This window comes from Vanessa tameamea, chromosome 23 (assembly GCF_037043105.1).
Source record: "Vanessa tameamea isolate UH-Manoa-2023 chromosome 23, ilVanTame1 primary haplotype, whole genome shotgun sequence".
NCBI lineage: Eukaryota > Metazoa > Arthropoda > Insecta > Lepidoptera > Nymphalidae > Vanessa > Vanessa tameamea.
Window position 1 is genome coordinate 5,921,833 of NC_087331.1, and position 144,179 is coordinate 6,066,011.

At 32.6% G+C, this 144,179-nt stretch overlaps 5 protein-coding genes across 10 annotated transcripts; 2 read left to right on the forward strand and 3 right to left on the reverse strand.

Annotated features, from left to right (window-relative positions):
• Window positions 1-3,368: 3,368 nt before the first annotated feature.
• On the reverse strand, window positions 3,369-55,116 carry LOC113401865 (myb protein). 5 transcript variants are annotated; one of them, XM_026641939.2, is made up of 17 exons: window positions 54,904-55,114; window positions 53,198-53,314; window positions 25,590-25,719; window positions 24,893-25,042; window positions 16,303-16,400; window positions 15,688-15,822; window positions 15,243-15,402; window positions 14,336-14,538; window positions 13,829-13,920; window positions 13,222-13,364; window positions 12,653-12,799; window positions 12,263-12,348; window positions 11,636-11,828; window positions 11,092-11,250; window positions 10,324-10,497; window positions 6,641-6,751; window positions 3,369-5,628 (listed from the first exon to the last, which is right to left on the reverse strand). In XM_026641939.2, exons 1-17 carry the CDS (start codon window positions 54,924-54,926, stop codon window positions 5,509-5,511), a joined length of 2,241 nt encoding a protein of 746 aa, XP_026497724.1. In that variant the 5' UTR covers window positions 54,927-55,114; the 3' UTR covers window positions 3,369-5,508. The 5 variants fall into 5 exon arrangements, with proteins under 5 accessions (XP_026497724.1, XP_026497723.1, XP_026497721.1 ...); XM_026641938.2 differs by lacking the exons at window positions 3,369-5,628; window positions 6,641-6,751 and having other exon boundaries at window positions 8,085-10,497; window positions 15,288-15,402; window positions 54,904-55,116; XM_026641936.2 differs by lacking the exons at window positions 3,369-5,628; window positions 6,641-6,751 and having other exon boundaries at window positions 8,085-10,497; window positions 54,904-55,116.
• A 955-nt stretch (window positions 55,117-56,071) lies between these two features.
• On the forward strand, window positions 56,072-58,953 carry LOC113401862 (checkpoint protein HUS1). Its single transcript, XM_026641933.2, has 6 exons — window positions 56,072-56,270; window positions 56,339-56,545; window positions 57,068-57,168; window positions 57,632-57,742; window positions 58,029-58,206; window positions 58,671-58,953. The coding sequence occupies exons 1-6, from the start codon at window positions 56,219-56,221 to the stop codon at window positions 58,898-58,900; spliced, it is 879 nt and encodes a 292-aa protein (XP_026497718.2). The 5' UTR covers window positions 56,072-56,218; the 3' UTR covers window positions 58,901-58,953.
• A 212-nt stretch (window positions 58,954-59,165) lies between these two features.
• Window positions 59,166-78,733, reverse strand: LOC113401861 (uncharacterized). Its single transcript, XM_026641931.2, has 13 exons — window positions 78,556-78,733; window positions 77,879-77,926; window positions 77,573-77,668; window positions 76,707-76,831; window positions 76,181-76,262; window positions 75,892-76,001; window positions 73,530-73,680; window positions 72,330-73,412; window positions 71,322-71,403; window positions 63,594-63,762; window positions 62,282-62,457; window positions 60,421-60,532; window positions 59,166-59,473 (listed from the first exon to the last, which is right to left on the reverse strand). The coding sequence occupies exons 1-13, from the start codon at window positions 78,620-78,622 to the stop codon at window positions 59,315-59,317; spliced, it is 2,460 nt and encodes an 819-aa protein (XP_026497716.1). The 5' UTR covers window positions 78,623-78,733; the 3' UTR covers window positions 59,166-59,314.
• Window positions 78,734-79,722: 989 nt separating this feature from the next.
• On the reverse strand, window positions 79,723-96,260 carry LOC113401889 (uncharacterized). 2 transcript variants are annotated; one of them, XM_064218678.1, is made up of 5 exons: window positions 95,479-96,260; window positions 93,653-93,763; window positions 86,579-86,666; window positions 81,746-81,836; window positions 79,723-80,030 (listed from the first exon to the last, which is right to left on the reverse strand). In XM_064218678.1, exons 1-5 carry the CDS (start codon window positions 96,180-96,182, stop codon window positions 79,822-79,824), a joined length of 1,203 nt encoding a protein of 400 aa, XP_064074748.1. In that variant the 5' UTR covers window positions 96,183-96,260; the 3' UTR covers window positions 79,723-79,821. The 2 variants fall into 2 exon arrangements, with proteins under 2 accessions (XP_064074748.1, XP_026497750.2); XM_026641965.2 differs by having other exon boundaries at window positions 81,704-81,836.
• Window positions 96,261-128,426: 32,166 nt separating this feature from the next.
• Window positions 128,427-142,088, forward strand: LOC113401863 (uncharacterized). The gene is made up of 5 exons (XM_026641934.2): window positions 128,427-128,603; window positions 135,897-136,056; window positions 138,346-138,519; window positions 139,910-140,076; window positions 141,933-142,088. The coding sequence occupies exons 1-5, from the start codon at window positions 128,433-128,435 to the stop codon at window positions 142,077-142,079; spliced, it is 819 nt and encodes a 272-aa protein (XP_026497719.2). The 5' UTR covers window positions 128,427-128,432; the 3' UTR covers window positions 142,080-142,088.
• The last annotated feature ends 2,091 nt before the right edge of the window (window positions 142,089-144,179 follow it).

Genomic DNA, 144,179 nt, shown 5'->3' on the forward strand with positions numbered 1-144,179 from the left:
TATATGATAATATAAAAGCTCGTCGCCGGATCTAAGTACTCGAATTATTCAATTTACTTGTTTGTCTACAAAAGTAAAGCAGCATTTTCAATCAAAAACACAATTGAACTGAACTGTAGTCCGTACACCTTACTTTAGTGTAGCTTCACCTTTAGTGTGGACGTGTATGGAGCGGCACTAATAATTCGAATATCCGATTATGTCATGTCAAAGTTGATACTCATGTAGAGTATCAACTTTGACATAAATAACAATTCAGTAGTCAAGTAAGATTACTTGTTGTTTAAGAGATTTAATAGCTAAATACCGCCGATAATATCGTAATACCACAATAAAAGAAATCCGATCTAGCGTTATATGTTTAAATAGATGATAATACAGTGAATATTTATCGCTACAAGCTTTAGTTCGTTTACTAATATTAATTACGGTTAATATTAAGACATAATCGAAAATATTAAAAAATGTGAAATCGTTCTGGTGTTATTTGTAAAAATTGAATAATAACGTATAACAATAATATTATATTAACACAATTGTCTTCTTTATCAACGGTTAATAAGCAATTAAAGTGCATATATTTAAAAAAAAAACTTTTGGCAGGCGATAATGCTCAGATGTCTTTAATATAGTGATGCGTAATGGAGAGTAAGTTTTATGGATCATTTATTGCCATTCCTGTGTTATAAATCCTAATATATAATTCTTAATATCGTTAGATATTTACCTACTATACTTTTCATTATCATTCAATTCCATTGATTCATTCGTTGATTTCATTTTTATTATTTAAAATAAAATTATATTATATAAATATTTAAAAAATATTGATAGTTACATATTATTGATCTATTTAATTAATGATTATTTTGTTTTTATTAAATATTATAATCTTTATTTTGTTTAGGTATAGTATGTATAAATTTAGAATTTAATTTCGATGTATGTAAGATGTCCTTAATTTTATCTGTGTACGTTGAACGTTGACGCGTTGACATTTTTACTTATAAGAGATAGCTCGCACAACTAAAAGCCATTAAACTAAGAATTGAATTGAAGAGATAGCTCAGAATTTATATGCATTGTTACTTTTATAAATTTTAAGATTTATTTGAATGTATGTCGTTCTTACACATTTATGACTGTAGAAGTTTTAAGCGGGAAAAGTGCGGGGACACTTGGACTCATACTAATACGCTTTGATACCGTATCTCACAGATATTTCTGGTAACTGCTCTTATTGTGTAGTATTCAGTTTGTTGAACTCAGTTACATTAAATAATTAGACAATTTTTATGATTGTTATTGTATTTTGAACTAATAACTTCTTATGGGACGGTAAACCGCTTCGTTACGTAACGCGTTACGGCGCCAGTCTGTCTGGCTTACGCATTCGGTAGGGGTAATTTAAGATATCTCCTCTGTCGGGTGTCCCGAGACAAACACGTTTTTTTTTTCTTTTACGTTATTTATTATCTGTATTATTGCATATAAAAGAGATATGATCTATATGAGAAAATGTCTATTATTTTTTCTATTATTAATACGATCCAAAAGACTCGGAGACCGATGAGAAAATATATAAATTGTGAGATGGTCTTCGATCTAACCTTATTTTATCCGTATTGTATAAGCGCCAATAAATATCCTTTCTATTTCATGTGAGTCTGTTACTGTTACAGTAACTCTGTTTTAATAACGCTTCAAACCGCTTCCGCTTTCCGCTACACCGTCCGCTATCAGGCAATAACGACATCTATACATCAGCAACTTAATCCGGCTTCATGCTAATGGGTTTTAGGTGGAGGCAGACCGTAGTTATTCAAGGCGTTTGACTTACTGTGTATCACGCACTTAATTAACCGTTTACGTTTAAGATTTACTTAGTAAATAATATAAAGCATTCGATTTAGCTGATTCTTTGATCACAATTTATTTACGTAAATTGAGATTGAAACTCAGCGTGTTTATGGGAAAATTGTATCGCATCTTTAAACTGTCTTGTTGAGTTTGTGGCTGGCTTAAGCGTCCGCAGATTCTGTGGTAACCGAGCCAAACCGAAAGGTGCCATTGAGTTTATTTTATTACACGTCAAGAAATTTTCAATCGCAGTACGGAGATATAAAGCTGTTGAGTTGACCCTACTCCTGATCTATCTCCGGTCATGTCCATCCCATCGTTCCATGAGAGTATCTTTTATGCCGTATATTCCGGTATTAATAAAAATATATCCATATTTCATTCAATAATCAAATGTATCTTTTGGCCACTGCCATATACATGGATACTGTTAGAAAGATTAATTTGTTCTATAGTCAATGCGCCATCAACCTCGAGAACCTTGTGCCTGTAGTTAAAGTGAATTTCTCACTCTTCAAACCGAAACAAAACAGTACTAAGTACAGTTGACGGCAGACTGTGTGATTAGGTGATATCTACGCAGACGAGCTTGCGCAAAGTCCTAATAAAGTTTATTAGTTATATAATCTATATATCTTATCATTATGTATATATACATATATTAGGCACAGATGCCTAATCGAATTTGATACCAAGACGTTAAGTTGATATAAGTAGTTAAGTGGAAGTATTTTTTTTCATGTTCGTATCCTAATCTATTTACTTTCAAGCTTCTTCCTATATACTCGCTTCTAATTCTCATTCTCGTTAGTCACGCAACCAACACAACATCCTCATCTCTGCTATATGCAATTTCTTTTATTTCCTTATTCACGGCCCAGTATTCCGATCCATACATGAAAACAGGTCTAATGGAATTGTAGATTTTGCCTTTCAATTTGGATTTTTTTTTAATTAATAGATATATATTAATTGATAACTGCATCATAAAACAAAGCTAATAGCATACCTTGAAATACGTTAATGGAAAGTTTGTTTATCTTTCACGTTCGATTTAAATATATCCTATTTTAGAGACAGTGCAAGTACTTCGGTCACGTGACTTTTGTAGTCTGATGGTACAAACTAAAGAGATTTGTCGTGCCAACAACTTGTTATCTAAAGCGCGGGAGTTTAACTCTGGCATCACAAGTCAATGCTGTATATTAAGAATTTATTGATTGAAAAATAAAATATAAATTAATAAACACTTTCGGAGTTCGTCCTATGTAACTCGGAATCTGCTTGAACTATTACTGAAAATTTATTCACGGAAAAACACAATAACTATTATTATAAGGAACTGGGACACACTATCTGGAACCCGTGATGTTCCTTATAAGGAGCTAGACAGACGAAACGAGTTGATTACAAAACCATACCATGAATACAGTCAGTTGAATAAATTTTTATTAATTTAAACGCAGAGTAAATTTTAATTTAAAAATCTAATCAATAAAAATACATACTTATACTCAATCCTTTATTTCCACATCCTTAAAACAAACTATTTACAATAACATACAATATTCTTGTCACAATGTAAAACTTTGCCTTAAAAAACTATAATTAAATCTTTCTACACATAATTTACTCTTAATATTCTAAACTTAAAATAGTATATCTATTTATAAAACCAACATTATCAAAATCGAAACAGCATTTTAGATTTTTTGATGTTTAAAACTCTCAAAGACAATTCCGTCTTAAATCAAAACAAAATTAACCATATATTATAGTTTATAAATTTAAATTTTAGTAAAAGGAAATATATTACAAAAGTTAAATAAAAAATGGGCAATTTCTCTTTTAAATTCAAAATTTGAACGGATTACATAGAAAAATAAACTCTTACAAAAAAAACTTTAAACAGAAGATCGTTATATAAATCTGAAATGCGAATTACATTTAGCAAAACTAACACAAATTATATCAAACATATGACACACAGACACAGCTTATAAAAGTTTACATTAGTAGTAATTTCAGTTACAAATTAAAATCACAAAGTATCAATAGAATTTATCAATTCTAATCAAATCCAATACAAAGAAATATTTGTATAATCTGGATTCCAGGCACAGATTTAACATTTAATTTAAAACATAGAACATTGTTTCTTTATTGTTTATATATTGGATTAAATTTCCAATATTCTTATATGATTATTAATTGGAATAATTTTCCAAAGACTTGCATCATAAAAGATTTATTTGACATTGCAAAGTTTTTTTTAGTTAACGTAATTAATTTTGACATTGTTTATTTTTAAATAATTCAATCGCTGTTACTTAAATAATATACTTAATATACGTATCAATCAAATTATTAAATTTTCCATTCAAAGAAACGCTTAGCTTAATACAACGCTTTTCAAGCAGCGGTCTTAACGACATCAACAAATTCATTTTCCGTTCATAAAATAGGTTTCATTTGCTACTCATTTTTTTTTTTATTTATGGAATAAATCACATTCTGTTGGCCCCTAGACACACCCCTAGTGTTTTTTAAAAAACCCAAGATGAAAAGTAAATGCTGCACATCCCGTAGTCCCAAAGGCCACCGAGTTTATAAACAACCTTATTTTCAGAAGCGTCCTTATTCCATAAACACAAGATTTGACTGATGTCATTCAGGCCGCCTGTTGAACGGTGCCTTTAGTAAAGTGGATAGCCATTTTATTGAATGGCTAATTTAATCATTTGGCTGCGACACAGGCATTGTTTTAAATTAAGATTTATAAACTAAAATCACACTATTTTTATTTACAAAATCACTTGGAGCTTAAGCTCTCGTTGTTTATTTTTTATTCATTGTCTACTACGTTTTTTAAATCCAGAATGAACATTTGAAATAGCTATTTATACACTAAACCAACAAAAGACGTTGTAAGAGCAATAATTTTGAATACGTTCAATTATCATTCGTTGACGTTGAGAAAAAAGTACGGTCAGCAAGACAAACGGCAAAAAGATTGTAATGATTTCACTGTATATTTAATAATTATTGATTAATTGTAAGTTTTGAAAAATAACATTTCAAAATAAGAACCTGCAGATTGTGTTTAAGCAAATTCATGGTCATTCAGACACGGTTTAAACCGTGTAGTCCTTGCCTTATCTTAAACTTCCGTCCTGTATATATATAATTTCTCAACATCTTCCCAAAATGAATTATGATTTTTAATACAATCTTTATATTTCTGTTGGCTTTCTTTAATAAAATTAAAATTTGTTTAGAATAATTGAATTGATACTTTTTTGACCAAATTAAACGGACTTTTTAAAAGAAACTGATAGTCTTTTCTTATAATATTCTTTGACATTTTGACGCAACGTTGTTCAAAAAATAATATTATTGTAACTTAAATAACAAATCACAAAACAAATTACTTTAAATGTAACACTTTCAATCTAATAACTATTGTCTATATCAAGTACAGCCTGATTTTATATTAATAATAGTTTTCTTTCGATATGTAGATTAACATTCCAAGAGTTCAAACAAAATGCCGTATTTTTATTGGATTGTAATTCTTATTTTAAACTAATAAGGTTCTATATTGACTGTTTTAATTTGACGTTTATCATTTTTGTACCTGATTGTACGTTAAAAATTGAGGGAACGTGGTTTTAATGCAGTTTTCCTTAAATATTGATGAGCCAACATTGTTAAATCAAGTTGATCCTGTGTCTTACCGCACGCGAATGTCTCCCATTTATTGTCGGTCTGAAATTAAAAATATATCCATTAAAACCTTTTTTAATTAAAATTTAAAAACAGTACTGTACAAAATTAATCAATTATTATTATAAATGTTAGATGTAATTCTTGAAATGTAAGAAAGAAGTCGTGGCATAGTATGGACATGAAATGCTGATTAAATAATAACATTATCAAAACATGAATACTACACATGAGGCGGTTATGAAATAGAAAGAAAAGAAAACACAAATTTTAATAACTTGCCTTGTTTTTTCTAAAAAATATCTCAAATAAAATATTTTTGGAAACAAACAGACTTTGTTAGAAATGTAGAGAAGAGAATTTTAGAAGTGCACAACACTTAAGGGTCGGTTAATACACCCGTGGCAGAATATCATCCGACATAATGCATTTGCTCATGACGTTTTACTTTACTTAATTAGGAAATGAATTATAAACACTAATTAAGCACAAGATAGTATGATATATACAGTATGTTATATGTCATAATCGATCCTAGAGTAAGAAAGAAAGAAAGAAAGAAAAAACATTTATTGACATACACACATATAAAGAAAAAAATATATATACAAAAATGGATATAAAAACAACATAATAATAAAGAAAAAATAATTAAATATAATGAATATGACACTTGTGGGCAGTCAAAAGGAGACAGCTCAGGCTATGAGGGATTTTTATCCCTCTGCTGATTTTCAGCTGTCTCCCTTGTAGCCACGCAATGACAGTATCAACTTAAAAATTAACATTTGAGGGGATCACACCACCGCTAGTCTCGGGAGTGTTTATGAAAAAAAAAAAATAGGTTTCGCGCGGGGCGGGGTGTGCGCGGCCGCAACGTGGATGTGGACATAACGGAACACCGTCGACGACCGACGTCAGTGTAATCGTCACCGCACGCCCATGTGGATTGCGTCACGTTGCGTCATTACAAACCTAATATGTTACTTATTCTGTGACGTGTTGTTACTACCTTAATTTATTGAATTCAGTTAATAATGACTATAATACAAACCAATATGAGAGGTTTCTCCTCGTTCGCACCGTCCGGTATATCTTGGTCGAATTTGATAGAACGTACCGCTGACTTCTTCACGACCAACGGTTCAGTTGAAAGCCTTCGAATCTATAATGTAAAATCCCTACTTAATATTGTGTGTATTTGATATATAACGCTTTATTTAGATGCTATTTCAGGCATTGAACTTTTTTGGTCGTAATATATTTGGTTTCTATTGGAACAGTAGACTAGCAAGTGACGTACTTAATGGTAAGTACACAGCCCATAGACACTGACACGAAAAGAAAACAATAAAAATTTCTAACACTAACAACGCTAACCATAGAAAGTATTATTAAAGCCCATATGGCTGTGATTACATTGGCTTAGTCCCTCTTTCGAGTGGGTGGCTCATACCGAGCCAATTTTTTAAATTATCCTACCGCTAATAACTATGACCTGGACACCGCAATGTTACCACTTTTGAAAATAATAAATATCATCGATAGTACTATCACAAAAACAGTTACATAGCGATATTATTGATACCTTTATATATGTATATTCCATTTATCAATAGATTAATTCATTGGAAAATGTGAAATCATAGAGATTATATTAGTTCAAATAAAATTTGTCATTAAATCTTAATTGTAACTTAGCTACTGAACTGTTTATGTATCTAAATTTTATTTTAAATTTGTATTAAGTAAGTTAAGTAAATAAGTAAGTTATTTTACATTGGTTATTATATTAAATCAATTTTGTGGGAATTTTAAAGAGCTACCTTTAGTACAAATTCGGTCATGTTCGAATACGAATTTCCACCAGCGTCCTTTCAGATTATTTTATTTCGGTTGCTTTGATTTAAATTCCTAGTTTTTATAAATTTTCGGAGAGCTAAGTAAACGATTATGTTTTTAAAAAAATCTGCAGAACAAGTTTCATAATGATTTTTTTTTTTTGTTTACAGGCATATTTGAGGGAAAAATATAAAAAATATATTGAAATAATATCGTTTTCCATCTCGCATTTTTAAATTTGGACCGATAATTAATTGTTTAAATATTAAAAAATATTCAGTGTTTAATCGTTTTTATAAATCAGAAGAAAAAAATAGATTTTAATTGATACTTTTTTTTAATAAATTTTTGAAGTTACAATTTTGACTTATTTTGAAAAAATCTAAAAAACGTGATAACTCAAAAATGGTTCAAGTTATCGCAAATAGTCACCCTATCACCTCCTAACGGGAATACGCCGAATTACCAATAACCCTGTATATTAGCACTCGTGCAAATGAAGGTGATGCAAAAAAAAAATCATTTCTTTAAAAGCAAAGGTAAAAACTATTCCGATACCTTAAAAATTAATTGTAACTCATAAAACTCGTGTTCCTTTTTTATTATAAATAGTTGTTTAAATAAACCATAGCGATGGGTAAAAATAAACAAACATATAAGTTAATAAATACATTTATTGAAATAAAAAATGACATCGGATTTCATTTGGACTGTGGAATGGAATTAACAATATTGACAGCTAAACTACAAAACAGAAAAAACACATTGTTAATAAAAGAAATGTTGCCATACAAAAACTACAACTACAGAATAAATTAAAAAACAATTTAAAAAAAAAAACATAAAATTATTAACAAAAGAATAAACAATTATTCAACAAGAAAATAAATACGTTTTTAAAAAATAAATATAAAAAAAATGTAGATTCAACACTGGCCTGTCAATATTGTACGGGAAGGTCGGGAGGTGAAAAAATAGCGGGAAAAGGGGTAAAAGGTAAAAATATGTCATTTCTTTATTTCAAATAAAGTACTCTTAAGTAGCTGCCGATTTATATTAAAATTGCGATTATTATAACAAAAAAAAAAATGTGACAGAAAATAAATAGTTTCGTAATTACATTACACACGACCTCGCCGTAGAATCGGATAAATTAATGACAAAAAAAAAATCATATGCAAATTACAAAGCAAAGTACTATTTAATAGAGATTTAAAATAAATAAATACAGGGACAGGATAGGTCGCCTAACAGGGATAGTTAGTATTAAAACTTTGCTTCCGCTATGAAAATCGACCGGTTTCATTTCATACAACGTAATACTTTCGCGTAAAAATCTGTCGACAATCCCTAGCCTATAGGTAATACTTGCATAATTAAAACTAATAACACTAAAACAATTTGGTGCGTGGTAAACTTGAGGTATAAGATTTAAACGTAAAACATAATTAAAAACTAATTTATATATTAGAATTCAGAAACAAATATTCATTTGATGAAGATTTCCATCTTTGGTAGCCTACGCCCTAATCTCTTCAATTTGGTGCACTTAATCTATACTAACATTAGTTTTATATTATTAAGAAGCATTTATACATTATATAAAGAAACGCCGTTTCGTTATCTATTTGTCGTTATTGTATTTACGGTTCAGAAAACAGAAAAAAGTTTTAATGTCTTCGTTGAAACAAAAAATCGGTATTGGGAAATACCCAAGTTATTTTCTAGTTTCTCATTTGTTATAAAAACTGTTGTTGTTGGGACCAATGTTTTGTCCAAAACATTCGACTACCTCCATTTGAACCAATTTTTAAGTCGTTAATATTCTACTGTTAACGTTGGAACCAATTTTCAATCCAAAATAATGTTAAATTTCAACTCTTGCTGTAAGTAAATTGTTAGTTTTAGTTTATTAGTTACATTCCCATTCAAAGTGCCGTAATTTCTTAGATATTCGATTAATATCGCAAAAACTATAACGTCCACATATTATTTCAAATTTTATATTAATGATTTTTTCAATCGGTTTTTATTATGTCGTAAAAATAATATGATTAATAATATTTTATCATTAAGTCTTAATTTTAATCACTAACAGTTTTATCGATAAATCCATATATACAAACAAATATATCTCCAAAAATTATTAATACATGTAAGTTATAAAAAAAATCAATATTATTTTGACATAATCAAATAATACTTTAGTATAAATCCGTATAAGTCGTAGACTTCATTTGAGTCATAGAGATTATTTATCGCCATAGATTCTAGAACGAATAGTTCTTCACCACCAACTAAAGACATTTTAAATCGACAAAACGATTCAATATCATTAAATCACAAACGTAGTCTCCATTATTAAGAAATAACGTACCGTATAATACTTTCAATTTATGTATAGCACTACATATTAGTGAACATATAATAATCATTATACAAATCGTCCGTCGTATCTTTCTCTACTTGCCACCATTGATTTTCCTTTTCGAAATCGTTCGGTTTATTCATCTTATTGGTCAATATTTCATCTATACGTGACGTTGACGGCTTCTGATTGGTTACTTTATAAATGTGATCGGCTAAAACGTTAGCTAGTACTTCCTTAGGTGCTATCAGGGAGCCGTTGTTAGAGTTATTTATATTGACCGTATTCATATTATTAACGTTAATGTTATCACATGCTAGTTCATTCGATGACGTTATCGTCCTTAATCTCTCCGCGTTTAATCTAGCAAAGCTTCTAGGCGATTCGATATTAGTAATATTTCTAAATATATTAGGATTCGATTGCATGTCCGTCTGTGTCGTGTTTTCGTAATCTTCGTATAGTATTAAGTTTGGATCTAGGGTGTTAGGTAAAGGATTAGTATGGATTAAGGACCTGTGTTGTACCTTAGTTTTTTCTGTGATAGCCGTTTCAATGTCGATTTCTTCGTATTTCATTGGTTCCGGAGTGTTCTCTGCACTCATTAAGCTGTGGAGACTCGTGGACTCTTCTAGAAGGGAGTGTTTTACTATCGATGGTGGAGAGAAGAGAACTGAACTGTCACCGGCTAATGTTTTGCTCTGAAACAATAAATATAAAAATAAATAACTATTTTTCATTAAAAAAATTAGCATTATCAGAAGGAAAATGTGACAACATTATAGATATATTATAATCGTATATTAACTATTTCGTGGTTAGTGAATAGGATAACATTAACATAACATTTATTTTAAATAATATTCGTGATAGTTAATTGCATATCAATGCATAAGTGACCCTAGCATCGAATCTCGGGTTGGGTCAAAAACGTAATTCGAGCTTTTAAGAACAAAGTTCGCAGTGCTCAGAAAAGAGTATATATTATTATTTCGCAGTTAATCGGTTGGGTAGTCGATTGTATTGCAATTAAAATCAGTCTAGAAGATAATGATTCAAAAGCACATTTCTTGGTGGTAGGGCTTTGTTCTTGGTGGTAGAGCTTTGTGCACAGGGGACATAACATCTCAGTTTCCAAGGTTGGTGGCGCATTGGCGATGTAAGGAATGGTTAAATATTTCTCACAGCGCCATTGTCTATGGGCGGTGGTGACCACCTACCATCATGTGGCCCATGTGCTCGGGCGCCTACCGGCACCATAAAGCAAAGAGAATAATCGGTAGCGTCGGACCGACCGGCGTCTCGACGATGAAGGACACGTCGGGCACGAGCGCCAGGTGCGCGTGCGGCGTGCTGGTGGCGCCCCAGCTGTGCGCCAGCGCCTTGCGCGCGCGCTTGTGCGCCGGCACGTTCTCCTTGCCGCGCCGCCCGCTGCCGATGCCCGAGTCGTTCACCTGCCGAGGCGCACCGTCAAACTCGTGTCGAGACTCCGCCCCGATTGGGGGCCCTCGTTTTTCGTTAGTCGTGTCGGAATTACATTATACTTTCCGTGACCAAAATTTTTTTTTTACTTTTTTGAGAATGCAAACAGTTATAAAACACACGATGAAATTGTCAAAAAAAAAAATGACAAACCATCGAGTATTCACAAATAAATGAAACATAATTCGTGACATAATTGTTAAGGCAATGACGAGTAAAATTATTATGATATAATAGTATTTATCCATAGAAGACATTGAATTTAATATTTCTTCTTATAAAGAGATATACGGCATAGCATTCCCAGATCAGAGTATAAAAATATTGAACTGTTTGTCTCTTTAAATAGATACTAACCTGTACATTTGCTTCTTGATCCGCAGTAGAAGATAACATGGAATCGTTCAACTGAACCGTGCTTTCTGAATTCCCCTCTCTCTGAATCATCTCGGTGATGTCCTCTACGAGCAGACCGGGACTAGAAGGCTCGTATTTAAGACCTGACTTCTTGCCTATTTCCGCCATCGCGATTTTAAATGGTGTAGGTGTTCTGAAAATTAATACATATTATATTTAATAAAAACGTTAAATATTACTTATTTTATATCGACAAGTAAGTGGAAATCGACTAAAACTTTTAAATTCTTAATATTATTCTAAAATAATCAAAATCTTTATAAAGCACTGAATGATTAGTAGTTTTTACAACATTAAATTAAATTAAAAGTTACCGGTTCGGAATGTTGAGTAGATAACATAATGTTAATATAATAAAATACAATGTAATTATTATTAATCCTTAATGAAAATTAAAGAATACTAACTCCACGCTTTGGAGCAGTTCGATAATTAATCGTTTTATTACAAGCCTTATTTATCAATGCATCATACATACATAGATGAAACGTGTTATTAATCATTATTTATTTTAAAATTGGTAAAGTAAAATATTACATGATTTAATCATATTGTCAATATACTTACTTCGGTGTATTGCTTTTAAGCTGACTGCCTCCAGGAGTGATGTTCACAGGTGTAGGTGTATGGAGTAGCGGACTAGCTCCCAACTCCTGCAAACATATGGAAATGGTGTTTATAAAGGAATAATTTCTTGAATAAGATTGTTACCAGAAACTCATATTGTTAAATAGTATTCTATATCAATCGTTTCAACATATATTTACAAATCCATTCTTTTTCTATATTTATATGTTGACGATATAGGGCAACAATAATTTTATATAGGGTGTTAAAAATTATATCGCTTTAAAAATGAATTGTAATAATAAATTAAGTTCCATTTTCAAATGTTCAAAAAGTTTTACTTATTTTTATTAAACATTATATTAATAAAGATGTAATTTATATTGTTACCTTATTGGTAGCATGTCGCAAAGGTGTAGAATCAAAAGCAGGAAACGATAATCCGGCCGGTGAGTTCAGGAACTGAGAGGGACTGAACGGTAAAGCTTTGATTGGAGTCGCACCTTCTAGAGCTTTCGATATTGTTTCGGCCCATGTCTGAAATATAAAAGTCAATGATTATAGGTAATTAGGTATTTAATAGAGTTGATGGTTATGATCGGCTTGATCGACCATACCAACGAATCGTGCGCAAACGCAAGTGTCGTACATCAGATGCTTGATCTTGTTTACATACTTTCTGAGTACGAAAGTAAACTATAAGAATTAGGAATTGAACTCAGTATATGGATATTCGCAGTCATACTTGCTAACGACTAGACAAACTATGGATTTATCTGATAGCCTTAAGTTATGTATGAAATATATAAAGTAATACTTCGTTCAAACTTTAGAAGAGAATTACAGATATTGATGAAAGACAATTTATCCATCAATCAAAAAGAGTAACCATACATATATATTTTAATTGGTTTAAGAATAATAGATATTAGTATTGATACCATTTGATACCGACTCACATTAGGATTAGGTGTAAGTGTCTGTTGTTTCTTAATCTTCCCTCGTCTCAATATAGGCGGCGGACTGTTCGTGTCGCACTTCTTAGGAGAATACACCGATGGTACAACTATTTCCTTTGCCGACTCTTGAACAGCATATGTCACTGAAAAAAAAAAGGTTATATTTAATTTTTAATATACAGAAAACCTTTTTTTACAAGAATATAAATATTAAATAATATTTAAATCAAGAATACATGTGCAAATGGAAACACTTGGTACATCTGCCCATAAAGATATTAGCATTATACAAACTAACCAATGCTATACATATATATGTATATATATTTTGCTAGAACTTCTGCCAAGTATAAACATATAAGGAGAAGGATTTAGGCTGAGCTCTATAACTAAACTATATTCCAATGGAGAACGAATAAAGAGATTTTTGAATAAATTAATTATTATTTTCAACTTTCGTTAATAAATAACCATTTTTAAACTCATAATACATACTGATTACAATAATTGACACTTCATTTTTCGCATTGTCAAATAGCCTATTTAATGAGATAATTAAAATAGATAATAATACTTCAGGATTTTATCAATTTGAATGTGTATTTACCTGTGTTTTGATCATTGCTATCAGCTGTCGATGTTTGACTTAAGAAGTTCTTAATGGGAGAGTTTATTGGTAGCGTGTCTATGTTTACAAATCTGTAAAGAAATTAAAATGTTTAAAACATCTGTTACAAACAAAATGTCATCCACACTTTAATAGATATAATTAATTATGATAAGTGTAGAAGTCATTGAAAGTAAGAAAATCTACTTAAAATAATAAAAAAATAAATAAATTGCAATATGATATATACCAACAGTTAGCAAATAAAACATGAATACTAACATAATTTGACATTCAATTTGAATACATCAGAGCAGACAAAACAATTTAATCTAACATTAACGTGCTGTCTAAAAATGGTATGCAAGCAATGGACAGTCTTAAAGTAAATCTTACTTAATACATAAGCTCTTCTAGACTTCAATTATAATGAGTTTCATTGGGAGAGCCTTATGTCCAACAGTGCACTACAATAATCGTAGTACTTAATTGATAAAAATAACTCACTTGAAAGGTGATTCAACAATTTCCACTGTATCTGCAGCGACCAAACCCCCTCTGTCTGGAGATTTCCTTGATGGTGTCTGTTGCTGTAGGTTGCTCAGCTGGTCCTTCAATAGCTGTCTGAAGTGTAACACCTGTTTTGAAGGTTGACTTGTGTTGGAAGAGTTGCTTTGTGTTGACTCGTTGAATGGATCGGTCCAATTAGACTGGAAAGAACAAAATATTTCATTAGTTTTATGATATATGTAGAATTTCTAAGTCAATTAGAAATTAAAAATACATACAATTTAGAGATAAAGTTTTCAATTAAATAACTAGACGGATGATATGAAGAACTTTTGTTTGTAAGATAATATAATATTCATTTATAAAAAATCATATAATAAAACACAGTAAGAATTTTAAGACAAAATCTACATTAGCTAACATAGATCATACCAAAAATATCTAATTAGTCAATGCGAATTTTCACACAAAGCGCGAAACAATTGAAAAAAAAAAAACATTGACAATAAAATGAAATGTATGAAATGGTCAAAAAGAGTCACTCCTCAGTTTCTTATTTCTTTACATTATAATCATGTAAAATGTTAATTTAAAAGTGCTTGTAAAGCCTCCTTGAATGAAGCATATTTTTTTAAATTTTTATTATATTCCAATCAATGAGCTGTTAATAATTATATGACGCCATAAATAATATCTAATAGCGGAAGGTCACGGCACACGAGCAGGATTTCACAACTTGTTGTAATCGTTTAGTGACATTTTAGTTCCATTGCCATTCTGAATTCCTTCTCGAATTGGAACATGTTTTAATTTCATATAGTTTAGATATTAGATCGTATTTACATACGAGTAACACTAATAATAAAGCGTGTAACAAAACAAAAAAGCATGCAAGCAAACTAACGTCATTATAAGCGACAGTGACTTTCTCTCTACGTTCTTCGTTTACATCGTATCTCTTCAAGCGTTGCTTCTTCCGAATGTTCTCGAAGCTGTCCAGCAGTTCCGGTTCGTACTTGCGTCGCATTGTTGAATTCCAATGGTTTTTTATTGCGTTATCCGTCCTGGAATTAAATAATATAACAAAATATAATAATTACCTTCCTTTAATATCAAATTTAAATTTCTTTGCAATTTAAAGTTCAATTTCCTAATAAAGTAATCAATGTTCAATAGATGGCGTTTTTTTTTTAAATACGTTTGTTTTCATTTTTTTTTTAATATTAATATCTCTCATAAATAAATAGCTAAGAACCCAGCATGTAGTATGTGTACAATGATTGGTTTTAAAAAGAAAAAAGTATTCAAAATTGGTTTAAAACAAACATACATAAAATATCGCTACTCACCTGCCCGGCAGTAACTTTGCTATCTTGGCCCATTGGTTGCCAAGTTGTTTGTGAGCTTGGTATATGATTCTGTCTTCATGTTCCGTCCAAGCTGTCTTTTTAATAGAAGGGTTGAGGTGATTGTGCCAGCGTTCTCTGAAATAAATCACATAAATATATCATTAATTATGAACATATTTACTATTGATCAACTTAAAATAACAACCAATAAGTAAACACTTACTGGCTATACTTCTAATCTAGCATTCATTTTTTTTTAAGTCGTTTATATTTATTTATTTATTTAATTTACAAGTCTCCAACAAAATATACACACTAAATATGTAATCTTAAAATTAAACAATGTAAGGGTAACAAGTTGTGTGCTCCTTGAATTATAGGAGACTACAGCATGCTCTAAGCTTAAGCAAAAAAATATTTAAATACAATTAAGATAAAAAGTGCATTCCATGCATTCATGAATTCCAATAACTATTTTTAATTTTATTTTGTAAATAATTAAATATTCTATGTATATTTACAGTGTATTTGAGCTATAATAAAATTGAAGCATTGAAATTTTATTATTTTATATCGAAACGCGAATTTATATTAAAATTTAAAGTAATTTATTACCTGCACTGTTTCCCTATCCTGCCTTTAAGATGTCTCGCGATCAGTGTCCATTTCTTAGGACCGTACTTAGCAACTAACTCCATAACTTTCTCATCCTCCTGTAACATAGAAATACACCATATTCATTAGACAATACTCTAGAATAGTATTCTAAAAATATGTGAAGAAACATATTATTATACAATTGCACAACAAAGAATAGGGAATTGACGTAGGTATTATTAACATCATCTATTGATGTACGGAATATTATCGCAGAAAATAGCTTGTTTTAAGGTTGTAATTTTAGCCCTCATGAAATATAATTTTGATAAGCGCATCTCTATAACATTTTTTTTTTTGGTTCAAGCAATTGTAGAAATACCTATATAAATTGAAGATATAAATCGATTCGACAAATATTTAATGCCGTTTTTCTTTCACAGGCGGATATGTGAGTCAGTTCAGCTACATTTGTTTTTAGTAAGTAAGAAAATCGATCAATAAAATTTGAAAAAATATCGATTAACAATTAATCGATTAAAATCAACACGTGTTAATGGATTTCAAGTTTGTATTCAACCTTGTTACTTAATCAGCCTGAGTTAGATAATCCAAACACTATAGGATGTAACAAATAGTTTATTGTAGTCCCTTTAGACAATATTTTGTTATTAGTTTCAAATTAATTTTATATACAAATATATACATTTTAATTTTCTTTCCCAATTCAGAAATCTTTTCGCAATTACTTTTGATTGATTTCAAGTGCTCTTGTTTTTAATAGTCACATTTTCGCTTATTCGCTACGCACTAATTTCAAGTATACATCAACACATCGAGATTGATATAAAAAAGCAATTTTCAAATTATCAATGGTCAATACAATAAAAAACATAAGAATAAGATATCCTTACAATGTGAGAAGTCGTTATTTCGCAAGGTAATCCGGTACTGGAAAAAAATACGATGAAAAAAAATAACGTCGAATCAGCTGAGCGGCGGCGAATATTTGAAAATATGAGCTGTATATTATATATTTCAGACGTCAAAACGGAAGTCGATTGCAAAAACAACTCAACGTATTATGTATTTATAATATTTATTGTTAAGTAAATTATAAAATGCTTTTTCTTTTTTTTTAATTCATAGCTGATCATATTAAATAAAGATTATATTATTGTATTAAAATTGCTCTGACAATTCGTCACGATTATTATAGATTACAATACACGTGTTAGATCTATCGTATCGCCAAAAACTTCCTTTATATTAAAGTAATTGGTGTCCTTGGAACATCCTATCTGTTTATGGTTCCCGGGTACTTGAAAACGCGGTCACGAAGTCTGTACACAGATTATATCATCTTTATAATTTGACTCGTCAAGATCTTGTATGCCATGTGTTTTAGAGGACTAAAAAATGTTATTCATCTGTAAGTACATAAGTACCTATAGCTCCTTTTTCGGAGCTAATAAATGTTAAACCGATAAATATATTATAATTTTTGCAAGAAATTCTAATAAAATATAACTCATTTGTTTTGCCTAAAAATAAACATACTTGAAAAAAAAACTTACATAATTATATAAATTTATACACAGAAAGAGGTTCATAGTCTTCGATACAGTGTATATTTACATACGTTTTCATGTAGAAAGACTTGTATTGTCAACATTGAACATTACTCGCCGCTAGATGGCGCTGAATCACATAAACTATTTCGATTGTTATGAATACATTAGCAGAACAAAGTATGGCAGTCTCTATTAATTACATACTTAAAAAAACATTTATTAAATTTTAAACATTTTTTTTATCTTATTCGAAAGCAACCGTTTGGGTTGCATTTGCTTTGTATTGTTTGAGACTAAAATATTACGACCTAATTGCCTTAATAGCTCTTAGAACAGATGTCCCCCTTCCTAATCGCTTGGGAAGCATTAGGCAGTACTGTGACAAACAAATTGACAAAAAAACCAAGGTCGATCTACGTCACAGACCATAGTCTAAATATATCCAAGACAAGATTTTTTAATGTTTATTTGACGAACAAATTGTCTTTGCATTTTTTTGTACATTAATTTATCATTTATGACTATACTGAATGATATTTTAAATTGAATTTTTTTTTTTAATTCTTAAATTGAATGATACAGATCTTAATTAGTTGAGTGGTATTTTTTGATATTGCAACATTTATTATTTATATTTTGTTATATGTATTTGCTTTTGCTAGTTGCTGTCGTTTGTAGTTACATTTATATTTACTCTTTTAAATATCTTTGTTCCAACGCACATTTACTTCGTAATAATACGTAGTACGAACGACAGTTTGACCCATTTGTAACTGATACAAGGATTACTTTACCTGTGGGGCTGTTAGGGTTATAGCATAGCAACTGCTGCCACCAAATATTTGTTGCGGATTGATAAACGTTACAATCCATAAATCAGTATTATTATTGACTTATGCGGTTGCGATGTTAACGTACGAGTAGAAGCACCAACTTTCATTTATGATTTTAATTATAAATACTAAAATTAATGACTATTTTACAAATGTAATGACTGATATCAATAGAGCACCACCACACCCCTTTCGAAAACATCTTTAAATCCATGTTTACTTATTATAATAATAAATACATTATTATGAAACGTAACTTATTCAACATTTCCAAGTGTCTCGCCTTAGTCAACATTCCATTCAAAATATATAATTTATAGTTCAAATTTTATTTATGTATTACCATTTACGGAAACAAGACTACATAGGAAATCCTTTTAGTTCCATCATAAATTTAATAATGGTTTTATCATATGATTTTTTAATGCTAATAAATCGTGGAATAATAAATGTGTCTACATTAGAACAATGTGGTTTAACCTAGCCTTAATATTAATGGGAAGTTTTAGCTCAGCAGTGAGATATTGACAGGCTGTACCTTTACTTTTGTACCTACGCTCTATTCCAACAATAAAGAGGAGGAAAGCCAAAAAAAAACATCATTTGACAGCAAAATAATTCACCATGGATTTGAGAAAAAATTGCGTTTTGAACATCGACGAAACTATTATCGGAATTTTAGAAGTAAAATTGAAGTAGATATACTTTGTTAAGTGCAATAGTATTGTATTATATATAAAAATATATTTATCATAATTCTAAGAGTTTACGCACAATAATTCAGAGTTATTAGAAAATCGCACGAAAAACGTAAATCTCTAGTATGTTTATCTTTATTGCTACTTCGATTGGAATAGGCTTTACGTGTAAGTCACATATAGCCTAGTGTAAGTACGTGGAGGACAAACATTTTTCGGTTCTGACGACACAATAAACCATTAAAAATAAATGTATAACCGTGTTGCAGAACAATTTCTTCGCACATTTAACAACAATATATAACAAGAGGCATTGTGAGTAATATGTAAAAAGTCAGTATTTACGTTCGTTTGTTTCGTATATTTTAATGTACAAATTTAATCCGAGATAAATCATCGATTTTAATATATTTAATTGTATTTTCATTAAAATAATTTAGGTATATGACATACAAAAAATGATTAATATTTTAGGTCACATAAGACAAGAGAATAGAAACATTATCTGATAATGATGTCAGAAGTCGTGTTAAATGTTCAATTTTTCGTTTTAATTAATTAATAATGTTTATATGTATATACAAAATATATTTCATATTTAAAGTAAGTTAAAGGTTAACATCATTTTACGACCATTAAGAGCGGAGCTGTGTAAGAGCACTATTCTGTAAAAACAAACTCATAACTCACCTCAGAACACGATCATAAAATGTCAGAAAGAGGTAAACGACATTGACTAATATTTTTTTTACAAGCCCTTCCAATTAGATACCACCCACCATCACATTTTCTCCCGCCAAACAGCAATACTTTAGTACTGTTATTTCGGTTTGAAAGGTGAATGAGCCAGTGTTAAAACAGGCACAAGAGTCATAACAGTTGAGTTCCTAAGGTTAGTGGCGCGTTGACGATGTATGCCTCATATCGGTTAATATTTCATACAGCGCCAATATAAATAAATAAGAAAACTAATGAACTTTTTCTACATCGACTCGGCCGAGAATCGAACCCGAGACCTCGGAGTAGCGTACCCACGAAAACCGGTGTACACACTACTCGACCACGGAGGTCATCGATATAATATATAGGGGCGATTGTAACGGATAAACGTCAGATGGTCCGTTTGGGAACTACCCTAACCTAAAAAAATCGCTGTAAGTCGATTTACAACATTTCACGAATGACAATTCTTACAGAATATTATAACAACTGTCGGCAAGTAGGGTGAGAAAGAACAACCAATTAATAGTTGCCCTTGGTGTATGACTAATTATGCATTTATATGAGCGATGTGAAATATGAATTAAACGCGTGTACCGCGCGATAAATAACTACTCATCCCTCACGGCATATAACATACATATCTTTAAATTCGTAATTAACATTCCATTACATTAAATAACATACAAATTAAATTCAATAAATAAACACGTGTTTTGGTTGTGGAAGTTATTAAAAAAGGCTATATATACTAGATATAAGAACTCTACTTTTAGAAATAAATTGGAGATTATTCCACAGCACTGCTCAAATACAGGTTGGTGTATAGTCATATGACAGATTTTCATCTAACGCATGCATTAACGATGTTTTCCTTGACTGGCAAGCGCGAGAAGAATTTAAAACACAAATTCAGTGAACTTTCAATTACGTTACGATATAAAGGCTACGTTACGGTTACGATATAAAGGCTTCGGCAATATGGTTCGACCAAAATCATAATATTAAACACAACACAATATATATATATTGTATCCCAATCTATATATATAAATCTCTCACTGATTAATCACGAAATATTATCGGAAGGTAAAAAAATAGGTAAACCCCCCGTTTTACCTTCTTAAGGTAAGGTTGTAAGTATGCATTTTATAAATTTCGCGCGTATAAAGCCGCAGGTTCAGCTAGTTATCAATGTAAGACATATCAGCTTCGATCAAATATATCTTCTAGTCACTAAGTGTGGATTGCTAATAGACAAAAACATCCAAATTTTAAATTAGCATAATTAATATCATTAGTAGTGTTTGCCCGCGGATTCGGTGCTACATTTATCTATACCGTCCATTCAATCACTCTCCGACCTATAAACTATACAGATGCAAAATATCACATCGATTGCACGTTGTACAAACAAACTCGCTTTATAATTTAGGTATTCGATTCAATAAAAACATTTCAATTAAAATGTCAGTTTGAAAACAAATAAATTCATAAATATGTTATCAATGCGTTTTTTTGTGTCAGGCCACCTACCAGTTTTAATCTTTTCTCATTCATAACACGATGTACATAAAACTAAGCTCTGTGTACAATATATACCAAACAAATATAGTCACTAATGCAACTAAATAAAGACGCAAATCCTATTCACGACACGTGGTGTTCCATAAATTGTCGGTATCCGATCAATTTTAACAGATGATATCAACAGCTGCTTTTACGACAATATTTAAATTAATGTAATAAATTAAAGGTGGGTTTAGACATGAGACTTGCGTACTATTTTATTTAAATAATATAATAGTTCGTTTTTTTCACTATACTAGATACTCTTCTCTGTGAAATAATAGTTATTAAATTCAAATTTAATAAACTTTTTAAGTAGTAGTGCCACACTGCATACCTTCGGGTTGCAGCCGAATGGGCCGGCTCGCCCGGGGAAGTACCACTCTCTCACTTAAAACCGGCGTAAAGTGGTAGCTATGCTACCGCGTTTCATCTGGTATGTGAGTCCCGGAGGCCCGATCCCCCCCAAGCTTCGATCCGAGCTTTATTGCTGACTCTGTTGCCGATGTGGTGCTTCAGGGTATGGAACTGTTCATTCCATATTCTGCGGTGCCCATGGGTGGCAAGTCCCAGCCCTGGTTTGGTCGTTTCTGCAAAACGGCCTCACGCCGAAAATGGGAACGTTACCATGACTGGGCTAACGCATCGACGTCTCGTGATGTAAAGACCAGCGCATTCATAAAGGAATATAACTCTGCCTCTAGGTCCTTCAAAAATGTGATTGCTAAGGCGAAGACGGAGTACATTGGCAGAATTGGCGAGAGACTGGTGCGTCTCCCTTCAGGAACACGTGCGTTCTGGTCTCTCGCTAAAGCTGTTCTAGGGAATTTCTGTCAGCCTTTCTTTCCATCTCTGCACAAGGACGGTGAGTCATTGGCCCATACCGCGAAGGAGAAAGCTGATCTTTTAGGCTCTCTCTTCGCGTCGAATTAGACTCTGGATGACTAAGGAATTTCTGGAGGAAAAACTAAGCTGAATTTCACCTTCGGACATCTCGTCAAAATTCTAAACTTCACCCGCACCACCTAGATGTCCGAAAATCCACAACAGCGCGATTCTTAAGGCATTTTCTGTCTCGCACAACCACTCTGTGGAACCAGCTTTCGCCGGCGGATTTTCCGAACCGATACGACTTGGGAACCTTCAAGAAAAGAGCGTACTTATACCTTAAAGGCCAGCAACGCACCTGCAACCCCCCTGGTGTTGCAGATGTCCATGGGCGGTGGTAATCACTTTCCATCAGATGAGCCTCCTGCTCGTTTGCCCCCTATAACATGTAGTTTCCGCCTGCTACTTCTTGGACGTCTAGTAAGGGGGAGATGTTAGATACCCTATATCCTTTTATTGTACCCCTGACGTGTATGTAAAATTTCATGTCGATCGGATATTTTATTAAGACAAGAAACCGTTGGTTTCCTTGCAATGATTCCTTTGCTAGTATACTTAAAAAAAAAAAAGAACGACGCCGAAGTCTGAAATAATACTTAAATGAATTAAGTACTAAATCCAAGTACGAGTTTTCGCCTTAAGTATTTGTATGATGTCATTCGTTCTATCTCAGACACGAGACCTATTAAACGGTAGCGTTGCCAAGTGTAAATAGTTCTTTAAAATTCACGACACGTACAGTCGACAAAGGATTCATTCATGAAATCTGAGAATTAAAACGCCTATGGTGAGCTATTTCTAACATTAATGGGAATCGATTAAATAGTCTTTCGTTATATTAAAAAAAGAAACGTTAATTATTTATTATTAAGTTATATTTCACGATTTTTTTTTTATATTTTTGGTACACCTTTTTTATTTTCACTTTCTAGCAATACTCTGCAAGATTTTTACGTGCCTTAAATTATTTTCATAGAGTTTACGTTTAACAAGCATGCTTTTTTATACCAAGACTCTTCTAGTGTTGTTTTTAACAGATTTCAAAAAGAGAAGGCGGTTATCAGTTCGGTTGCATTATTTATGTCTATTACATCAGAACTCCTGTCCTGAATTCAGTTTGATTTTTTTTTAAATGCGACTTCTAATTTTCATATTATATAGTATTTTGATTAACTTAATTAAAAAACTAAAATAAAGCCCTGATACTTTTCTAAGCATTATTAATTTTTATAATATTAATAGAAAGATCAAGTGTTCAAAGAGTATTTGAACGAACGATTCTACGAGAAACCTAACAAACCATTAGAACGAAGGCCGTATAGCGAAGTGATTGAATGAAAGATGCATTCATCACGTGTGCATGTTACTGACCTGTGAATCATCTTCCTTTGCACTATTAGACTGAATGGCGTACAAGCGTGTATTGTTTGTTTTCTTTGTGTTTAACCGCTTCCTTGAATTTTCTATTATTTTTATGAATTGTTTTGCCGTTAAACCTGATCGTGACAGTATCACGATGGAGAACCGAGTTCTAAGACAGCAGAGAAAAGGGGAAACCATGTGAGGACTCAGTGAGATGTCTCGAGTCTCTTGCACTTTTGAAGCAGTTCGGTTTAGGTCGTTGGCGAATTTAAATCCTTGATTATACTTAATGAACTTAAATAATAAAAACTAAGACCGAGTCAATACTAGACGACCTCCGTGGTCGAGTAGTGTGTACACTGGTTTTCATGGGTACCCTACTCCGAAGTCTCGGGTTCGATTCCCGGGCGCGTCGATGTAGAAAAAGTTCATTAGTTTTCTATATTGTCTTGGGTCTGGGTGTTTGTGGTACCGTCGTTACTTCTGATTTCCATAGCACAAGTGCTTTAGCTACTTACATTGGACCAGAGTAATGTATGTGATGTTGTCCAATATTTATTTATTAATACTATTCGTATAATGTACAGATAATATTCAATATAATCTCACTTGTTTTTTTACTTAAGTAATATCAACAATAACGATATGGTTTTTATTTATGTATGCCATAAATCTACTTAAATATTTATTGATTGATTAGGCACTGAATCCCTTATATGGTATCTTTATAAGACGTAATCCCAGTTTTCCATAAAGTAAAAAATATTAGTATCACCTTGTAAACTGCGGTCTGGTGGTGTAAGAGGTCATTTTTAGGTATAAATTTCGGTGCTAAATCCACTATGACCCAAACGCAGTTCGGTTTTCCATATTTATAATTAATAAGCTATGGAATAACGTTTGAAACAATTACCTGCCGCCTGAACGATCGCTGCAATACCTTAGGAAATCACCTCAAACTCACCTCTTTCGTCCAAGGGCCTTTGACTAGTTCAGGGTTGACGACCTTCGTCCACCTCTGTTGGCACTGGACGTCCGACCTATCTGAGAACTGAGCGGCTATCAGCTCCCAGTTCTCGTTGTACATCTTCACGTACATCTTGAGGACTTTGTCCTGTAAATTAGGCAAAAGTTCTCGTTTATTGCATTTATTATGTTTAACGATCGGTAATAATGGAGAAGATTTTAAGTATCATATATAATTTTAATAATAAATCTTTATTAATAAAGATTAATGAAATTAAACAATAAATTCTATTACATACGACAAATAAATGTAATAATGCTATGTTTAGAATATAAATATTCAAATGCATAATTATACAACCTTTTATTTTAGTTAATCTAAAGAACACTTGAAAGACTATTAAGTACTCATCTTCTTTTCTAACGTCAATTCTCCATGGAAACTCAAACTCAAATTCCTTTATTCAATATAGAAGGATTACACTTACTTATTGATAGTCAAATTAAACACTACCACCGGTTCGGAAAAGGAAACGCCCTGACCTGAGAAGAACCGGCGAAAGAAACTCAGCGGGTCTTTTTTTTTGTCAATTTAAAATAAAATACTTTGGTGCTGCGATTCCACACCCATTCGATTAGTTGAGCTTAACACAAATAATTTAAATGAATAGTTAAATACAGTATCATAATCGTACCTCATCCTTCGTCCACCTTCCCCTATTGATATTCTTCCTCGGCCCAGAGCTTTTGGTTGCAGCCGGCACATCTTCGTATGCCGCCGAGTCCTCTGAATACTCGCTCGACTCTGAATCATACCCGCTACGTCTATGAAAAAAAAAAACGAAAATATAGCGATAGGAACTCTACACTTAAGTAATAAGTTCATATTTAATTATTCTGTAAATGTAAAACTAATTGTAAATAAACCTGTATGAAAAATACATACTTTATTAAAAAATTTAAAAAAAATGTGTTCGTCGTTTTTCGTCTAATCATAAGGAAATATACATATCAATCTTATTATAGTACATATATTTATGTATACGAAAATATCCAATTTTATATAGACAAGCTTTGGTTTTAAACTTTATACGATTGGAGGATCCGTATTATTATATGGAGTTAATGGTTTTATTTTGTTAATATTTTGAAAAATAGATATGTATAACTAAAATTAGAGCGTACAATTTGCGATCACCAAAATGTCTACAGAAATGTCCACGAAGTATATTTATACCAATATAACTAAGTAAAATGTGTTACTTGTGTAATATGCGGAACTATTGATCCAATTTTATTTTTTGTTTACGTTAGACAGCTACAATATCCCTGAGTGCTAGGATACAGATTATATTTACATCATATAATTTTCTTTATTAATAAATTGCATAATATCTATATAATTTTAAGAGAACGGACAATTAAATAAACTCCAAATGAGTGACAAACACTTTTCTCGTAAGTATTAAATTTGCAAAGTTTTCAATAAAAAATCAAGTACAATTTAATAACTTAAGCTGGGAATCACGTAGTCCTAAGAATACCGGAACAATAATAGTTATTATTGTTTGTACTGACGTTTTACTAATCTCGGTTATCCGCAGGTATAAAAGAGCCTATGTCAAAACTACTAAAGATCCGAATACTTATCACAAACGTTTCTTAAACTCAGGCGCCATTCATTCAATTTGTAGACATAGAATAAAATTCCCAGAAGACGGACGCTACTTTATGTCTTAAAGCATTGTAACGTATAACAATGAACCTTAATTATAAACAAATAGGGATTACATTCGTATGCTATACATAGCATTCTTTAATATCAAGAAACAAGTTTTAATATGTAGGAAAATAAGTCATTCCGGTTTGTGGAAGTCTTACAATTCTTCGACCATACTTTCGATGAGGTAAGAATGGAAATAAAAATAATATAATTTATGCATACCGACGAATATCAGCTGATTGAAACGAGATATACCTCATTCATTGCGAATCTTGAGACGCGTAAACGTGGACAAGAAGTATACGAATTGACTCATAGATCGCATGGGTGCGCTCAGCGCTCTGTAGTGTAATACGATTTACAATTTTTTAATTATAGTCCTACTACGTGAAATCATAGCTATCTTTCCCGGCTTCACGTAAAAGGTATGTAAATACATCTTTTAGATTGAAGAACAAACATAAAAAGAGAGATTTTAATCAGACAAAAGATAAATTTCTCAATTATTCAATGATATGCACGTATTATAATATTATAGCAACGAAATTTGGCCAATCAAATAATTAGTTATATAGATTTAAATGTAATTGATAAGTTTATTTATATAATTAAACAATTTTTATGTTATAGGTATATAGCCGGGCGGGTAAATTGGAAATCTGATGATATGTGATCACCACCGCCTAACGAAATCGGCACTGTTACAAATATTAAACATTCCTTGCGCCACCAACCTTGGCGGTTAGTATATTATGTCCCCTGTGCCTGTAGTTACAATCACCCCGCAACAATACAAAGTATTGGTGTTTGGCGGTACCTACCCAGATGGACTTGCACAAAGCACTACCAACGCGTTTCATAGTTATTACAAAGTTAAAACAATACATCCAGTTAAATATAATCAAAAGATATATGAACATCTATATAGTACGATAAATACTATTACATACATAGTTTAAAAAAAAGTCGTTTACCACTGTCTGTACTTATGTATGCTTAGATCTTTAAAATTACACAATGGATTTTGATGCGGTTTTGTTTTAATAGATAGATTGATTCAAGAGGAAGGGTTATATGCATAATACATGCCCAATATAGTAGAGAAACACAGATAATTTTTGAGGTTTCTAAAGTGATGTCGTAAATAAACACATTTTTGCGCTTACATTGAAAATGCTGGCTGAACCCTACGAGATAGATCAAAATAATGTATTACAGTATTGTAAACCTTAAAAAAGTTCTTAAATAACGGTAACTCCGCTACGGTATGTATCATTTTCGAAGCGATTTTAAGCAATACAGCATTAATCCTTATCCAATTAGGTACCTTAAACACTGTGAATTTAATATAAATCAATATGGCTCTTTACAGTATATAATTTAATTAATTATTTCGAAGATATTACAGATTTAAAACGCAGGGACATAGCGGTTTGTATTGTCTAATGACTGAAAAACTGTGAACGTTGTAAAACATTCTGTAGTATATTTAGTATCAGCATTGTACCCGTGCGAAGCCGGGGCAGGCCGCTGGTTTTATATAAAATATCTAGTCCTCATAAGATTTACCGACAATTGATAGTCATTTTAAATACAGAACAAAATAACGAACTGAACGTTGGTTTTAAATGATTAAATTTTTCATCATAAATAATAGAAAAGTTGAAATACATTTGAACGTTTAAACTTAATATAAATTCGCATATTACTGTGAGATAACACAACGTTAAATCAACGTCAGATTCCGAGTAATTCAGTAAGTATACCTACAACATTCAGCTGTTCTCGAGTCAGAACATGATGTCATTGATAAACGTCCAAGAGGCCTTAAGATTCAGAGACGCTCCCGATTCAATAACATCGATATCTACTAGAACCGGAATTTGTATACTTAAGTTTTTGTGTGTACATTTTTTACGTAAATGTGATCCACATTTAAGTTTTTTTTTTTTACAATTATAAATTATCCAATCAAATCGAATGTATTTTATTCGATATATAAATTATATAAACTTTACAATAAAGCATTTTTGAATCGACAATATTTAAACACTCGCACCCTTTCGGAACGCAGCTTCTGGCGAGATGAAACGACAAGAAACTCGCATACATAGTTGCTCTTTTCAAATGCTGTTTTTTTCTAAAAAGTATTCTTTTAATAAATATTAACATTTATTACAACATAACTTGTACTTATGTCAAACGGTCATTAAAACTGTAATTATAACTTATAATTAGAGCTTCAAATTTAAGTTAGTTTAAAGTTTCATTTAAGTTGATACGTATATAACATTGTTGAAACATATTCAAATTCAAGTACTAAGTAAAATAGTACTTGTATGTGTATATATTATTACTTATCACAATAAATATATACGTATATATAGACAAGTCAAGTATCTTGATACAAACTAAAGAATGTCGTTTGTAAACTTACTCATATAACATCACGCCGAATTATCCAAAAACAAAATTCGACGTCGATTGCAAAAATACAAGTATCATAACCTCCATCATCCACATAAAATCATTGTACACATATACTTAAACACAAAACGTTTGAAATTAGAATAGAACAAATTCACTTTCCCGCCAAAACTGTTGTGAACACATTTCTACCACGCACACTCATCGAAGGGCAGTAACACACTAATATAGAAAAATTCTATCCTTAACTCACACACAAAACGAGCACACACCCACACGGAACGCATACGCAGCACTAAATAAGGGTGAAGAATACAAAAACCCCTAAAGGGACGCGGTACAATGAAAGGGACAACTTATACAATACAAAAGAGAGCGACAAGGACAGAGAATTGGGTACAAAAATCATACCCTCCAGTGGGAACTCGTGACGCAACACAGCTAAAGGTAAGCAGGTGTAAGCAACATACATAGACAAAGAAAGTTGATTTTATAACTTTGTTGGATAGGTCAGTCGTGTCTTGTTTCAACCCAAAAAAATATATCTTTAGTAATAATCATTCCAATATACGTACAAGGAAACGAATTTGTAGGCAACTTAAAACAAAACCAAAATCGCAGAAAAGCACTGTAGTGACTAAAATATATAATTGTGAACTTTTAAAATGAAGAAAAATGAATGTGTTAAGTTTGAAATCCTATTGAAAAATCAATACCTAATATTTTATAACTTATTTGAAAACTTTACTTTATCCTTTTTAAATATTATGCAAAAGATTAAATGAATTGTATCTTCTCTCAAACAAGGACTTATTAGTCTTAACAAAACAATATTACATATGTTATATTCCAATATGTTTTCGACTCCTGTAATTTGGGAGCAAAACGGGACTTTCATGTACCCAAAAAAATGTAGCAAAAACTGAAGTCCCTCGAACGGATGCCGTACTAATTTATTTCTGTAGTTTTGGTTTTTGCGAGGTAAAGGTCACATGTGCAAATGTCTATCAGCTGACAATTATTTATATAGGTATCTTAAAATTTTTGCAGTTAAACTATTGCAGTTATGATAACACTTTATTTGGTACAAATATATTTGAATATTTTAGAGTGACATCATATATAAAATTAGATATTATGCAATCGAAGATTGTAAATCAAATGTAAATCAACATCCTGTGGTATACATAATGATAAGTTTCTTTAAAGCACGCCTAAGGGCATTGCCAGATATCAAAACATCTAATCAGATACGTTGATAAGTAAAACTCTTTTCACATAGCGAACCAATTTTATTTAGACGATATTGATAAAGGTTTTGACTGAGAGCTTTTTTGACAATTTCTCGCTTTAATATAATATATTTTACGTTTGGCAACATTATAACAAACGACTACTAATGTACCCGTCACAAACACAATGTTAAACATTGTACACACACACACACACATCAGCCCGCATTCGTCCACTGCTGGACATAGGCCTCTCCAAATGCACGCCACTGTGGTCAATTTTATTATTTATTATTATTATTATTCACATTGTACAACAATACACTACTCTAAGTGCGATTTTCAATACCAAAAACGTCCATAATAATTTGTTTGGAGTTCTTAAAATAAATACATTTAAACAGATCGATTGAATGTAATTAATAATAAAAAATAATGAAATAAAATTTAACAGAATCATTTCTTAAACAGCCTCTGCCTGATTGAAGTCAAAATAAAGGGACTAGGTAGTTTAATTTAGGTCATAAATCATATAATTTTATCGTTAATGTATTATTGTAAAGACAAATAGAATATTGTTATTAAAAGTATAAATATTCAAAATAATGAGTCGACCAATCATTAAAAGAAAAGGATATACTAAAAAAAATGATTACGTAACTGTAGAAACCTTAGCAACAAACGTAAGGTGTAACGTAGCATAAATTCTAATTAAAGTAAGGAAGTTCTTAGATAGTTCATCTATGGTCATTTCCACCTGTCTTCAGACCACCCTTCGGAAATGTGATTTCAACTGCGATTGTAAATAAGCGGAAATAGTCCGATTATCTACCAACCGAAACATGAGCCAATGAAACAACCGCAGTCGTTAATATATTACAAGTATTATAAATATTAAATTGTATAATTATTTTGGGTCAATTAAAGAAACTTTAAAATAAAATACATTAGATTTTAAATGTTAGAGATTTGTAAATTACAAAACAAACGAGTATTTAAATCAAAATCACAGACAAGAAACAAAAGCACTGTTCATACAATAACACAAAACACTGCATATTCAATAATAGCTGCAATATAATTACACATAATTTGCACCTATATTTGCGTCTTCTACCTATCTACAACTACCATAGCTACAAATTTTCCGCTATGCCCTAATATTAAACCTTTCATAATTATATCAAGTCATATAATTTAGTAGCTCCGATTGATAATGATTACTTCCAGGAGTCCCTTGTATTTTAAATTCAGCAAAATAGAGGGGTTTTTGAGGAAGAGACCAGTTAAGACACGCGTATTCCATATTTCCTGTCTTATGTCCCCTATGTCTCAACGGTGAACGTTTGACTGCCTGGTTATTAACACTTGTGGACTCTTCAAACGAGTTCTTATAAGGAATTCCAAACAACATCCCGTTATATTTGGTACTAATTTCGGGAAAGTTGTTAGGAAATAGGTAAAAGGTGAGAATTACAAGTCTTGTTTTTTTTTGTGAGTATTTCATCATGATTCGAATTCGGGCTGATTGGATAAAAAAAAAACATTATTATTATATTAATATTTTATTTTTAAAAACATGGATCAGAATAATTGTTTTTAATTGTGTAATTACTTATGCAGCATTTGTATATTTGATTGATCATTTGCTATTAAAACAAACTTTCTCATAAAATACTTCAATCAAGATTTAATTCTATCGAGTCCTGGCTCTAGCATAGCATTATCGATTACATGTGGGCGTTTATGAAGTTCCTTTTGTTTTTCTTTTCCATTTAAATACCCATGAAACCTGTTTATATTCCCAGACGTATTGTTTCTTAGTATTGGATTGTGTTTGTTAGAAATGCAATGAGCGTTTAAGTATCAATGAATCACATTTTTTAAAACAAGTTTTTGTCATCTAGTTTACAATTAAATTGTATTATTAACAATATTATTTCACAGTGTTTCTAACTGGAATGTCTTAGTTCGTTTGAAAATTAAATTAAAAAAAAAAAAAATTAATGAGCCCTGTAAAAAGTCGTGTTTTGTAAATATTTTTATAAATAACACGAATATCTTTTAAAACTACCGACACACTAATCGTTTTACCTGAATCTGACATTTAAGTTTATAAATATTTTATAAAGAAAACGTCCAAATAAAAACCAACAACTCGTTAAGATTCTTTACATTAAAATATCTCAAGATAGTACAATAATTAGCCGTTCAAGATGACACATTCTAACTCAACGAAATAATAGATAAACAAACCGCTTAATTACTATTGGGATAAGGGATATTTTAATGCTTTATGGTTCTAGCAAAATTGAATATTATTTTAGAGTTGCTTTTATAAAGTATATGTTTCTATATAATGTGACCTAGCAAGCACTCATCTTTGAAAGGGAGCACTCATTTTGTTATTAACAAGCTTCCAAAGGACGGGTAGGTGATTCGTAGTCTATGTATAAAGTGAAAGATATCTTTATTCAACTTTATATCCTAAACCGACCAGTCGTTTTCACTTGATTGACCAACTAACACCTTGCACATTATAAATCTTATTTTAGTAGGATGTGCATACGGTATCAGCTGTGGCGACAAGGATATTTTCTAACACTGTAGGTGAATATCTTTAGAGACAATACATCACATAAACATCGTTGATCCAATAGAGGTTTTAAGTGCCGCAACATGTATGGTACGGTTAACCTCCACCAGCAAAATAATTTATAATGATGTTGGGTATCAGGCAGGTATGCTGTGTCATAACACTGCGCCGACAAACTGAATGGTATAAGGGCATGTATGACCTATTTAGTACGAAGTTGACATGTACCGACGTTCGTAACCAACTTCGTTTCAATCAAATCTGATAATTGAACAGAATTTTTATGACGGAAAACAATTAACTTGTTAATATAACATGGTGTAAGGAATAAAAATGCGTACTCTGATTTAAAACAGAAAGTTAAATTCACGAAAAAGATGTACGCATATAAAAAATTATGTATCATATATACACGAGCGCCATCTACTGTCGGTATGTCGGCTCTGACCACATTTATAAATCTCGTCTATAAACAAGTACTTGAAAGACGATATGACACAGGATTTTGCTTTATGAGAAAACACTTAGGCGGCCTCCAGCGACGCATTTTACGTAACACTATCCGTCCAATGAATTGGAAGTAATTATTTTCATCCTTTAAGCAAAACGTGTTTCGTACAAGCTAATAACAAATATAGTATTTTTACTAGTTTACATTTACGAACATAAGTCCTAAATAACACAACGAATCGCATTGTCCTACGAGGGGTATAAGTTGAATACTTGCGAAGCGGAAAAGACAAATAAATTCTTCTAGGTCTTTTGATTACAATATAGTAATATACTTTAAAACATAATTCAGCTGATACGAGACACTTTCAAGACGACAATAATTACTCGAGGGAGGAGATAAAAATTAAAGATGACGAAATTAAATGTTGGACGCGTCGCTGTGTCAATATTATATCTGGATTTAAAGAATTTATTGCGGCAATATCAAAAGCTTAGTTCTTATTGATTGAGAGTAAATTGGTATTGAATGAAAAATTTAATACAAACATCAGCATGTAATAATATATCTGTCGTATTTTTTTAACTACTCCTCGATAATTATATACACCTTAAAATAAATGTCTTGAGTACAAAAAGCAAAAATTAAACTATAAAATATATTTAAGAAATGAAGTATGCAGAAGACTCTCGCTTTATAATATAGTGCCACCAAAAGGAAATTGATTTTGATAATTGTAATTACTTGTAAATTTAATTCTAAGGGGCCACTGCGTCACCCTATTCATCCAACCCGTTCTTTTTAGCTCACCAAGAAAGTAAAATTCTTAACTTTTCGGAATTAGAAGATTTTGCTCAGCAAATGAACAAAAACTTTTCTCTTTACGTTGCTTTTAACTTTTGTCTTTCTTTTTTGTTTATATTTCAGGTAACTACAGTCGCATTGTCATCGATTTCACAAAGTTCACCTTATGAATGGTTGAATGGTTATTATGTAATCGTTTTATATAGCATCAACGCATAATACACACACTACCACTTGTGACTGGTTTAATGCTTAATAGTATAGTTATCATATACATATGTATAGCATTGTAAGGTAAGTAGAGAAAGAAAGGAATTATAATAGGACAATAAATAATCAATTATGCGTCTGCTTAATAGGACAATTAAGAAGATACACCAAACTATCATACTATATATAGTATAAAATCGAACTTAAAAACAATGTCGTAATGAAAAAAAGCAACGGCCTTACTTAATTTTACTAAGGGGAGTATAGTTACTTAAACAATGCTGTCTTCTTCTTACGAATATCAAATCAGTTATGACAGAGAGAGAAATACGTTTTTAACGAAACATCCGTTAAAAATTTATAAGTAAAGCCAAGTTTAAAGTTTATATATACATATTATCTAATCTTATAAATATTTCGAGCACGAGGCCTTGTCTATGAGACAAGACTTAGTCTAAAGCAAATATAGCGAGGGTTCAAACAGGTTCAGTATCCCTTTGAGGATAGACAAATAGACGTATCTAATGTGCACACGTGAGGTGACGACAATGGTCTGGATGACTAGGGGAAACATGCGAAATTATGCCCTTTGTTATTCATTAGGACTTTCTCACGCATCGTCATGGTCATTTATTAATATTTAAAAAGTTTTGTTATTTAAAAGAAAAAAACATTTATAAAGTATATATTTATATTAAAGGTTTTATAATTAAATGAATGAAACTAAACTGCGCTATTTACAAACACTATTGAATCGTTGAACTTAAACTAGAGATTCTATCGAGAAGTACAAACAAGAATTAAATATATTAATTTGGGTATACTAAAGTACTTATTCTATTTATTTTATCAAGTCGCCGATGTTAAAGTATTCTTAAGTAATTATTTGTTAAAATACAAATAAAGGCAAGAACCCAAAAATCTGGTAGCAACTTCCGACTTGTTTACTAAACGAGGGGATCCAGGTTTTTGTTGGAATCAGACGACGTGTCAGCGCCGAACCATATGCCGTATGATGACACATTTAAACGCACATGTGATGTTTTTGTCCGATAAAAAAAACTTCGCCTTTACGGGAAGCAATACTCTGTTTATATTGAAAATTATATTTTCTTTCACGTGTGCCGAAACCTGACCAAATTGAAAACAGTGGTTTCATTAACGAAGGAACAATTATAATTGCTTTTTTATTATGCAAAGGACATTAGGATAGGTACAAAAGTGGGGTGAATTATAAAGGGACAGATGTTCCCTCATGGTGATTACGATCGCTGTAGGTACGGCGAGACATGAATAAAAATATTTAATGGTATAAAATCGTCTCCAGAAAATTTTCAGAACGCGAATGCGTACAAATCCTCAAAGTCAATATAAATAAAAACTTTTATTGTTGAACAACAAAAGTCTAGGGGTTGTTCACCTGGTCATTTCCCCCTAAGATTAATGTCTCAAGGCGTACAATGACTCCCGCGCACATGGCCTGACATTTCTCAACCCCGCGTCGCTTTTTTTTACTCTTTTTTCAACTTCCTCCCCTTATTATCGCCTTACAATAATTACGAAGCAGCACGCGCCCGAAAGGTGTTTAGAGAAAGCGCTAATGAAGCATTTGCTTTTGAAAGTACACCATTGTGGGAACATAGAAATATTTTCTGTGACCAAGTAAGGAATCGCATAGAAACATTTTATTGAACTTTTTAAAGTATCAGTAGTGTGTGCAAAGTACCACCTGCTTCTGCTAATTAACCCTTTCCGATAGTCGTATTAAAGACAAGCGGAACGCTTTTAAACATGTGAATAATCATTCGACGTTCTATATTTACTCGAGCGTTGTTTCTGGTATATGGCACAAAGCAATCACACAGCCGAGGGGCCTCTTGTGTTTATTGTATGAGGTCATTGTTCCAACTGCCAAGCGCCACGGGACTAAATTGTTACAGTTTATCATATTATCCCTACTCTATATTGCAATAAATCATAAAGTCTTGAAGACCAAATTCCGCTCTTGGCAAATTGTATCACAGGAATTTGCAATAACGATATAATTATTTAATTGATTCTATAGTAAAAGATTACAAAAGACGACCTCCGTGGTCGAGTAGTGTGTACACCGGTTTTCATGGGTACGCCACTCCGAGTTCCCGGGTTCGATTCCCGGCCGAGTCGATGTAGAAATAGTTCAGTTTTCTATGTTGTCTTGGGTCTGAGTGTTTGTGGTACCATACCATTTTCCATAACACAAGTGCTTTAGCTACTTACATTGGGATCAGAGTAATGTATGTGATGTTGTCCAATATTTATTTATATTTACAATCCATATGGTTGTATTCACTAATGTTGTATAATCTTACGCCGTTCTACTTAAACGCAACCATTTTATTTATAAATAAATTCACCATAAAACAAGTAACGTTTCAATTTTTAAATACCCCAAACGTTTGGCGGCAATATAATTTGTTTTTTTTAAAACGTCCGAAATCCTTTAAAGGACAAAGTTTCGTATTCAAGTTGGAAAATCAAAAAATCGCAGTGCAACGATCGGTAGTCGGATGGCTAAGAATGCAGTCTGAATCAAGCCCGGAGCCTCGGGCAGGTGATGTGCCATCTGGGGCCCACGTGTCAATCGAATTTACGCGATATCGTGTGCCAATTATCGGAAATTAGATTTCGAACGGCACTAAAATTGGCTTTTTGTTCTGCTAATGTGTTTATCGATTTTTAATAGACCCTTTTGTGATAATATTGATTAACGGGAAGATAATTAATTGTTCTCGATGGTTTTTGAAAAAAAACTGCTCAAATGGGCTTCGATCTTTTTGTAATATTTTATCGCACGTAGTCTGTTTATATGACACGATTTATATAAAACTCGTGGCCGAAATTCGACGTTATTGAAAATTCGAGTAAAACATAAAAATAACATAATAATATGTCAATATTTCGTATGCTTTTTATTTTTACCGAAATTTTCAAAATATTTTATAGATAACTCTAATAGCAAAAAAAAATCGGTTGACAATCACTGTTTTGATTTTGACCACCATTTTAAGTCACAATAATGTTCTTAATTTTAGTTGCAGATTAGGTGAATTTAGCTCCAATTACATAATTAATATTCATTATTAATGGGGCATCTTAAATTCAGAATACTTTGGATTTTAATAAAGTTTCGACCTTACAAAATAATAAATGTATAACTTCACCGTGTAATAAAATAATACAGAAATATTGATCGAATTCAAATGCGGGAGTACACGCGCCATCTGCGGCCCCCACAATGATTGTCGAGCAGCTGCTACGATGCGCCTAGGAAAAAACCTATGTTGAACACAATAGGTTCTGTAGAATTATTTATAATTTTTTGTATAATAAACTATTCGCACTATAAAGCTATTCTTTATTTTACTATGTTTATAAATGGTGACATTTTTCATGGTTTTCATGGAGACAATTCAGATCGAAAACACCGACAATAGACGAGAGACAGACGAATCATACTTCCACATTATTTTATTTTTGAAACTATAATTATAGTTACAAAAATAATATTTGCCTTTCCTTTCTTACCAACTTAAAACCAAGAAAGTTATAAACAAATAGGTAACAATAATTTCCTATATTTTCCTTGTAAATTTTTTTAAATTATATTGTAATAAATTGTGTACTAAGGCAAAATTTAGAATTTAATTTTTCGTAAAAAAATGTATTCAATTAAATAATGGTATCAATATTACGTGATTTAGCACGGAACCCTAATCAAGTACAAAATGTATCTTTTTTGGATAAAGGGTATCGCATCCTGGTTATATTTGAAGTATTAGCGATTATACTTTAATGTTGAATAGGTTTTTTATACACTTTATTATTTTCCGTTTATAGACTTAACTAATGTATTTATTTCCTGCTGTTATCCTTGCTGTATATTAAAGGAATCTTGTGGTGATTATGTATTTACCTTTAATCTACTTCTATACAATATTGTTATAAAACTTTTGAGATCAACATTAAGACATATTAAGATTTTAAACTCCGATATATCAATTTGTTTTTTAAATTCATTTCGAGAACAAGACGTTACAATATACAGAAATAATCCAGCCATAGTATTCATTGCAAAGAAGTGTGTGAACGATAAATTTGAAAATGAGAAATAATTTTCCCAAACATATATATTATATGCATAACTATTAGAACCGAAGTATCAAATGAAGACAAACAATGTTGTTTCATTGGTTTTTAATAAATCTCATTAGGCGGTGTCTGTAAAAATCGTAAGGAAAACTTAAGTATAGAACAAAATGTAGCACGTGTGACACTGTAACAAACTCCTTAACAACCGGACATTTAAGGCTACTTAAACATAAATAGTACCCTATAAGTATCAACTCTCTAAATAATATATATATATAAAACACTATTAAAAAAAGAACTAGACCTCTCCATCTCTTAACAACTACCCTTTGAAAGACTCATCAAAGCTTGCTTTAATAGAGAGGGTTACTTAACATTAAATGACTAAGAATTATCTTTAATACATTTCAAAGAGACACGTAAAACGCGCGTCGAAACATATTTTTAAGATTCGATTCAGGTATTAAACACAATAGTTATTTTTCCTTTATTTGTGTAATAATAATACGAAACACTCTAGTTTAACATTCGTTGAATTTTTCATTCGACTATCTTCACCAAATTTAATCTACTACACAAGTACCTATTAAATTCAGTGTTGACATACGTAAAATAAAAAAAAATGATTTTATATTATAAATGGAATTAAAAATACTTAACAATAGCAAAGGAATTAAAACGAGTTTGTAATTTACCAAGTTAAACTGTTTATAATTACAGCGTTATTGTATTTTCCTTTAGTTATGAGACATTTTCATGAAATCAAATCAAATCAAAATCAATTTATTCAAGTAAACTTCACAATGAAGCGTTTTTGAATCGTCGATATTTAAATACTACCACCGTTTCGAAAAGCAGCTTCCAGCGAGAAGAAACATCGAAAGAAAGACAGTCATTATGAAATTTGTTTAAATGATTTCTGCATTGATAATTAATTATTAGTTTTATTATATAAATTAAATTATTTATTTACAAATAATTATTTAGATTCTATATCGGATTGAAAAATTACTATAAAATAAGGCATGTTGAAAATATTTAATAACAAAATCGAAGAATACGATTCAATTAATCTCTTGCAATGTATAATCCTCGGGGTCAACAAACGGGATCAAAACAAACGTAACATCCCTTGTGAAAATCCTTACAGAATTCAGCCTGAGATAGCTCGACTTGCATGCACAAACTTGTCCCTTTGTCCGATCATATGCAAGCCCCCTCTTAAAATCGTGGGAATCAACATTTACCTGTACCTACATGACAACATCTGAACCTTACAATACACATTACGTAGGGAGTACAGAACTCACACCCCTAAATTAATTATTGTAGGCGCAATAAATTGTAATCAAAAATTTTCACGTGTGATTAGATTTTTGTGGGAAATTTTTAATAAGTTATTTTCATGTTTAACTTTTACGCATTACAACACTGAGCTTCAATGGTGCCAATATTGTGCAATATATACTGTAGATACGTTAATCCAAAGGGACTTATGTCTACATAAATAAAATACATTTAATATTGTACTGCCTACGAAAGACAATTTCATAGATTAAAAGAATTTTCTGTTTTATTAGTTAAAAATGCCGTCTCTGTCTTTAAAAAAAAAAACACCAAATTCTGCCCGATAAAAATAACTATTTTTTTTTTATCCGCCGAAAGAAAAAACAACGACAAAGCTGATGAAATTCCTGTAAAAACAGTTTATTTACACGTCGTCAATAAAATGTATCTCCAGCAATTACTTACAATACTTCAAACTACCAACATTAAATAAACTGTCATCATAAAACCAAAGAGGTTGTAATTACACATGTTCAATCAATATTTATATCGAAAGCAATTACACAATACTGTGTTGCATGTTGTATGACATAAGAATACGTGGAGTACCTGCAGAAGTAATTAATTCCTTTGGACCGATTTTCATTAAGTGTAATCAATAATAATCAGTTGCAGATTTAATTTCTTACTGCGACAACGACTATGGGCAGTGATGTCCACTGTTAAGTGGTCAGCAAGCCCTTTGTCCGTCCGCCAAAATAATCGTCATAGCAAAATATATTATCTCGATCTAGTAATGAACCTCAATTTTTTTTTTAATATAAAAGACTATTTACGTTTTTTTTGTAACCTGTGATGATGTTTGACATTCAATTGATTTGAGAGGAAATAAAAATTAAATGAAATGGGTTATTGTATTGTTTGTCCAAATGAGAATTTGGTGTTAAATTAGGTTCATAAACGCCTTTGACATCTTTCTAAAATCTCTTAGTGGAAAACTATTTCCGTTATTCGCTATATTTGCTAAAAATCACACATATTTAATCAATGTATCTTCTACATTAACCAAACACGCTGCACCAAGACTTGTTGCGATATATATTTTTTTCTATATAATTTTTTTTTTTATATAATTAAAATAATAAAACTGTACAAGGTTTAAGCGTTAGGATAATATAACTAATGATAGAACGAATAAGTGTGTTTTCTGTTACTTCAACTACCCAGAACACTCGTATTGTTTAAAAATAAATAAATAACTTTACTGTATAAATTAATTTTAAGACAGGTTTTGTAACTACAAAATGTTCCATCCTTATTTATGGTAGATAATGGATTTTTAAACTGTTTCCCATAGAACACTTAATCGTCCGTGCGTAAAAAAGGTGCAATATGAGGGTCACGCCTGTTGATGGTCAGAAAGAGGAATAAATTAGAATAATTTGTATGGAAGCTCACAATTACATGCTCATTAAATGAGTAATTGATACTAATGTTGCTAATTCATTCAATTACGAAATACTTCATCCGTAGCACGAAGAGATTCTTTTTCTCGCTAACTGGTACGGGTAGATAACCTGTACGGAGGGATATTGCAGTAATTAAGAAATATATAGCTATCCTTTTTTAACGAAATTTCTTCGATGTTGTCTATCTCTCTTTCTCTAAAAAAAAATGACGAAATTGTTAGGTACGTAAAAACATAGTAAGGTAATTCCTAAACCTTTTTATGTTCAAACATACAATCTCTGTAGTGCATATATATGTGCAAACATGCTACATTCTCTATTTTCCCGCTCTCATAGTCATATAGGATGGCAATCCGATACGACTGAAGAAAGCTTTCCAACTCACCAACTCCTGGCTGCGGTTTAGAATTTCTTAACAATAAAACCTTCATTGATGCGACCACTGATTCGAGCTCGGCGAATACGTATTCTTAACAAGCGTAAGAAACAACTTATAAATAAAACAATTGTTTTATGATAATTTAAAAAGGATAAAATAACATAAATACAAGGAAAACTCATGTCAATAAGAGTTATAAAAAAAAATATGAATAATATTAATTTTAATAATATACTAGCTGTGCCCGCGACTTCGTGAGCGTTTGAATTTAACAAAAAAAAGTTATTATTGTAGCCTAAGTTACTCCTTATTACAACAGCTATCTGCCAGTGAAAGTCCCGCCAAAATCGGTCCAGCCGTCCCAGACATTAGCCGGAACAAACAGACAGACAAAAATTTTAAAAATGGTATTTTGGTATATGTACCGTGTATACATACATATGCGTATTTACATATTTAGTAAAAAGCAGTTATTTTAATATAACAAACAGACACTCCAATTTTATTATATCTATAGATTCATACAATAAAACTTCTATTTCAAGTTAACAATGACTTGACTTTACCATACGCTATAACAGGAAATTAAAATATAGATTGCGACAAAACAACTCGCTATTAAAATGAACGCGTCGAGCTCCGTTCAAATCCATAAATTCGATTTCAAATACGGTAGCCATATGTTCGCTGGCAATATAATCATTTGATAAGCATTAAAAAAGCCCTCATACTTAAAGGAAACCCTGGTAGTTTCCTTAAAACAGTAAAAATTATCTTTATAGGGGTTTGCGAAATGTACTTACAAGTCAGGGCTGCCAACGAAAATAGTTTTAAAAAGCTTAAAAGACTCGATTATAAAAGGTTTATTTTCATAATCAATTTAGCCCTAATTATCTTAAAAAAGTTAATATTAATCCGTCCTCTAGGTACTTTCTTAATATTCAAATATAGACTAAATAATAATCATTCAATTAGAAGTTAATATCAATGTTCTTGAGATTGATCAAATGTAGAGCATTATTGACATTAAAATCATTTATAATATACAATTAGATAAAAAAGTACGAACATCTGTCAAGTCTGACTGTTATTATATAAAACAAGTAATATTCACAATTAATTGTTTTTTTTTTTGTTTATTAAAAACTTGCAAATAAAAAAATTGGCAACCCTTAGTACAATGTTTTAAATAGCAATGAACGCGCCCGCATGATATACTTGTAAAGGTGCCTTCCCTTTCCATGATGTGGTTTGCTTGATGTGGTTTGTTTATGTCCAGGAATCAATATATTTATGACCATAATTCGATCATAATTAGTTTTTCCTATACAATATATCCGACATGCAACTTTTTAATTAAAAATACATATAAACGTAAGTTGTATAAAATAAAAAAGATCATTTATTTATTTCCTGTCCTGTTATTTTTACTTAAAAATAACAGAACAAAATAGGATATTTTTCCCTTTGCATTTATTTCTAAATGTCACAAGTGCCAAATACTAATTATCAAATAAATATATAAATCGCACTTGACTTGTTGTGTAGTGTTAGTCGTCTTTGTTTATAATCGATCACGACTATTTTTCTTGTATTCGATATATTTATTATTTAATATTTATCAAATAATGCCGTGCAATATAATATGGACCAGGGATTAATAATTTTATTGACTACTCCCTATAATAATAAGAACTATATTTTTTTTAAATCGAAAATTTCAAATTAAAATAAAAGTATATCAGCTCTTACGCCGTATATACATATAATAATAAAGTCATTGCTTACATATATTTAAAACGAAATCATCATTGACGTTTAATTTTTAATTTTTTTATATAGAGCGTATTTTTCAACGGTATCCTCGTTAGCGAACGATTGACGCATTGGCCATTGTATTGTACCGATGGAGGTAAAATTTTCATCATGACAAACATTTATTTGACGATGCAAATTTTATTATACGCATCTAAGCTTCGTTACAAGGTATCCCTAACGAGTCTATTGTCTTGTATCTTTATTTATATAGAAGATGCTTATGTTCCCAACTGCTTAAACTATAGTAGTTTTTCCACTTAAAATGCAATCAATTTAGATTCAACTGTGTAGTCATTAAAATGTCATAGACAAACAATGTTACTTTCCTATTTATAAACATAATATTACATACATATTAATTAGTCGAGTTATACAAAATGTATTATTCAATCGATTTGATCTAAACCCACCTTGCAAACAATTCATAATTTGTAGGAGACATTTTTGGGACAGAAAGACAAAAGCGAACGCTATTATACAGGGTTATTGGTAATTCGACGTATTCCCGTTAGGAGGTGATAGGGGTGACTATTTGCGATAATTTTAACCCCCATATGCATCATGCAAAAGTTAACCATTTTTGAGTTATCACGTTTTTCAGTTTTTTTCAAAATAAGTCAAAAATGCAATTTCAAAATTTATTTAAAAAAAAGTACAAATGAAAATTACTTTTTTCTTCTGATTTGTAAAAACGATTAAACACTGGTTATTTGTCAACATTAAAATAGTAATTATCCGTCCAAATTTAAAAATGCGAGAGGGAAAAAGATATTATTTCAATATATTTTTTATTTTTTTCGACAAAAATGCCTTAAAAACTATAAAAATCGTTTTGAAACTTGTCCTGCAGATTATTTTAAAAACATAACCGTTTTCTTAGCTTTCCAAAAATGTATAACAACTAGGAACTTATTTCAAAGCAATCGAAATAAAATGACCACAAAGGACGCTGGTGGAAAATCGTATTCGAACAAAACTTACCATATGCATACCTAACCAATGCAAGATTAGTAAGCGTAAGCGAGAGCCGAGTACTTTGGCAGCACATATAATTAAGCGAAATTATATGAACATATATAGTATATAATTAATGTATCCGGTAAATAATTTAAAATGGATAAGTATTGCAAGCATATATTTATTATTACATTTGCGTTTAAATCAATATACATTTTAATGTTTGTATTTGTCTTTGTAGTAAGGATTTTTCGGGCTTATTATTTTTTCTCTTTGTCATCATTAATTTGAAATTCGAAAGAAACTACCAAAGGTCATCATGTAAACAATGTTGTCTCGTCGATGAGCATTTAGGCTCTAGGATAGGACATTTGTTATCAAGAGTACATCAACTGTAGGAATTGCTTGAAATTGTCTTGCGATTGATGACGTATTATTTACATACATAAGCTGTCGGCTTTCAATGAGTGTTTTATAGAAAAAAATATCAATCACACCAGCTGTGATATTTATATATACTAAAGAAAACACCGGGCGATGGCACGCGCCGACACAAATGATCGATACAGTTGCAGCTCATATTTTTATATAATTAGATTTAGTTATGTAAAGATGTTTTTAACTAGTAGAATAACGTATAGAAAAATATACACTAAAATTAATACACTATTAATTGTAATAAAACTCAAAAAAATCCTGCAGAATTAGTAGAATAAAAATGTTATACGTACATTTACCCCAATTTGAAATTGATTGTAACAAGATTTGGATTTTGAAATGTTACCAAACGCATTATTTTTTTTTTACTTTTGAGATTTTTTATTTGACATAAATTTAAAAATCGAACTTTGACACACATACAGGAATAACCCATGTCGTCCGCAAAAAGTATAACTATAACATCCATTGCGAATCCGTCTGTCGCCAACAAAGGAAATAGGTACACGGTATTGTTCGTAGAATGGGCTCAAAAACTTCCCCTGATTTCTTAAGATATTGTAAGTGTATTTCTTGAACCCCAAAACAGCTGGTCTATTCATTGGCAATGAAAAAACGAACTAGTGCCGTCAGTCACGTGGTCCGGAGTATTATTACTTTTTAAGTCAACTGTTGCTATCACAACTGTTGCGATAGTAACACTCATTCCAGCAATTGATATAACAAAAATATTAACAATTTATTATATTGTTCTTTTAATAGTACGCCAATTCTATTCTGTAAGACCTCGACTTCGTACCTTGCTAATGTAATAGATACATGTGAATATTCGAAATAGCTCTTACTACACAATTATATTACATCATAATATTTATACTAATAATATTAATACTAATATTAATACTACTACATAAGCCAGAAATCTTTAAATAGTGAGATCTCTTAATCATCATTAATTATCTTATTCCGTGAATTTGTGATCTTTTTATTTGGGATACAAACAATTCTGTAACTGTTAAAAAAAAAAATAGAAAATTTTAGTTTAAATAATAGACAAAAATCAAACAACTTGACACTAATAGCAATAATAAAAAAGTATTAGCATACATTTTACCGATTTCCTTGGGAATACATTTTGCTAGTGTTTTGGTACCCCACAACATAAGTTATTCGATGAGCGTACGTCATTCATTGATGAATGCACTAACAATTTTTTTTTTCTTCAGCTTGGGTTTGAAAACATTAATCTAGGGTTGGTATTACACAGGAAATTATTGATAACTCAGGTTATATAATTTTGTTTCTTAATTATCTTCTTGTTTGGTTACCAAAATACAATTATGAAAATAAAAATGAATGTATAATTTCTAAGACAAAAAAAAACAACTTAGAACGAAAAGGACATTGGTTCGTAGATATATAATACTTAAAAGCATTTAAAGCGAAAGCTTCTAATGTCAACAAATGCTACAAAAAATAATAGAGGAATGTTTAGTGAGCATAAAACATGAGTGTTATTACAGTGACTAGCGCATAGTTGCAGTTGTTCAGTTGCATCGTGTGAAAGTCGCGTCCTGCCATCGCCACCACCCCAATTACTTTAGTATTCATAGAATAGTTAGATAAGGATGGACTTTGCAATTAGGTACATCGATGTCGATAAATAAATACGAAATAAAAAAAAAACTTAATTTTACAAGTACAACCGATAAAAAGTATTTATATTATCATCAAATCATTTAGATACTTACAAAAATTAAACACCTGCCTAAGACTTTCTTTATTAGCAAGTATTCTCCTAACATAAAAAGCAAGATTAAATTTATACCAGCAAGGTTATCTATCCAGCATATTATTTTTATGAAAATATGTAACTCGATTTCAAATATAATTTAATATCATTGCATGACTCTAGCAGCTGCTAGTGAAACACGCGAGCACATGTAACATCTTCCTTATCGATAGAATGAAAATCATCGATAAGTTAGCAAAAGGTCATCACTGGCTCGCACCTTGACAGCCATCTGCCGATGCACGTGAGGCAATTAAGGCATCGAACCCTTGGGGGTGCCACCCTCGTCTGTTGGTCGTTTACCTTTAGAGGGGTTGCGCGGTCAACACTACTTGTCTGTACTTGTTCTCACATGAAAAGAACAGTAATTGAGTACCGCTATAATTGTTGAAATATTTAGAGAAAAAAAATAAAACATAGTTTCTTGGCCATTACAACTTCTTGGGATTCAAAAATAAAGTATACCATTTAGATAATCGTGAATTGCTCTAAATAATTTAAGTTAATTAAAACAAGCCTTATTGAGCGTTTAAATAGAAGATAATTTATTTAAATAACCCATTGTACACGTACCTTTTAAAGATTTACAAAGAACAAATTATAATCTTTAGAATTTTTTAAGTATTGCCAACTTATGCAGTTTTATTCGTCTTACCGGTTAATATAATTCGCTAATCGCTAATTATTTAGTTTTGTGCTGTCTCCAGTAAAACATCAAAATAATGTATTTTCGCATTATTTTGATGTTATAATTATGTTAATTGATTTATAGAAATTAAAAAAGATTACGTAATACAGAGAAGGGGTTGGCAGGCAGCCCATTCGTAGGGAATTGCTGAATAAGTGTTAGCATAATATGATAATCATCTTTAATATATTGTTTCACGGCTGGATGCGGAAGACCGTGGACAGGACAGCACAGGATGGGATGGGATAGAGAGCTTCATGCACCTAATCAGAGGTCTATTTCCAGCAAAGCCCAGGTGGCCTCTTTTTGTTTTTTTTTTTTCGTAGTAACTGTTGCTGTTGGTCCTCGACACCGGTCATCGGACGTAGGACTAACTTAAAATACTTCCTTAACACGGAGTCTAAATGACCCAGCGGTTTGAAACAATTTTTAAGTCTTTTCAACAAAGAAGGTTTATTCCCAGCAGTGGACCATTTACAGGCTGTTTATGACTAGTAATGATAGGCAGATTAGTTATAGAAATAAAAGTAATCGCAAATACTATTTTTTTATGTTGAGTTGTAGGTTATGGTTTTGCCCGAAGTAACGAATTTGTACATTAATAAGCTACTAATATTGCGACTTGTTTATTAAAATATATACAAATTTATTGATAAAGAATTAATTCATATAATGAATGGAATACCATTTTTTGTGTAAGGTAACCTATAGTGGCTTTGCAAGGCAATGATGTTTGATTTGGGGAAGGTTTCAGAATTCCACTACGCTACTCCACTGCATCGTGGTGGAGTGGTGTTAGATGTAACAACGGAAGAAATACGACATAAACACGTCGTTGTGATGTTATCCTCTACGAGCACGAGAATTATTAACTCAAATCAAGCACGTTAAACATAATGGAGCTCGCGGAATTCGACATTACTTATGATTATATCTGGTCAAAATAGAACAAATCCTTTAATTACACAAGGACAGGTTTCTACCTTCATATACAAAGGTACAGCGGACAGTGTTTTTTTTACAAGTTTCACAGGTTTTTAATGTCGAAATAAAGTGATCGCTAAAATAAATCACTAAATAAAAGTAATATCCTTAGTACTTACTTTAAAAACAAATGCCACATAGATCATTATTAAGCCTATAAAAAATGTACCTACACGACAATTTGTTTTGTCACATTTATAATGAAAATAAATTAAAAAACCAAATTAATTATACTTCATAGATAGTGTTTGTGAGTTCAGTGGAAAAACGGAAACTTAAAGCGCCAAAGCTTTTGGAAAATGAAGCTTAGTCCCTTAACTTTAAGCCTCATTTCTTAAAGGTACCATTTTGGCGCTTTGGCCATTCTTGTTTTACATTGATGATGTAATTCTACTGGTAGTTCTATTAAAACAAAATGCGTGTTTTAATTTTTAGATTGATATAATTTGATATTATTAATTTACCTTAATACAAAAAATAATATATTTTATTCACAATAACGCAACTCAATAAAAATCTAACACAACTTCATCCTTCGCAACGCGAAGCTTCTGTTATTGATTATGAATAATGTGGAACTACCCTCACTTGAAAATGTTACTTATCGCCTTAGAAAATAGCATCTTTGAGTTATTAAAAAGGTACACACTATGAATATAAATTAAAATAAGTTATTATATTATTTTTCGTGCTGCGTTAGCATTTGTTGGTTGATAATCAGTAGAATGGTAAACGGTCAACTGCTTCTTTGGTCTACTGACTATCTTAAGCTAATTCACATTAACACTCTAATGGTCAAATTCCTTCAATAGAAAAGTACATAAGGTGATGGGCCAATAGGCCCGTTGGACCATCACCTAGTCTCTCTTCAATTATGTTGGGAAGGACCATTGCACGAATGAGTATGAGCAGAAAGTGAGTGTACCTGTCTGCGTATATTTATGCTTAGCTTTGAAATTAGCAGCTGTAGTAAAATTCAGTCAGAATCATTCATAGCAAATGCAGATTCCAAACCCTCACGTAACACGTTTCAACATTTGCAAACACAGCAACTATACGTGTGCAAATTATATGAAATAATACACAGACGCTTTATGAATTCTGAGACCGAATTGTAGTCAAAACTCGTTTAGATAAGACCGGAAATACCATGACAAATATTGTAATATTAAATGAAATGCGAATGATGACTTCATTCATGTTTTACGTTTGAAATTTATATTTTCAACTCGACCGGTTCATATTCAAACTGGCCGTCTCGACTTTGTTCGAGTAATAGTACTTTTAACCTCACCTAGAACTGACACCCACCCTCTCCTAAAGTTAAAATTTGCAAAAATCATTTCTCAGCAGAAGCTTACAGTAAAAATAAATCAATGTTAAAAATTTCATCACGCAATTATACTTTCAATATAATCTGTGATGAACGAATGAATCTATTTTAATTTGACGATAAACATCAAAACTTAATTTGAACTCTATGAACATATATAATATATTATATATGTTCTACTATTGTATTTTAGTAGGCTCTCGACCTGAAATAATAAAATTAAAAATTACATGTTTTTGTCGCGAAAAACAGTGCGAAACTATTAATATCGTCTTGCTGATATTCTTTAGCGACAATAGTCACTTCAGTTTAAGTTTCTAATAAAAAAAGAAATACTAAAACAACTTTAATTGTGCCGATATAATGAATTTTAACTGATGATTACAAATCGCATCGCTAACATCCAAAGACAATTTAAAGCATACTATTTCGCAAATATGGAGGATGTCTTCTAGCTATTTGTACCCATCTACTTAATAATATAGTTAGCCAGTGTAACTATAGACACATGGGACATAAGATCTTAGTGCTCGAGGTCGGTGGTACATGCGCGATATACCTAAGGAATGGTTACATTTCTTACGACCAAAGTTATGAAAATTACATTTTTAATAAACATAATGACTAAAAAATAACTTACTAACTAGTACTACGAAATCAGACGGTTCCTTTTATCTTTAATTTTTCTCTATCTACAAATGCCAAACGAATTAATTAGTCAACCGATCCAATAATGTAGAATTGGCATTTGGCATAGAAATATTCAATCGAGAGTACGTTCTTCATAATAAACGAATCTGATATAACCTTTAGTGTATTGAGTTTTCAGTGTTCATTCACCACGCATGTTTAAATTTCAAAGTAGGTTGAATAGGCACCCAAGTTCAAAGCACAAATAGCTTTGCATGACTAAAAATAGGTATTACAAAGCAGTCAGGTTCTATCCAAGTCAATACGCGATAGAATTTGGCCAAGTTTTTGTACCTCCGATCATCTGTAAAGGTTTCGTCCGCTATCTAGTTAAGTAGGCATTGTAAGTGGGACCTTGGAATGTTTCAAGGTCCATAAGAGCACGCAGGATTACCCAGACGAGTTGAAGGTCACGTGGCTTATTCAAATTTGGCTATTGAAACAACCAGTGTATATCTTAATGTGTACTTTATATCTCTTGAATGTGTTTTTATGTTCTAGGTAACAAAAGGAAGTATCTTAAATAGGACACTTGATTTTAAATGTCAAAATTATGTATCTATTTTGAATACCAAGCTGGTAACTCTCGAACATTAACTCATTAAGTCGAAGTGATAAAGAAAACCAGATCTTCCCTGTTTATCCTCTTAAACCATTTGGGTAACTAATCTATTTTCTATTACCTCCACGAGAACTATTTCCGCAAGCCCAAAGTCTAATGTAATTTCATTAAACTAAAATTAAATCAATATATTCCGATACAGTAACCAATAAAATTAGTATAATCAAAATCTGCATTGTACTACATTGATAATTAATTATTACAAAACTTCGGCGATACAAATACTACAGAATAGTCTTGAAACACGTGGTAGCTTAACTTCGTGTTTAATCCAAGTAACTCAGCACACAATTTAATTACAATACGAATAGAATGATAACGTATTATATAGTAATATCTTATTTAATTTCAGGTGAGTTTTTTATTAATTAAACTACAATAAAATATGCCAATCATTCGCGATGTTTGCGAATGAAGGCCTCCATAAAGTATCATTATTATCATACGGACATTGTTAATAATAAATTAATATTGTAGGTATACAATGAAGTTTTACTATAAGTCAAAAATATTTAATTCGTCTATTACTTATGCAATTAGTTCCTTGCGTCTTTTATTTATTAAAATAAGTAAAACTTTAATGTATACAAAAAAATTAGTCAACACTCACTTTCTGCGCCGGCTGGCTGAGGTATTATTCTCGAGTGGAAAGTTGAAGGATTCACCAAAAATCCGATATTGCAAGTCGTCCTCTTCATTACTTTGATATTGCATCGCTTACACGCTAATTACAAGGCGTATGACGAAATTAACCACCCTTATCATTACTTGACCTTAGAATCATCATTACAAAACATACTAAAACATCGAACTATTTCACTTTCATTAAAATCAAACACACCGGCGTACTATACAAAATTCTTGTACATTTGCCGCCAAAAAAAAGTACAAACTACAGAGATTTTCTTTCTTTATTTTTTTTTATTAATTTTAAAATTATCGGCAGCGAACACGACGAATCACTGCCGTAACGCGTGCGGAGCCGGACTGACTGAACGAAACGAGTAACGACGGGGCGCGGTAGAGCGGGAACCGGCATTGTCGTCCCACCCGGCTCGCCCTGGGCCGTGTTATAATGGCCGTGGAATTCCAAACTTTATAGTTTTCATAATTCATATCCTTATTTTCATACCGCATTGTAATTAAAAAAATATGTTTATATGATAGAAATGTTTGTATTTTTAACATATTTATTTCATTACATTAAATAAGTATTAAACTTTGTTATGTTCGTTTAACATATAAGTATGAAAAAAAAAGTTCATAATTATTTACAAGTAATAATTATTATAAGAGCACTTTCGTGATTAAATTGTTGATATAATGACGTCAACTCTCGGTGCAACCATACACCGGATAGACCACTTCCAGGTTTAAGATAACATACTTTTTGTGGTCCGGCGACAAGTTTGACTACTTACGATATATTTTTAAATTCTTCGTCAGTTTCGACCATAATTTATATGACAATCATTGAATAATTTATCGAAACAAGTCCTGATTCCTTCATTATATTCTATTCGCTACGATTAGTTACATATCTTGTTGCCAGGCTTTAATTTAAATATCGAATAGCAAAAATTAAAAATTAGCCATGTAAGTACTTAACAAAAGCAATATCTATTGATATGTTTCGATAAATGAACCTATAATAAGAGATGTTCTAACTAATATCTTAATAATAAAGGAAAAGGATAATTCGAGTCGAGTATAAATAACAAAATTGTATGATGAATATTTTGTAACTATACACAATAAAAATAATAAATAAAAAACAGGATCTCAGGATCACTCTTGTGTCTGATGTTTGTCGGTCACAATTTCTCAAAAGTTTTGATTTTCGAGTTTATAAGTAGGGTACGTAAAATAGGGCCTCGCTCATATAAAATCAGAAATCAGTAGTATAAAATTTACCTTGAACACGGAATCTTAAAAGTAAGGAACCCTCTCCACGTGAGACGGACTTTTTAGCACCATTTTTTTTTTTACTATGAAATGTTGTTTAACTCTCATTTTTTACTAGAAAGGCTTTACTTACAGATGTCATTATAATTATATATAGGTATATAATATTAATGAGGCATCCTCGTGTTATTTAAAGAAATCAATTAAGACTGTATTTAATCATATTTTATAAAAGGGGAGTGACTTTCTAAATTTAACCTTGACTATCCAGTTAATGCTAATCTACATAATTTTTATTTATTTTGTTGATATTCAACAGAACAGAATAGAAATTGCTGTAGAAAAAAAAATTACAAAGTTTACTTACTGTTCTTCTTTTACAATAACGTAATTATCTTCTGCTCCAGACGAAAGTTTTGCTTGTAAAGCTTTTAATCTTTCTATTTGAACTTGCAGATATGATTTTGTTCCTTCTTCTTCCATTCTAAAATTAAACATATTATATATTAAGTATTATACTTTCCACGTAGAGTTTGATATGTTCTCTATTGACATTTAATACTATAACAAGTGAAAACGAGAAGTGGAAACGTGAGTCGTTTATAACTATATGGTCAAGTCTTTATAATCACCAAGAATTCATCACAATGCTTTAAGTAGCTGGTCGCAAAGGATTACTTCTTTCTCAAGTAATTTAAATAAGAACCTACAATACAAGATGCTTGAAATTCCTGTTTATTATCTGAATGTGTTCATATATGATATTAAAAAAAGTTATGACTTACAATTCTGTGTGTTAAACTGATGAAGTGTATTCTACCAATCGTAGTTTAATATTTCTTACCAAATTATCCTACCATAGGAAATATACCAAAATTAACTATTGAAGTATTTGTTATCTATTCTATCTAAGAGAATTTCGAACTACTTTCTTTAATCTTTGTATTACTTGAGAATAATCAAAGGAAAAGATCATTATTTAATTCGGTTGATTATAAATTTGAAACCTACGTGTCTAAGGGTGCTTAAGCATGCTGCCTATATTTAGTCCTTTGCTTGTTTAATATTTCCAGACAATGAAAATTAAAACTTGTTTATACATTAAGACTTTTTTTTTAAATCGAAATAAAGTAACTTGTAATTTTTTCTAATTTTATAAAATATTTTGCAAATAATATTAAAAAGTATTCACGATACGTTTTAAAATAGTAAGAACATAATACATATAGCCGAACTATTTGCAACACGCATGGATTATGTATAATATCAAAGGTTGGTATATTTTTCTTTCGTAACTCGAAACAACTCCCAGATATGATCATGATAGTTTATATACATAGTGTAACATTTTATATAGTGGATTTTGATACTATTTTTCAACTACTCTATCTAACAAACATCAAATAGTCACTAGATTATAAGTCATTTCTAAAACAAATTAACATGAAGAAATTTCGTAACGCTATTTGCACCGCGGCACAGCTCAATATTATTATCAGAATGATTAAAAATAACCTCACACAAAGATGTTTATAACCTAATTTTACACGTTCAAGTGCAGAAAGAAAACATTGAAATAACCCATTTAATTTTTAATTAGTAATCGAAGTATTTTATTTATATAAAATTAAATAAACCAAATAGAGAATCGTAGTTCATTGCGTAATCATGGACGACATTGAGTTTAATACTTCACGATACATGATTGCTATGAATAGGTCCAGTGAGGAAAATTAGCGCGTAACTTGTTCTATAACCCTTCACGCATAAATATTTTTAAATATACACCTACGTGTGTCAACATTTAAAAATCATCTTTCAAAACTTAAGTCCGTTAAATATTTGAAGATCGAATTCGAAGGAAAAACGTTATAGCAACGGCAACGTTAATTTCATACTTCATCATTATACGATTATTATTGTGTTTCACAGTCTTATTATTTTTTGTTGGATCCTTTAATAATATCACATAGTATTCTCACTTTGGTAAGCTTATTTAAAACAAGGAATAAACGGGGAAGTTTGTTTGGTTATGAAATGACGACATTATCGATCGTACATTTGTACACATACCTTGACTTAGCATTTTTCTCCATATATTCCTCTTATTAGAAATTTCCTTCACCAGTGAAGGGATACAATTAAATAATAAACAATAATATAAAGTTTTCAATAATAAATTAGGTTCTAAATTGCACAATAAATTAGAATAATAAATAAAATCTTTAAGTAAAATAACCACAATTCGTTAATATTCGTTACAATCAAAAGGAACATTGCCCGTCTCTGTCAGAGTATACCAAATTCTATAATGTATGAAAGAGACCGAATACAGCAGTGTAAATAAACTTATCAGTATGCCAGTTATGTCAGGCGCCATCTTTGGAGGAAGTACGGTTATATTTCGTCTATGGATAACATAATTATTGCCATACTCAATAAAAATCAAGATAAATAAACGCTACGAAGTATGTATTAAATATTAGTTTTATTAGTTAATTTTGTTAATACAAAATCTTTTGGCATCATAATATCGCTCACATGATGGCGGGTTGACCTAATAATTTATATTGTTATCTTTTACTATTTCTATTCTTATTGATTACTTTAATATGTTAATAGTTATATCACAATAAAATCAAGATGACAATATATATTTTAATAATATGTGCCTCGTTAATTAAAGCTTAATATATATTATATATTCAATGTCAAAAAACAAATAAAAATATAAGCTCACCAAAAAATATTGCGATGTATATTTTTAATTCATTTTATCTCTTACTTTTATTGTTTTTAAGTTTTAATAATAAATAAATATTGGACAACATCACATACATTACTCTGATCCCAATGTTAATAGCTAAAGAACTTGTGTTATGGAAAAATTGTTTTTAAGTTTAATAATCTTAAAAAAGAAACAAAATATATACATAAATAGAAAATAAAAACTTCTTTGGTGTGTAAAGTATAATGCATCACGCAAGCTATATAAGTAATATTGTATAATACTGTTGAGGTAACAACTGAAACCAATTATTGAAATGTAAATAATTCGCTTTAAAAAATTCTCAATTTAAATTGCTTTTTTAAGACACGGCAAGAAAAAGAAAAAAATATATATGTATGTACCATAAACCATATATTACATTTTAAATAGCGATAGTTTGAATTGACATTGACATTAAATTAAAATTTAAAATCAAATCTAGAGCAATTTCTACTTTCGCGCGAATCTGCAAATTTTTTTTCAAATCAGTACTTTCATTCTTTATATTTTTTAATAGTCGTTTCTAGCTTTTATTCTCAATTTTAATTGCTTATATGTAATGAATCATTGAATCACTTGATCTTTTAACAACTTAAGTAATTAAGTTTTACTGAAATCATGAAATTTCGTGCCGTGATGATAGATACGGGTCCTATGAGAGAATTTTCAAGTATGAAATTAAAATTAATGAATTATAAACCAAAAATACCTTGGATTATAATGCATTACATCTTTCAGATATAGTAACAACTATTTCAAAGTTATCCAAGGAGTGCGTAATGAGATTGTCCGATGATAAATTATATTTCATAGTTAGTGAGGATAATAGTGGCCCCACTCCACCGGTGTTGTGGTGTGAGATCCCTCAAGATATGTTTTTCTCCGAATATCAAATGATTGGTATTGACGAGGATCACAAAGATATTTATTTAGGAGTTGTATCAGGTACATATTTTCTATTGAATACAATAAGGCTTAAAATATCGAGAAACTAATCTGGATTCAGTCTATTCTTTTTATTTTTGGTACACAAAAAATATTCAAAACGTTAAAAGATATTTCTATCAGATTCATGTGATTCATAAACTTTATTTCACTATTAGGTGTTTATCGTACTGAAAACTTACTTTACTTACTACTGCCAAAAATCATAAGTAAATTTTTTTAACATTTTCTGTATTCTTAATTTATCATGTCTCATTGATTAGGCCTTATCATTGTAATCTTATTTTAATTATATTCTTTGTGTCCTGAGTTTATAGTTTCAGAGTAATTGTTTTTAATATTAATTTGTTTATACTATTCATTTTAACTGGAATTATTTATTCAAAATATTCTTGTTTAAGGTTTTTATTTTGTATCAATACAATATCAGAAAATACTTAGTAGGTATATTTTGAAGTAATTGATGTGAATAAAATGTAATTGCTTATATTCATCCAAATAAAGTGAATTCATTATTTACAGCAAACTTAGCGCGGTCACTTATGACATTAAAATCAGCAAAGTGCTTAAAAATTAAATTAACAAAAAAGCAATGCCCTTGTTTAACATTGGAAATTGAAATGGTGAGTATTTCTGACAAATAATTTAATAAGTTAATAATCCTAAGGTTAAAACATATCAAATATTATTCAAGTAAAATTAAAAATAAAGCATTTTTAAACCTTGAATATTTCACCACTACCAACATTTTGAAAAGCAGCTTTCAGCAAGAAAGAAGGCCTGACGTTTGTTTTTATGTGTATAGGCTTTTATGGAATGTTTTATATATTCTTCCATATAAGTATATTGTTAAGCAGCCATTAATAATATTATATAAAACATGTACAAATGAAAGTGAAACACAGGGAAAGGTCACCTGCGGGGGGCATAATGATTTATTTTATGTGACAATTACTTTGTTGTTGTTCTTCATTGATGTACTTTGGTCCAATAATTTTATGAAACGTCTTTAGACTAATTTGTGTATTAATATTGGCTGCCAATTAATGTGACAAGGAAATACAATGTTTTTTTTATTATTTGCAGCCGTCGTCTACCTCACAACAAACACGACAAGTTACTCATGATATACCCGTTATTGTTGTGCCCAGGAAACTATGGAGCGAGTTTCAAGAGCCCAGAGTCCCACAGCCTGACGTAAGTAATGGACCGGAGATCATAGAAGATAGAGTGATGAAGTGTTTGTGCTTGAAGGGAGGGAGAGGGTGGGAGGAATTACATTAGTATCGATCAAATCAAAATATATTTTATTTAAGAGGCTCTAAAAGTCTGCTTATTGAATTGACATTTAACTAGAATTATTTAGTCTGAATTTATTTTAAGACCTTTTTTTGAGGCAGTTCTCTGTAAGCTGTTGGTGTGTTTACTTATATTACGTTATGCACAAATATTTTTATAAAACATTAAACCTGTTTGATTTCAGATATCTATAGAGCTTCCCACACTAAAACAATTACGAACAACAGTAGACCGGATGAGAACAATGAGTCCAGAAATAGTTATCAGAGCTTCATCTGAGGGTAGACTTACCTTGCAAATAAAAACAAGTATGGCAAAAGTTTCCACAAGATTTAAGGATTTAAGAGTTGAGGCTTTTGAAGGTACTTATTTAATATTTAAACATTAACATGACCATAAGAAAGCTTATAAATTTAATAATTTATGAATTATACATCTAGTTCAGGGTGTATCTCTAATACTTTGTTTAATGGTTAATAGATGGAGCTGACCAATTTTAGATTGCTTTTTGTTATCTAATTGTGATCTGATAGCATAGTAGTTGTGCATGTGTATACTTACCGAAGATACAGAAAGAGAATTTTGAAAGGTTCAAATAACATTGAATTTTTATGTGCTTAACTTGTTCATAATTCAGGCCTTGCTTGGAGATGAAGGAAAACATTTTGAAGAAATCAGCAATAGTCAGATTAAAATATGCCTCACATTTTATATTTTTTTATGCAGTTAGTCCTGGGCTTTGCACAACAATAGGCTATAATTTTTTATAAGACCTAAGACATGTATATATGTATGTATTTAATTAACATCCTTTTTGTATTTATAGGACCGATTGATCATTCAGATTCTGAGACAGAGAGCCAAACGAATGAAGATATGTCAAATGTATGTTATTGTCGAGTGGATGCTAAGAAGTTCTCCATATTCCTCAGTGCCGATCAAATATCTCATAATCAAACTATGTGTAGTATTGTACATAAAAAATTGATAATTTTATGTCTTCAGACTGAGGAAAATGTGAAATTGCAGTTTTTTATTACTGGGATTGTATATTAATATTAGATAAGAATTGTATATATAAATAAGACAAATAAACATGTTATTTTGTATGAATTTATTTTTATTTATTTAATATAACATTTAAACTTTTATATTATTTTGATCAGTACTAGAAAAAAATCTGGAATTCTAAATAAGATTACTTAAATTCAAACAATGAAAGGTACTGTTTATTTTTTTTCAATGTATTTATTACAACTAAAAGTGTACGAAAAAACACAAACTTATAATTGTTTGATCTTTTGTAATAATTTTTGGTATAAAAATTTGAACCAATGAATAATTATTGAAATGGATCATGAGGGTGTTTGTTACATAATGCAGATATTTGAAACATTTAACAACTTGCAACTTATAAATCAACAGAAAAAGTAATACTTTTACAAATAATTTCAAAAACACAGTTTATTATCAATTATAGGTAAGTTGAAAGGATCTTTCGTTGTCTCGCCTCAGCGTGTCGTGGGTGGTCTTCAATTGGTCCAACTTAGTAGATATCTGAGCTATAGAGCTGTCTATCCATTGCATTGACGACATGTGGGCGTTGAGAATACGACCTATTTGAACGATCTGAAAGAAAACGAGTAAAAAATTATTTGGAGAGTTTATTATTCCGAAATAGAGCATCTAAATGTTATTAAAAACGGGTTTCGGGTGATTCCCTGATTTCCGGATGGATTAGGTTTAATTATTGCTATTTTATTATATAGTTTTAGTTATCTAAAGGTAATTACGTTTTTGATACTGCATTATTATACTTGCACATTTAGAAGGTCACAAAAAATTTATAATAACGATTAATTGTCTAAAATTTAAGCACGTAAAATGTTTTCATCAATGCGAGATGACAACACAAAACCTTAGTACTCAACCAGAAGCGTAGCGTGCCTTGGCGGGCACCGTATAAAAATTTGTTGGGGGCCCTTAGGAAGGATATAGATTTCTCACAAAAGAAATTTTAACTTGGTCAAGTATAGTTTGCGTAAAATTGCTTCTAATAGAAACACCGTTAAGCCATGCAGAGGATTTCAATCTGCTAATAACCATCAGAATTGGCAATACGGTTTGTTTAAAACATTAGAATATCATAACCATGGTCTTGGATTTTTTATGCCTGCCTTATTGATATAAGAATAATAGTAGACCGAAGAAGGTCGGTCACTTTCTGAATCATTTGGAAATGGTCCTTGTGGTTTAAATTGACTCAATTTAAAAAATATTTTTTGTTCGTATTAAAGAATTATACGGAGCCTCCATTGCCTGGAGGCCCCGTATAATTGATACTGCAGGTACGGAGGTAGCTACACTCTTGTACTCAACCTCAACCGGTACTCAGGTTGTATTTACTTTGCTTATTTGGCGATGCATACGTACGTCGTACACGTAAATATACATTGCCATAGATAATAGTGCTCACAAAAAAAAACTTAAACAAAGTTGGTTCTGAGACATTTTCTGTGCAATGTACAATTGTACATACTCTTTATCATTTGTAGAGGTTTTAAGTTAAAACTTACAGGATCATTATTGTCTTGACTTCTATTCGTTTCATTAAGATGTTCAATGACTTCCTTGAGATCTTCGGACATTTGACGCAGTTGCGTGTCTAAAGTTTCAGCTAGCGTGTACCTGGAAATAATTAATTTTTAATTAGTGGATAAAGTATTATGTAAATATTTTAGATACAAATCTACATTTGTCATTATATTTTTTTAAAGTATATTTTTATATTAAAATAAATGTTATGGTCTGGTCGCAAAATATTTATTTTGAAAAAGAAAGAGGTAGGCAGAATGTTTTGCCATTTATTACATAAGATATCTTCTTAGGCTTCACTTGGTGGTAACGCTTTGAGCATGCCCATCTGGGTACCAACGAATCATCATATATTTTACCACCGAGCCAATTCCTGGTATTGTTGTGTTCTGGTTCGAGGGTTGAGTAAGCCAGTATATTTACAGGCAAAAAGGATATAACATCAGTTCCCAAGGTTGGTGGCACATTGTCTATGTAAATGGTTAAAGTTTCTTACGGTGCCAATAACTATGTTTGACATCTTAATATCAGGCGGTACATATACCCTCGTCCACCTAGTGACTTTATAAAAACAAGAAATAAAAGGTAAGGCATATGTTTTATATCATAATAGTAATTATTTAATTTATTTTAAAGTTTAGGGTCAGTTTTCGTCGATTTTCATGTTTGATATATAATTTTTGCTCTTTATACATTACATCTAGCTTGAATCATGAAAATGATTAATGTATGGCGTTTTAGAAGTGAACGTTTATGATTACATAACTTTGAATAATAATTCTTAATATGATCAAAAATAAAATATTCTTAATATGAAATATGTCAGTAAAATCTTACAAGTGATTTCAAATCAATTGAGCTGAATGCTTGCACACACTTTAGTATAAATTTTATATATTTTAGTTATAATCTATGTAGGATGTAGTATTATTATATTTAATTATTTAAATTAGCAGTATGTATCTTTTGTTAGTTAAATTTTCTTGGTTTTGTTTTTATTTAGTAACTTATTTTCGCATTTTTGTTATATAAGCCGTAAATCGAGGGTGGAGTGTATTTATTAACTACATTTCACTCATAATTTAAATTTTGAAACCTATATTAGTGTATTACTCGACTTGTCTAATATTTTACCAACTAATTGTTTATTTTTGTAAATATTAATGTATCTTTATAATAAAAACGAACGAAAACCTACAACAAATTATTTGATTTCGATAAAAAACAAGGAAAACGTACTTCGTACTATAGTGGAAATTATTTTCACTCGTGTCGTCATAGATGGCGTCACAGTACTTTTAAATCGCGCTGACGACAGACGCAGTCTCTAAACCAAAACATCCGTGATCTCATAAACAGTACCTACCTACGGAACAAATACTACAAGCCGACACTAAACATCAATATATCAAAACGCGTGTTGAATAAATTTTTGAAAGGACCAAACTCCTCTATTGGGATGATTTGGTCTTGATTAATACGAATAAATGCTATTATAAAAACTGTCGAATAAATGTCTTAAAAATAATAAATTTAATGTTAGAAATACATAAATATTTATGGCATATCATTCTATGAGATTTTTAGACGATAAAAAAGCGTGGTATAATTTATTCTCCGTTGTTTATGATCGAGGATACATATTATATATGAGAAAATAGAGCTACCGGTGATAGCTTTACGAATTACGATTAATAAAATTGTGTAAATGCACATTCAAAAGTGAAACTATACTGGAATAAAGCATATTTTAATTTTGCACGTGTGACTATCGCGTTTCTTGTCGGTTTTGCTCAGTAGTAATAGTACTTTCGCTTTATATTTAAGTGAATGTTTACTAACATGTGTTCTCTTTCTGGATCTCTCATTCTGTCACTCTTGTCTTCTAGAAGTTGTTTCTCAAGTGGGGCTAGAAGATCTTCTAGCTCCTTCTGCTGAGCTAGAACAAAATCTAGTTCGTGTTCTAGACTTTGTTGTTCGTTTTTGACTGTCTCCACTGCATCATTAAGTTCTAGTATCTGAAAGTTTAACCAATAATATTATATTAGAGACATTTTTTTAAATTTTTTATTTGTAACAGATAGGCTGACTGGCAAATCGGCCACCTGACGGTAACCACCCTAAGACATTGGCGCTGTAAGAAATATTAACCATTCCATACATCACACCAATGCGTTACGAACCTTGTGTACTAAGAAGTTATGTCCTCTATGCTTGAACAGTGGCTTAATCATCCTGCACACCGGATTACAAAAATACTAAGTAGTGCTGTTTGTGTTTAGCGACATAATAAGTTATGACCACTGACTCCACAGTCAGACTGGTTACTCTTGACTCTACCACCAAGTTATTCTACTATATATCATACTTGATAGTCAAAAACAGGGATGTTATGGATATGTCATTGCAGATCTTGATATAGATATGGATATATGAATTATATTTTACCAGTTTCAGATATGTTTACGGATGTTAGATTATTTAGAAATTGTAAACGAAAAATTACATGATTTATTAATTTGACTTTATTTTTGTAGTCTATTACTTAGTATGAGATATAATCACAGAAAAAAAAACAAATAGCTTTAAAATATAAATTAGACCTGGGTAGAAAAAAAGTCCCAAAATTAAACAAGAAAAAAGTACAATTTTCTAATCTCTTTGCAATATAACTATGCAAAAACAAAATTATTAATACTTTTTTAATTAGGGTACGTTTACGGAGCTCCGTAACATCCCTGGTCTAAAACATTGAAGAGTTGTTTTTATATGAGTAAAATATAATCATATCATTACATAACATATCCTTAAATGGCATATATTTTTTAATTATTTTATATAAAAAATGCCATTTTGAATTTGTAAAATTAATGAATTATTTCGGAGATATCAAACCATTTTTAAATGAACCCGCACGAAATTACGCCCGATAATTTTTTTTACGTTCCTGAACTTGGTAAGCTTTCTGCGTAAGATCTTGTGGCGTTACTGACTGAATTAAAGAGGCCATGTTAAATATTTTCAAATTATTAAAATTGTTTGAACTTCGCTGATAAAGAGTCCGAGTTATACCTACACAGACCGTCAGCTACTAAAGACAATGTATCCGTTTCCTTGGCCAAATCTCCGTAATATGTAAGCAATCTACACTAACCTTCTCTCCGTTTGCTACCAGCAACCTGTCCCAAGCGTTGATCTGAGTGGCTTGGTTAATAAAACTGCTCTCCTGCTCTTCAAGTTCCAACGTCCACTTGTTGATGCTCTCCTCCAGCTGTGAGAATGTTATTGATGATATAATCGCTGGCGGTCCGGCGGCTGTTGTGCTGGAAAATATGCAAAAATAATTGATTTGTTATTTAATTTGTCGATTTCAATAAAGGAGAACATTAATTCGACTAATTTTTTGACCGTTACGTCGATACCTTTGGTAAAAAAAATGTTTTGTTATTTCATTTTCGACTCTTTCATACTGTGCTCTTTTACACCTCCCTTTGTGGCTTTTGTAACCATATTATTTCAAATAAAAACTGAACAGTTAGTTAAGGTATCCAAGACGGTTAATAAAAGACGTAAATTAAATTTGATTGACAAATAAATAAGATAGGGGCCAAAAGTTTTTAAGTTGTCAACGAAAACAATAAAGTGCAAAATATAAACAGCATAGATAAAGGTTACCAAAACTCAGACCCATCAACAATAAAGAAAAAATTAAGACAATTATAAAAGTAACAATAATAAAAAATTATAAAGCAATCAAAATCGTGAACGAGACAAGAGTTATGCTTACATAATTCAAAGTGCACAGAACTAAAAAAAAATACAAAAATAGCAATGTATAAAGAAAATATTGCTGACCAACTAGAAGCTTTTTAAGTGATAGTGCCACAGTGCATACCTTCGGGTTGCAGCCGAATGGGCCGGCACGCCCGGCGAAGTACCACTCTCTCACTTAAAACCGGCGTAAAGTACTATGCTACCGCGTTTCGTCTGGTATGTGAGAGCCCTGGGGGCCCGATACCCCCCCCCAACATGATGGTTGTGCAGAATTTGGTTACATTACCCCAGGAGGGTACCATCAGCGACTGCGGTGGAGAATCCCTCTCTGGGCATCCATGCTCAGGACGTACACCACCTGAGCAGAGATGCCCAGGCTGCCCTCCGAATTTTGGGGGGTTGGAATTTTACGCTAGCCACTGTCCGGGGCGAGCGGAGCAGGCATCATAAGATAACCCCAACATACTCCCTCCTGCAACATAAGGGGACTCAACTCCAACTTGAACGCCATTCACTTTCATCATGAAGCCGGCCTTGCTCTTTCATACCAAGACCCAGATATCCTCTCCTGCCGATACGACTTTTCTTTCTTACCCCGGGTATAAATTGGAACATTCCTTTGTACCACGAGCTGGGGTGTGCGTTTACGTCAGAGATTATATCTGCTCTCGACACCACGGTAGCCTTGAAGGGCTGGACCTATCGATTATCTGCGTATAGATTGCGACGACCATCCGCGAATCTACGCGTACCTTTATAGGTCCCATAGCGGTAATGCTGAAACCGACCGACTGGTCGAGCATGTCCTGAGGCTACATATTCCGCGCTGCAGCAGATCCCCTCCGCGAATCCAATCCCATCCGTAATTCTTGGCGATTTTAATGCCCACCATGCCTAATGGCTTGGATGACGCACTATCGATCATGCATCTGTTCTCGGCTTCGCTTTAGCATGATTTGACACAACTGGTCCCCTCGCCAACGCGAATACCAGACGTGGAGGAAACCTTCCCTCTTGGACTTTCTGCTGACTTCCCATCCGGATAGCTATCAGTTTATCGTCGATCCCCCTTTGGGCTCGTCGGACCACTGTCTCGTTCGGAGTACAGTACTCATAAATGGGCAGAAGCAGTTGAGAGCAAAGGGGAGGCATTAGTAGCCAGTCTAGACATAGCGAAGGCTTTCGATCGCTTGTGGCATAAAGCGTTTCTTTCGAAGCTTTCTTCCTATGGGCTTCCCGAGAAATTATGCAATTAGATTACCAACTTTATGGCTGATCGAAGCATCAAGGTCGTTGTCGACGGTGCATGCTCCGACCTAAAATTCGCCAATGCTGGTTTTCCACAAGGCTGCGTTCTATCACCCACTCTGTTTCTTCTGCATATCAATGACTTATTGCAAATCAGGAACATTCACTGTTATGCAGACGACAGTACCGTAGACACCTCATACACCGGCGGTGTTAATATTTTTCGGGAAAACGTCGAAGAAAACCGGAACAAACTTGTGTCTGAAATCGAGTCTTCGTTAAACAAAGTCTCGAACTGGGACCGGCTAAACCTAGAACATTTCAACCTCAAAAAGACCCAATTTTGCGCGTCAACCGCCAAAAAAACACCATTCGTCGTATCTCCATGATTTGAGAACTTTCCGATAGCCGCCACAGCTAGTATTGGAATACTTGGCGTTGATATTTCGAGCCTCTTTCAGTTTTCGCGGCCAATTGGAAGGCAAAGCCAAATTGGCATCAAAAAAGCTCGGTATGCTCAGCAAGGCAAGACAGTATTTCACGTCGGCCCATCGCCTAAGACTACAAGGCGCAAATTCGGCCTCACATGGAGTACTGCTCTCACGTCTGGGCGGGTGCTCCCCAGTACCAGCTCCTTTCATTTGACCGTATCCAACAAAGAACAGCTCGAATTATCGACGATCTAGCCCCTTCTGATCTGCTTGATCCTTTGGCTCTGCGTAGAGATGTTGTATCTCTCTGCATCTTCTACGCAATTTTCCACGGGGAATGTTCGGAGGAATTGTTTGGATTAATCCCGGCAGCTGAATTTCACTTTCGGACATCTCGTCAAAATTCTAAATTTCACCCGTACCACCTAGATGTCCGAAAATCCACAACAGCGCGATTTTTAAGACATTTTCTGCCACGCACAACCATTCTGTAGAAACAGCTTTCGCCGGCGGTTTTTCCGGATCGATACGACTGGGAAGCTACAAGAAAAGAGCATGCTTATTCCTTAAAGGCCGGCAACGCACCACCAACCCTGGTGTTGCACATGTCCATGGGCGGTGGTAATCACTTTCCATCATGTGAGCCTCCTGCTCGTTTACCCCCTATAACATAAAAAAACCTATGTTCACTTTTTCAATAAATCACGATTTCCATGATGGTTCGAATTGTCCAGATGATCGCAAGCATAGTTGGAAAATGATCCACACTCTTATTAACTGCCAAATGTTACATTGCTTTCAAAAATTACACAATCTACACAACATAACACTCATCTGGAAATAACATAAAACTCTATACACTTGAGGGATATCAATCTGCTCAGCTACAAGAAACTTCAGTTAAAGAAAAACTGAACCACAAAAATGAGACAACTTTATTTTAAGCTTGAACTTAAATACATTAGCAGAGGCAATTGGAATGCAAAGTACACATTCTGGAGCTCAAGGCTGATTACTCAGAGGAAAAGATAATTAAATAGGTACAGGACTTGAATCCATACACACTACACACGATTCAACAACTTGGCCCACAGATAGAAATAAGATTGCTGAATTGCTCATATTCTTTTTTACAAGCAATATTAGTAGTAACTATTTTACTATTAAACCTTTCATCTGACCACACATCAGCCCTACTTAATTACAATTCAACTGTAGTACTGACTCAACTGAGCCGAGATGGCCCAGTGGTTAGAACGCGTGCATCTTAACCGATGATTTCGGGTTCAAACCCAGACAGGCACCACTGAATTTTCATGTGCTTAATTTGTGTTTATAATTCATCTCGTGCTCGGCGGTGAAGGAAAACATCGTGAGGAAACCTGCATGTGTCTAATTTCAACGAAATTCTGCCACATGTGTATTCCACCAACCCGCATTGGAGCAGCGTGGTGGAATATGCTCCATACCTTCTCCTCAACGGGAGAGGAGGCCTTAGCCCAGCAGTGGGAAATTTACAGGCTGATTATGTACTGACTCAACCTCCAGAGAAAAGATATACAACAAAAGGTACACCAGCTGGAAACTATTTCAGGATATAATCACGTCAAACTTCGAAGCGCCAGTAAAGAGCCAGAAGAGATCGAATAAGCAATCGAGAATTTTAACAGGATCATATATTAGCCTGCTAAAGAGTCTACAAAGATGCGCAAACAGCATCCTTCAACATCTATTGAGTACCAAAAATTAATTAAAGATAAAATAACAAAACGCTGACGACTGACAAAGGCTTAGCAGTTGAAACTGAAACGGTCAATTACTCGGTCCCTCCTATCATCATCAGCCTACTGCTGTCCACTGCTGGACATAGGCCTCCCCTAGAGCGCGCCACGTTGCTCGGTCTTCTGCTTCCCTCATCCAGTTTCTATCGGCGATCCTGCGAATGTCGTCGGACTAGCGGGTCGGAGGTCGCCCTATTTTACGCTTACCGATATGCGGTCTCCACTCTAGGACTCGTCTGCACCAGCGGCCATCGGTCCTACGACAAATATGACCAGGTCACTGCCACTTCAGCTTGCTGATTCTCCGAGCTATCTCCGTTACTTTGGTTCTCTCACAGATAGCCTCATTACTGATTTTATCCGCGAGAGAGACACCTAACATAGCTCCCTCCATCGCCCGCTGCGCGACCTTTAAGTTGTGGACTTGCCCCACCGTCAGTGTCCACGTCTCAGCACCATACGTCATCACCGGTAGGACGCAATGCTCAGACTTTCGTTTTCAAGCATTGTGGAATCGCCGACGTAAAAACCCGACGAAGCCTGCCGAATGCTGCCCAGCCCAACCGAATCCTCCTGTCAGCCTCCCTCTTAAAGTTGTGCCGGTCTAGTTGGATAGTCTGACCAAGGTAAATGTAATTCTGCACAACCTGCCCTCAGGTTGTGCAGAATTGTGCAGAGTGGGGATGCCTTCGACAGATATCGGTCCCGGCACGACATGTTCATTGAACATGATCTTGGTTTTGTCCAAGTTCATGCCCTAGATCGATCCGCCGGGAGGACCTATTTAGGTCGTCCAGCATTCCGCGAAGCTCTTCCAGCTTCTCTGCAAAGATGACTATATCGTCCGCGTATATGTGAGATGCGCTCTCCATTGACGTTGACGCCTCGTGCAGTCCAATCTAGTCTTGATGACGTCCTCCATCGTGTTGGTGAACAGTTTTGGAGATATTACATCTCCCTGTCTCACCCCGCGTCGGAGTTGAATCGGTCTTGTTGTCTGGTCCTGAACTTGCACGGTCACCGTCGCAGCGTTGTAGAAATATCTCAACACCTCGATATATCGCCAGTCGATATGACATCGTTGCAGAGATTCCAGAACAACCCAGGTTTCGATGGAGTCGAAGGCTTTCTCGTAGTCCACAAATACCATACACAGAGGCTGATTGTACTCTTCGGTCTTCTGTACAATCTGCCGAACAGTATGAATGTGGTCCACGGTGCTGTAGCCTTTACGAAACCCTGCATGCTCCGGTGGCTGGAACTCGTCAAGTCTAATGGCAAGCCAATAAGCTGTTCTTGTACCCTCAAGAACAGCTTATAGACGTGGCTCAAAAGTGAGATTGGCCTGTAGTTTTTCAATAGAGTCCTATCAAGAACAAGATCATCGCACTCCTGGACTACGCCACCGGCACGATACACCAGTGGATGATAGCATTAAAAAACCTCGCTAAAGCTGTTAGCAAGAGTTTGCCTCCAGCCCTGAGAAGCTCCGAAGTAATACCATCATCACCACGGGCTCTCCTATTTTTAAGCTGCCTGAGAGCCCCACTAACCTCGCCGACGTCGAAGTCCGGGATGTCTTCGCTGAAATGGCGCGTAAGAGGGGCCCGTGGATCGTCTACACCTTGGGTCGCAAGCTTCTCCGCCCTCGGAGAGTCCCCATAGAATTTCTCCACTTCCGCCAGAATCTCCGGGCGAGACGCAGTGATTCTCCCGTCGGCCGTCTTCAGCTTCGTCAGATGATTTCTCCCCAGCGGTCTTGAGAACACCTTGGGGACAGAACAGGGGGTCTATTCTGCTCAATAGCGGTTTTGATAACTTCCATATTTGAGCAGCGGAGGTCCTTCCGCGTGAGGTTTCTTATCCGTATGGAGAGAGTCTTGGATTCCACTGACGAAGCTTGGTCAGGCGGCATTTCACCTCAGCCGCATGAGATCCAAGGTTTTAGTGGAGAGCTTGGTCTTCCTGTACTTCCAAGCAAGCGGAAAATGTTTGCGTCCCAGTTGGCATAGAGTCTTCACCACATCGTCGGTTTCCCTGTCAATGCTATCGGTGGTTTCCAATGAAGCGAATCGGTTCTGAAGTTCTAGCTGGAACTCTTTGGACCCATGGTCTATTTGGATCTGCGTCGGTCGGAGAGTAGACTTTACCAAGCGGCGCTTTTCGGCTTTGAAGTCGATATTCAGAGTTGCTCGTACCAACCTATGGTCGCTGCCGGTATTGAACCGGTTAAGGACGGAGACATCTCTGAATATCTGCCTCTTATCCGCAATGATGAAGTCTATTTCGTTCCGCGTCACAGCGTCGGGGCTCTGCCAGGACCACCACCTATGGGGCTTCTTCTTAAAGAACGAGTTCATCAAGAAGAGTCCCTGCATCTCGAGGAAGTTGACCAGCATTTGTCCCCTGTGGTGCCTGCGTCCCAATCCATGTGGTCCGATGCGCAATTCGTCGCGTTTTTGTACTCCCACCTTAGCGTTGAAGTCCCCCATGACAACTTTGTAGTGAGCCGCTAGTTATATCCTCATACATGGCATCCACCTCGTCGTCAGAATGTGCCGAGGTCGGGCATATACTTGTACGACTTTCAGGGAATATCTGTCAGCCAGCTTCAGTACTAGCTACGCTACCCTTGTGGACACACTACTGACTTCCACAACACTGCCACTGAGGGCCTTATTGAGGGCCTGATCGCCTTGCCGGAAGTAGAGTAGGTGACCGGACTCTAGGGTTATCGTGTCCTCACCCTCTCTTCGGACTTCTGATAACCCTAAAACGTGCCAGTTAATATGACCTAGCTCCACTTCCAGCTCGGCGAGGTGGTGTTCGAGTCTCAGCGTGCGTCTATTGTAACATGCCAAATAAAGTCGTTTGTATGGGCAGCCTACCGTCACCCGGGGATTCTTCGCACCCTCCACCCCGCCATTACCATGACCGCTACCGTAATCGAGAATAGCAGGGCTACTCGGAACTGAGGGCCGTTTCTTTTTGTGCCTCATTTCATTGGGGGGGAAAATGCCTATAGTCGCCACGCTGGGCAAGCGGGTTGGTGACCGCAGTGTGAAGACGGATCTTCGACAATTTGAGACAACGATGCTGCCCATTCTCTCAGATTTCCACTGGAAAAAAAGCTTGCGTCAGAGCCTCGTCCGTTGATCAGCAGGGTACCGCTAGTAGGTGAGGTTGACTTGGGTCCCGAAGGTGTTGGTGGGACCCCTTTCACACTCCTCCTATCAGAAAAATTAAATTGTGGATGGGCCAGACATGTTGCAGAAAACTGCAGAACATTTGACTATCGACTTAAAGCCAATGGCTAGATTGCTTCATGAAAAAATTGTCGACGTTCAAAGTTACCTATAGAGACCTATAGATGGCTCAGCCACAAAAACACACCACTTCTAAGTAAACTACTAACTACACGAAATAAGTAACTAGACAACATATAACACATAATGCTTCAATGATACCGTATTCCTAACTTACTACTTATATTTAACAATATGGCATAAGGCACCTGAGCGCAGTATCCATTCAAGCTAGTGGCATACTTAACAGAGAATTAAGTAATCCGCTAAAGAAGTAGACTATTGTCGTCAACACAGAGATTGCCAAGGCGCCGAATCACACACAAAAAAGCTTTTAACTCACGTAGTAGCAGTTGTCAATGATGGCATAGTCGTTGCAGTTGATTTTCCTAACGCTGTTATACCAGATGGCGTTGTAGTTGACGCTGAAAATATCAAAATGATGTTATGTTTTATTTATATATTTCATCTAAAAAAATCAAATGTTATTGTTTTTCTTATTCGTTTTCTAATTGGTGAAACTTACACTTACAAACTCTTTAAAGATTATAGGACAGATTAACAATTATTAAAAGATTTGAAATTAAATGGCCAATGCAAATAGACTAATAGGTTTAATGATAAAAAAATATGATTTTGAAATGCCACTAGTTAGACAGCTACATTCCCATATGTATGGGAACGATAAACATTGTCTACAACTCTTTTGAAACCTTCAATACTCACCTATACTTTGTTATATAGATTTATATTTAACGCTTACATTGCAGATGAATGATGATGAGATGATCTATGTACTGTTGAATTATTGATTTCAAAATCAATCACTATTACTAATTGAGAACTGTTCCAAAAACGAAAACAATTGAAATATTTATTTGCTTTTCTCTAGCTTGATGTACCTTTTACTACAACTCATAAATTGCGAGTAAAGTGTAATACTGGTTATTATTTTAAAACAACCAAAAGATAACTTTTTGTTACAAAAATAAATTGTAATTATTTTTTGTCTGTAAGCCACCCGGCTTTGTGCAGAGTTGAATAAGTTTCAAACATAGATTTTGCCACCTATTTCCGAGGAAAATGTCCCCAAAAAATTGAGTCTTCACTTTATAGATTTACATTAAAATATGAAGGAAGTCAATATAAATATAATGACACAAAATAAGCCAACTGACATATAATGACACTATTCAGATAGCTAATAATATAAAGTTAATTCTCACCAAACATGAGTTAAAACTTTTTGGTTTGCAAACAATTTCAGAATACGAATTTAAATTAGGCTTCAAAATGTCGTTGAAACATTTAGTTTAAAACTAGAATTTAAATAAAGAAAGTAAATACTTACTTGATCCTGATGTGGCAGCTGTCGAAGTGGGTTTGCCAAATGACAAAGCTGAAGTTGTCCCAAAAGAGAGACCGCTTGATGTAGTACTTGCAGTCTTAGCCCCAAAGCCGAACCCAGACTGAGTGGTAGTTGCCAAGCTAGTTGGTTGTGTAGTTTGACTGGTTGTTCCAAAGCTTAGGGTAGCTGTTTGAGTAGTTTGAGCTGTTGTACCAAATGTTGATGGTTGGCTAGTTTGACCAAATGTTGGTTGAATCGGCTGAATCGTTTTTGCAGCTGAAGTATTGGGAAGTGTTGGTATCACGAAATTTGGTGGCTGACTCGTTTGAGGTTTTGCGAAGCTTAGTGCTTGACTAGTTTGAGGTGATCCAAAGCTCGCTTGAGTTGCTGGTGTTGTTCCAAAGGCTGATTGAGTTGTTGGCGTGGTCCCAAAAGCCGACTGAGTTGCTGGAGATGTACCAAAAGCAGATTGAGTAGTGACAGTTGTGCCAAAGGCTGTTTGTGGAGTTGACGTTATTCCAAAAGCCGTTTGACTCGTTGGAGTCGTTCCGAAAGTCGGTTGGCTCGTTGGAGTTGTTCCAAAGGCTGGTTGACTCGTTGCAGTCGTTCCAAAGGCTGTTTGTGTTGTTGGTGGTGTTGATCCAAAAGCGGATTGAGAAGTTGAGACTGTTCCGAAAGCTGTTTGAGATGTTGGCGTTGTTCCAAAAGCTGTTTGGCTAGTTGGAGTCATTCCAAACGCTGATTGAGTAGTAGCAGTTGCTCCAAAGGCAGATTGTGTTGTCTGAGTCGCTCCAAAAGACGGTGGTTGACTTGTTTGAACATTTCCGAAATTCAAAGATTGTTGTGTTGTCTGTGGTGCTCCAAAACTCGGAGCTGCTGTCGTTTGACCTCCAAAAGTTGGTGTAGGTTGGGCACTACCAAAATACGAACTTGATTGAGTCGTTGTTGTGCTGCCAAACGTTGGTTGTTGAGTTGTGAATGTTGATCCGAAGCTTGGTGGTGGTTGTTGTTGTTGTTGCGTTACTTGATTAGAAGTTTGACCAGTTTGTGCAAATGAAAACGATGGTGATGCCCCAAAACTTGGTCCTGTAAACATTTATATAGTAAAATTGATAATGTGTTTCTGTGGCGTAGCCTAAAAGTTAGAAGGTAGTTTAATCATTCAGATATACGAAGTCAAGATATTTAAATTTACAAATATACCTGCTGCTGTAGTAGAAGCAGGATTAGAAGCATTAAAGCTGAATGGTTTGGATCCGAATGCAGATTGTCCAAAGCCTAGTGATGATTGTTGACCCGGTGTTGTGTTTTGGTTGAAAGGCTGTGCCGTTTGTTGCACCGATGCTGTTGTGGCCTTAAATATATTAATGAGACAATTGTATAATTATAAAATATAAATAACTGCTTATTTTTATAACGTATAAAGTATTATTATCTGCAATCACAAAATTTTCATAACTTCCAATAAGTAAACCGTCCTTTCCGTTAGTAGTAGTGAAAAGATTTTAATATTTATGTTTTTTTTTGTAGCTTCATAATAATAGCTATTAAGAATTAGTGACCGATATTAATTCTGTAGGATTAGTTAACGGCGAGGTATACAAAAGGAAAAGAAATTCCGAGATATTTGGCTCAACAGTTTTGATTTATCTATGAGTTCGTTAATGGGCTTATGAAGAAATACCATATCGTATAGATACTATCTTTCTGAATGAAAGTTTACCTTTAAGGTCTTAAGTATACTGTTTAATTTATATCAATCAAGAAATCTAGCATTGTGTTCCTGTGGTAATAAATCATTGTTCTTATTTAAAATCACAATAGATGGTTTGGAAATGGATAGATTTTAATTTTTGATGCAGTTAGCTAGCAATATCATTTATAAAAACATTAAATAGTAGTGGTCATAAAATTGATCCCTAGCGAATTCCCGATATTGGAACTACATATCCGGGATGGATGAACCTTAACAGCCACGTATGAACATAACATGTTAAGTATATAAGAAAGTCACGAAAAAAGCGACCGTGCGGCCCGAAACGGGAAAATTTTGCCAGTGGCACCTTGTAATTCATCCATAAATTTATTTTATCGATAATCGTTATTTTTTTTATATAAACTCAAACTCCTTTATTTAATATAAAAGAATTATACTTATTGATTGTCAAATTAAACACTACCACCGGTTCGAAAAAGAAAATATCCTGACCTAAGAACCGGCGAAAGAAACTCAACAGGTCTTTTTGTTTTTGTCAATTTTATTATTTATATATATTCAATATGAAAAGAAATGGCCAGGAGGCGATCGTTTCATGCCCAAGGTGATATAAATCATAAACTCACTAATTGTATAATAACCTTTCGCACACAAGCGTTCCATAACATTTTTTTTTTTATTTGGCAACAGTGGCATTTTGAACGTTTCCTGGCATCTTGTTGTAGAACCGTAGACATTGCCGCACAATAGAGAAACTGACTCTAATGCAGTCGAGTACCAGGAGTAATAAGTTCATTGTACCGATGCTATGAGTATCACATTTTCTCATAAAATCATTAACATTTTACCGTACATATATAACATTACAGAATTCACAGAATATTGAGAAGCAACAGTCAATATTTTGATCTCAATCGATTGAGATCAAGAATTTAGAAACTGCTTATTGTGTGCATATTAGAAGGCATAAATAAATTTATAATTCTCCATGTCCATCTATTCGCTTCACTCTTCAGAGATAAATCTCCTTGTATATTATACACAAAGTTAAATATTAAAATTAACACTATATTAACATTTAAAAGTCTATATTTTGGATCTTACTATCTCATACATATACTTACCCTCGAGTTGTACCTACTTAAACTGAAAGTAGTACTGCAATAAGTATATTTTCAACAGTTACTACTTTCTGTATAAGTACTTATACTGTTGAAAAATGAATTTGTAGCTTCGTTTTAGAAGCATACACTTCTATCTACAGATAGTATACGAAAATTCTCTTTTAAACCAATCATGTTCACAATTTTTTTCAAAACCTACTACTATTATATTACGACCAAATCAAAATATTAGAATGAATCCGTTTTACAATCATGTGAATTATATGTTCATCTGCTTTACTCCAGCATATCAATTTAGCAGTTCCTCGTACTATTCCTAGACGTCGAATTAAAAAAATCTTTTTGAACTCCAACCTCCAAAACAAATTTAGGTAAATATGCACCTCTTAACAAACTCATGAATTTGTTCAATGACTTGTCATCTAACGGCGATATTGACATTTTTCATAATAATAAAACTAATTTTGTTAAATATTCCAAAGATCTCATAGATCTATCTCATAACATATAAGTAATATACATATTTAAGTTTTGTTTTTATATTTTCTAAATTATATATTTTTTATATATGTTAGTTTTGTTTATATTTTTGAAAGTTAATGTTGTTTACACCTTTAAAGATTTATCACTTTGATTGTAACCCATATTAGTTGTTAATTTTAAGTGTTTAGTGATAAGTTGAAGGTGTAACTATTTCAATAAATAAGTAAATAAATAAACATACGGCAGCTGTCTGAGGTGCAGAAAATCCAGAAGCAGGTGTGTTAAAATTGAAACTACCGCCTGTTTTACCGAAGGCGAATCCGGAGCCCGTTGGCGAACCAAACATTGAGGCTGAAATTAAATTACAGTTTATTTCATAAGTCATATAGAAAACAATTTAAACATAAAATATACATACAATTTCCGAAGTACTTATAAAAAATAATGTTATAGGTTGTGAATGTCCCACTAGTGGGGAAAAAAAAACTCTATTTTAAGGTTTAAAGAAGTGTTAATAAGTGGATTTTTACCTTGAGTTGCAGGTGTACCAAATGCAGGAGCTTGCTGGGTAGCTGTTCCAAATGCTGACTGTGGTTTATCTGTTGGATTTGCCTGAAATATTAAAACAAAAATATGCTTATTAAAAAATTTGCCTATGTTTTACAGACTATTAGTATAGCTAGCCCAGGTTTACCCAGTAAAAAGTTATTAAGTCAAGAAATTTACATTAGCAGGAAATTTGAATGTCTGTATTGTTTAGACCCGTGCCTCAAAAAGCACATTAAGTTGGTTTGTGCCTTAACTTTATCCTGTGCCTTCTATGGTAATAAAGGCTGCAATTTGATGATTATAATTATATGTAGATTGTTACTTCCACTACTTCAATTTTCACTTTTATCAGTATCTAAGTACTTTATCCAGTTGGATTTGGTACATATGAGCCTGATTAAAAACGGTTTTGTGACCAATATGAACATAACATGATTACCAAATATTCTAAATATTAACGAGGTTTTTTTTATTTTAAATACTTCTTATGACAAAAAAGAATTTTACTGGTTTTTGTTGTCCAAAGCCAGGACTGCCAACTGTTTGCACCGGTGGTGATGTAAACCCTCCGAATGATAGAGGTTTGTTTGCACCGAAGGCCGATCCTGCATTTGTTGTTGCTGGTGTTGAAACTGGAATAGATAAAAAATAAAATTTTAAGTAATGAAAACTTGTCTGAGTATCTATTAATGAACCTAATAATCATAAATAAATATGCAAAGATCATAACAACTGTTTGTCAAGTAATTTTATAATTTTTAATTTGTTATGTATTTGTTGATGGTCAAAAGTTTTATTAAAATAAAATTGGAAATAAGTTTTGACCTTGTGCAATCATGACCTTTGTGGATCAATTCATTTCTTTTCTCCTTTTTTAATACATAATTGTATCTCTCATCTCAAGCTGCATGTATCAACCAAAAATCCTATTAATGTTGAATGTTTGTTAAAGTTTGTGTTAAGTTCATTTTGTAAATTTCTATGTAAATATATTGAACATAATAAGATTAAGCTGTAAATTATTTTGCGATTGTCCTTATGTATTTTAACAGAAGCTGTCGTATTTTATTATTTTTTTATCTAATTATTATTATTGTGTTGTTTTAGGTTATGAGTTTCTAATCCTTCTACTACTATTATGCCTTCAAAATTAAATAGAGCCTGTAATCTCGACTGTATCGATCAATCTCTATCAGTCTTCTCCATCGCACATGACTTTGGCAAAATAATCTGTGCCTTTTTGGCACAATAACAAAAAATCAAACCAAAAAGTGTGAGTATAAGTAATTATTAAACTATGATTTATACTTAATAAATAATATTGTACTTGTAATTATCATACAAAAAAACTTTAATATAAGTTTTGAACTTACATAAGCCTGTTGAAGCTGTAGTTTTAGCTCCGAGAGCAAAACCTCCAAATGCTGGTGTACTACTTGTAGGACTACCAAAGACATTTGTTTTATTATCTGTAATAATTGGTATTAATCAACATTTTAGAACATTTATTAATTGGAAGTTACTATATTTTTATTGGTATTGTCTCACTTAGCAAGTAATTAATGTAAAAAAAATTAATTGCTATAGCATATATTTTTCTGTAAATAATAATAAAATGCTAATTTCCATCATTTTTTATTAAAAAAAAATTTGATTAAAAATTTCAAATATTACTGTACCAGTGCCTCCTTGAAATGCCTTATTATCTCCCCCACCAAATAGTGACCCTGTAAATATTCATAAAAACATTTGTAACAATTTAATATTTTGCGATGAATCTACAATAGTAAAGTTGATTATTTATAGACATATAATGCAAGTGAATCTCTAGTTATGTTGATGGTTAGGTGGCACTGTTTCTTTTATTTTGGTCAAGTGTAATAGTTCATTTATTTATTTATTTATTTATTTAAGGACCACTAGTAGCTACTACATGTTTTAATGACAAATGTAACATATATTTCAGCGTCATATTTGTGAATTTCAGAATAACAATTTTAATTCCTATATGTATAATAATTTCCTTACTGTTAACTAATGTTTATTTTGTTAGTGTTATATTTTTAATAAAAAAATATTCATGAGATACCTCCGTTTTGATGTTAAATGAAAGCATAGTATATATTTATAATGATTGATTAACATTTTTAAGGCATAATATTATGACACATACGTTTGATATAGATACGAAACTATAAATTTAAGGTTATGTTGCTGGAATCTAAATTAAAAGAAATTTCTATCAAAGAAACGTATATGGGTATTTGTAGAAACGTTAATATTTTCTAAAAGGTATATAAGATTATAAACAATTGTTTAGAAATTTGTTTTAATTACAAATAATGTAAATATTAACCTGAAGATGTCGTAGTACCAAACGTACTACCAGATGTGGTTATTGCTTGACCAAACGAAAAACTCATTTTGTAAAATTAATTATTAAGATACCAATATTTATAATAAAGATATTTCAAATAGTTTTTGGAAATAATTGCAATACATAAACCGCTATCAATGTCACAACAAATAAATGCCGCCGAACGGATTACCGTTAAACAGTGCTGCCAGATGTGATAAATTATATTTGCGTTTCGTATTTGTAATTGCTTTTTTTTGCATTGTGCTGTTTTGTAAAAAATATGTGAGGATAAAATTAATAAGAAAACGTACCCATAAATTAAAAAAATACTAATGATGTTTGAATTTATTACTATGGAAATTATAGAAGTCTTTGTATACTCTTATATAATCTTAATTTATAGTTTTTAAAATCCTGTGAAAAAATTGGCGTTTATTTAATACAAAATGTTTGTACTTTATTTATATTATATATAGGTGATATATTTTCTTAAGGATTGTAATCGATAGTCCACTATGAAAATGCACCTAATGGAGGAGCTTGGAGCGCGTGCGATCACCATGTATCACCATCGTGAACGTGTCGTCGCAGTCCTGGTTTTTCGTCGGCGGAGACCATCTCCGGTCGAGGTCGATAGATATACAACCTTATTAAGTTGGTACTTGTCAATGTCAATCAACTATGTCAATCTGTCGGTCATTAGCTGCCTACATAGACCCTAAAGTGGAATTGTTGACAACTAGTTACAAGTCTTAATGACCTGTATAAATATGTATATTTAAATATGTTATATATAAAAAGGCAATACAGTGTGATTTCGGTAGTTAAGGATGACAAAATAAATTCAAGCTTTATAATAATTCTCCAAATATATATTTCAATTCCTCGCAATAATGTGATTATATCTTGTGACAGATCAATCTTTAAAAAAAAAGAAACAAACATTTTTATGCATCTTTCATATTATGCCCCATAAAATAATATTCATTAAACATAAAATAATGTAAGTTTCGGTTTTAATGATTATATGTAATATGAAATAATTAATTATGACAGCCTACGTGACATAGCACCGTGTTGGAAGCTAGTGTTACTTGCTAACAACAATTAAAAAAAAATAGGTTTTACCTTCTATACCAAGATATTGTTTACAAAAACAAACAATAAACAATCTGTAACATGTATTTATGCAATATTATTGCATACATATGCTTGTTTTTGTTGCCAATTAAAAACACTGTTCAGTGAAAAAAATAAGTATATTCAAACAACGTTATATCTAGACCTCGGGAGAAATGGCACAGGGTTCGAGTCGGGGGTTAATAACAGTTGCACATTGACGTTTGCCCTCCGCCAACGGTTCCACATTACGTAATGGTCTTTCCATAGAAAGTATACTGTCACTGAATAGCCACACAGAACTATTGCCATAAAGAAATCCATCGCCGTTTCTGTGATTCGATGAGATATACCTGAAAAGAAATATTTATGAATAGGTAAAAGATATATTTATTTATGGAAGATATTTTGATTCCTTTAGATAAGAATCTGTACTAATATTATTAATTCGAAAGTAAATTTGTTTGTTACACTATTCAACTGATCCGAATTTGATGAAATTTGGAATTAAGCACCAACATAACACACCTAGAAAGCTAGAAAGTAACCCATGTCGGGTTACTTTTTGTACCAAAAACATACGACCGCCCTTAACACGCAGATGAAGCTGCGGGCGTGATCTAGTATAATTAGATAGAAGTGCTATAATTGTTTCAATATATATATATTATTTTCTATTATTACTCAGCTAAGTTATTTTACTACTGCGTTCTACATAAAATGTTTTTCTCTGAGTAAGAATATAAAGAACGATGAGTTTATCAATTTATCTTCCCGAATTCATTATTTTCGTAATCAAATCTGAAGAATTACTGTGATGACCCCTGGTATTTTCATATTTCTTATTTTTGATATCGAGTGTGTTCCTACAAATAGTATCAACTTTTTGCATCCTTAGTATTTTATTAATTTTGAATATCATTACTTATATTTGTGCCGCGTTTATCTATTAGCTAATTTTATTATTTCTAACCAATTTGAATCGATTCAAAGTAGTATAACATAACTATAGGCACACACAAGAGGAAAGCCAAATAAATGATTATTATGTGGAATTGGCTCGACAACATTAGTAGTACTTTAATAGTCTATGATATTAACTTAGATTATTTATATATACTCTATTCCAACCATAAGAGAAGAAAAGCCAAATAAACAACATTTGACAGCAAATTGACGCGATTTTTCGAGAGTTTGATTAATCTATGATATTCAGTATGGATTTGCGAAAAAATGGCGTTTTGAACGTCGACGAAGTTGTTATCGGAATTTTGGAAGTAACATTAAAGTGGATATAATTAGTTAAATGTAATAGTATTGTATTATAAATACTATATTTATCATAAACTATTATTAGTGCACAATATAGCTGAGTTATTAGCAAATCGCATGAAATACGTAACTCTATGGTTTGTTTTTCTTTATTCCTACTTTAATTGGAATAGCCTATATCTAGATACGAGTGTCGCGCTATAAAAGATACTAAAACAAACGGCCCAACTTGGTATGCGTGACAAGTACGTTTGACACTTGCCAAACGTCAATAAAAAATCCCATACTACCTTACTTGTGTACATGTACTTAGTTGCCAACTGTTGACCACGATTTTTTTCGACGCGCACTCAGCTTTGACAGTCTAACTTGACATAAATAATAATCAAATGAATTAATGGCGCGAAATAATGGCGTTTCAAAGGTCGCTGAACTTGGTTTCATAATTGTAAATAAAACTAAAGTAGATAAATAAAGACGAAATTGTCAATATTGAATAGTGTCGTATTATATCTAAATGTATATTAATTAAAAGCTGTATATAGTGTATGATAAAGCAGAGCTGTAAGGAAATTGTAGCGAATATGTAAATTCAAAGATTGCTTATGGTTTTTTGATTGGATTTTTTATGTATTATTGCTTTGTACATAAACACAAGCCGTATACCTATTAATATACATACATAAAATGTTAGATATTAAGCAAATTAATCCGATGCCATTATAAATAAAAAAATAAATAAATAAAAACAAACCTTCATTCTTTCTAATGGCATCGGGCTTACCAAAATTGTTACCCTCAGTCACAAAATACTGTGTGCCAACGATGCATACCGCCAGCAAGCCGGCTGTCACTGTTGAAATCAGCCAAAATATCAAGCAATCGGACTGAAAAGAAACGCATTGTTAAATTAATATTATCAAAACAATAAAATCAAGTACTCTTTATTGGACAATACTTATAAAAAAATTGGAAAATCCAAAAGTAGGCGATTAAATAGAAAAAAAAAACAATCATCTTATTGACAAATCACATTGCGATCAGAATAAGTCCGGACAGGCTTTTTATTATGACACGGTAACATGTGAAAGCGAATACGTGGCGTCTGGCAGGAGACGGAGAGGATATCGATGGATTTTTAGTAGGTATTCAGATGTACTAGGACGCACTAGGGTGTTCTGTGCATCGCCGAGCCCAATGTACCCCTTTCACATAACGCGGGAGAAACACATAATGCGCTTATCCAGCGAGATAAAAAAGGCAGCTATTATATATAGATACTAGATTTATATGAAGATACTATACAAGATTTGTAATTTTTATTCATTATAATTAAACGACACAAGTAAGATAGCTTTTCGGTTTAGGTACCCTACCTACAATTACGGAAACGAATTTATTAAAAGAATAATTGACTCAATTAGTGATTTTTACGCAAGTAACATTTTTTCTTACGTTTCAATCTGATTTTATAATTACAATTCGTGCAAAAAAAAGGAGAATGTGTACAAAGGCGGTTTAATTATCTCGAAAGCCTAGATAGTCCTAGGCTTAGTGATTTTGTCGTCACCCTACTCCTTGAAACTTCCAACAACAGGAAAAAAAATACAGGATTTTTTTTCCAAGGTGCTATAGACACATTTTCGAGTTTTAAAGGGGGCCTAAAGTAGAAGCTATTTAATTAAAAATCATTGGCTGCGCTCTTTATTTTGCCACCCTAAGCTATGCTAGACTAGGCATTATTAGAAAATGGAACAGCAAGAACTGAAAGAATAAATTCCATAAAGGCTTATTGCAATCGTAAAGTATTTTAAATTCATCAGTTATTTTATCGCCTAATATTAACGCCACAGAAAAAATAATATTTCAATATTTAATATGTCGCTGTGTTTCGGTTTAAAGTTGGTGTGAGCCATTATGATAGCCACAAGTGACATAATATCAGGCAGACTGATTGCCTGTATGTGATAATTTGAATTTCGTTACAAAAAGTAACTACAATATAATATTTTTTATAAACAGAAATGGGAAAACAAATAATTTAACTATAGTCGTTAATGTTACTGGCTTCCGCTTTATCTAAACGACAGAACATGCTTAATCCATGTCTACATCGTTTACGTAAATGTCAGACAAATTAATGTTAGGCACATTTTAGAGCGGCTGTAATTTAATAAGTGACAGAAGCGATATAGAAATTCAATATGCTCTCTTGTCACGTCAGATGGCAGGCGCCATCTTTAACGCGGTTGGCGGGCGACTACGACCTCTTGCGGTCGTGGGTAAAATATGGGTTGGGTTGAGAAGCTCTAGAATTTTGCAAATTTGAAGGTAGTATTAGTCATGTAATCGTTTTAATATAACTGTTTTCGCTACTTAATAAATCATAAGTTTTAGTTATATTATCGATTCGCAATATAGGTGATGTTAGTATTACAGATCAAAGGTACAGCCCCGGATCTAGAGGGGGATCAAACCGGGGTATCTGCCCCAGGCGGCAATGTAACGAGGTGCCAAATTCAACAATGTTTTACGCGGAAAAGTCACTGACACTACTATAAAGCCTAGTTCGTACTAGACGAATACGTCCTTTATTTTCCATTCTCTTCGAAGAAGGAGTCAATATAAATAAACCTTAGAAATACATATTCCATAAGATTTACTAATAGCTCTACTGCATTATATAACACAAACAGTTCTTGTTTAATTATTCCACTTAAAGGTTCAGTAGAATAATTATGCAGGGTTATTGGTAATTCGACGTATTCCCGTCAGGAGGTGATAGGGGTGATTATTTGCGATAATTTTAACTCCCATATGCATGATGCAAAAGTGAACCATATTTGAGTTATAGCGTTTTTTAGATTTTTCAAAATAAGTCAAAAATGCAACTTTAAAAACTTAACCGTTTTATCAGCTCTCCAAAAATGTATAACAAGTAGGAACTTATTTCAAAACAACTGAAATAAAATGACCACAAAAGACGCTGGCAGAAATTTGTATTCGAACGTCCGAAGTCGTTCATGTTCGAATACAAATTTCTGCCAGCATCGTTGTATGTTTTTAAAATAATCAGCAGGACGAGTTTCATAACGATTTTTTTTGTATTTAAGGCATTTTTGTGGAAAAAAAATAAAAAAAATATTGAAACATTATCTTTTTCCGTCTCGCATTTTTAATTTTGGACCGATAATTATTGTTTTAATATTGACAAATAACCAGTGTTTATTCGTTTTTATAAATCAGAAGAAAAAAATAGATTTTGAGTGATACTTTTTTTTAAAAAGTTTTTGAAGTTGCATTTTTGACTTATTTTGAAAAAATCTAAAAAACGTTATAACTCAAAAATGGTTCACTTTTGCATAATGCATATGGGAGTTAAAATTATCGCAAATAATCACCCCTATCACCTCCTAACGGGAATACGTCGAATTACCAATAACTCCGTATATTCGTTCGTAAAAACTTCCGACATTCGAAACGTCATTTTTTTGCCGACCCATAATAAATATTATATTATTCAAAATCTCGCTCATCGAATTAATGTAAAATATATTTATTTAGATTTACTCCTTCAATGGTTGAATAGGTTGCACATATAGAGTATAACAGCTTGTGCAAAACTGTGTCTTCTATCTGTATATCATATACTTTGGATTAATTTCTCCTTTAAGCTAAAACTTGCGAACACGTATGAGACCGGTACTGGTTCCTGCAACTAGTGTAATATCACAATCCATTGTTATATCAGGCTATCAGCATAATGTTCATTCTAGTTTCAATATGAGCTGGGATGATTGAAAACGTACTCAATTATACTTTTTAATGCCGGGATTACACTGAGCGTCATTTATGGAGAATTTGAATGATATCGAGAAATTGCTTATTAAAAAGACATAATTATATCTCTACCTACGCTTAATGGTACAGTAGTAATATTATGCGCTCATCGAAACGCATTTCAGTTTTGCGTTACGAATTTTGAACATTTCGTTGCATGAGTTTTATCGGTAATTAAAATTATAATTTCATTAAATCACAACATTGATTAACTGTAGAAATTATTAAAATATTTTGTTAAAATAAACGATTATAAAATACGGCATCGAATATTGCGCGTACCTATACCTTTTCATTAACTTTGGTTTCCTATATTAAAAAGTTAATTGGTTCCGTTTAGTGAAAGTTAATATATATATATAGTTAAGTTTATATGTACTATAAACATATGTTGATGTTTCAAAAAAAAAAATGGCTACCTGACAGAAATAAAACCTCGAAATTAATGTTAATTAAAGAAAATAATATAATTATAGAAAACCGATAAATAAATATGGAGGGAAGTATATTAAATTTAGTTTTTTTAGGCAATAAAATACATATACTTATATTTGTTGTTTGTAATATTAACACTCAGAAGAGAAGCAACGAAGTAAAATACGGATATTATACGCACACACACGAGGGAGCAGAAAGCATCGGCCGAGAGGGAGCATGAGGGCAAAAGAGAAATACATGCCATTTGATGCTACGGCATATTTAAGGGTATTTTGTTATTTTCATATGTCAATTTTTATTAAACGACATAATAAACACTTCCTAAGCAATATTATGAGCGAACATAAGGTGGCACATCTCTAATCTCTTTGGCCGCTCCGTCGTGTGGCACTTGTGCCCTGACAGGAATTAATAAAGGTACATAATATGTGTGGATGCCTAAGAGAATCTTCAGTCACCCCACGCCACTTTAGTTCGCGCTTATATGAATATCAGGAAATATGCGGATTTTGTATTAAAATAATGAGTTATATAATTTTTATGACCTATTTGTTAGTTATATAGGTAAGTAATTAATAAAATTATATTAGTTTAAGAAAATTATTAAAAGATAATCTCAAAGTCAATTAATTCCAAAAATGGATACTTATAATCACAAATGAATTGACTTTTCGACGTTTCTCGAATAAGTGTTTGGCATTTTTAATAGAATAGGTAGTTTGAGAATAGAGTTATAATAAAGATATACGAAATCGATATCTGTGGGAAGAATCATTTAGATTGTATCGGTTCGAAATCGTAAACAAAACTGTAACGACATAAATGGCTTTTTAAAAGCGAAGAACTGTTTCGGGCGTTCAGAAAAAATGTTACAAAAAATTCAGAGTGCGGACAAAAATGCGAAGACGTATTGCCGGATGTTAGAGCGGTCGTAAATGGTACGCGAAGTAAAAAGGTCTAAAATATATGTGACTATGATTCAAGACTAGATCCGGACACATAATTTAATACAAATATATACACAAACACGTACACATCAAAGTAAATAAGTACCTGCTCAACACGTCGAAACTGAGATTTCTGTATGAACTCAAATATAATTTTGGAAATATCATTCAAACTATTGTGCCGTTTTAAAAACAAGATATTTTCATTATTTCAATAATCCATTAAAATTGAATAAGCGTTGCCGTATTTTAAATACCAGAGCTTTATAAATAAGCTTGAAAATAAACAATCAAGGCAGTTGATGTTAAATACATAATCCAAAGAAATTTTAAATTCCTATGTGGATTGAATCTACCACTAAAATGTCTACAGATAAGAAATAATATGGCCATACAATATTCACCTGAAGATGACTCCTATTTCGTGGATTGCAGAACCACAGTCGCAGCGCTTGGAGGACCGTGTAACGAGGCGTGCGAATCGCCGGGTAGCTATAAAAAAGTACGAATTTTTTAATCATTTTTTTCAATCATGGATGTGTTTGATAAAGTTTCAGGATATGTGGACAGACTTTTTTAATGCTTTCTCTTTAATATTTAACATTTCTCAGTTAAATGTTTTATGTAAATTTACCACGTTTTCCGACTCTAAATTGCAGAAGTAAAGAGACTAGGTAGTGTACAAATTATCTAGGTCTGAGGTTAACACTATTTAACATCTAGTCTCAAGTGTTTAATGAGTTTCGATCGCCAGCAGACCGAGGAAAATCGGGAACTGGTTAAAAGCGGTATTGAAACGACCGCCAATATTTTATCTCTAAGGGTTGCCAGCGTTAAAAAGTCCTATTTATATATTTTTTTATAATATGTAAATAAAATATTTTTTTATAAATATAATTATTGCTATGACATTATGCGTCGAAATTATTGTTTTTTTTAAATAAAATTGAAGCTATCAGTATAGACTGATATTATAAATGCGAAAGTAACTCTGTCTGTTATTCTACACGGCCAAACCGCTGTACGGAATTTAATAAAATTTGGTATTAAGCGAGCTTGAACCCTAAGGAAAGACTTAAGTTATTTTTTTATATTTAACACCTAACGCCCAAACCCAAAAACACGAGCGAAGCTGTTGACGACAACTAGTACGTTATAAATATACTTCTTAATATTTAAATATTTCTTGTTACCGATATATTTGTTTAAATTGTTGTGCAAAATAAAAGGTCACAATGATCACTGGTGAAACTAATATAATCCATACATAGTCAAAGGTGAATTTATTCAATTCGCGTGTGTTCAGACTATTTCGTCCATTAAAGTGAATACTCATAGATGTAGGCGAACAAGAGGCTAATACCAAAAAAATATGTTTTTGTTGTAATTTCATTGGTTAACGTTATATCAAATAACGAAATCTAGATTTATAATGTTTATCTTATAAAAATAACATTACAGTAAAAAAAAACTATTAACGACCTCGTCTTATTACCTACTTTTCCAGGAGAGATGACTCATTTTTCGTTACAATTTAACTTATATAATTGTATTTTTAAATAACTGCTTGAATTACATATATAAATAGTATTTTAAGTCTAATAATAGCTCATTTGTCAAAATATAGTATATAATAATCATCTAAACTAAATAATAAATAATAAAAATACTAAATAATAAAAGTAATAAACTAAATAATAAAAATATTATAAAATATATTTATTTAATCTGGCAGCCCTTAATCCAGCAGTTCGGATACTCGAACTTGCACGGTAGATCGTCTCGGTTCAACCGTAATCAGTTCGATTTCCCGCAATTAGTTGATGTGATTTATCTGCCTCACAGAGACGTCCGTTCCATCGGTAGCAAGATTGTTCTTCCGATGTATCAGTAGATATCTTAATCCTGTTTCGTGATTGTTTATAAATGAACAAAGATAATTAACAAAATGATATTGTTGTTTTCTCATTTTATCTAAATTTATTGAAATACATTGATGTCTTCGTAAACATAAAAACGGATGAGCCATCTGATATAATTACATATAGATCAGAAATTTGACTTGATACCAATGATTTGCTTGACGTTGCTCATTTATATAACGATTTTATTTTACAAAATAGCTTTCTTTAAACTTTATTCAATACGTACAAAAATTATCCAACGTTAAGGTCTTCCTTTGTGTTGGCTCGTGTATGTACACCCACGCATCGGTTTTTGTATCGCTAAACGTAAAACATTTGTATTTTTCTAATCCAATTTGAAGGCTGAGTGAGTTAGTGTAATTGCACGCTCAAAGTATGTAATATGTTAATAGATTTTATCGCATTATTGGTGTAAATAATGAAGAAATTAATATATTTTCTAAAGTACCTGTCTATCAACAGAGGTAACCACCTAGTAGGAGAACGCTAAGTGGTTTTTTTTCCTGACAATCAATAAGTAAATGTAATCTTCTATTTTTAAAGATTTTCGACTAGGACTTGAACTTTTTAAAGTCACGTGGCGAATACCAACACGAGATGTTTTCAGGTTGTAGAATTTTATTACTCATAAAGAACCTTACAGTTCACTTTACAATGAGCAAAACATTTAACTTATATACAAAGTTGGTTTCAATGGTAGAATCTGTGGCAGTACATGTCCACAATGACCAAAAAAAGATAAATAAATAAAAAGACAAATGAATGTATAAATTTAAATTTTAGTAATATTAAATTTGAGTTTTAAATATAGAGATAATATTTACTAATTTTTTTCATATACATTTTCACTTATAAAAAAAATTATTTTTAAAGTTACATATCTTGTACACGCTTTTGTACTATTCGTCAAACTATTGTATAATTTTACCCCGTTATACAACTTCTATTACCGTATTTAGTACTAGGATTCATATTATGTTTATTTATTAAGCTGTGTGTATCATTTTTATTTGTAGTAATTCCGTATGAATTTGAAAAAGATGAGTTTTTTTTAAATGTACATATGTGGTTGGTGTATATTTTTTTAAAGTTTTTTTTTGTTTCTTTGCATAGTATGGGCGTGTGCCTCAGTCTATCGTAATTAAAGAGTACTTTGACAACTTTGTTTTGTGCTATTTGGAGAGGCTTAAGACTAATTTTTGGGACGCAACCCCAGACTTCTATTAGATAGTCAAGGTTGGATTTAACAAGTGAATTGTATACCGTTAATCGCGTCTTGTATGGTACACAAGAGGCCATTTTGCGCAGTGAGCTAACTAGCGATATTAATTTGTTTTTAACTTTGGTAATTTGAGGTTTCCATGATAAATTTTCGTCTAGAATTAAACGTAAGTATTTCTCCCGTTCAGATCTAGAGAGTATGTCATTGTTTATAGTGAGAGTGCGTTTTTATAGGTAATATATTTTTTTATTTTGTTTTGCGCCATCGCCATTGAATTATTTTTAAGCATTATTTTATTGTGTCTGTTATTTAATATATACTATACAGCGGAAGCAATTTAGTTCCAATCAGGTATCCCACGACACGCCTCGTTTTATTTATTCATTAATTTATTTATTTGCATGTTTGTTACGCTTTAACGCCTTAACTACGTAACCAATTATTAGGAGAGTTTGCATACACATTGTCAGGGGTATAAAAATATAAATAATATATGTATAAATAAAGTAAAATTTCTTCGAAATTCAATCTTTAAAATTGGAACAAGCGAATTGCTATCTACGGACAACTGTTACGATTGGGGCCATTAAATAAGTTTTACTAATGAAATATTACTGGCGAGATTCGTTTTAAAAGCTTTCATGGCGTAGCAGACGAGATACTATCTGTATGTTTAAGTAATTATTAAAAACTAAAATGAAAAGTTCTTTATTTATTTAATTAATTTAATTTTAACTTGGATTAGTAAATAATTTAAATATGATGTCACAACAACAAATACATCAAAAGGAATATTACTCAATACAAGATAACATTAATGATAAAAAAGCGTGGACTTAGTATTGGTGATTTAAAGGCAGAATTAAAATGGTGGATAAAAGTAACTACTGACTTTCTTCTTCAAGAGGTCATTCACTAGGATTCAGACACATTAAACGATAATTCTACTCCTTCGGTAGTAGCCTTATACCTATACATATGACCTTTTTTGATAAATGGGCTATCTAACGCATAAATATTTTTTATCGGACTATTTAAACCTCGATGTTAGAGCATTCAAACAAACAGACAAATAAAAAAACTATTTAATATCGTATGAACATCAAAAGTTGTACATTTTTTCAGTATTTATTTTTTAAAACGAAGAGGAATGAACATTATTTTATTCGAATAGTTGTGTGATAGCTTTGCAAATATAAAAAAGAAAAAAAGTCTCCGATTTCTACCATACGCGACTTTAGACCTCAATATTGTAACACTAGATGAAAACCCGTTTTCGTTCGTGTAAAATAAATAAAAATAAATAAATACGTTTTATAATTTATTAATATTTTATTGTGGATAACTTTCCACTGAGTTTGCCATACCAAAATTACAAAACTGTGTAGAAGACACTCACTGAACGCACTCGTAAACGTCAAACATGGCCAACCGTTGAACTTCATGTCGTTGAATTTTATGGATTTAAGATCGAAATATCTCGATTGTCGACTAAAAATACATTCTTTTTTAAAGATCTATACATTACTCATTACACATGAGATGACAAATTATGATCAAATAATATGATGGTACTCGGCCAGTTTTCAAATTACAACATTTTTACAAGTTTTACTTTAAGACTGAATTCTTATCCACCCTTAACAACGCAAGCGTTTTTTTGTTTGCGAGGATTATGTAATTAGAATGGATTTTTGCAACTTAATCTTAAAGCTTTTTATTCGATTAAGACGATTGGGCGAAGTAAAGGGGATCAAATCTTCGAAGTAGATGATTGGGTTCAGATGAAAGGGCATCAAATTTTATTAAAATTTCAAGTACCTCTACAGAGATGTTTCCTTGATAGTCTTCTAGCTACTTATCTCTTTGTTCATTAAATATTCTTATATATGATATCTATCTATCTCGGCTTTTCTCTAATGTTATATACAAGTATTATACATATGAACCTTCATCTTAAACCACTCCGATTATTAATAAAAATCGCATTAAAGCCCTTGGCGTAATTTAAAAGATGTAAGTTCACAGAATTTGGGAAGCGACTTTTATTTTATACTAATGTAGAGATTAAAATCACAAAAGGAGTAAAGCCAAATAAACTATACATAAATTTGACATTGAATGAGATCATTTGGTCAGGATCTTGAATATCCTGTAATAATTATCACGAATTTGAGAAAGTAATCGGTTTTGTATGTCGTTGAATTTGTAATTGGACCTTTTGAAACTGAAGTGACTAAAGTGAATATAGCCAGTAAAGTGGAATAGTGTGAATCATATTTAAAGGTAAATAATTCAATGACTGTCTGTAGTGTATAATATACGAGAGCTATAAACAAATCGCATTGAATATGTAAATCTAAATTTAGAGTATCTTTACTCCTTCATCGACTGGAGATTTGATTGGACACTTTTAATTATGTGCCATTAAGTAAGGAAAAGTGACATGAGTTTATTTCAACCAATGAGCTGTTGATATTTATATGACGTCATGAGAAATATCTAATGGCGGAAGGTCACAGCACACGAGCAGAATTTTACAACTAAGTTGTATTCATTTGGTGTTATTTTGTCCAACAATGAAAAGTGCTATTCTGAATTCGAAATCGAACTTATAAAAATTATAATCAGTGGGGTAATTATTTATAACGATATGTGATAAGTCTATCAATTTTCATAGTGTTATGTCTCTCGAAAAAATATTAGCTCACGAAATATTCTGTATAGGCGAGAGTGTAGGGCAAAGTCTTTATTTAAACGTCCTGTGGCTGGTCTAAGTGTTTTTGAGGAGAAATTTCAAGAGATTAATTCACCACATTCCTTTTAATCAGTTTACTTAAGCCACATGTATATTCAACACTTTTGGATTTTCAAGCAATCCATACAGGTCAAGGCGAATTAGTTAATAATTTAGTGATGCTTGCCCCGATTTTAATTTAATTGTTACGATTCAGGTGATCTAACCATCTCAGCCAAAAGTATTGAACAATACTTTACCATTGGCTCTGTTTGACACAAACATAAATTCTCTTACGAAGCCTTTTTATCGTGTTTGCTAAGAAGATTTTCCTTGAAATTCACTTCAGATACTAAGTACAAAAGCGCCGACATTACGTTCTTCGAGTTAACCACTTCTCAGTCCTATTTCTCTCAAGCATTACGTTACTTTTTTCCACCAATAGACAGATTGATTTAGAACATTTTGATTTCAATTTTCGACTCTTCTCTGTATAAATTTCACTATAATCTAACGGACGTCCTGAATTTAAAAAGTCGCAAGTTTGCGCCACACATACTCTTATTTGCTCCGTATTATTTGCATTCATTGCATGGTATTCAATTATTTGTCCCATTCAGGGCACATTTTGTGCAATGAAGATAAATTCAGTAGTCATTCCACCGTTTAATTACCGAATCTGCTAATCGGATTGGTTTATTACATTTTCAATAATTTATCAATGAACACGTAACACTAAAAACGAATATTATTGAAATTCGAATGTTTGATTGGCGTTTATTTTTCATCTCAATTTAAGTTATTTGAGATATACAATGCACTCTGTACACTGTGATCAATTATTTTAACAATTAAATAATCCATTCTTAACAAACATAAAGTAACTTATAATAATACTCTATTATTATATGATATAATAAACACGACGTGTTACGTATTATTCTCATCCTTTGCCTGATAAAATAAAAATAAAAATATATTCTATTCAAGTATGATCGAAGTACATTTGGATTGATTTTATAAGATTCTATCAAATACAAAGCAGTTATATATATATAAGATATAAATAAGAAATTGTTGAATGTTATATATAAACGCAATATACACGTTTTTTTTAATTTCAGTGTTTAATTATAAATAAAGATCGAAATACACTATTTAATTACCGTAGTTAATGATGAGATACAATTTATCTTTTTTTTTATATTAAATTTAAAATATTATGATCGAAAATAAAAAATCTAAAGCTTTAGGTAAAAGTATCGTAAAGTGCTTGTTATCCTAAAAATATATATACCTTTTCCAGTAACTTTAGCCAGCGTAATGCAAAATACACAAACAACAATCTTACAGCCACTTCAAACAGCTTAATTTTAATATCGATTATATATAAAATTCATATTCAGGTTTCGAATAGGAATATCCAGAACCAGAATCCATACATACTATTCAAATATAACAGAATATCATTTAAAAAAAAATAGCATAATTCATATTTAAGATAAAAAAAATTATTAACGTCAGTGATAAAAATTTGGAGATATAGACAAAGTCACAGGTTTAAAACTAGTGATGTAAAAGTGATTAAGGTCACCTGTAACCGCAGAGCTCGCAGTGGTTCCTACCCACTTGATTAAGCCACCTTTGCAAGCAAGAAAGATGGACGTTAGCCAAGGATCCCTTGCAGTTGCAAGGCGATATTAATCTGAAAGATTAAAAATAGAAAAAAGAATTTTTATTATCTCGTTTGAAAGCTTTCCATTTTATTTGAGCTTAGTTTTGATCTTAAATGAAGTGTACGGTTCAATCTCGGGCAAGTATCACCGAATTCAGGTGATATAGTTGTATTTGTAATTCATATCATGGTCGATAAAAGAACATATTGTTACGTGAGTGAGTGAGTGAGTGAGTGAGTCACGTGGTCGAATAAGTTCGAAACGAATTACTCAAAAGTAGAAGAGGTCTAAGCCTTTTCGGTTCATTTGCATTTCTCGGCCTGTTTTTTGTATAAAATTACTGGACTACAATGCGCATTCTGTCAATTGCACCATCTGTCAAACAAACCTTAACCTTGTTACCTTCGTGACAGCGGCGAAATAATCTGTGCCCTCCCGGGACAAAAGCCAAACCAAAAAAAAAAGCGATATTTATTAGAAAAGTTAATACGATCGTTAAGTATTCTTAAATTTTCTAATGATCCGAGAAAATTTATCATTTTTTTCTTCTATAAGAACCTTCTATAACAATCGTAACAAAAAGAAATAGCGAATTGGTCTAGTCGTGCACGCGTGATGCCGTGAGAAATATTAACCATTGCGTAATAACCAATACGCCACCAACGTTATGTCCCTTGTGCTTGTAGTTAATCTGGCTTCAAACACACACACACACAAACAAACACCCTTCAAACAACAATACTACCTACACCTACCTACCTACCCAAACAATCTTGCACAAAACCGTACCATCAAGTAAATATTTATAATACGAAGTAAAATATTTAAACTCTCATCTTCTATTATTAATTGGACGAAAAGTAACTAAAGAGATTTTTTTCAAGTACCAATAATAAATAATAAAATAATAAATATTGGACAATATCACATACATTACTCTGATCCCAATGTAAGTAGCTAAAGCACTTGTGTTATGGAAAATCAGAAGTATCGACGATACCACAAACACACAGACCCAAGACAACATAGAAAACTAATGAACTTTTTCTACATCGACTCGGCCGGGAATCAAACCCGGGACCTCGGAGTGGCGTACCCATAAAACCGGTATTCACACTACTCGACCACGGAGGTCGTCAACATAAACCAATAACATAAACTTCTCATAAAATAATAACGATTACAAGGAATGTATTCATTGTTACTTAATTTGTATGATACAATTAGAAAACATACTATAAAAGTTACAGATAATCAGTATAGAAACATATTTTTACATAGATAGGTTAAAACTGTTTGTCCCAAAAAGCTTTTTAGGCAAGTACGTCGAAAATAATTCAGTAATGTCGAACGCAATTTCAAACTCATTCGACGGCTCTTAATGAAGCTTCCGTACCCTAGCAACCCTGATAATTATGTTACTTCTGGTATAGTACGGTGGTATATGAAGCTATTTATCAACATCGATTTGAAGCATTAGAAGACATATTTTGGACGCAAAATAATTGGTGAAGGAAACCATTTTGAGGAAACCTGCATTTATCGGATAAAAATCTGCTATATATTCATCCAACCCATATTGGAGCAGCGAGGTGAGATAACCTCCAAATCGTATTTTTAGATGGAGAGAAGGCCAACTGTAGAATATTACAAGTAAAATTATTTCAGCAAATTGGTCTTATAAACTTTTGTATAATTAAAATGTGAGTTTAATATTTACTAGTAAAATATTTTTAATTCTGACCTCTCCCTTCCTCTAGTCATACAAATTCTGCAAACATTCGAGCCAATACTTGAAAGAGAATCTCTTTGTGTCACTGCGAAATCTGATTTTTCAGACAAACTGTCTGGATGCTTATTCTTATTTCCTTCAAATACTTTAGGTTGCGCAAGATCAGTATTTGTAACCACTGTCTTAGTAACGGTTGCATTATTTGCTGTGAGACTTACATCTGGAACATTTTGTACGAGATCATTCGCAATAGTACTTATCGCGGCATGTATATTTATATTTGATGTTTCATTAAGATTAGTTACGTCTTTGTTTAGTTTGAAACAAGAAGCCATAAAGCGTTTTAGTTCTATTAATGTTATATCATCATTATCTTTGTCATTTGTATCTAGAATAGGTATTTTAAGTTCTTTTAAGTCAATATTTTGCACTTGATTGGTTGCATAGCTTAGTGAGGTAAGCCTAAGTGCATTGGCGACATCTTTGGTTGTGATGATTTGTCGTATATTATGTTCTGATTTCGATACTCCTGGTTTGAGTCTAGTGTTATTTTTAAGACACTGTGGAACAGCCCCAGGTAAGCTTATGACTCTTGACGGACCAGCGTCATCAATGATTTGGCAAATTGGTTTGTTAGTTACTTTCTCTCTTCCATCGCTTGTTTCTTCTTTTGTAGAATTTTCTTCATTGCGTTCAGTTTTTTCTCGATCGTCCATTAAAACGTTTGCTTCATTTATATTTTTATGTAAATTATAATATTATTAAAATAAATCTTGTAAGAATATAATATGTGATGACAGCTGGTATTTAACAAGCGTTTTGACAGGAGCATTTTTTGAACACTGCTTTATCTATATACAGTAAATAGTTTTCCGAAAAAAGTATATACTCAATTTTAAATGGACTAGGAACTATATCATTAATCAAGTTAATCAAATTTAACGCTCAGTGTAAAGTTTAATGTATTCTTGTGTGCAAAACGAGTTAATTTTAGGGAAAACCTAAATAGCAATTAATCTCTCACAGCTATCAAATCGGCTGTGTATATATTTTTTTGTTTACAGGAAAAATATTAATTTATCTTTACATACATTTCATCTTATCGTTTTCTAGCGCGATATAAGCAACACTAATTAAACGATTAATTAAATAAAAATACCTTGAATAATAATGAAGAAAAACTCAAATAACGTTTCAAAAACTTATTAAAAAAATTTACAAATTCGATTATTTTATCGACGCAGAACAGACCACTGTAGAAAGATAGCAACTCATAAAAGTTTAAGGGACCGTAAAGTGCTGAATTGTTTTTTTACGATTCGTAATTACTTGTCATTACCAATCGTAAAAAACATCGTTAATCCCTCTTGTATTGTAAAATGCGACAGATTAAAAATCGTTTAATAAAGTTAACATTGACAGTCGTGATAAGATTTTTAAATTTTATCTACGAATTCGAATAATGAGTTTCGATTTACTAATAATTTGACTATGCTGCTCTAAGCATCGTGGAATAACCTAACCCTCTCCTGTCACCTGTCACCACTACCATAGAAATTGGCACCGAATGATATTAAAACAATATCTGATATAACCAATGCACCACCAACATTTGGAAGCTAAATTGTCATGTCCCTTGTGCCTAAAGTTACACTGGATTCACATTTAATATAATTTCGTAAATCGATGACACTTGTTAGAAAACCTAACAAAAAAAAATGTTCTCATTATTTTGAAAAAAGAAGAGAGAAAAATTTCGTCGCTTTAATCTGTTTACATTAGTACTTTAATCTGTTTAAATATCACCCGCACCACCTAGATGTCCGAAAATCCACAACAGCGCGATTTTTAAGACATTTTCTGCCTCGCACAACCACTCTGTGGAACCACCATTCGCCGACGGTTTTTCCGAACCGATACGACTTGGGAACCTTCAAGAAAATAGCGTACTCTTTCCTGAAAGGCCGGCAACGCACCTGCAAGCCCCCCGGTGTTGCAGATGTCCATGGGCGGTGGTAGTCACTTTCCATCAGGTGAGCCTCCTGTTCGTTTGCCATCTATGACATAAAAAAAAAAAAAACAAATTAACGTGACGATATTAATAATGCTATCTTGTAAAATCCTTAGTTAGGGTTAAGTGTAACGGATATTAACACCATGAGGAACTACTAAACGAATTTACCCATAAAAAATCTGTTTGATACTGACAAAACCTTTTATATGTTTGATGAAAGGTAAACAAGAGTTTCTGCACTATACAGAAATAATAATAATAAATGAATAAATTTTAAGATTTATTCGTAACAATATTTTTTATAATAATTATTTTATTCCAGTCAACAATTATTCGAATGTCTTCCGCGGCACTTGTATAAAATTCGCTGTTCATATAAAACATTTTAAAAGCAATAATTAAGTCGACACTGAACTTTTACTTTTTAGCAAGCGAAATATTTTAATTAGGTTGTCCGAACTCATAGCACGAGCCATGTGTAAAAGTGAGGGCCACATTATGCAGAGAGAAACACTAAAGTATAATTTTTAACGTAAACTTACTTTTATTTTAGCTAGGTAATATTATACAATACTAGCAAAATAAAGATTGTCTTTGTATTTATATATTTTTTTTATCGGTTAAACGCTATGGAAGTTGAAGTGCTGCAGCGCCATTTTGTTACAATATAAGTTATAAGAAAATGTATTTTATTAATCCCTATAAAAATTAGATTATCTGGCCGTAAGAATATTTCAAAATGTAGTTAGTTAGATTATTTTTTCAACTCTTTTTTTCTCACACATTAAATTAGCTAAACAAGTAGCGAATCGACATTCCCGACATTTAAATGCGTCATTATATATATTAAATAATGAATACACATTACGCATGCTAGCTAGCACAGTTAGTATATATTTGTATATGAAAAGAGCATGCTTATACAATAATCTTATATATTAATAGCGTGAGCCGATTTGTGTCCCAGAGATTATGGGACTATAGCTGTACATAAAAAATCGGTTGTGAGATGTGCAGAAAAATAAAGAGGGGTTTGATTGCAATTTAATACGGTGCTACGGCTCTATAAGAAAAGAAAATGAAAAACGTATACAAAATTAAAGTAAATTGTTTTCGACAAACTCTAACTAAACTACTATTTGTCGTTAAACATTTCATTTAAAAAAGTTTTTATCATTTTGGCGCCAAATGTAGATGTAATTTTGGCGCCAAATGTAGTGACTTGTAGTTTACAATGGAATGAAATAAAAAAAAACCTGTCATAGGTTTCGAAATTCCTACAAAATCATTTGAATAAACGCGAAGTTTCGCGGGTTACCCGCTAGTATACTACTTAAGGGTACAACTGGTTCTTTTCGTTCTACCTAGTACAGGTGTGAAGCGCGGTGCAAGAGAATAAGGGCTCATAAATGAAGGGAAGTAGTCTGAAGGTCTTGTTAGCAAATAATTTCAAGAATTAATTTAGTCAATTTATTTCAAATAAACAACATTTAGCGAAACGTATTGTATCGTTAACGCTGCTTAAGCAACTAAACAATTTTAAGATTATTATAAAAAACCGTAACTTTGTCTTTGGTATAATTACAAATGTACATTTTTATTTTAACGACTTCTGAAAAATGAACAATTTAATAAATTCTACAAAATCCATTTTTAAAAACTTCCAATAGTCACTTAAGCTTGCTTAAATAAGCATGCTCATAAATATTGTTTATATTTTCAATGCTATTATTAGCCAATGTAACTAGAAAGAAGCATGCTCTTTAAAAGCAAGTGTATTCGTGGATTGATAATTATTATGTTTCTGAATTACGAAAATATTTAGGTCAATTATCTTTATTGCATAAAGCCATTCTTGTGATGCTTCGATGAATTTTGACAACATTAGGGCTCGACGCTGCGGTGCCGTGCTATAATTTGTAATTAAACTCATAAATGTGTTATTTTGATCTTTTGCAGAAATATTTATGCTGCATTGTCGTAAAGAGACAGCGGTCAGGAGATTTTACAGGGCCCTTAAGTTATTATGAAAATGCTTGTTAATATTGTATTACTTGTTTCTGAATTAAGGTGGATTTTTTATAGCACGCTAGAATATACAAACCGCTATGTCCCTGCATTTTGAATATGTAATATCTTTGAAAATATTAATTTTAATTACATGCTGTAAAGGGCCATATTGATCGATATTAAATGCAAAATACACAGGGACAGACAAAGGTAAGCGACTTTGTTTTATACTGTGTAATGATGTAGAAGATAGCAGACAGTAAGGGGTCATTAATGTTCATACAAATTGACGCAGTAAAAATTTAATCATTCCTTACATCGCCAATGCGCCATCAACCTTGAGAACTAAGATGTTATATCCCTTGTGCCTGTAGTCACTGGCTTACCCTTCAAACCGGAACACAACAAGACTAAGTATTGTTACTTGGCGACAGAATATATGTGTGGGTATCTACCCACACACGCAAAATGGTTTGCTCAAGGCCCTACCGCTAAGTAAAAATTAGGTGAAATATTGAAAATAATAAATAATTCGGAATGAACTCAATGTTTGGAACACGCAAATATTAATAGAGGGTGGTTTTAAGCAGTTCAGATTTTATTTGATTGTTTTGTGATTACAAATATCATGCTCTACGGCGTAGGAAAATAATATGAGGAAATCAGTCGAATGTAATTTTGCCCTATGTATATTAACGAACTCATAAAGCAAGTAGAATAATAAACCTCAATGTACTCAACCGTACGATCTAATGTATTAAATTCTGCTGTTCTCTTGGATCTGTAATAAACTAGCTGATATCAAACCAATAGAAAAAAAACCAACTTCCCTGATGAGTAATTAATTAACGAATCGTGGTAAAATGTTATTATTTTTTCTTGAGTTTTGTAGTATATTATTCGTTATTCGTAATAAATAAATATAATGTATACCCATAGGAATAATGAAGCTTTTACTGGTAATATATTTTAGAACAAATGTAACCTCTTCATAATATTAGTAAAGATATCCTGCATGCATTGCAATGCATTTTTAAATTGTATGTAATTTCATAAATTTAAACTCGAATCAAAATAAAATCAAAATATTCTTTATTCAATGTAGTGTGTTATGTACAAGCATGTATGTAACGTATAAATTAGAACAACAAATACACAGTCAGTCAGTATCATTTGAGCATCCAACATGTTTTATTTCGATCTCCAATCTCAACCTTATATCAAGTTTCACTTTTTAATTTTTATGTTACAGTGTTGAATTAAATTTAAAGCTACGACCGGTTCGGAAAGTAGATTCTATCGAGAAGAGCCGGCGAGGAACTCAGTCGTTGCTCTTTCTCACCATTTTAATTACAGAATATGTCAGCAAAGAACAATAATTTTTTTATATATACAGCCTAGAAATCAATAGATATTAAGTTCACGCTTTTTTATCTTTAACATTATCTTGTATTGAGTAATATGTCTTATTTATCAATGTTTTTTGACATGAGCTATAAATTCTTAATAGGTCAAGTCAAAAATACTGCACATAGTTTTCTATATAGTATTCATTAAGACTTCGTATTGTTAACACTTAAGTGAAATAAATAAATGATATTTTTTCAAAATACGTTACAAGTAACGCAAAAAAAAACAACAATATTTATTTAGAACTTTTAGAGTTTATTACTTAGCGAGGAAGTTAAACATCATTAGAATGAGGTAACATAGTTTCAACCGTGTACAAAATTAATTTCACCTCGATGACACAGTACCCTGCTTCTGTATAGTAAACTCTCTTGTGTATAATCAAATAAATAGTACGGTTTAATACGTATTTGTGTTACATTACAAAGTAATTATTATTTTGGGTTGATATCATTTATTGTGCGAAATAATTTCTCAACATTTCGAGTTTGTAAAATAAATATTTTATCATAATTATTCCAGTAAATTTATTTGGCTTATATTAAAAAGTTGTGTAATACGAAATGTTTGTAAGTGCAAACAAATAAATGTATAGATAATTAAGATTTTATTTGTCTATAAAACAACCAAGCCGAGGTAGTAAAGGAGTTGGAACGCTTAAAACATAACCAATAATAGCGTGTTTAAGTCTGGAAAAGCAGATGTAGTTTCCACATTTTTTTTATAATTCGTACTTAGCGGTAAATGAAACTTGAGGAGCATGATATTTGTCAGTTGACATTTGCCACATTCGTATCTACCAAGCCGAGATGGCCCAGTGGAGCCGAGATGGCCCAGTGGTTAGAACGCGTGCATCTTAACCGATGATTTCGGGTTCAAACCCAGGCAAGCACCACTGAATTCTCATGTGCATAATTTGTGTTTATAATTCATCTCGTACTCGGCGGTGAAGAAAAACATTGTAAGGGAACCTGCATGTGTCTAATTTTAACGAATTTCTGCCACATTTGTATTACACCAACCACTATTGGAGCAGCGTGGTGGAATATACTCCAAAACCTTCTCCTCAAAGGGAGAGGAGGCTTTAGCCCAGCAGTGGGAAATTTACAGGCTGTTAATGTATGTATTTATGTATCTACCAACGGGCATCGGAGCATCGTGGTCTGATAAGTTCGCCTTAGTCCAGCCGTAAGACATGCTGTAAGACATGCATGCTGATATCCTGCCCGACCGGCCGCGGGCAATCTCAAGGGAGACCAGAAAACTACGCAGGACATATTATAGAGCACATGTGTGTGCACTATCTATATTCACTCAGTCTCATGGAAACATTTCAGGCTTAGGACCAACGGTTTACGTGCTTTCCGAGACACGGGACTCCTAGACTCCGAGCTGTTACTGATAATTTTTCAATAGAAAAAGCAGTAATAACTATACATCTTAAGTAATTTCCATCTGCCAATTGTTTTAATAAAAGTACCTATTACGACTGTTAGTAATAAATTTTATCTTTATTATAATATCTCTATGTATACAAATTTTGATTGTGTAACTCGAAACAGCTACCATTTTCTTTAGAGATTAAGAAATTCTTCGGTCTTGTTATATATAGTGAAGTGTAGAGCAGCTTTTGTTTTAGAATTTAAGTATTTCTAATTAGAGTAACAAAATTCACTAGCTTATATAGCTCGTTTATTTTGTGTTCTTAGCCTGTAGTGGTCTTAGTATCGTATAAGGCGAAGCAATTCTGGCTTGGACGTGTGCCAAGCTAACAAGCAGCAACGTTTTGTACCTAATAAAATCCCTGATTGTCTTCGTAATTGGCTATGGGTTGTTGAATTTTAATTATATTCATAAAATTTATGTGTAATCAATACACAAAATAGTATTTTCTGAATATTGGTACAGAGTCCAATATTTGACTTACTTGTATCAAAGTCGTGTTTGTTTTGGACGTTAGCTACTGCTTGACACTGTCTTTTTAATTTTGGTGTACAATAAAACTACACGGCAACACGGTGCACGTTACTGGAAAAACAGGCCAGATCTCGTGCATTGATCCATCCAACCATCTTTTAACCAATCGCAACCCACTATTAGACATAGGATTCTCCGCATCCAGCTAAGGCTCACCACCCCCATCAGTTTATTTAGCTATAAGCTACGCTGTGCTTGCTGATTCATTGTCTTCACTCTAGGACCCGTCTGCTCCAATCACCAACAGCCTTTGACATATATGGTCAAATACTACCCAATAATTGCCTGTGACTGACTCATTTATGTCGCTTTTAGGATATATCCCCTAAGATAAATAAACATCAGTCGAAATTATAAAGAATATTTTTTGGTTCTATAAAAAGAGAGTAAGGTTTTTTTTTCAAATAAAATCACAATACGCGTATATGAGCAAATAGTGAGGATCGGTTTATAAAAATCTATCGATTTTAAGAACATTTACCGAGTATTTTCTAGAAAGATATTAATATCAGTTTTATCATCGTGAATGTTCTTACATAAATATTTATTAGGGTCCTTCAGTAAAGTAGTCGACATACCAGTCATCGATTAAGGGTTTGGATGGTTTAGTAAATATATTGGACAGTCTTGTTTGATTTACCAATATTTATTTTTAAAATCCAATTATTGATATTTGAAATCTCAATTGGTATATACGTTGTATAATATATTCTAGTGAAATTGTTAGGCTATTTCTGTACGAAATTTGTCGAAAAAATGACAACAATATTTAAAAATACAATAATGTTGTCCTTATATTTATGAACACATGGCAATGAGCAAACTCTCAGTGGTTTATGAAATATTATATATTATATTTGCACCGTAAATGTAACGCTTATGTGTGGTACCGTCGTTACTTCTGATTTCCATAACACAAGTGCTTTAGCTACTTACATTGGGGTCAGAGTAACGTATGTATTGTCCAATATTTATTTATTATTTATAATAGATACTGAGATAAATCTTTGAGTCTGTGATTACGCTAACAAATCTTAGCCAAATCTAATAAATCAAAATATTTTTAAATTAAATATAAGTACCCAGTACTGTTGAATCATCAATATTTCAAAATAGCACGAATATCAGTAGTTCCACAGATTTAAAAATATATTCTTTACATACAACTTCAATTCATGCCTTTCATGTATTATGCTATTTTTCAATATTTTTATAACAAATTCAAGTCTGCTTAGCGGAAGTTCAAGTATAGACTGCGGAATTTTATTGAAAATGCGTATACCTCAACCTAAAAACGAATTATTAACTTTATGAAGGCAAAAGCTTAGGATGATTAGATAATTTATTTATTAAATTGATTTTTACACTTGCTGCCATTGAGTTGATCTTATGATGGAACAAAAGAGTAGACTGTAGAACTCTAAAAGGGCTTTTGGTAAAGTTCTTAACTTTAAGCTGTAAATTATATGGTCTTTTATTCATTTGTTTAATCTACAATGTATAACGATATTCCAAATATGTAATCTATCTCAGTAAAGATCAGCATCCTTTGCGTCTTCTCCATCATAGTTGTTATTGACAAAACTGTAGGATAATCTTAACAAAATTAATAACAAAAAAAAACACTTCGATGGCTATGAGTGCCTGTCTTCTTTATCAGTTCCACTTAACCAAATTATACGATCCCATTATCAGTACTGGGTTTTGATGAAATACGACAATTTTCAAATAAAAAAATATTTCGAGATCCAAATCGTCTTATAAATGACACTTTCCGAAGTAACAATCGGAACCTCCTCCTTTTACTGATGTCACTTAAAAAGGCTTTAGGATTGAAGTGGATCAGCTGCAATTTAAATTGTTATGGGAAGGCTTTGTGTTCGTCTTTGTAAGTACTCATCAGTTGTTCTACCGCCTTTATGATATGGATCTTGAAATTGTTAACTTCACCAAATTCTCGTCTGTAATTATGGTTTCAGAGCTCCAATGAAGCACCGATTTATCATCTTTAGCAGGTAGGCCCAAGGAAAAGAAAATGAGACAATAAGGAAATTTAGGGAAATGACTGATTATGCAACTGTCAGAATCGTTCATGACAATTATTCTCATTCTTCCTTGGGGTAAAAAACATTAAAATGATTATAAATCTCATAAAAAAACCCTTACAGACTATTTATAATGTCTGAGCCAGAGCTTCCAAAAGAGAAGCTTTGATGAAGTTTGACATTATTTCAGTATTTTTGCTTCAATATTTTATTTTGTATTGACATCCGAATCGCATAATTGTATTATGCTTCGAAAATTTGTGAAATAGTTTAATGTCGTCGTATATTTGTTTTACTACCAAACCTCGACGAGTTTTTATGAAGCATATGTTTCCGTCACCTCGTTGGTATCAATTATTATCATATTATAAATCAAATTCTAGATAAATTGAACCTTTCAGACTGATACGACCTATGATATTTGTTTTCAGACTGAAGTTGTTAGTTACAAGTGAGTTACACACAAATTTAAAGCGTCTAAAATATATATAGGACCCAAATGCAAAGTTAAGTAGCTTTCTCCTGTCCTGTGGATTAGACGTGATTTATGGTCACTAACTGTTGTGTGCTATCTGATCAACCTTTTATGTACGTATATGTAAGAGTCAGTATATCATTACTCTTCTATTTAATGCGTCAGGAACAGTGAGTTGCAGCCCATGAATATTTTAAATGCTTTTATTTACTCGACTGTTAGTTTGTGGGTGATATCTTAAAATGGAATTTTAATCCAGTTTTATTTTACTGATCTACAATTTTGTTCAATATATTTGTTTCTGGTGATAATTTAGTATATTAGGACCTATTGATTTCTTGAAATAGCTTTTGGGTATAAAATGATTTTAAAAGGCAAGTTAGGTAAGGTTTCATTTTTTTTGTTTCACGTTTAATCAAAACTATAGTCTAAAAATGAGGATATCATCTTCAACAAGGTGAAACTTATTCGTGAGATAACACCCATATGTATATATAGCTACAATACAATAATGATTTATAAAAGATTTAAGACTCTTTATCGCAGAAATGAAGAGGTTTTTAGGTTAACAAGGTAGATAATCTTATAAGAATAGTTTGATGCAGTTAATATAGACAAATAGAAAAATAAATTTAGTCGGTTATTAAAATAATTTATCCAAAATATTTCGCACGACCAGTGTGGTCACTCTACTTAACGCCTGTACACAGGGGGGTTATAAAGCGAAATCGTCCGAATTGCCTCAGTATAAAGCCTGGAGTTTCTGATCACATACTACAAACCAATCTTGCTTCCCTTTTAAATTGATGTGTGGTCCATACACGAACCGTAATACCCCGTTTCCAACCAGGGTTTACATGAGACTGAATGTGTGAATTCCACAATAGAACAGAGCTATCAGTAATCAACTAAGATCAATTGGACGAAGGATAGATAGTAGCACTATTTTAATTTACGTATTGCACGAGTATATTCATTGCAGGGACTAATTCTCTACAATCGATTTGAAATTTAGCTCTCTATATATATTTATTACTGCTTTGTCCAGCAGTGGGATAGTAATATAAATAATAAGCAAAGTTTGTAAAGCTCATGAATGTATAGAGTCTGTGTTATTTTTATATGTTTCTGATATTATGGGCAACAGGAGAAAAAATATTTATTTTGAATACTATGACGTACAAATAGCAGTAAAGTATGAATTTACTATATATACATTATCCAATTGCGCTCGTTTTAAAGCTAAGTGAAATATTACAGCGTGAGTGTTGTAATACCCTTTGTAATAGCAAATTTATGCGGACATTTTGACCTAAAATACGGTTATAATAGTAGTCATAAAAGTTGGAATTTAAATGCTACTAGGTTATTGGTAATACACAGCCTGCTAAAGGTCCGCTGGGTAAACAGTGTAATGATCACATCTTGAAACTTTGATGTGTGAAGGTTTTTAGAATAGACCTCAAAAGCAATTTAGTATAATAAGTGAGCGGATCATTTGCGGACTCGAACCTGTGAAACTTGTTTGACATTTAGATGTACAATCTACTTTTCTAATGAAAGAAAATTCTTCGAATAATACTTGGTAGACCCAGGTGTACATCGTGCATAGCCTTTACGATCTCTTTGCAAAACTCACCTCAGAATAGTTCAGGTGACAGATCTAACACCCTTCTTGCGCCATCTTTTTTTTAAGTGGAGAGCAGGACAGTAAACGGACAGGAGGCTCGAGTGGATGGAAATTGACTTCCACCGCCCATGGACATATGCAACACCGGGGTCTTGCAGTTGCGTCACCAGCCTTTAAGAAACGCCTAGGCAAGGAGCCTACACGTTTTTTAAAGGTTCCCAAATCGTACAGGTTCGGAAAAACCGTCGGCGAAAGCTGGTTTAACATTTGGTTTGGTCCTGATTGAACTCTACTGAAAAGATTTGGCAATAATCTGTTTGAGGGCAGCTCAGTCAGCAGTCTGAGGAGAAATTCTAGCTTATTTCACCACGCTGATCCATTACGGGTTGGTAGATATATATAAATGTGTCAGAATATCATAGTAAATATGCAGGTATCCTCGTGATGATTCTTCATGTTGAGCACGAGTTGAATTATAAACACAAACTAGGTGTACATAAGCAATTTTCGATTACGGTAAACGTAATAAACTAAAGTAATATGTTTTAAAAGAAATAGCAACAATATTTTTATTTATTTGTTTCGGTATGCTAAAAGAACATTTTATATTCGAAGTTTTAGGTCAATTGAACGAAGACGAAAATTGGGAAGTGCAGCGCCCGTCCTAAAAGCAACACGTCGCGACATTCTTTCTCAGTGCACCTCGAGATTACGAAACGATGGCTCCCTGAGAGCATCATGTCTATGTGCCTTTTAGATAAGCCATGCGTTGATTAAAATCAATCAGTTAGAACACTTTTAGATTTTACATACAACATAAATAAATAAAATTTATTATGGTTTTTTAAATAAAATTAAAAGTTTTTATTTAAATGCGATAAAAAGAAAAATATAAACTTTTACTGTTAACTTTTAACATCATTTCACACTCGACACATTCGACTCAATTTATATGATATAAAAGTTTGTCGCGAGATTTAGATATTTACTTAATATTTCTTTGTTTGAAAATTTTAATAGATTAATTTATTCATATCAAATTATTTAATTTACTTGTTTATCAACACAAATAAATCTCGCGACAAGCTGCTACATTATATAAATTGTGTCAAATGTGTCAAATATGTATGCATTTTCATCATTTCAACTCAATCGGTTAAAGATATCTGATTCTAAATTGAGTTGCAAAATTTGATCCGTACATACTTACATTAAAAGTTAAATACAAGCATCTAATTAATGTAGTTTAGAGGAGTGATTAAATAGACGATGCTGTCTTATTTTTTCAAATGTCAAATCAATCATGACAGAAAGAGAAAAATCATTGTTTCACAAAACGCCCGATAAGCAAGACCGAAAGATGTCCAATATTAAGTTTGTTATGTGTTAACAAAGGACCTCCATTAAAAAAAGGCACTGTAATTATAATTAGTTAATGAAAATAACAAAGTAACTTTTTCAATAACAGTATTAAAATCTTTCAGTAAATGTATTACAATTATAATAATGTTGCTCTGTCATATTTCGGCGACGCGAGGCCACTCAAGGGAGACGATCCAACTCCGCAGTGTATATTAAAGCACAAGTGTTTGCTGAAACACAGATACAATCTCATAATTCAATATCACGACTGGAGAGAGTTCAGGTACAGGACCAATTGCTTTACGTGCTTTCCGAGGCACTCCGAGGCACTCCGATGTACCCACTTCCAAATTTATTTATTTATTTGTTTGTTTATTTATTTTTTTATTTCTATCACTTATCACTAAGCATTTAAAATTAATAACTGATGTGGGTAACATTCAAAGTGATACGTTTTTAAAGGTGTAAACACCATTGACCTTCAAAAATATAAACCAAACTAACCTATATAAAATATAAAGTCAAATTTTAATAACTAAAATATACAATAATTGATATAAAGACGTAACAAAGATAAAATATTGTGCTGAGGAATTTAAAAGTTAATTTGAAAATTTCAAAACAAAAACGTTCCTTAAATATATTACTTATAAGTTATGAGATCGAACTACGAGATCTTTGGAATGTTTTACAAAATTAGTTTTATTAATTCCAGACTGAAAAAACTTTTCATCGACTCGATCTGAGGTTTGAACCCAGGACCTCAGGATTTGCTGCCAATGACAGTCGACAGCACATGTGTTCAATATTACCAAAACTGGAATCAATCGTCTAACAATTGAATGACATAGGACGCTGGTGATACCCTGATTTCTTAAACAAGAGAAGCCCACCTCGCTACCAAAGACGAGGTGGTATGCTAGAGTGCCACTTACAAGGAACTCGGTACATATACCCTTTGTTATGTACAAAATAAAATGTACGATTATTCGTCAATAAACAAATAACAATAGAAAATACTATGTCGTATATGAGATGATCAGATTATGTCTAAGTGTAATCACTTCAAATAAACATACCAACATACATTGTTATAAATAAGATATAAAATTGCTCAAAATATATATATATTTTAAATATTTTTATTGAAATATTTGAAACATCACTTAAAATTAAAAATTTGTAGGTAACATAACAGTCGATGTGATAAGTCTTTGAAGGTGTAAACAACATTGACGAAAATTTAAACCAAATTAACCTATAATTTTTTTTTATGACTAATTATATAATAATTGAAAAACATTAATACGGATAACTTTTGTCAATTCTTTATTGGACTTGAAATAAAAGATATTTAACGTCAGGAAACCTCTTATGGGATTGGATGAAATCTTCCTAACGCTAAATTAAATATATTTCAATATTAAACAAGATTTTTCGCGTGAAATGTTTGGAGCGAACGGTATTACCTTGTTTCTTACGTTGCTTTTGTTTTAATATTCATGTATTTTACTTACATTTTTCATATACTTTTCTGCTATTTTTATTAAATTTAAATGGTATTTAGTACAGTGAATTGAAATTTTACCAATAGAACAATGAGTTTAACCGACACATTTAAGATGTACACTATAATTTTTACTCAATGAGTTTTTAGTTTTTGAATCTTATAAAAGGATAAAAGGAAAATATTGTTTATTAAAGTAGGATTTTAGAAATAATTTTTAATCATTTTACAAATTTCAATGTAAAGTTGTTTGTATATAGCTTCGTAATGTATATTATATCGAGAAGAAACGGCAAATAATTCAGCAACTCGTTTATTAATCACCAATCTATCAATCAATATAAATTATTAAAAAGCTTAATTTTTTAAAGGTAATGTAGAAAAGTAATTAGGCTTTGAATCGGTATTTATTCTTGAACTGTCAGCCCTAGGATATACGACCACGTTTAAACTGGGCCAAGTGCCAAGTTTTAAATAAACTAGGAAATAAAACTTTCTTTATTTTCATACACTCCGGTACACACGAGGACATGAATTCGATGTGTGTACTCGGCTGAGTGAGAAAACATGCACCGGACAAGCGTGAAACTGGACTTGATTGAAAATTCAAAGTATAAAGAATTGAAATAGAAACCAAAAGAATTCGAAAAAAACAGATATAAAATTATAAAAATTTGGAAAAAATTATTGAAAGAATTTATAATTAAAGGAAACCGACAATTACAGAGTAAACAAAATAAAACTGTGCATAGATTTCGTTACTAAAATATTATATGCTTTTTGCTTCGTGTGCAGTGCTCACACATGCAGAGAAGTCACGAAGTTGAAAGCATGTACACGTCACGCACACACTAAAGGAAAAGAGAACGGCGGAGGAGAGGGGAAATGACGACACATTTGCCGTCACGGCGCACGAGTCGATGTTACCCCCAAAGACCCCCAATAGAAGTTTCACAATGTTGCCTTTTAATCTGGTACGGTTTCTCATGTCATGTTACGGCAATAATTCTTGCGGTTAGAAAGGATATTTATTAAAAGTATATTAGAGCATGCTACTTTTGCTAAAGTATTATATATATTAAACTAATGGTTCTATTTTCTCCTCCAATGAAGTGTTAAGTTCATACTAGGAGCTTGTTTTGTTATAAATAATAGGATATTACAAGTAAGGATTAAACTAGCAACTTTATCTCTGCTAAAGTTATTGGTTTTACCATTGTTGAAAAACAAGTTTACTTTGGTCACGGGGTTACTGGTGGGCACAGTCACTAATGGCTAGGTTTTAAGGCTGGTCACGGGATTCTGGATTTAAAGGCGAGTCGTGACAATAATAAGTTATTGAGTTTTTGTTACAAACTTCTTAGTAGCCCGCAGTTTGGAAGCTGGCAATGTTTACAGCCCTCGGTTGTCTCGGAGTTTCGGTACCCTTTTATAATGGATGGGCCATTCCGGATTAGAGTGAGAAAATGGGGATACACTTGTGCATTATAATATGTCCAATGCATTTTGCAGTCTTGAGGAAACCATCATTGAGTACTGGTTATAAGATCAACTAGTTATAAACTCTTGTCTAACTCAGTTTTGAGCTGCAAAGTAATTTAACAACCCCTACTTTATATAAGAAAACAAAACACAATTCACAGTTTTTCTACAATTAGTCTTTAGCAATTGACTCACCTTAATGTCTTTAAGAAAGCGTAAAGTTATTTTAAACATCGATGGGTTCTGGTTCCTTGTTTGAATAATGAAAGAATTTAACAGAATTTTTTATCTTCTTTATATTACAAAAACATTGCCAGCCCTAATAAATAGACCACATAATGCATACTCTACACTGGGCTATGTGCCAAGTTTTAGATAAACTAGTGAATAAAATTTACTTTATTTTCATACACTTTGATACACATCAGCTGTGATGATGGTCGAATTCATTTAATATAATAAAAAAAAAGTAAAGAGATACGTCGTGGTACACCCGGTTCGAACGAAGATGTTTTGGATATTATGTATTAAATAACAGACACAATGGAATTGGGAATATGTAATACATAAAAGAAAGAGACAAAAATAAAAAGAAAGAGATAGAAAGGTTGCGTGAAGGGGCATAACGCATTTTCCATACGTGACGATTTCTGTGAGTGAACTCAGTCTACTGTAAGTCGCATAAAAAACTCCCTTCTAAAAATAACGTCAGAAGACTTAAGCCAATAAACATCATGATGTAAAAACTTTTAGAGTGATTCTAAATTTTGAGTCAATTCTATATACATAGTCATCAGTAATCATAAATTTCCTATGTTTTGGAAATAGGTACTGAGTTCAAATAAGTCTAGTCAAGAAAAAGCTTATTAGATTTTTTTGTCTAGAAATTCTCAGTTTAGATTCAAGAAGTTTTTATTAAGTGTTTGCGTTCACATGCCTCGGCAAACCACGTAAAGCCGATGATCTTGCACTTGAATTCTTTTGATTTCATCGGATTATGAGTGAGTAAGTAGGAGAGAGATACACTTGTACATTATATGTTCAACGTAGTTGGCTGTCTCACTTAAGAGTGACCGCCGTAGCGAAATCGGTCAGGTTGACATCATCATTTATAAAGAATATAATCATTGTTATACACAATTATCTTGAACGTACGTTTTTCATGACTGTAAACACGCAATTACCGTTCATAGCGGAACGTAGCACCGCAAATTGCTAATAGACGGTAAAATTTCCGCTAGTATTAAAACAAATTTCATCAGTTGTGTAAAAATACCTTATAAGATTTTTCCTAGTGGATAGAACACCTTATTCAATACTTCGTTGTACGTCAGTTAGATGTGTCTCGGCTGAGTGAAGAATGCGTGCGATGGACAAGCGGAAAACTGAACACGATCAAGCGAGACTGTTCGCTGTTTGATAGTTTGAAAAATCCTATTATCAAGAAAGGAAAGATAGATTTGAGGGTGAGTTCAAAATTTTAGAAAAAATTCTTAATAATTATTAGCGAGTGATAGTTTTAAACGATATTGAAATCGTTTTTAAATTCACTTTATTGAAATTAACTTGAAATTTTACTTCAATTGCGTCAAAAAACAGACGATGTAAGAATTGTTTATAGTGAAATATATTTTTGATGGAATGAGTTATTTAGGTTAATTTTTGAAGTCTTGGACAATTTTTCATCACAATAATAGGAATTGCGATTCAACGGAAAAGGTTTCAGGGTACAATTTCGCTCTGGTTACTATATTCAAATATAAATGGAAAATTATCGGTCACTGATGGAATTAACGATTCGTAAACAGACAAAACATGTGTGTGTGTGTGTGTGTGTGTGTGTGTGTGTGTGTGTGTGTGTGTGTGTGTGTGTGTGTGTGTGTGTGTGTGTGTGTGTGTGTGTGTGTGTGTGTGTGTGTGTGTGTGTGTGTGTGTGTGTGTGTGTGTGTGTGTGTGTGTGTGTGTGTGTGTGTGTGTGTGTGTGTGTGTGTGTGTGTGTGTGTGTGTGTGTGTGTGTGTGTGTGTGTGTGTGTGTGTGTGTGTGTGTGTGTGTGTGTGTGTGTGTGTGTGTGTGTGTGTGTGTGTGTGTGTGTGTGTGTGTGTGTGTGTGTGTGTGTGTGTGTGTGTGTGTGTGTGTGTGTGTGTGTGTGTGTGTGTGTGTGTGTGTGTGTGTGTGTGTGTGTGTGTGTGTGTGTGTGTGTGTGTGTGTGTGTGTGTGTGTGTGTGTGTGTGTGTGTGTGTGTGTGTGTGTGTGTGTGTGTGTGTGTGTGTGTGTGTGTGTGTGTGTGTGTGTGTGTGTGTGTGTGTGTGTGTGTGTGTGTGTGTGTGTGTGTGTGTGTGTGTGTGTGTGTGTGTGTGTGTGTGTGTGTGTGTGTGTGTGTGTGTGTGTGTGTGTGTGTGTGTGTGTGTGTGTGTGTGTGTGTGTGTGTGTGTGTGTGTGTGTGTGTGTGTGTGTGTGTGTGTGTGTGTGTGTGTGTGTGTGTGTGTGTGTGTGTGTGTGTGTGTGTGTGTGTGTGTGTGTGTGTGTGTGTGTGTGTGTGTGTGTGTGTGTGTGTGTGTGTGTGTGTGTGTGTGTGTGTGTGTGTGTGTGTGTGTGTGTGTGTGTGTGTGTGTGTGTGTGTGTGTGTGTGTGTGTGTGTGTGTGTGTGTGTGTGTGTGTGTGTGTGTGTGTGTGTGTGTGTGTGTGTGTGTGTGTGTGTGTGTGTGTGTGTGTGTGTGTGTGTGTGTGTGTGTGTGTGTGTGTGTGTGTGTGTGTGTGTGTGTGTGTGTGTGTGTGTGTGTGTGTGTGTGTGTGTGTGTGTGTGTGTGTGTGTGTGTGTGTGTGTGTGTGTGTATGTATGTATGTATGTATGTATGTATGTATGTATGTATGTATGTATGTATGTATGTATCTATGTATGTATGTATGTATGTATGTATGTATGTATGTATGTATGTATGTATGTATGTATGTATGTATGTATGTATCTATGTATGTATGTATGTATGTATGTATGTATGTATGTATGTATGTATGTATGTATGTATGTATGTATGTATGCATGTATGCATGTATGTATGTATGTATGTATGTATGTATGTATGTATGTATGTATGTATGTATGTATGTATGTATGTATGTATGTATGTATGTATGTATGTATGTATGTATGTATGTATGTATGTATGTATGTATGTATGTATGTATGTATGTATGTATGTATCTATGTATGTATGTATGTATGTATGTATGTATGTATGTATGTATGTATGTATGTATGTATGTATGTATCTATGTATGTATGTATGTATGTATGTATGTATGTATGTATGTATGTATGTATGTATGTATGTATGTATGTATGTATGTATGTATGTATGTATGTATGTATGTATGTATGTATGTATGTATGTATGTATGTATGTATGTATGTATGTATGTATGTATGTATGTATGTATGTATGTATGTATGTATGTATGTATGTATGTATGTATGTATGTATGTATGTATGTATGTATGTATGTATGTATGTATGTATGTATCTATGTATGTATGTATCTATGTATGTATGTATGTATATATCTATGTATCTATGTATCTATGTACCTATGTATCTATGTATGTATGTATCTATGTATGTATGTATGTATGTATGTATCTATGTATGTATGTATCTATGTATCTATGTATGTATGTATCTATGTATGTATGTATGTATGTATGTATGTATGTATGTATCTATGTATGTATGTATGTATGTATGTATGTATGTATGTATGTATGTATGTATGTATGTATGTATGTATGTATGTATGTATGTATGTATGTATGTATGTATGTATGTATGTATGTATGTATGTATGTATGTATGTATGTATGTATGTATGTATGTGTGTATGTATGTTTGTATGTATTTGTATACAATGTGTGCCTGTTTTGTTATTCTTATCTACTGTAGTATAATTATTCTGTGAGAACTTACTTCGATGACACACGATGACATAAGACCACATCCCGAGGTTCTGGTTTCAAGCTCCAAGTCGGGCCGGTCGGATTAAAGGTATTTGGTTTCTCTGCCGAAAAATTCGCAGAACCAGCTCGAAGTCTGGAAGTGGGATGTAGGTATACTACCGTGCTTCCAGCGTAGGTTGGTCGCCCTTCAACTTGGTCACCGTAACCGAAATCAGCCGAACGACATCATCCAGTATTATAATTATTTCAAAAGGTAGAATCAACAATCCGAATCATCGGAAAACATTTATTATGATGTGTAAAATGACGATTCTAAAATGCTAATCAATGTTGTATAAGACATATTTAGATTTTGAATATTACCTATATTGTTTATTCCAGTTTTTTGGTTAATTTTGAAAATTTCATTATTATTCTGTCCGAGTATAATATTACGACGGCTTTATAAAATAAGGAGCACTTTAAAATAAAATAAAACACTGAATGTACGGACATTTTCAAGATCCACTAAAATGCACCTTGGACTTTAAAATGTCACAGCGTTTTAGGTGAAATGAGATTTTCGTACAAAAGTCACGTCAAGGCCGGTCCTACATGACGGGAATATGATATGTTAATGTCGACTCATTTGAGACAGCTACATTAATATTTATACAAGTTGATTTATGGATGGAACGGAATTCGACTTTACGTACGGACGTAACGTGATTTTGTACTTAATGGCTGTAATCATTTGTGTAATCAGTGGTAAATTTTAATTAATTAACATTTTTAATTCGTTTTTGTAATTAAGCGAATTAAATGATTGGAATTTTAATAATTTCGTTTTGTGCTTTTACTGGTATGCTTTTCATCGGTTAATATAATAAAAGTGTCTGTCTGTTAATGTTCTATTGGGATGTTAAGGCCTCATCTCTTTCGTCAGGAGAAGGATTGGAGCTTTATTAAAATGAGACAAGCAGTTTTCCTCAAGATGTTTTTCTTCACCGTCGAGCATGAGATTAATTTTAACACAAATTAAGCATATGAAAATTCTCCTTGCCTGGGTCTTTTAACCGTTGGGAATCACACTTTTTGACCACTGAAGACATCTTAGCTCATAAATATAATAACTATATGCTAAATTTTCAACAGTTCGTTTATAAAGCACGAGGAACATCGTTTCCCCTTTTACCAAAATATGAATTAGTTTAGCGTTTTACCCGCGTTAAACGTACTGCTCTACAGCACTGAGTCGTAGCGTGATATTGTATAGTTTATAACTTTTTAATTTGGCATGAAAGATCCTAAGATTAAGTGGTAACAGCTAGTTTAAAATAATTTAACGCAGTCATAACAATTTATGGCAAAAATTATTATTGTTATTCCATATATCCGCTTTGAAGGTTGAGTGACAAAGAGTGACTACATGCGTCTTAGTTCCCAATATTGGCGGGGCTTTGGCGATGTAAGAAATAGATAATATTTCTTATAACGCCTATCTATGGGTGGGGACCACTTACCATGTTTACACAGATCGCCCATTTGCCAGACTACCTAACAATGTTTAAATAAAAATGCAAAATTACACATATTTTCGTATTAATTTATAGATCGATATATATATCTATAGAGTGTGACCATGTTCTGAGGAAGGTCTTGAGCATGGATGTGGATTGATATATACATATTCATCCTCCTGCCCTTATTCCAATTCTTCTTCCATACTTCTCTGTCGGACGTCGTCTTACAAGTAACATTCTCTCTAACCTTATCGTCTTCTTCATCGTTTCTTTGGACGTCCCCTACCTCTATATCACGCTGTTATATTATGTTTAGTTGTTGTTAATCTCACTGTTGTATTTGCTGTAAGAGGTATTTATATTTGTTCTCTGTTGTTTCCTATAATGTATTTTTTTTTCTTAGATGTGTAATTTATTTGTTCCTTAATAGGCACAGTAGTATTTTTTGTCTGTTTCCTTACTTTTTTTTTTGTTTTTTGTCTTACATGATGAGTTAGCCTGTAGGAGTGATGTACATGGTAATATTTTTTAAGACTGGATATATATGTAGAATTAGACACTTTGTATATCACGTTGGCTTCCCTAATAAATAAATAAATAAAATAAATATCCAAAAATATTGTTAATTATATATCTTAGATTTATATATTTGAACTAAAATCAGGATATCATGTAGATTATAACATAAATCCTCCTTTCGTTCGAGGCAACCATTAATAATGACTGGCGATCGCGCACTGTTTGATAATTTATGCGTCGACTGATTTCTGAATGCAAATGAATTTATTGGTTAAAATATCTGCGACAGTTATTCGAGAAATGTTTAATAGATGTCATTTAAGATAATATAATTTACTTGATGTATTTTTTAATGAAATAATACTCAAAATGAACCTCATACATAAGTCAGCACTGTCAAAAATTGTATTAAATAAACTTGGAAACGGAGACGTTATTATAACCCTTATGTTTGTAGACGCACTAGCTCACTCACCTTTCAAACCAAAACACAACAGTGCTAAGTGTTGCTGTTTAGCGGTCTAGGTTATATGATGAATGGGTGTTACCTACTGGAACAAGCTTACACAAAGCCATAACACCAAGTAAGTACCCCATATAAGGTTATAATAAACTCTCTTATCGACGATAATCATGTATCGTCATCGAATAAACACGACATCGACAATTTAGACAATACAGGTCAATATGTATAAGTACATGTGTGAACTAGATAACGTCGGTTAGCTAAGCATTTTGGCCGACAAATGACCGAATCGCATATAAGATTGATCGACAATCACCCTGTGTGATGAATGTGCAACGCGGATGCTCCCGTGATTAATTGTTGACGCCTAATTGATTCTAGCGCTGATTTCGTATATATTGTACCTAAATTGTAAATTATTGTATAACCTCATTTTAGACTTGATATTTTGTTAGATTTTTAAATGTAAATTGATGTCATTCGCGTCTTCGCTCACGTTTTAGGGTTTGGTCATCAGCCATTCTTCCTTAGTTGTTATTCTTTGGAGGTCAAGTTCGTTTCTTCAACGGTTCGGTGATTTGGCCGTGAAAAAGCAACACACAGACAGACAGACAGACTTTCTTTACTTTCGCATTTGTAATATTAGTATAGAAAGCATATGTTGTAATGTCTCTTTAGATATAATAGGTAAAGTGATATAATATATGTAAACGAGTGTCTAATATGATTTGCGTTGTACTGCAAGATGATACTGATGATGAACCTAATTGGGTGATGGGTATGGAAAATATACGGTATAAGCAAAGAAACATGCGAATGAACATAATGTAACATAACGCCATACACATATTAGCGAGGAGCGTGGGTGTAAATTTAACAATTTTCATTCGACGAGAGATCCGTCGGGCGATAAGCAAGTTACGGCACAGGAGGAGCAGCTTATGCTAAATGAATTCCTCGGCTCCTAAGTCCGTGACGAGGACGGATATTACTGGGGTTATCCTTCAAAAATGTTGCCCGATAATATCTAGAAATCATTTTTTGTAAATAACAAACATGAACAGTAATAACGTTGAACAGATTTAAGTTGTTACATACGCTATAGGTTCCAATAAATTAGCTTGCTTGTTTTTCTAAACAATTTGGCGTTATTTTTATTATTATAACAAAACCGTCACCAAACCGCAAACAAACTATTATAAGTACAATTCTATGGATCATATAAAATATTGCTGTTCCAAAACATGGCCTACTTTAGGCAGAAGTGCAGAACTCTTGGCACGTACCAGCTTAGATAAATGAGTTCATTGTATTGAGTGACATCTCTCACCGGATTTATCTATAAATTTCCCGTTGACGCTGAAATTGGACGAATTAATAGTATTGTGTAAGAATCATATAAATAATAAATAAATGCCTTATGCCAGAGTCTCAGCTTCTACCATTGCTACTAATAATTTGAAACTTTATTAAGCAAAAGTAGACTATGAATGGGATTTAAATATTATATATTAAGAAATTAAGGCCTTATATTTCTAAACACTAGGAAGAATATTTCAATACAGTATTGGTGAGAAATAAAAACAAAATTTATTTTCAATTTAAGCGCTCATTATTATGGAACTGATTTAGTTATGTCGTTGTTATTCGTACTGATTTAGTTATGTCCCTTGGGCCGGTAGTTAAACTGTCTTATTCATCCTTCAAATGTAACACAACAATACTGAGTACTACTGTTTGGCGGTAGAATATGTTTGATGATGATGAGCATTGTTTTTATGTAAATTTTTCAATATAATTAATGTTCGATGTCATCCCTTATTCCAATGGTGCGAGGCAGGGGGGATATCTAGTATCATATAAATATTATCAAACAAAAGGCCGATTTTATGTCAATAGTTACAAGCAACTAAACGCACACATATTTGTCGTGTGACTTGTACCATCGTACAAACTTTTCGCTTCACCATAATCATACTATTGATTTATTTTTTTCGTTTTTATTCGGTAACTTCGACGAGTAAGCCGTGCTAGTCGCTATTCGGCATCGTCTTAGAAGGTTTTTTCTGCATCGGAGAACCAATTTCGTGTATTTCCTCTTTTTATATTTGAGTTTATCGTTGAACGCGGTTTAATTGGTGCGGTAATTGATGTTACCGGCGGTGTTTGCTTGTTTGTACCAAAAGCAGTTTATGTCAGTGAATTGATTAGAGTTATTTCGGTTTTTCGTTTGTTTCCAGCTGGGGACTCAAGTTAGGAATTTTAAAGCAAGCTATGTATGTATGATATTATAGAATAAAGATTTTAATAACTAATTAGTGTGGTTACAAACTGTATTTTTTGCCAAGCTTAACTATTTTATATTCTACCGCCAAACAGCAGTACTCAGTATTGTTGTGTTCCGGTTTGAAGGGTGATTGAGCCAGTGTAAGGCACAAGGGACGTAACATCTTAGTTCCCAAGGTTGGTGGCGCATTAGTGATGTAAGGAATGGATATGACTTACAGCGCCATTGTCTATGGGCGGTGGTGAGCACTTAACATAAGGTGGTCCATTTACTCCTCTGCCTAACGATATCATAAAAAAATATATATTGTAAAGTATCAACTTGTAAATGGCATACTGCCGGGTAAACTCCCACTATCTATTGAAGGAGAGATTGAGGTTCTTATTCCGCCTCGCTCAAATGCAAATTGGGTATAGATATTGCAGATTTTCATCCACCACATGCTGGTTTTTCATTTATTTTCCAACGGCAAACATGAGATAAATTATTGTAAATACAAATTACGCACACGACAGTTCACAATGTTTGGTTAAGATACAGGTGTTCTAACCGATGTACCGACAAACATAGAGCTGTATTAAATCTATAATCACAATTATAAAACATAAAAAAGCTTAACTGTATGTTAGTGAGCAACCCTACCCCCCAACACAGTTTTATGTCGTAGGATGTCATAATCAATTATATGACATTGACATTGACATGAAAACAAACTTTATTTCACATTATTATATATAAAATTATCGTTGTAATTAATTGTTTGATAATTTATTAAACTTTAATTAATATTATTTTATGTGGCAGAATATTTAAAACTGGCATAAATACGTTCTTTTTTTAAATTGATCGGACGCGAGAAATAATCATATTATTGCGAGGTTTCGATCCCTCGCAATATATTTGTTAGAGAATTATTATCAAGTTTGAAATTATGTTATCCTCCTACATACATAACATTAACAGCCTGTAAATTTCTCACTGCTGGGCTAAAGCCTCCTCTCCCTTTGAGGAGAAGGTTTATAACATAAGATATAGGAATAAGAAGGAAGCATATGTGGCAAAATTTCGTTGAAATTAGACACATACAGGTTTCCTCACGATGTTTTCCCTCACCGCCGAGCACGAGATGAATTATAAACACAAATTAAGCACATGAAAATTCAGTGGTGCTTGCCTGGGTTTGAACCCGCAATCATCGGTTTAGATGCACGCTTTCTAACCACTGGGCCATCTCGGCTCTCAAAAACATACTATTTATCATTAATTTAATCTTTTATTGACTAATATGCCTTGTTTATCAATGTTTTTTTAGCATGAATTTTAAATTTTGTAATAGGCCGAGTTAAAAATAGCTGTTAAAACTAATTATAGAAACGAATACTGTGCCCCAGTGTAACTGGGAAGTGCAGCTATTGTATGATATTCTCACCTTCAACGCGCGCTGCAATTTCTGATATAAGTTTAATATTTTTGAAGATTTTTTTAGTTAGGCCTTAAAAAAAAAACAATATAATTTAGTAGTATTATAGCGTTCTAAATTAAACACGACTTTTAACTTACAAAAGAAACGTTTATTAGCACACGTTTTACACAATTGTCATTGCTTTTGATATACACATTAGTTTAGATATAAGGATAATTATTATTAGGTATTCGTATTAATAAGCAAAGACGCGGCAGAGAATTAAAAATTACGCAAACCTGACGAGGTCGGACTAAGTCTAACTAACCTTGTAATTACGCAGGAGCGGGGTGCGGGGAGAACCGAACACCGACTCCTGCGCGGAGTCGCTCGGACCGACGCGGGGTGCTAGCCGCTGTGTCAATAATATTACGCGCTATAGTATGGATTGTATAATATACTAGCTTAACCTGCGGTTTTAACAGCGCGAAATTTATAAAACTTTACCTTAAACACACGAACCTTTTCACTTCAAGGGGTGAATCAAAAAAAGTATTATATATATATACATATCCTTCGCCGGAACCCAAACTATCTCCATACCAAATTTCATCGAAAAAGGTTCAGCAGTTTAAGCGTGAAGAGGTAACAGAGTTAATTTCGTATTTATAATATTACTAAAGTTTACAAAGACTTCTGAAGGCACTACTGATGTCGTATTAATTTGATTGCTATGATATAATTATTAACATAACTCATATTGAATTCAGAATGATCGGAATCTCTCGAATATCTATTAAACGGTCAATAGTTTGATATTACTAATTATGGATAATCTAATCTTCCTTCCAATATTGTAATCAATTATCAATATGTGTGCATTTTGCTGAGTTTCTAACGTTTATTATAAATGCGAAAATAAATCCCTTTATTAATACCGTTTCATTATTACGCGTTCACGTCTTAAGCACTCAACCAATCATCATGAACTTTTGCATACAAGTTCGGAAAAGGATACGCGACACCTCTCCCCCTCACACGGGTGAGAAGCCGCGAATATAAACTAGTAGGAAATAAAAACGGAACAGATTAGTAGGGATGATCCAATAATAGATATACAATTGATTAGCCGAATACCCATTTCAAAGTCATTGTAAAATACTAATAGATACTAATTGTAGATATACAAAAAAAAAGAGATACGAATTAAACAAGAAAAATAAACGGAACCGTGATATTTTTACGTTATCTATACATATAATAAAATTGGAGTGTCTGTTTGTAATTTTACTAAATGCATGTGTATGTATACACGGTACATATACCTAAATAACATCTTTTACAATTTTTGTCTGTCTGTCTGTCTGTTTGTTTCGGCTGATCTCTGGAACGGCTGGACCGATTTTAATGGGACTTTCACTGGCAGATAGCTGATGTAATAAGGAATAACTTAGGCTACTTTTATTTTAGAATTATATGTAAAATAATAATAAAGTCACGCTTTGTTATTAAATTCAAACGCGCACGAAGTCGCGGGCACACCTAGTATATAATATACGAAGATGAACCTGCGGCCTTATCCGTGCGTTTTATAAAACGTCACCCACAATTTTACTCCCTCGCGAGGTGAACAAAAAAATGGCTTAGCCTTCCCCGGAGACTCAAATTATCTTTATACCAAATGTCATCTATATCGGTTTTAGCGTGTAGAGGTAACAGACAGAGTTATTTTCACATTTTTAATATTATTAGGGATTAATGACTCTTTGGATATTATATTGGTTTAAACGTCGCGTGTGATGATCTTATTTATTTATTATCTTCCTTATCAGTGAACGAGAGCTCGTTAACGTTTAATTTGAGACGAGAGACCTTTTTTCGTCTCAATAATTATTTTATTATCGCATATGATCATAATAGCTTATTACGAAATTCGATGAGAATTGAGCTGAGCTAAGTGTAAAAGCTATTCTGTAAACTCGATACTCGCCGCATAGATCGACCATGAAATGTCAGAAACTGACATGCAACATTGACTCCAATGAATTAAAACGTCTAAAGGTTTAAACTTATCAAAATTCCACTCCACGTATATAACTCAACTAAACTAGCGATGAAATTAAATTTGTTCTTAATTTACCAGTCTTCAAATAAAAAAAAAATGCTTAATCAAATAAACATCAAAAGTAACGAAAAAAATTAAATTAAATACGGTCGGTTTATAGCTTGCAATAATCGAAGTAAGTGTGTCAACAAGTTAAGATATGTCACTCTCGAGATACCGCAGCGAAATTGAAATTGAACTGAAGTTCGGCCGAACTTTAGGCGATTTTTTAATGTTATCGAATTTTCGGACTAGTTTCGTATTTGTTTAAACCGCATACGGCCCATCCATAGTCATATAATAGATTTAAAATAAATTAAAAGTTAAAATTCGATCAATATATAATAGTTAAACTATATAAAAAACAACATACTTTACTCAAATATGTTACAGTATCTCTTAAAAGAACAGAATGATTTTACAAGATTATATAAAACGCAAAGCGACTACTGAATCTAAATCCAACAAAAAGATCATTATATCTATTCGCTGTCAATTTATCTTTACAGTAAAGGCACACATGACAAATTGAATCTATTGAAATAATTTCAACGAAATATTAATTGTATTAATAACATATTCGGAGACGCGGTCATGTGTTGCTGTGGCATTAATTTAGCAAAATAACTTCCCTGAAACATACGAAATATAATGATTGAAATTTCATGTCAAAATTATCAGCGGTTTTTGCGTGATACGCGTTCAAGCAAAAAAACATTTGTAGATATATATAAAACATAATATTTAATATAGTACAGCATAGTATATTTATAATGAGTGTCACCATTTTCGACGAAGAAGTCGCGTCGCTTTGCACTGTAGAACTATTCACTTACGAAAGCGCTTACCTTGACGGCGGAATATTAACAGTAACGGAAGCTATCGAATATCCGAAATAAAAATGTATCCAAAATCGTAACCGAATTCAGCAAAAACCTAATACCAAAAACAATACCCTACAAATGAAGTCAAATTTTTAGCATGTACATTACATACATACATTAGCAGCCTGTAAATTTCCCACTGTTGGGCTAAGGTGTCCTCTCCCTTTGAGGAGAAGGTTTGGAGCATATTCCACCGCGCTGCTCCAATGCGGGTCGGTGGAATACACATGTGGCAGAATTTCGCTGAAATTAGACACATGCTGGTTTCCTCACGATGTTTTCCTTCACCGCCGAGATGAATTATAAACACAAATTAAGCACATGAAAATTCAGTGGTGCCTGCCTGGGTTTGAACCCGAAATCATCGGTTAAGATGCACGCGTACTAACCACTGGGCCATCTCGGCTCTACATGTAATTATCTCTTTTACAATTACTGAATAATGTCATATTCGTAATTGGAACTACCCGAAATAATTTCATATTCGTAACCCTATCTGAAACCTATAAAACATATTATTGTATACGTACCTATCCAAATTCGAACTTAAATATTGTAATTTCAGTAGTTCGGGATGGCAATAAAATTATGTTTTTTACAATGATGCTCCAATCTCTCTATATATCTTTTACAATCCCTCACAATCCTCCAATTGTTTTCCTTATGACAGCTCAATCATTTTTAAAATAAGAAATAGTGCTACATGCCAGTATTAAATGTTATCCCATAAAATAATATTAACTAAAGTTGTACAAATTATTGATCAATTAATTACAATAATAATTGTATATATTTATAATATATGATATTATTAATGATATAATTAATTATAATATCCTATGACGTAGCACCGTATGGAGGCTAGGGCTAGTCTCGTAACAATATGCATGACATCACTGATCTATACCGGACATCCGCTTTTGTCGTTACACTAAAATGTTCCGAGCGCTCCTACCGCCTCGCGCTTTTATAATCAGAGATAAAAGTACAAAAAGTAAGTAAGTATTTCCGATTGTAATAAAGTGACTTGATCGTAGGATTTGTTAATATAAACCAAGAGACACCTGAAACAACCTTTGTATATACAATTCTATCAGATAAGTAAGCGTAGGGTCGAAGGTTGTCCCTTTATTTAATCAAACGTCACCCGTATCCAAGATTCCTCTTTAGATAAGGGTGCCCGCAAATTAGTTAGGAACGACATATTTAGTTCCGTTTTATTTTAAATACTTGCCGAGTCACGAGGTTTTACTTGCTTTAATCGTCACTGTTCTACTTGTGTGGGTTATTTATTATTTACTAGTTGGTCGCAAAAGAAGCGTTTATTCAACAGATTTTTACAAATTTCGAAACTTATGATAGGATATATGATTTTAAATTAACATGGTTATTTTAAAATTATAATTAAAATGGTTATTTTAATATTACAAACATACACTCCAATTTTATTATATGTATAGATTATATCCTTTGTGCCTGTAGTTTCACTGGTATCGGTACAAAACAATACTGAGTACTGCCGTTTTGTCTAGACTGACTGAAAAGCCCCACTACAAGTGACGTAAACTAATCATAATTATATTCTTTATGTTAGGGTTCTTTAATTGTTTAACTACTACCAACTAACAGTTCGAACTATTTATATAGGACGTAAATGTATTTAAAGAGCAATTCATTCGATCGACGCTAGACTGGAATACTACAAAAATCTCGGTAAAACGCTGCGCAATACTTGGAAATCAGATGAATATTTAAAGCCATAAAATTCGAATTCGACTTCGGTTTTATTCGAACAAAAGAAGGATTGAAAATCTCTAAACCTCAAAAAAAAAAGAGGGAAAAATTCCATTTGTGTAGATCAGACTAGCTGGTGATAAAATACCACTTAAGAAAGCAACTGGATCGTTTATATAAGTAATAGATTAAAATACGTGTTTTATACGCAATTGTTTTAGTAGAGTCCAGTGGTTTGGTTGCGTGAATCTTAGTCGAAGATTGCGGGTTCATATCCGAGAAATTACCGCTCGCGGTGAACATGAACTTGGTGAAGAAATCTGTGTATGATTGATTTGTTATATTCTGTATATCCAGTACTGTAAAATGATTTTTTTGTAAAGTATTGTGGTATCTAATATTATTTGTTATAAGAGAAGATAGAGAAAACCTCAATATAACGTATATCGTTCCGACCCGGGAATCAAATCTGGAACCTACTAATCTGCAGCCGTACAAGCTAGTCATTCGACCAAAACATTATTAACATTTTTGGAGAAAATACAATTAAATGTATTTCTAAAATATTTAATGAAACATCAAATGAATTTTACCGCAAAGGTTAGAAGCGTTCTTGAAATTGTGACAATAATATCTCAGATATACTCTGTGGCTGTAAATTATGAAATATTTTTCTCATTCCTTAAGATTTTTGGAATGGAATGGATAAAGTTTTGAACTTTTTATTTATTAATAAATTATCAATATTAAATAAATAATTATAAAATAAAAAAAATGATATTTTATCTCGGTTATATAAGGTAAAGTTTATACATTTGCTTGATAATATTTTTTTTACAAATCGTGACCGCGTGGAATGGCAAGAATATTAGCAAGATTTCGTTGTATCGCAATTCCGATCATCTGGGCGAAAAATGAACCAGCCCGTCAAAGCGACGCGAATGTATTATTTTATATATATTAGTATCATTTTTATCTTTGGAGTTGAAAATGTTATTTTGTTATCAAAATTTTCTAATGTTTTACATAAATGAATCAGGATTTTCAATTGATATTAAATTAAATGATATTGTCGAATATGTTGCTAACAATACGTGTTAAGATATAAAATAAATTTGTTATCAGCCGAGATGGCTCGGCTGATGAGATAAGCCCCGTAAGTACCAATGGTATTGAATCTCATGCTAGCCTGCAAAATAAAACGTCGTGAAAAAGTCTCCATGACTTGTACGTAAATCTGGCCCCACAAATCGACTCCAACAAAATCTACTAGCATTGTAGCAGCGTGGTGAATTAGTTAAAAACCTGCTCCTTAAAAAGCACCTTTGCACAAAAGTGGAATACCTACAGACTGTTACTTAATCAGCAATACATAAACAAGAATGTTTACCAATAAAGGTAAAATATACGATGAATGAAATTCCCCAGATATTTTTCATAACTAAGACATTATTAGAAGAAAATTAAAAGAGGCACTGGCTTTCTCCATTCAGCCAAAAATATCAAATAAAATTTTATACAATCTGCGTCAAATATTTTGACGTCAATATGTCGCTTGTCAAAAATAACGACAATTATATTTGGTTCTATATTTATTTAGATATATATATTACCTCAAAGGTTTAGTGAATCAGTTTACAAAATTGCGGTGTCAAGTTTGATTACATAAGTTATAAAGGCGGTAGTTACGTAGAACAAAGAGGGTGTTACAGATTAGATCAAAGGTAAGGCATCCGAAAGTTTTGAGTACCTAGGACAAGGATTCTAGATTATGTTTAGGTAAGATTGAATTATAAATTTCAATATTAGAGAAGATCGTTATCGAAAGGTTGCAAGAGGGTTTTCGATTTACGGCAACTATTAATTAACACCAATAGTAAGCAGAGATTTATAGCGGACAGATTCTCTCAACAGCTGGCTAGTCTTCGTTTAGAATAATTGGCTTAGACGTAATTGGTTAAAATTACATTATAATCATTGCGTGTAGTTTTTTAAGAAATTGAATAAAAATCTTCGAAACAAAAACGATAGACAACATCAATTTATAATTATATAAATATTAGTTCAGCCCTCGTGATCTTTTCTGTACCAGGAATACAACTATGCATAATTTCAAAATGTTCAATTGAGTAGTTAAAGACATATTCGTTTTTTGTTATAAGTTCGACTTTTTTAAGCTGACTTTAACGTTTTTCAGTAAAGTATGGCAAGAAGTGCAGAAGCAGAAGTTGAGAAGATGAAATTATTGGAGGAGAGAATTAAAGCGCCTTCAATCTGGGGTCGGGTGCCCTGCGGAGTACGTTTTGAGGATCTACAGGAAAAACGGTATGAGGACGCTGTGAGGTTGTTAAAGAACCATTATTTACCTGAAGAGGTAAGTATTTTTGATATATATAATATAAAGATTGAAAATATTTTGTTTTTAATAGGTGTCCTATTGTTGATACTATTAACTGCTTCATTGGTCTAAATCTAGATTCTAGTGGCTATCTTTCAAAGCCGTTTATTCCGAGCCTCAGGGCCAGCACCAGTAGCTAGTTGGCCGGATACGGATATCATAAAAATAGTGCACACAGGTGGTCTTATCCTTTTTTTTTTTTTTTTTTTTTATGGTAGAGGTGGCAAACAAGCAGGAGGCTCACCTGATGGAAAGTGACTACCACCGCCCATGGACATCTGCAACACCGGGGGGCTTGCAGGTGCGTTGCCGGCCTTTCAGGAAAGAGTACGCTCTTTTCTTGAAGGTTCCTAAGTCGTATCGGTTCAGAAAAACCGCCGGTGAAAGCTGGTTCCACAGAGTGGTTGTGCGATCCTGTTCTCTCACCTTCACCTTTTCTGAAAGAAACTTCGTAAGAACGGGTGAGAACAGTTAAACTAGGATGAAAATGATTGAAGGAAAGTTATATCTATAAGAAGAGTTAATGGACATTGTCTTACGCAAAATTTAGATAGACAGCCGAGATATCGACGGCATCTTTAACTTTGAATTTGGACAATGACTGTGCAAAGTTTCGGTTCAACCGTTTAAACGATGCGTTCATCATTCAATCAAAAATGAATACATTATTTTTTTATATATAAGATTCGAGGGCTTTGAGTTGTGAAATAGTCGAAATTGAATCCATAAAATAATGAAAAGCAATCAGCGAAATGCTTCAGGAGATTTCCAAATGTTTAATTAAATAACAGCCGGATAAAAGACGGATCGTTCGTAGTAAAATCTAAATTTTATTTAAAAGAATTTGAAGGGGTAATAAAAAAAAAACAATCTCACTAAAGGTTTATTAGTTTAGTTGAAGATTATATGTTAATATATTTTTATTAGAAAAATAAGACGAGATGAACACTGGCTAGAACATAATATCTTTTTAACAATCTTTTTAACTTTATAACATAGGTAGGCGGATTGTCAAATGGGCCACCAGATAGATAAGTAAGATCACCATCTCACATAGACAATGGCGCTGAGGATATAATTAATCATTCTATACATCACCAATGCACCGCCAATCTTGGTAGCCAAGATGTTAATTCTCTTGTGCCTGTAGTTACACTTGCTCACTCAACCTATAATCAACCAGAACAAAAAAATACTAAATATTGCTATTTGGCAGTATAATCTGTCATGGGTGGATGGTAATTGCCTAAATGGGTTTGCCTAAAGCCAAAAGAAAAATCTAAACGGAAGCTTGTTGGTACTTACCCTCGAAAGGAAAGAACGCCTTACTTGGTGCCCTTACAAGGGACATAACATCTTTGTTCTCAAGGCTGGTGGCGAAGTTGCGATCTAAAATCCAAATCTATTTTTTTCAAGTAGGGCTATACATGCATTTTTTTTATTTATACCGTATTTATTAATGCTTTTTTTTAACAAACGGATATGGAAAAAAGCATGGTTAATATTTTCTATAATGTCAATTTCTATGGTAGCGACTAATTACCATTTGGTCCATTCGCCAGCTTACTTATTGATGTGGAAAAAATACGCTACGATACAGAAGCATTGATGCTTAATGCAAGTGAACCCGCCAGGGGCCGCTAGTTTTATAAAACAAGCATTGCTTCACTTAAATGAAGTAATGCTTGTTTTATTTGTATTCTTTGCGATCACGTTCACGCATCGTTCATTCGATTGAGCTGAAACTCTGTACAGTAGTTGTTCGGACGTGCGTGAAGTTTTCTGACAAAGTACTGTCAACGTAAAAAGTATAGATGTTGAGAGGGTTGAATCGAATAGTTTCTAAATATATATATCTATAAAGTCGACTCGTAATAAATAAAATATGAAGTAAAAATTAAAAAAAGTATATTGATTTAGATTTTTAGGATTACATGGAATTGTAAGCCAAATATATCGTAATCATCCTCAATGAAAATTCGTTAAGGGTCACGTGATTGCCCTTCCTATATATAGTATAATAATATATATTTATAACCGTGGACAAGTTTTCTTTGTAATAATTATAAGGTATCTTCTACTCGATTATATAAAATATAAATAAATATTCGAGAAATTGTGATGCACTATTAGTACAAGGAACAAATTGAAAATATTACACGACTAAACAGGGTCAGTAATTCTTACGTAGGGCAATGTATACGGTTTTACAACATGATGCCAGAAAATGTTATTCTTTTTACTTTTGTGAGGCTAACAAAACCGACAAAGATTAACAACTTTATAGTTGTCAGAGAATGGAATGATTGCTTCGAGGTCGTTTAAAAAATAAATAAATAATTTATCATTGTACATTCAGACATAAAAAGAAAAAATTCCGAATCGAAAGATACTTAACAACAAGCATCAATTTCATGTTCTTGACAATACATAGACAATGTACAATTTGTCTATTCATAGATCAGGAAAGCTATTACGTCAGTGATTAGTCCTAATTTCGCATTCCAATCCGACGTAACATTCTCATTATTAGACGTCGCATCACACGCCTCACGTATGATCGAATCGTAGTGCATGCATGCATAGACGTAAAATTAACTCGATATACATATTTATGAATCGTACAATGTCGGGTAGGTTTTAATAAATAATATATTATTTCATAGTTACCGTGTTTTGCATGCATTGTTTCCTACCTAACCATGAATTACTAAATTTTTCACTGTGAGACTTGGATAGAGGGAAAAATATTAATATGAAAAAAAAAGTGCATAAGCAAATTAAATATTGATTTGATTTTGAAAAGAAGTTCTTTTACGTAGACCTTAAGCTCTATTTCCTTTGTTTCTGTCTGCGTCTATTTTATACTGTTTTATATTATATTATTTATAAGTATTTTTTTATTTTTGCTTTAATTCACACAGGATTTTAGTGACAATTTTATTTCATTGTCTGTTATTTAATCATGATATATAGCGAAACCAACTTCGTTCTAGCCAGGTGTCCTATAAAACTTCTTGTTTTTTTTTATTAAAATTATTTGTTATGAAAATAATTTATTACAAATGAAAATTTACATCAATTAGTGATTTCTTTCAGCCACCCCAAAGTGTGACTCTTATAGTGATGATATTGTTTTTAATGATGAAGATATATTCAAAATAGTAAAGTATTATAACATAACACTCATATCAATTTTAAACATAAGACTAACACAATATATAAATACTAGAAAATTTTTATATAATTTTTAAAGATTGTAGATGGCCTTTATATGTCCCACTAGTGGACTAGAACCTTTAAGGAAAAAATTTAGAGCTATTACGATCATACTCCTCTATTCTTAGGTAATAATATCACAAGTGACAGTGTTTTATATATTTTTTCATGTTTGCCCATATTCGATTCCAAATCTGTTACGATTCAAGTGTTCCGACCACAGAGAGAACTTCCTTCAGAATCGTTTCGGACTCGACAAAATTCCTAAATATTACATTTCGAACACTCTGAGAATCTTTGCAATTTTTTAATAAACCTTTACAAAATTCAATCTGCCAAATCTTTTTCGACTTGTTAATTAAATTATTTTCAGGAAAATCGTTCAATGAAAAATGCGTTTTCAAATTGAGGTTGTTCTATTGTCATCGTTCCTTTTGTTGAATCGTCGAATAAAGGATTTCCTCGACACGAATGAATTAAAATTTGATTGACTTTTTGATACGGTGATTTATACATTATTACTAAGGGCACATGATTTATTTTAGCATGTTTCCTATAAAGTTCATTATTCCATATGATCGTGCTAAGTCTTTACTGTGGGTACTCATATTGTTGAAAGACAAAATAATTTAAATAGTGTATCATTGCGTACAGAAGTGCATCGAGGCCAAGGTACAAAAATATTAGCAAATGGGCTATTTGATGGTAAGTGGTCACTACCACCCATAGACATTGGCGCTGTAAAACATACTAACCATTTTTTGTGTCGCCAATGCACTATTAACCTTGGGGACTAAGATGTCCCTTGTATCTGTTATATTGGCATACTCACCCTTCAAACTGGAATACAACAATATACAAATATGTTTCGGAATTCAACTACCTGGAATAATAATAAAGATCAAGTAATTCGTTTTTATATTTTACAATTACTTTAGTTTCGGTTATTAGGACACAACATATTTACAATAAAAAAAATATTTTTAGTCATTTTATAACAAAAAGGAAAAACAAAAAAATTTAATGTAGGTAGGTCAATAAAGCTGCGGGTACTACAAAAGTACATTTATAAAAAGAGGTTACATTAGCTAATAATTATTCTGTAGTTCTCGTAAGGATACCCTATATAATATAAAAACTAAACTATGACTAACTTAAAACTAATTCATTCTACGATTCATATTATTGTGCACCATCTTATACGTCCTTTTTGCTGCTGCGGGTGTTAGATTTGTCAAAATGATGTTTTCGAATCTCAACGTCCTCTCTGCCAACTCACTTCGGACACACTCCGCCATACGACAAATCATTCGACGCAACCAGACGCGACCGTATCGCACGGCCTAATGAAGGCGATTTTTAAATATATATACTTTCCTTGCTAATAATATAGTCTGGTAATTTATTTACATTTGAACGCCATTGAACAGTATATTTTTCTTTCGGCAGTTAGTCATATTTGCCATAAGCGAGCGACGTCCCATTAGGGTAGCACCCAGTCGTTCAATGAGCTCCATCAAGAGAAAATCTATTTTTTATTACGTAAATGTCCAAATGCTATTACATCATATTATTTGTTGAAATATTAACTTATTATTTGAAAGGCATTGTCTCAATAATTTTTATCATCTTGAGCCGTACAAACCATGATCTCGGGTTCGATGGCGGTTAAACTAGCTACTTTTCTATCTAAGGATGGTCTGAATTTCAAAGCTGAGAATGCGTCGAAAAAAATAGTAGGCATAAGTTGGCCGCTAAGTACACGCACACTAGTAAAGTAGTATGATGTTTAGCGAATGTCAAATGTCAGGTACATTCAAGCACACCAAGTAAAGTTGGCGTGATTGTTTTAGTTCTTTTGCAGTGTGTCTCCATCTAGGTATATAAATTAAACTAAGGTCGGGATATGAGTTTTTTACTTGCCACGGAAAACTTTGTTACATTTGCTTCCTAGTGTGTCGTGTGCTTTTTGTTAGTCCAGGTCTGCGACACAATGGTGGAATACCGTAGACGATTCGCGTCTGATCGCGAAGGCCTGCTGTCTACGATGACATAGTTGCCATTATCGTACTATAATTGAAAACCTTCGAAAACCGGCTGGATATCTAAAACTCATCGCACTTAGAGTTTGAAGCCGGGTTGCAGTACCTAATAAACTATCTACTACACCAACGAGCCAGTCCACCTCGCCTTATATTAAGTAACCCAAATAGAAAGTTTTGAAGTGTTTCGTGTTGCTTTCGTGATGTCTGGCCTAAATGTTCTCGCGGTTAAACATTTAAAAGATCGACTCGTTAAGGAGCGTTTGTGTGCTACGAAAGTAATGACTTCTTAGTTGATAACATATCTTGGGAATAAGATGATCATCTCTCAGCTGTTTTCAGCGAAAAAATTTTTTTTTCTTGTATGAAAACAATAAATTTAAAACATGACATATAAAAAAGAATCCGCTGAGTTTCTTTCGCTGGTTCTTCTAAGGTCCGAGGTATTTATTTTCGAACTGGTTGTAGATTTTTGACTATTAATATTTATACTTTAATGCAATAGCGAAAATATATTTTTCTCATTAAAAATATAACAATGAAATTATTCCTTAAATAGGTACGTCACATCGTAGTTTCTACGGTTGACGGTGCGTTGTACGTGTAAGGAATTTGTTTCTGATAGTGTCATGGTCATTTTTTGGAATGCCTTACTACATACTACGCATAAAAGAAATAGGAATTTCACCTGGCATACTGAGAGGAAAAAAAATATACAGTAAATAAGTATAGAATATGTAATATAATATAAGTGGGCAAACGAGCAGGAGGCTCATCTGATGGAAAGTGATTACCACCGCCCATGGACATCTGCAACACCAGGGGGCTTGCAGGTGCGTCGCCGGCCTTTAAGGAATGAGTACGCTCTTGTCTTGAAGGTTCCCAAGTCGTATCGGTCCGGAAAAACCGCTGGCGAAAGCTGGTTCCACAGAGTGGTTGCAGTGGTTGTGTTGAGTCCTCATTGCACTAAAAGTGAGTGAGGAATATAAAATATTTATGCGAGTTCTTGTCAAGCCTTTGTTCCGTAGAAACGAACAAATATGTGGTAGCTTTAAATTTTATGAAATAATATGAAGAATTTTTGTAATTTATTTTTAAATATTTGGAATAAAATTTCATGTAAAGAAGCTTATGAATTATAACATATTATGAAAGTGATGTTATTCTGGGGATCCATTAAGTTGTCAGTAATAAAGCCTTTTAAATATAATTTAAAACTTAAGTTTTTCAGTACATTTCAGTACATTTCGGGTAAAATGAGCACTCAGTGGTGTCTATTTTCTAGGCTCAGTACTTAGCATTAGGTTTTAAGAACATTTTGTTGTTTAGTACTTAAGTAATATTGCGAGACTAGTGTCATATTTAAAGCGTGAACATGGTTGAAGTTACGACAACTGATACAAATTGAGATGCTTAAATATATATACATACATGACCTCCTCGACTCGACCTCCGTGGTCGAGTAGTGTTTACACCGATTTTCATAGGTACGCCACTCCGAGGTCTCGGGTTCGATTCCCGGCCGAGTCGATGTAGAAAAAGTTCATTAGTTTTCTATGTTGTCTTGGGTGGTTGTGGTACCGTCGTTTCTTCTGATTTTCCATAACACAAGTGCTTAAGCTGCTTACATTGCGATCAGAGTAATGTGTGTGATGTTTTATTCCAATATTTATTTATTAAAAAAAAAGAAATGTATCATAGTAACTCGTCCATAAGAAGACCGTGAACTGTTCGAGATAAATATAAATAATTGTTGAAAAAATTGTTATATAACCAAAGAATAGAAATATATTATTGTCTACGGCTATTTGTTTAGATAGATATTCCGTGAAGACGTGCACGCGAATGCCTCACCTACTGCCATAGCTTGAGAGCACTATAATAGCACGTGATAATTTAGCCACTAGATCAACGAGGCAGACTAGACTAAGAAGATAATTAACATACTGTATCTATAATGACGTCACAGTCGTTTCTAATACATTATAATTAATTTTAATTTCTTTAGTTAACATACAGGTCTCTCAAAATATCCGATGATAAAGAGGGAGTTGACGAGTTCGTCCACAATGTTAGGATCTGGATGAAGGATAAAATGTCAATAGCTGCTGTTAAGGAAGGCACTGACAAACTTGTTGGAGTACTCATCATGAGGATACAGGAGAAAAGTATGTCAATTATTGATTGTTCTAATCATCATAAATATAAATTTAGTTCGTAATACGTTTCGTGAAGACGTATTTTGGCATAATGTAGAAAGACCTCGTTCGTTCCATTTAAAATTACGGAGCCGTTCAGCATTCATCGAGGTTGAATTGACACCAGCTATAAAAAGCAACAATTTTTATCATTGTGGTTTAATTTACACCATTGGTTGATCTTTTGATGGGGGTAAGGGGGGAACGGAACTACCATCTCATCCGACCCAATTGCCAACCTCACCTGCACGTGGTGCTCCCTGCTAGATAACAGACGAGGCCCTGGGGACCGATCAATGGCGGTATAACCATACGCATCCAACACAGTGATTGGAAAAGGGAAGCAGCGACCTTGAGGTACAAGTAACCTCTAAAATGTCTGGTGCAGAAGGCAAGGGGAAACCACTGCACTATTATTCCCTAGTTATCGTCAGCATTTAAGCTGACTGCCAACCTTCTCTAGTCGGAGTGGCACTCAAAGAAGAAGAATTGGTTGATCTAAATATCAGCTTGAAAGTCAAACAGTTGGCAAAAATTTGGGAAAAAGAAAAGTGATAAATTTAGCGCGTAGGACGAAGAATATCATAGAATAACAACAAATGCTTTTATAAAATCGTTCCCAGCCCGGCAACTATTCGAAATCTATTTGCGTATCAATTGTATCGATTCGCGTAGAACTCGATTCCTGTGTCGGCCGTAACATTACGGGCGGGTTCCTTGACTGCTCGGAGCCTAACTTTTTACTGCATACGAAAAAGAAATTCCGATTCAGCTTTAGGATTTTAGGTTGAGTACAAGTTAAGAGAGAGCGACGAAATTAATATTAACCATTTCTTGGATTTAATTGGATATTTTTTATACGATGTGTCCTTAAAAGAGGCGGTTTCTCTTTGGTTTTTCTTAATATTTCAATGCAATTTAATTGAGCGGCCTTACATTTCATTCCTTACATCATTTCCTGCAATGAAACAGCATTACAATGCATTTATGAGTAAACTCGCATTTACAATAGTATTTACATTAAAAGTTGACATACGCGGTGTTAATGGCTTTCCATTTTAACTGAACATTATTATACCAGTACTAGTAACCTACAGCATATAATCTATCCGCGCATCATATACGCCATAATCCGGTTTATATTAAAGAATCATTTAAGAAAATACCAAATTGCTCGCATTCGATGACATGGGTCGAGCAATTTGTACATAAATTGGATTCAAAGTAGTCTATAGGGTACGTCTGTATTAAAGAAAGTTGTTGTTATCGTAAATAGGGACGAGTAAAAGGTGGGGTGATACGTCATGATATTGTTTCGGTTGATGATACGAAAATTGGGTAGGCGTCAATGAATTTACATATAGAAAATACTAGAAGACTGTACAAAGTTGCCAATGCGCTTAATAAATAACTCGGGAGCATGGTTGAAGTTGAATCGTTTATTGACAATGGAACACGCTGGCAGATCACTATTGGACTCAAACAAGAAATATACGGATACACCAAAGGAACGGACAATATGGCTGTGGAGATTTGGAGGATCGAAAAATTAATATTGTCCTAAGTATATATCGAATTCAAGAACTACAATATGCAGCAACTTTTTACAATTCTCTAGTTGCCAACCCTAGCATTGCTGAGACTTTTTAGAAAATGCTTATAAAAATCGTGTGTAAGTATCGAGGGAAAATACAGGGATTAATGTGAATTTGTTTAGTCCAATATAGTTTGGCTTAAAAAAAAAGCTACTTATAAGTTCGAGTCTTGGAAAATAATCCAATGAAACTCTTTTTGGACGTGATTTTTTGAATTTGAAAATTAAATTTGATTGTAAAATAATATTAAAGGCGATACTTAACGTCGAACTCCTTACTCGTTAGCAATCAAAATTAAGATTTTTATTTCAAATATTAGTAAGATATGAAAATAGAATCTCACTTGATCTCCTCGAATCAGTAACAATATAATTGATAATAATGATTCATTAAGGATTGTAATCTTTACGAATAAATTAAGAATATTTTATGAAATAAATATGTCGTGTTATTCATTCCGCAACCACAGATTTTACAGTAATATGTCTGTTTTATATTTGATATCAACATTTTGGACGTATTAACTTTTTATTTCACTCACGTGCTCTGAGTTACACGAGCTTTAAATTTATTATTTAAATTTTATTTAAAATATTTTTAATTAATACAGAGGTCAACCTAAATATGTTTGAAACATTTTTGACTAATGATAAATTCATTTTAGACGCTTTCACACGAACGTTTAGCCGAGTCAAGATAACTTACAACGAGAAGTACACGACTGTGATGAAATTCTATAAAGATATCGAGACACCTGTTGATTTGTTTGAAAAACTCGGTGTGAAACGCTTTTTCAAGATTTATATTCTAGCTTTGAAGTCAAGGTATCGTCATAGGGGTAAGATATAATTTTTATTCTTTTGGAAAATTTTAAAGTGTCAATTCATAATCCGTGTAGTAATGACGAAGAGCGTCAATTAAACTAACAAAGTATCTCTTTACCGCAATCGAATCAAAACGAAATCGTTACTGTGCGGCCGTTGTACTATTCTACTAAGACAACGATCCAGTTGCGGTTCGGTCGATGTTGCATCTGAATATAATTGAGATCGTATCATAACTGATATAAATAAGTACAATTAATCTTCAGTTACAATTAAGAGGAGATTTTTGTGAGGAATAGTTGAATTTTGTAAAAATAGATTGGTTGTAGGGCTTTGTACAAGCCTTTTTGGGTAGGTACCACCCACTCAGATATACTACCGCCAAACAACAGTAATCAGTATTGTTGTGTTCAGGAATGGTGAGTGAGTCATTACAGGCACAAGGGACATAACATCTTAGTTCTCAAGGTTGGTGGTGCAATGGCGATGTAAGGAATGGTTAACATTTCTTACAGCGCCATTGTCTATGGACGGTGGTGACTATTTACTATAAGGTGGCCAAAGGTCTCATAACCAAATGTTAGTAGAATCTGGCCCACTGTTGAATGATTAATTACGAAAACACTATAAGTTTATTGGAACGAACTTATTTTACGCGGCTTACAGTAGAGTAAACTGTCAGATGTCAGATGTCGACACGTAAGGAAAAAGTGTTGCCATAACCTTCAGGCGACCTTTCACATTATTTTTCTGCCTCTCTTTCTACTTCTATTGTATAAAATTTCTATACGAAATGATTTATACTTATTTTTTCACATTGTTTTAATTCACATGGGATTGTTGTGTATGTTATATAATACATATATAATGTAAAACGAGATCAACTTTGTTCCAATCGGGTGTCTCAAGTCACTTCTTTTAAATTTCTTAGTAAATATAATGATGTACGTTGTTCACTATAAATCTCTTTGTAGAAAATCAACATCGACTTCCCTTCCTTCATGATTTTTACTTTGTATATAATAAATTGATGTAGCTTGATTTGTATATTTTGTTTCTTAAAAATTTTTGTCATTAACTTTCTAACACTCAACAGATTATTTTATACTATCATAACTGCCTTGTTGGTTTAGAGGGTGGGTCAAAATGTCCCCGGTTTGTTCTCATATAAAATACAGACAAAGGTTTATACTTCCGTGCAACGAAAGACATTTAAAACAATTGATTAAATTTTTTGTTCCGTCGGATTATAGTAATTAGAAAAGGAAGAGCGTACTTGTGTTTGAGCACATACTTGTGCATTATATGCACCGCACTTTTCAATTGTGTTCTATGAAATTTGCCGACGTGGTCGAAAACAGTTGGAACGACATATGTATGATAATATGAGTAAGATTATTTCAGGTATAGGGAAGGAGATGTTAAAGGCGGCAATAGCTCTCAGTGCGAGTGCTAGTGTTCCAGCTGTTACGGGTATATTCACAACAAGTCGGAGCCAACAAATAGCCGATGAGCTTGGGTTTGAGAAACACCACGAGCTCTATTATGTGAGATACCTTATCGATGAACAAGTGAGTTTACTATTTTTGTGTGTATTTAATGGACCTGGCTGAATTTTAATTTTACTAACTAATTGATACTTTATCGATATCGAATGGAAACGTAATCGTTGATCTTCAGCCGTTTGCGTATTTTATAGGCATGGGCGATTTTTGATTTATGTGACATCGGTTGTGTAACAAAAATTTGGATTAAATATCGGTGTTGACATCCGATTTCAGATATCGCCCTATATTTGTTTAACTTTAAACTGTACGGATTGTGAGAAAGACATGAAATTTCGAAATCGGTTTAACATTCGCTTCATCTCATTCTCACAGATGGGTTACTGTGAAGTTAAAGAGAGACAGGACGAATATTTCATGAGTTTAATGATATCGTACGTTAAATGGTTTGACGTACCAGAATGATATTCATAGTTTTTTAGATGCGGTGAATACGGTTACCGCTCAACATCAAATCGATGACATCTGATATTCCGACGACATCCGATTTTAGATGTGTTTCGATATATCGGGCACATACCTATTATTTTACTAACGCAACGATCCAATTGTATCGTAATAAATAAATAAATAAATATTGGACAACATCACATACATTACTCTGATCCCAATGTAAGTAGCTAAAGCACTTGTGTTATGAAAATCAGAAGTAACGACGGTACCACAAACACCCAGACCCAAGTCAACATAGAAAACTAATAAACTTTTTCTACATCGACTCGGCCGGGAATCGAACCTGGGACCTCGGAGTGGCGTACCCATGAAAACCGGTGTACACACTACTCGACCACGGAGGTCGTCAAATCGTAATCGTAATCGATATAGACAGGTAAAATTGGAATACAGTTTCGATTAAGATGAGTTTTTTGTGATGAACAGTCGAAGTTCGATTGGAATAGAATCGGGAAGGTATCACTGCTATTAGTTGGTAGAATAGAGTAGATAAAGTACTACTTTATAACAACTTTTAATCAGGGTATAGATATCACGGCTGGGATCAGACGTTTTTCTTTTGTGGAGAAGATTTTGGAGCCTATTATACCACGCTGCTCAAAAGCGGATTTTAAAATTTATTCACGTTTCCTCCTGTTTTTCTTCACTACATAAATATTAAGCTCACGAGTCGTGATAGATCAGTGTTGTTTGTCTAGACTTGAACCCTCTATCCTCGATCAAGTCACTTGTTTTAACCGCTGGGCCATCGTGGTTTACTTGAGCTATCCTCAAACAATAAATACAATTATGTATAATTTTATGTCACATATCGATTGAAGAATTCGTTTGTAGAATATACCAAAATGTATAGAAATTAAATATTCAAAGAAATGCGAAATAGACGAAAGAAATCTCTACGACTTGAATCGAATTCGCTTGTAAGTCGACTGGAGCTTCATCTTCACGAACAAGCAGTAGCTAAATCTCTTTGTATTTGTAGCTGTTTAATCTCTTTGTATTTCGTTTGATTGCGAAGATATAGCTCTAGTTTTACAGGCTATTGCCCTTTCTTACTAACTTGCGTTTTTTTCACTTCACTTTCCACTCAGTTCCGTTTAGTTTCGAAGACATATTTCCTCGTTTCGTTTTGAGAGAAAATACGTTCTCGTTTTTAGACAAATGTACTAAAATATGTATTTAAGTTGATTTAAAGTGTTCCCATACTAACTTTAAGTTTATATTGCTTTTTATCTTGTCAAGATTTCATGAGATATCAAAAACACAATTAAGCTTGTTGTCTCCTTCTTTAACGTTATTCATTTATATTACTATCTCTTTTCTTCTGGTCTTTCAATTCAAATTTATGTTTGTAAATAGTTTTTTTTTTATTATAAAATTTTAACCAAGTGTGCACATTTTACTTACAGATAGTATTTTGGGATACCGGCATTGGTAACTATGGGGCAGCGTTGATGGCATACCGGATTCCCTCCGTCGAGGAACCTCAAGAATTGAAGCCTCAGCCATCTTCACGCTTTAATATACAGCCTGCTGAAGATGACGATGATGACTGAAATCTTCTTCTCTTCTCTTTGTTAAATAAAAGCATATTAAAAATACTCTGTTATTTATTGTGAGGTAGTAAATATATGTTATGATATAGGTAGTGAACTCCCAAATGAGCCCTAGTTGTAAGTAGTCACCACCGCTCACAGACATAAGCGCTGTACGAAATATTCACCATTCTTTAAATCGCCACATCGGAAGACAATAAACAAAGCCTGCACAGAAAGATGCGACCACTTACCATCAGGTGGCCCATTTGCTCGTCCGCCAAACTATACCATAAAAAAATATATATATTAATGTCTGGAATTCCGTTAACTTTGCACGTATGGATTGTATATGACATATACCTATTTTAACATTAGAATGGAATCTTACAATCATGTATTAAATAATTTTTAAATATCGAAATTGCTTCGTTTTTTAAGCTTAAGTTACTACATTTACAGTTCACTAAGCCAAGTGAGGTACTGCCATTATTTCGAAGTAATTTAATTCGAAATTCGAATAATTTTGTAATAAATGTTATAACACGTCGATTTAATTAAGCCCACTTCATCATGCCTGCGGCCTCGTACCGATGTCATTATCAAAGTTTTTGGTATCAAAACTTTTTAATAAGATCCGTTTAGATATTGAAGAAAAATAACTTATTTAATATAACTTTCAAAATAAGGTGATATTATCTAAATCTCATTAAAATGATGAAACAACCAGGTTGATATCGATGTTTGACATCCAGTTTTATCAGTAAACTTCGCTTTAAGAAGATTCTTGTTTAACTTTCAGTCTTTACGAAATTTTCAGTTTTAGGCGTGATTTTCCCTTATCAGTATGGTGTTTTTTAATTAACTTTCTTTGGTCAACTCTGAGTATTTAACGCTTTGTAGTATCGGTTAGTAGAAAAAACACTGTTTGGTGTTCATAATATTTTCAACAGAACTAGAAACTATTTGGAACATAGGTTACATTCAAATAAATATATTTTTGTCAATTTTAGGCGGGACCTTTTATAATGTGAATATTACCTTAGTTTTAGTTTGGTTACTGTATTTGAATATGTTGATTTTATTGGAATGGGTTGGCACGTAAGGCCAAGTATCAAAGATACTAGCGGTATCAAGTATACCAGAAAAACTTTTAATTCACAAATCGAACATATAAGTTTGACTATACAAATTCTATTGACTTATAGGCTACAATTAGGAAACTCATTTCAATGATGACGTCACATTTAGTAATTTTTAATATCCCTTAAAACAAACAAATTTTTCAGTATTATGTGTATGTATGTTTTGTTATGTTGATTTGTTTTATGAAACGCATCAGTATTGTACAGTGATCGATTGTTTTTGAGTTACGTGTAACGAGACAAACTGCCTAAGAAATTCTAAGTATAGTTGTGTTCCGGTTTTAAGGGTGAGTGAGCCAGTTTAACTACGGGCACATTTTGACATCTTAGTTCCCAAGGTTGATGGCGCATTGACGTTTAATGGGTTGATTAATATTTCTTACAAAACCAATGTCTATTTTTTAAGTAATAGGACGTGTGATTGGTCCACTTGATTTTAAGTGGTCATCACGTTGGCGCTGTAAGTAATATTAACCAATCGTCAATTTGCCACCAACCTTGGGAACTAAGATATTATGTCCCTTGTGCCGTTACACTGGCTTGCTCACCTTTCAAACCGGAACACAACGATACTAAGTATTTGCGTTTGATGGCAGAATATCTGATGAGGGGGTGATACTTACCAAAACACTTACAAAGCCCTACTATCGAGGAAAATCAGATCATTTAACCTCAGATGACCCATTTATCTGCCAAGTTAGGCATTTTACTTGTTGACTTCCAGGCAGAATGTATTATATGCATATGTAATTGTATTCAAATGTTGAAAAAGAGTAACTACTGCGTTTACTTGCCGGTTTTTCTCGGAAGAATCTGCATTCCGAACCGGTGGTAGCTTTAATTAATACAGTTTGTTCAATGACGATTCAAAAGTTCTTGTGAAAGCCTACTTGAATAAAGCATATTTTTAAATAAATGAAAAAAACTATGCGTTCGTTCCTGTAAATTTTTAAATTTACATGTTTTTAAAGTGACG

Coding starts and splice junctions, on each gene's coding strand:
- LOC113401862 (XM_026641933.2), top strand. CDS start 56,219: ATGAAATTTCGTGCCGTGATGATAGATACGGGTCCTATGAGAGAATTT. Junction 56,271..56,338: donor TCCTATGAGAGAATTTTCAA/GTATGAAATTAA, acceptor TACATCTTTCAG/ATATAGTAACAACTATTTCA. Junction 56,546..57,067: donor TTATTTAGGAGTTGTATCAG/GTACATATTTTC, acceptor CATTATTTACAG/CAAACTTAGCGCGGTCACTT.
- LOC113401865 (XM_026641936.2), bottom strand. CDS start 54,926: ATGGAGAAAAATGCTAAGTCAAG. Junction 25,720..53,197: donor GTTATTGTAAAAGAAGAACA/GTAAGTAAACTT, acceptor TTTTTTTCATAG/ACGTAGCGGGTATGATTCAG. Junction 10,498..11,091: donor CCTTCATCGTCGAGACGCCG/GTCGGTCCGACG, acceptor TTATTGTTTCAG/AGCAAAACATTAGCCGGTGA.
- LOC113401889 (XM_026641965.2), bottom strand. CDS start 96,182: ATGGACGATCGAGAAAAAACTGAACGCAATGAAGAAAATTCTACAAAA. Junction 81,837..86,578: donor GAAATAGGAGTCATCTTCAG/GTGAATATTGTA, acceptor GTTTCTTTTCAG/TCCGATTGCTTGATATTTTG. Junction 80,031..81,703: donor TGCCATTAGAAAGAATGAAG/GTTTGTTTTTAT, acceptor ATTTCTTTTCAG/GTATATCTCATCGAATCACA.
- LOC113401863 (XM_026641934.2), top strand. CDS start 128,433: ATGGCAAGAAGTGCAGAAGCAGAAGTTGAGAAGATGAAATTATTGGAG. Junction 136,057..138,345: donor CATGAGGATACAGGAGAAAA/GTATGTCAATTA, acceptor AATTCATTTTAG/ACGCTTTCACACGAACGTTT. Junction 140,077..141,932: donor GATACCTTATCGATGAACAA/GTGAGTTTACTA, acceptor TTTTACTTACAG/ATAGTATTTTGGGATACCGG.
- LOC113401861 (XM_026641931.2), bottom strand. CDS start 78,622: ATGAGTTTTTCGTTTGGTCAAGCAATAACCACATCTGGTAGTACGTTT. Junction 71,404..72,329: donor AGCTGCCACATCAGGATCAA/GTAAGTATTTAC, acceptor TGATATTTTCAG/CGTCAACTACAACGCCATCT. Junction 63,763..71,321: donor TCATTGACAACTGCTACTAC/GTGAGTTAAAAG, acceptor CATATTTTCCAG/CACAACAGCCGCCGGACCGC.